The 144,179-nt window shown below is 40.1% G+C and overlaps 1 protein-coding gene and 1 pseudogene across 1 annotated transcript; both read right to left on the bottom strand.

The window, feature by feature from the left end:
• Nucleotides 1-67,711: 67,711 nt before the first annotated feature.
• On the bottom strand, nucleotides 67,712-67,941 carry LOC145535725 (small integral membrane protein 15-like; annotated as a pseudogene).
• An 11,693-nt stretch (nucleotides 67,942-79,634) lies between these two features.
• NDP (norrin cystine knot growth factor NDP) lies at nucleotides 79,635-107,175 on the bottom strand. Its single transcript, XM_081567283.1, has 3 exons — nucleotides 106,813-107,175; nucleotides 91,523-91,903; nucleotides 79,635-80,891 (listed from the first exon to the last, which is right to left on the bottom strand). Exons 2-3 carry the CDS (start codon nucleotides 91,694-91,696, stop codon nucleotides 80,664-80,666), a joined length of 402 nt encoding a protein of 133 aa, XP_081423409.1. The 5' UTR covers nucleotides 91,697-91,903; nucleotides 106,813-107,175; the 3' UTR covers nucleotides 79,635-80,663.
• Between the last annotated feature and the right edge of the window lie 37,004 nt (nucleotides 107,176-144,179).

The raw sequence follows: 144,179 nt of genomic DNA, 5'->3' as shown, positions 1-144,179 counted from the left end.
TCGATCAGGAGGAAAGCAGACCAGGGGCTTTAGTGAGCAGAAAGTTGCCCCAGTGTCCAAAAGAAAATTGACGGGGCCCTGATAGGCCTCATTATTAATACCTGGGGTTCCTCAGGTGTTATTAGGATAAGAGCTTGTGTGGGGACCCCTGGGCACCTTCAGTCCCAATTGTCTTGAGATTCCACCTCTGGGGCCTACACCTTGAAGGGCAGTCTCTTCTCCAGTATGGTCCTTTGCAGACGACATGGAGCCAGGAGCGGCTTAGATGCCTGATGGCAATCTTGCTTGAGATGCTCCTCCTTTCTACAGTAATAACAAGTCCATCCCTTTTCACCTGGGTTCCTCTGGACATTTTTCCTCAGGCTGTTTCAGAGCAAATCTAACAGTCATTGTTGGGGCTTCAGTCTTTTTTCTGGTTATTCCTTCCTCCTTGTATTCTCTACCATAATATACTGTCTGAGCCAGCTGTAACAGTTTCTTTTTTAAGACTGATTTGGTCCAAATTCCAGTTTTTGTAATGTACAGCAAGTATCTGGAGCCAACTGGGTGAGAAATCTATCTTTTAAGATCATTTCTCCCTCTGAACTTTCAGGATCAACATCAGTAAACTTGCAGAGAGCCTCCTGTAGTCTATCTAGGAATTTACCAGGAGTTTCTTCTCTCCCTGTTCTATGTTAACCAAGTTAGCATAGTCTAAAGTCTCAGGATGTGCGCTCTCTTGAGTCCTTCAAGACTACATCTGACAAACTGGGTCTGTTATAGGAACCTCTTGGCTCCCAGTAGGGAGGAGGGCTATTCCGAGTTTCCTCTTTCCCCTTATCTCATGTTCAAGCCATTCATCCCCAAAAGTAGTAGCTTCTCCCAAAACTCAAGTTTTTGAGTCAGAAGTCAGTGTCTGTCCCAAGACATACATTACATTTCTCCAAGTAAGGTCATAAAGTAAAGTTAGTACCATAAAGCCTTCTATGTACTTTTTGGATCCTCTCGATAGTCTCGACTGCAATATTTCTACTGAGACTGAGGCAACCCCTCCTGGAAGGGTGCCCTTATTATCAGCCTGTTCATTTGGGACCCCCAGATACAGGTGCAAAGTAAGAGAACAGGAGGCAGCTGAAGGTTTCAAACCCAAATCTGCACCTTTAGGACATAAGTTTGGCATGTCTCACAGAGAAATAAAGAGCAACACATATGGCACTTCTACCCATTTCTCTTGTTTTCTACAGAACTGGTCTAGTTGTAAAACAGTAATCATTGAGATCCTTCAACAGGTCAGTGTTCCCCATTTTCCAAAGGATACCATGGCCATTCAGTATCACAGAAGAAGATCAGGCGTGTCTTTTTAAATTCTGGGGATCAAACTTGTCCCAATTCTTTTTAAATACATTGTAAAGGGGTGGTTCTGAAACTGTTAGCTCCCATATGTAAGAGAGAAAAAAGTGGCATCCACAGCTGTGGCTTCTTTCCACTGGAGGCATCCCTCCCTGCTCTAGATGGGGGTGGAGATAGACTTTCCACTGAAGCTTTCCTCCCTGGTTAGACTTAGTCTGTCCCTTACTGATGCAGGCGCCTTACTTGTCCCTCTCAGTTCTACCATCGAGGTGGGGTGGAGATGCACCAGAGGTAAACCTGATGGCATCCCAAATTGATTTAGGTTCATACCACCAAGACCTTTGATTTGATTTGTCCTTTTCTCTGATGCCACCCAGAGTGTAACAGAGTAGCTTTCCCAGAAATGTTTCCTCAGCTAGGCCTACTAGGGGAAGCATCCATCTTTATGTGTGTCTGTGCACATTGCTGAGTACAGTCCTGACCACAGTAGAAGTGGTGAGTCATAAGGAGATGAACAACAACCAAGATGTCCCTTCTCTGAGAGTTGCCACACCAGTATATGTGATAGCAAAAGAGGTAGTGAAGGGTCACCCAGTGAGGAAAATGTGATTTTTCATCCTCAAACTATTAGTGCCAATCCTTCCAGTTCATTTCCACAGATTCCACAAGAGGATTATCTAAGGAGTTGAGACAAAAGCCACCAGAAAGCCTCCTCTGATCCACTAACAGTTAGCACTTCCAAAGGAAGCAGCCAGCTGTACTTCAAATCTGGGATTCTCGACCTATGTTCTTAGAAACCTCATGCTCTCTAGCAGTGCTTCCATCCATATAGTTTGGAGGCACAGCTATGACAAGGACTCACTTTCAGGTGGCTGGCCCCTGAGACAGGCAGCCAAGAGAGATGCTGCTGAAGCTAGTATTCCACCTCATTCCCAAACATGCTCCTAGAAAGTCTGGGTGTCACATGACTATTCCAAGCTTGGAGTCTAAGAAAAAGTACACAGTAATGGCATGGATCAGAAGTTCCTCAAAAATCTATGATCTGACAGATTTGGTTACTACTTCTAATTCCCCACACAAGTATGAAATGGTCAAAGAGACCAGGAAAAGATGACCAAGAAAGGAAAGTTCAGTCCACTTGCTTTGCCCATTTCTGGCTGCTCTCCTCACAGGGATGTTGGGTGTCTCTTGGCATTGGCAGGTTGGTATAAACCCCCGACAAGGCTCCCCTTTTTGGGACTGCCTTCAGTCATTAGGAGGCACTGCAAAACCACAGAGCAGGACTCATCACTTGCTTCATGCAGGGCATGTTATTCATTCACACAAGCACACTGTAGAGTTAGTAAAGCAGAAAAATGCATATACTGAGAAAGCAGAGAGGCTAGAGCTCTGAGTGTTCTTTCGTTGTCCTGAAGATCCCAGATGAGCCCCCAAGATGATAGCTTACAGTGAACCGTTTCGAATTTGTGATCTCCGAAGAAGATTTAACTTCGGGAACAAGGGACCAGGCTTGATCATTCAAGAGCTTTTGTATAGCAGAGTTTTATTAAAGTATAAAAAGGGACGGAGAAAGCTTCTGACATAGGCATCAGAAGGAATGGAGAGTGCCCCAAATAGATGCTTTTGAACTGTGGTGTTGGAGAAGACTCTTGAGAGTCCCTTGGACTGCAAAGAGATCCAACCAGTCCATCCTAAAGGAAATCAGTCCTGAATATTCATTGGACGGACTGATGCTGAAGTTGAAACTCCAATACTTAGGCCACCTGATGTGAAGACCTGACTCACTGGAAAAGACACTGATCCTGGGAAAGATTGAAGGCAGGAGGAGAAGGGGATGACAGAAGATGAGATGGTTGGATGGTATCACCGACTGGATGGACATGAGTTTGAGTAAGCTCCAGGAGATGGTGATGGACAGGCAAGCGGGGCATGCTGCATACCATGTGGTTGCAAATAGTCAGACATGACAGAGCGACAGAACTGAACTGAACTGAACTTGAATGGGATCCTTAATCCCACTCATGGGCTTCCCTGGTGGCTCAGTGGAAAAGAATCCACCTGCTAGTTCAGGAGACACATGAGATGTGGGTTTGATCCCTGGGTTGGGAAGATCCCCTGGAAAAGGAAATGGCAACCCACTCCAGCATTCTTGCGTGGAGAATCCCATGGACAGAGGAGACTGGAGGGCTACAGTCCATGGGGTTGCAAAGAGTCAGACACAACTGAAGCGACTGAGCACAGCACAAACCTCGCTCATCCTCCTTCTGGATACCCACTCTGTCCCCATTCTCCCTGCCCTGGAGCCCCCAGTGAACTCAAGCAGGCTCTTCTCTAGTATTGCAAATGCAACACCTAAAGTTTATCTTAAAAAGTCTCATGTTTGCAAGTGATCAAAACAGACAACTGCGCCTGGAGCAACCCAGTGTGTCCCCTCCAGGAGCTGCTGAGGCAGGAGCCCAGGAAAATGGTGATGTCCAGGCAAGACTTTGGAGGGGCAGAGTGGAATTCAGAGCCCACCCTGAAGCAGCAAGTGGGAATTAGCTATGAGCCTGGGATATGGGCTTTGCCAAAGTAGGTTGATTCAGTGAGATGACAGGTGTTTAAGCTAAAGTAGTAAAATAGAAGTGCATTTCTTCAGACCACTTGGAAAGCCACCTCTGAGAACCAAAAACAGAAAGAAGCAATGTAGGGTGGCTTTTCAAGAACGAATTGAGAAGTTCTTCTGTTCAGAATAGGGAAGCCGGGGGCCTGGTAAGGGGCTGGCTCCAGGTATGGTGAATTGATGAGAGCCTGAAGTGAGCCCCCATCTTATCACACCCCAGTCCCTATATCCACTTGCTGCCAAAGAATCCTGAGTTTCTTCTGCTCTCAGACTTGCTGTTGTTCACTTGCTCAGTCGTGTGTCTCTTTGTGACCCCATGGACTCCAGCACACCAGGCTTCCCTGTCCTTCAGTAACCCCCGGAGTTTGCTCAAACTCATGTCTATTGAGTCGGTGATGCCATCCAACCATCTCATCCTCTGCTGTCCCCTTCTCCTCCTGCCCTCAATCTTTCCAGCATCAGGGTCTTTTCAAATGAGTCAGCTCTTCACATCAGGTGGCTAGTATTGGAGCTTCAGCTTCAGCATCTGTACTTCCAATGAATATTCAGAGGTGATTTCCTTTAGGATGGACTGGTTTGATCTCCTTGCTCTCCAAGAGACTCTCAAGAGTCTTCTCCAGCACCACAGTTTGAAAGCATCAATAACAACAGTGAAATATTAACAAGGAATAAAATTATGGGAAGCATTGTGTGTATGTGTGTGTGCAAGCATGTTTCTCTTCCCAAGTAGATAATAAATTCCTGCAGGAAGAGATCATGCATTATCTTTTATTCATCCATTCCAAAACAATTTGTTGAGCACCAACTTTGTGTCAGTCACTGTGCTCATCATTGGAAATATGCCCTTATCAATAAGAAGTTATGCTAATCCTTGGAAAAACCAAATATGAAAACAGACAATTACCATGAACCTAATTCATGTTCCAATAGAGTGATGCTCAGCATCTTTAACCAAGCGCAGAGGAATGCTGTTTGCCCTGAGCAGTATTTATCTGCCTTTTCCAACTTGATGAAATCCATGTTTCTTTCATCAATTAAAATGAACTTACTTTCTTTTCATTTTTTTTTATTAGAAGCCTGCCAAAGAGATAAACTGTCCTTATTACTTCTTTCTTGCTGTCCAACTTTTCATTAACAGATATCTCAGTGAGTCTCCTATGATGCTACAGGAGGTTTCAATAAAGAGGCAGACTATGCAGAGCAGAGTTCACCAGATATTATCTAAGTTGTACATTTCACTTTTTTTTGAATGCTGAAAGCTTGACAGGGGATATAAAATTTGTTTTAAAATTAGATTCTTTAGAGTTTACCAGTTTCTTTTTCCCAACTTCTCTGTTAGTCTTTTTTTGAAACATAGATGGAAGGATCAAATGATGAAAGGGTCTCAGCCATGCCTTCTCTGTAACAATGTTAAATAAGAATTTTAACAACTTTTAGCAATGGTTAAATGTCATAGAACCTCTGGTTCTGCCCAGTGAAAAATCTGTCATCAGTTTGGATCCTAATCTGAGAGTGTCCAAGTCCTCTCCTTGGGGACAACAAAAGGTCAGTAGGGGACTTTTCATTGGTCCAAGACCTTACTTTTGGCTTCAAGGACTTACTTTAGAGGGGAATCATATCCTCAAACAGCCAGAGTCGAGGGAGCCCAGCTGCAATCCAAGTCAAAGCCCTTCATGGGGCATTGGGCTACAAGCTTGAGAACCAACTCAAAAGTCCAAATGCCAGTTTAAGATGCCAAAGGCCAAGGGACTGGTCACTAACTGGATCAAAGTATAGTTGGCAGGGTACAAGGCAGAAAACAGGTGGGTCTGCATGACTTCCCTTAAAAGGCTGGCAGCGAGATGGATGCTCTGAGCTGGCTCATCGACACAAGATTGAGAGGGAAGAGAAAAGATTCTTTCTGCTTGAAGAACTGAAGGATGGCTCTTTCCTCCATGACCTTATTGCCACAACAGAGAAGGATGGAACAAAGGGGCACAACAGACAGAGGCAGGCCCCAGAACACATGGCTTCAGGCCAAAACTACCAAGCAACAAGGCTTCAGAAAGACAGAGGTCACTCCTAGATATGTTGCAGAGTCTGGTGAAGAAAAACAACTCTTATATGCAACCTAAGTGCTAAACCAACCGGACCAAAGTGAGGTTTTTTTTTAACAGTGACTGTATGTCGAGACTATTTCCAGAAATCATAATAAATTTTCCTAAACAAGGATGATTATCAGAAGACAAGGATTGTAGGAGACCCACAGAAGAAGAGCAAACTGCAAAATATTCAGCTCAGGAAGAAGAGAAGCTCAGAACATTTCCCAAGAACAATGTGTTAAGTGTTTTCACCAATTCTTTGGGGGAAGAAGAAATCAGAAATGAATATTAGAGCCCCAGCACTCCAATAACTATTAGAGTATTGTTTTATATATGCTAGCTATTGGTTATTCAATAAAGTTATTTTCAGTTAACTATTCTTTATGTGATTCTCATTTCATACTGTGAGGTCATGGATGCAGAATGAACCCTTTGGCTATCTTTATGTAGTGCTGCATTAAGTAATCTCTCCATGTTTTCATTTTTTTTTTTTTAATACGTACTTATTTGACTGCACCAGCTCTTAGTTGCAACATACGGGATCTTTAGTTGTGGGTGGCTTGTGGGATATAGCTCCCTGACCAGGGATCGAACCCAGGCCCCTTGCATTGGGAGTGCAGACTATTAGCCACTGGACCACCAGGAAAGTCCACCATGTTTTCTTATAAATAGACATTTGTGTTACTTATAAGAAATGGACTTCAGAGGATGATTGCAATCAAGTCTGGCAACTATGGTAATTAGATGAGAAGAGGAGCTCCCCTTACGGATGGCTACCATAGCAAGACATGTTCCTGGTGGGGATGGTTACACATTACAAAATGATGTTAATAGCTGAGGTTTGCGTTGACTTGAACTCTTCTCAGTAGTAGACATTCACTTTGTGTGAAATGATTGAAATCAAGGTATTAAAGAAGGAAAAAATTATTCTTCACTATGGATGCTGTGACTTTTAGGGATTTAAACTACAAATAACTGTAAAAATAAGTGAAGCAGGAATTGGGCAATCTACTGCAAAAATCTGAAATGTATTACCAAAGGTAGAAAACCTGAGCATACCTCTGATATATAACCTATAGTAATATATTGAATATAATCATAGAACTACATATTGCTGTTTTAGTCCCTCAGTTGTGTCTGACTCTATTGCAACCCCATAGGCTGTAGCCCACCAGGTTCCTCTGTCCATGGGATTTCTCCAGGCAAGAATACTGGAGTGGGTTGCCAGTTCCATCTCCAGGGGCTCTTCCTGACCCAGGGATCAAACTCACATCCCTTGAGTCTCCTTTGTTGGCAGGCAGATTCTTTACTGCTGAGCCACCTGGGAAGCCCAGAGCTATATATTACTTATACATGTGTTAATGTAGTCTATATTAATTAATTACATATTATAACTATTCACAAACAATAATAAATCTCAAGTAGGTATGACACAAGTAATTAAAATGAGTGTTTGACAGCTCACACTGAGATCCTCTTGTCTGTGGCAGATTGCAGAGCCGCAGCTGAGGATGTGAAGGCAAACTGAGCTCTTTAGAAGATGTACATAACATCATCATGTTTTTAAATTCAGGCACCCACATCTACAAGGAAGAAAAATATTCCACATGAGAGGGAAAACTAGAGACACTGCAGGAAGTTACTGTCCCTCAGGAACATAGTGGTATCATACTGAGACCGAGATAATTTTCTTCAAGGACAGAGAGTAAAACATGAGGCTGAGGGTACCATGTCTAACCCCACAGTATTGAGGAGCCTGTGCTCACAGATCAAGTCAAATCCTACAGCCTGGGTCACGGTCTAGATTACTAAGGAAGCAGACTCTGAAACAGAGGTGTTCAAAGATAAACTGAGGAACATTAAAAGTTTCAGGAGTTTATTTGAGCAAAAATCTTTTCACTTAGTGTACTTAGTCACTCAGTCATGTCTGACTCTTTGTGACCCTGTGGACTGTAGCCCTCCAGGCTCCTCTGTCCATGGAATTCTCCAGGCAAGAATACTGGAGTGGGTTGCCATTTCCTCTTCTGGGGGATCTTCCTGACCCAGGGATCGAATCCAGGTCTCCTGCATTGCAGGCAGGTTCTTTACCATCTGAGCCACCAGGGAAGCCAAACTGAAAGTGATTGGAGGCATTCAGTGCTAGAGACAAGGCTTTTTTACACAGCAGAGAAGAAAGCAAAGCAAGGAAATCATTCAATTAGCTAGAGATTAAGCAGTTGCCTATCTGGGAAAACCTAGTTGGCTGTTTGTGTCTGGTTGTCCCTAAGTTTCCATTTCTCAGATACATGTGCATGAACTGGGTTAGGTATCAGTTTGCTCACATAGGCTAGCAAAGCATCAGAGTGTTTAATAACTTTGACCGAGATTAGTGAGCAGGAGATTTATTAGGGAGTGCTCTCAGGATCTAGGATCCCCGAAGGGAAAGGAAGGGAGCAGGAAGCTGAAGAAGCTGTAATTCAATCCCGCTGGAAGGTTTGGCCAACTGTGCAGGGAATTCTGGGAGTGGACTACCCCTATAGACTTGTGCCTCCTTGGAGCAGGGGCTAGCCCTTTGAACTCTTTCCTTGATCCCCTGCTGGTTTTGGGTTGCCTGGGGATGGTGACATGACTTTTAACAGCTGAGGCAACCCCTAAAGGAGGCTGACAGATTTTACTGGGATCTGTTAAATTTACAAAATTAACTTGGGAAAAACCAATGTTTCCATGACATTGACTCTTTTTATCCAAGCACATGAAATATTTTCCTACTCAATCAAGTATAATTTTGTGTATTCCCAAACTGTTTTGTAATTTTTTTCACATAGGTTTTCTATGTATGGTGTTAATTTTATGCCTAGATTTTTTTTCTATTGTAAATGAGGTCTTTGGTTTTATTATATCTTTGAATATTCCATTTCTATTGTTTTATTGAGATTTTGCATGTGTGCTAAGTCGCTTCAGTCATGTCCGACTCTTTGCGACCCTATGGACTGTAGCCTGCCAGGCTCCTCTGACCATGGGATTTCCCAGGCAAGAATACTGGAGTGGGTTGCCATGCCCTCCTCCAGGGGATCTTCCCAACCCAGGGATCGAACTTGCCTCTCTTATGTCTCCTGCATTGTCATGCAGGTTCTTTCCCATTAGTGACACCTGGGAAGTCCTCATTATATCTTTGAATATAATATCTTTATTTTAAATGGAGGAATTTCATTTTTGTATATTTATTCTATAACCTATTATTTTATTAAAATCTGTCTACAGTGATAAACTGTACAGTACAAGAAATATAGCCAATATTTCATAATAACTTTAAGGAAAGTATAATCTATAAAAATATTGAATCACTATGTTCTACACCTAAAACTAATATGGTATTGTAAATCAACTATACTTAAATATATAGTAAAAAGAATCTCTCATCATTTGCAGTTCTTTCCTATTGATTTGAACTTTGCAAAAAAAAATGTGCAAATAGAGACAATTATCTTAGAATAGCTAGGAAAATCTTTAAAAAGAAGAAGAAAAAGGGAAGTAGAGGGTTGAACTTACTAGGCATTGTTAAAAAAAAAAAAAAGAAACAACATGACCAAAATGGAGTCACTTGCACTAACCCGTATCACCAAATCAAGAATTAATACCTAATTGCAGTTTCAACCTTCTTCAGGAAGGTAACCATAACTAGTCAGTCTAGAATTTTCTGGGAGTACCAGAAAGATAATCTGCCTAAGAGACTCGCCTTCACTCAAAGGAAGGTGACCTTGCCTGAAATAACCCCATTCTTTTGTTCATGATTTACTTGCCCCACCCCCTCCCTGCCTTTAAAAACCTTTCATTTTGTATGGAGCTCCTTCCTGCTAGATGGGATGCTGTGCAATTCATTAATTATTGAATAAAGCCAATCTAATCTTTAAACTTAGTTGAATTTTGCTTTTTTAACAGAAAACCTTCAGTGATTAAAACAGAGGGCATTAATTCATGAGTAGACAGCTCAATGTAATAGAATTGTAGAAACTGATTCAACTATATATGGAAATTTATATGCGAAAAAAAGGTGAATCTCAAATCAGGAAAAGATGGAGGTTGTTTTTCTCTGTAACTATGTTGTTTTACACAGTCTTAAGCTTACAGAAAAGTTGCAAGTATGGTATAAGGATCCTTTTATTCCTTGAAGCTTTTGAGAATAAGCTGTTGACACAATGTTCCATTACTACAACCCCCCCCAAATACTTTAGTGTGTATTTCTAGGAACAAAGTCATTCTCCTCCAAAACCACAATACAGCTCTCAAAATTAGAAAATTAATATTGTCTCACAACTATAATCTAATCTTCAGACTCTGTTCAAATTTTGCCAGTTGTCCCAATAATGTCCTTTCTAGCAAAATGACCCAGTCCTGAATCATACATTGCATTTAGTTGTGCTGTCTCTTTAGACTCTTTTAACTTGGAACACTTCTCAATCTTGCTTTGATATTCATGACCTTGACACTTTAGAAGACCCTAGTCAAGGAATTTTGTAGACTGTCCCTCAATTTGGGTTTGTCTAATATTCTCTTGTGATTAGATTCATTTTATACATCTTTGACAGAAATTTCACAGAAGTCTGTGTTCTCCTAATTGCATCCTATCAGGTACAATTTCAATAGATCCCATTCCCAGTGATGTCAATTTTGGCCTCTTGGTTAAGGTGGTATCTTCCAGACTTCTTTTATAAAGTTACTTTTTCTTTTGTAGTTAATAACTATTTAGTGGAGAAGTACTTTGAGACTACACAAATATCTTGTATTTTGCACGCATATGTGCTCAGTCATGTCCAACTCTTTGAGACCCTATGGACTATAGCCCACCAGGCTCCTCTGTCCATGAGATTCTCCAGGCAAGAATACTGGAGTGGTTGCCATGCCCTCCTCCAGGGGTTCTTTCCACCCCAGGGATTGAACCTGCATCTCCTGCACTGTCAGGTGGATTCTCTACCACTGAGCCACCTGGGAAGCCCTCACCTCTACCATGTGCTGTGCTTAGTTGCTTCAGTTGTGTCTGACTCTTTGCAACCCCATGAACTGAAGCCCACCAGGATCCTCTGTCCATGGGGATTCTCCAGGCAAGAATACTGGAGTGGGTTGTGATGCTCTCCTCCAGGGATTTTTTCCAGCCCAGGGATTGAACCTGCATCTCCTGTATCTCCTGCATTGGCAGGAGGATTCTTTACCACTGAGCCACCTGAGAAACCCTGTATCTTATTCCTCATCAAATATTCAATGTATTTCCCTTATTATGTACAACAGGATAGACTCATGGATTCTTATTTTATTCAATAGATTCTAATCCACTACTATATTTATTTTGATGTTCAAATTGTCTGTGAATTGGGGTGCCCCTTCAAGCTGACTTCTTTTTCTTTCTGATATGTCTCCTAAAGATGGAGTTATTAATAAATGGCACTTAAATAACTAGATAGCCATAAAGCAAAAGATAAAATTGAATCCATATCTCACATTATATACCAGGATACATTCTAAACAGATCAGCAATTTAAAAGTAAAAGATTAGACTATACAAGTGCTCAAAGAAATATTTTATAAACTAGGAGTAGGGAAAACTTTTCTAACAATGACTCAGATACAGAAATATTAAAAGAAAGATGGGAAAATGTCCTATGTTGAAGCCCTTTCTTCATTGTGATGATATTTAAATGTAGGGCTTTTGGGAGGTAGTTAGATTTAGACAAGGCCATGAGGGTGGGGCCCTAATGATCGGATTAGTGCCTCCATTAGAAAGAGACACCAAAACCCTCTAGTGCTCTCTCCGTCTCCTTTCTCTCTTACTCTCCCCTGCCCACTTCCTTTGCCAAGTGAGAAGGCAGAGGGAGTGAGAAGGTGGCCAAGTACAAGGCAAGAAGCCTCACCACAACTCGAACAGGTTGGCATGCTGATCTTAGATTTCCAAGCCTCCAAAAATGAGAAGTTTCTGTTGTTTAAGCACCAAGTGTATGATCCTTTTTATGGCAGATTAATGCACAATGTCAGGATTTTTCTTTCTCCTCTACTCTTAGCCCTTTTCAGGTAGCTTCTTCTGAGTCATTTGGCTGAAGCCCCAAGTACCTTCTGTGTTACTGCTGCTTGATTTTTTTTTTTTCCTTCTTGGTCTGCTGCCATGTGGTTTCCCCAATTTCCTGAACCTAGCTAGCTGCTTTGATGAAGTCTCTTATCCTACTGGAAATAGTGTATTTTCTCTTTCCACAAATAAAATGACCCATTAGCTCTTCCTTGACATACCTTACACCCATAAAAAACCTTGCAGTAGAAGCATCTTCAAATTTTACTAATACTGCAATTTCTCTAATAAAAAGGCTTGACTTTAGGTAGATATTTTGGAGGTGTTTGCTTTAAATTGGAAAATATTAGCTAAAGCATTTGTACAACAAAGCCAACAAAGCTCAACTAAGTCCTTTACACACTTTCTGAAAGAAACTAGGTGACAAAGACCTTGATCTCTCTTTGGTTCTTTGTGTATCCCTTGGAAGAAGCTCTCTATTCCAAAGTCCTAAACCACAGTCTCATATTCTGCATATTATTAACCACTTACTCACAGATACCCAGCCATGTACAGTATGATTATTATTATACTATGAATTCCAGAAGTCTCTGAAATTCTGAAATGTTTTCTAAATTGTCCAGTGAAGAGATTAAATTATGCTCACTATAAAAGAAACTTAAGAGACTCAATCGAATGCAATGTGTAGACTTGTTTGGATCTTGATTAGAGCAAACCAATTATATCTAGTGGACGGATGGAGAAATTTGACTATGGATTGGCTGCTGGATTATATTAAGCAATTATTGTTAATTTTGATATATGTGATAAGGGCATAGTGATTATATAAAAATACCTTATCAATTAGAGACATATACTAAATATTTAGAGTGTAAAACAATGTAATATTTAAGATTTCCTTTAAAATACACTAGGAGAAAATAGAAAATAGTGACTGATGTAAATAAAATTAGACTGGCAAAGTAGTGACAGATATTGAAATTGGGTGATAGGTGATAGGTACATGAATAAAAAGTTATACTATTTTCTATATTTTTAAGTTGAAGTATAGTTTATTTACAATATTCTAGGTATACTGCAAAGTGATTCAGTTGTGTGTGTGTATATATATATATATATATATGTATATATATATTATATAATATACATACCCTTTTCAGATTCTTTTCCCATATAAGTTATTGCAAAATATTGAGTATAGTTCCCTGTGCTATACAGCAGGTCCTTGTTGCTTATCTATTTTATTATATAAAGTAGTAGTTTGTATCTGGTAATCCCAAACCCCTAATTTATCTCTCCTCATCTTTCTCCTTTAATAACCATAAGTTTGTTTTCTATTTCTCTGAGTCTGTTTGTGCTTTGCAAATAAGTTCATTCATATCATTTTTTAGATTCCACATATAAGTGATGTCATATGGTATTTGTCTTTCTCTGACTTACTTCACTTGTGTACATTTCTACTTATGTACATTCATGAAAACTTTCAGAATTAAATGTTTTAAAAACCTGTTGGCTATATTTTGTTAAGCATATTTCATCATGCTCAAAAGATTTAAAAACTGGTAATTGGTTGATAAATTTGTGTTAATCTGAAAAATACTGTCCAGTCATGTTGGATAACAGAGGATTTGCTGCATTTCAAAGAAAATAAACTTTCCTCCCCAACTTCCTTACTTCTTACTCTTGTAAATCATTCAGTTATTTGGTTTTCCACCTGAAATAACCTGGAACAAATTCAGATGAAATTTTCATCTCCTCAAGACAAATAAGATAATACTTTTCCAACTTAAGAGGACCGATGATGTGGGCCACAGAGCTAGAAAAGACATTTGGAGCTATTTGGTCTACATCTCCACAAGTAAGCCTGGGGACCAAGGCTCAAGGTCTGAGTCAGGCAGGCCCTAATAATGAGGCAATGGGACAGAAAAAGGTTCTAAATAGGAACAGGAAGCAATATCATCTCAGACACTCCTTTCTCCTAGAAAGAGCATAGCCAAGATAGAATGCAGGACTCCTGGCAATGAAAATCAAGTATTAAAGAGCTCACGTTGTGAAGTTGTCATGGCAGTAATTTTGTGTGACAGTAATTCCTGTTTATATAATACTTGGGCTATCTATGTGTGTGTGACACTTACCAACACACTCCATGTAGCAGGGCATTTTCAGGTTTCAAAAAGCAATACTTGTAGTTGGGATTGCAAATAGAAAACTGCTGGGCTCAAAATGGATGCTATTTAGCAATGGCTGTTTATGCCTTCTGGGCATTTAAGTCAAGTCATTTCATTGATGCTGAGATTTCAGGAGCAACTCCGGGTATTTTCAGTTACAATGTTGACTATGGAAAAGGCATAATGTTCTTTGACTGCAAAGTGCTAGATTGGAAAGAAAATATTATTTGTGGTTAAAGACATCCTGGAATGTGAAGTCAAGTGGGCCTTAGGAAGCATCACTATGAACAAAGCTAGTGGAGGTGATGGAATTACAGTTGAGCTATTTCAAATCCTCAAAGATGATGCTGTGAAAGTGCTGCACTCAATATGCTAGCAAATATGGAAAACTCAGCAGTGGCCACAGGACTGGAAAAGGTCAATTTTCATTCCAATCCCAAAGAAAAGCAATGCCAAAGAATGCTCAAACTACCGCACAATTGTACTCATCTCACATGCTAGTAAAGTAATGCTTAAGATTCTCCAAGCCAGGCTTCAGCAATACGTGAACTGTGAAATTCCAGATGTTCAAGCTGGTTTTAGAAAAGGCAGAGGAACCAGAGATCAAATTGCCAACATCCGCTGAATCATTGAAAAAGCAAGAGAGTTCCAGAAAAACATCTATTTCTGCTTTATTGACTATGCCAAAGCCTTTGACTGTGTGGATCACAATAAACTGGAAAATTCTGGAAGAGACAGGAATACCAGACCACCTTACCTGCCTCCTGAGAAACCTGTATGCAGGTCAGGAAGCAACAATTAGAACTGGACATGGAACAACAGACTGGTTCCAAATAGGAAAAGGAGTACGTCAAGGCTATATTATCATCCTGCTTATTTAACTTATATGCAGAGTACATCATGAGAAACGCTGGGCTGGAGGAAGCACGAGCCGGAATCAAGATTGCTGGGAGAAATATCAATAACCTCAGATATGCAGATGACACCACCCTTATGGCAGAAAGTGAAGAAGAACTAAAGAGCCTCTTGATGAAAGTGAAAGAGGAGAGTGAAAAAGTTGGCTTAAAGCTCAACATTCAGAAAACTAAGATCATGGCATCTGGTCCCATCACTTCTTGGGAAATAGTTGGGGAAACAGTGGAAACAGTGGCTGACTTTTTTTTTCTGGGCTCCAAAATCACTGCAGATGGTGACTGCAGCCATGAAATTAAAAGACACTTACTCCTTGGAAGGAACGTTATGACCAACCTAGACAGCATATTAAAAAGCAGAGACATTACTTTGCCAACAAAGGTCCATCTAGTCAAGGCTATGATTTTTCCAGTGGTCATGTATGGATGTGAGAGTTGGACTATAAAGAAAGCTGAGCGCCAAAGAATTGATGCTTTTGAACTGTGGTGTTGGAGAAGACTCTTGAGAGTCCCTTGGACTGTAAGGAGGTCCAACCAGTCCATCCTAAAGGAGATCAATCTTGGGTGTTCATTGGAAGGACTGATGTTGAAGCTGAAACTCCAATACTTTGGCCACCCGACGCGAAGAGCTGACTCATTTGAAAAGACCCTGATGCTGGGAAAGATTGAGGGCAGAAGGAGAAGGGGACGACAGAGGATGAGATGGGTGGATGGCATCATCAACTCGATGGACATGGGTTTGGGTGGACTCCGGGAGTTGGTGATGTACAGGGAGCCCTGGCCTGCTGCGGTTCATGGGGTCGCAGAGAGTCGGACACGACTGAGTGACTGAACTGAACTGAACTTCCATGATTGATTATCTAAATAATTGAGACCGAAACAAGTTGTTTCCCTGTGTTATCAGCATTACCAATGCCCTGTGTGAAACTCACCCTGGAATGGATGGGACTAAAAGACAGACTCTCACCCACCCTATCCTTATGGGGGAGAAAAAAAATCCTTAGAGCCTGGATTCTCTTCTTTCCTAATTTGATATTTTAGAAGTTACATCCTAAACCCCACGATTTCCTGGAAGCCTGCTCCTGCTTCAGATCACAACTGATTTAACTATGATCTCACTATCAACTAGAACAAATTACTCACTGTCCCTACCTTTGGAGGAAAAATATTTTAACTTTCTGTGTTCCTCAAAGCAATGAGACAACTGCTAATAAGAGTGCTCATTTGAGTCCTGACTGCACATTCCAGTCCTCTCTCATATATCCTTGGAGATGTAGGAAAAACACTAGAGAACTCTTGCTCTAAATGGGATTGTCACATTTGACAAATAAAAATACAATATGTTCAGTTACATTTGAATAGTCTTTAAAAAATTATTTTATTGAAGTATAGTTGATTTACAATGTTGTGTCAATCTCTGCTGTACAGCAATGCGTATATATATAAAAATTCCTCTTCATATTCTTTTGCAATATGGTTTATCACAGGATATTGAACATAGTTCCCTGTGCTATACAGTACAAACTTGTTGTCTGAATAAACTTTTAAAATATAAGGGTAAAACATCCCTGGTGGCTCAGGGTAAAAAGCCTGCAATGTGGGAGACCTGGGTTTGATCCCTGGGTTGGTAAGATCCCCTGGAGGAGGGCATGGTAACCCACTCCAGTATTCTTGCCTGGAAAATCCCCAAAAGGTGTTCCCATACGACATTTGCAACACACTCATACTGAAAACATTAGACAGTGTTTATCCAAAATTCAAATTTAACTGGATGGCCCATACTTTATCTGGCAATCCTAGCCCAAAAAAGATGTTTTGTTATGATTCAGAAGGAGAAATCAATACCAAAAAAAGTCAATTTGAGAGTAATAAATAAATAGCAAGATATAATTATTAAATTGTGGGTTGTAATGAAAGGGAAGTGTTAGCAGAGGTTAGAATTCCTCCTGCAATGAGTTACTCAAGGAACTCTGTCTTTAGGGGGTTTTTCAATGTCTCCAGCCCTTGGCATAGTGGTAGAGGTGTTCACTAGATTCTCAGTGTGTATAATAAATGAACAAGTAAATGAATACATCCATGAGTGTTAGGGGACTTAAGGTGGGTCTTGAAGGAAGATCAAGATCTATAGGTAAAAAGTAGCAGAGAGAAGGAGTGAACTAATCTTGGCAGGAGTCTGAGCGAGAGGAGCTGTTCAAAAGAAAAATTTTCATAGCAGTGGTTCTCAATCATTTTTTGACTGAGAAAGACTTCAGCAGAGAAAAAGATTTCATAACTGTTAATGAAACTACTCATTGCACTTTCCGGTGGGAAAAGAACTAGTGCAGCAAAATTCAATAAAAGTCTATGGGATTATATGTGATCAGAAACACTAAAAATTTACATTTTTAGCTATGTTTACAGCTTTGCAGGGAACCCTTGTTACTCACGAGTGGTTTAAGGATTATATTTTGGGAAATGTCCAACTAGAATATAGGTGTTAAGTTTCTTGAGCTGGAACACTGAAAAGTGAGAGACTAAATCTTAGATCTCTAATATTTTGATATGAAAGTGTTAATAGAACAACATACTCTCTCGCCTGGCAGGCTTCAAATGCATTTTTATGTCTTTTAAAATCATCTGAGACCAAGAAGGAACATGACTTAAATTCTGAAATTGTTTCAGGCTAGATCAGGGTTTCCTAACCTCTGTCCAGTTGACCCTTTGGACAGGAAGATTCTTTGTTATAGGGACTGTCCTGAGCATTGTAGGATGCTTGGCAGGACTCCTGGTTTCATGGTCAATGTTCTGTGTCAAACTGACTGGCCACACAGTGTCCAGATTTCACATTATTTCTGGGTGTGTCTATGAGAGTGTTTTTGGATGAGATCAGCATGTGAATCTGTGGACTCAGTAAAGCAGATTGCTCTCTCCTATCTAAGTGGGCATCGTGCAATCCACTGGCCTAAATAGAACAAAAGGTGAAGGAAGGAGGAATTTGCCCCTCTTGTTTCCTGCCTGCCTGCTTGACTTGCAACATCTTATCTGATCTTTACCAGCCCTCAGACTGGAATTTAAACCATTGACTGATTCTTCTGGTTCTCAGGCTTTCCGATTTGGACTGAATCACATCATTGGCTTTCCTGGGTTGCCATCTTGCAAATGGCAGATCAGATTGTGGGACTTCTCACCCTTCACAATGGTGTGAGCCAATTCCTCATCATCTATATATCTCTATCCTACTGGTTCTGTTTCTCTGGAGAACCCTAAATGATACACCAGGCTTCTACCCACTGGATACCAGTAGCACCACCACTGCTCTCCCCTTCCCCACCATTTGCATGCAACAAACAAAAATGTTTCTAGACATTGCCAAATGTCCCCTGGTGGCGGAGGGGGTGGGGTGGGGGGATGGGGGGGTGGGGACAAGCCCCTGTTGAGAACCATTGGTCTAGATGAAAGCACCTTGTACTGATTGAATTAGATGTCTAACAAGTCTCTAATGTAATTCTTTTCCTATCCAACTGAGACAAATAAGGGACAATTTGAGCAAATGAAGCCTATGCATTTGAAAAGCTCATTTCTAAGATGAATAAAGGTGCTGCCAGACATGAATACATGATGATGAAAAGGCAAATGATGAACTGTATCCATTAAGATCACACACATTCACTTCAAAGATCTTGACTTCAGTGGTCCTGGGTTGACCCCATCAGACTTGCTCATTAAAATAAGTGCATCTGAAAATGAAAGGGAAATCATTACTGGCTAATTATAGAGATGATTACTTTTAATAAATGCTTCTATATCTACAGTTTGTGGGGGGAGAAAAATTGCCCATGATAAAGGAAAAAAAAAGAAAGACCCTTGAAAATCTGAAGGCCCTCCCAAGTGGCATATCTGTTTAGCTGATAAACACTTCTGTTAATTCAAAAATGTTTAAAAATTTTGTGTATTCAAAATTATTCTACCAAAACAGGTAGTTGCCATATTGTTCATCTCTGGCTATCTTATCCTAGATAGTTTATTTCTTCACTTTGAGAAACAATTGCTACTTCTAACTACTATTTGGAGCTTCCCTGGTGGCTCAGCCGTGAAAAATCTGCCTATCAATTCAGGAGATGAGAGTTTGATCCCTGGGTCAGGAAGAGCCCCTGGAGAAGGGAATGGCTACCCACTCCAGCATTCTTGCCTGGAGAATCCCATGGACGGAAGAGCCTGGGGGTACCGAAGGAGTCAGAGACGACTTAGCAACTAAACAACAACACAGCAAACTACTATTTGGAAGCTCATTAAGAATTAATCTCTATGGGAGAGATAAACAAGATGTATTCATAGCACATTTTTCCTGATTCAAGAAATTTTTCCCTTTAGTGAATTTTGAAAAAACTCACTTTTTCTAGGAATTTATTAAGTGTAATGTATTAATGGATTCAAAATATGGATAAAATGAATGTATACTTTGAATGCACATTGTTTTAGGGAATTATTGACCAAATATTAGAAGAAACTCTCTTATCCTTGCTTTCTTTAAAAAGTAAAACACTGAATGAAAGTTTTGAAACTCCAAGAGATAATCAGTCAAAGGGATTTTCAGTAAAGTCCCTTAATTTCCTACTCATGGTAATAATCAGATATAAGACTTCTATTTCCAGCAACATGATGTATATAGTAGATGCCCTGAAAATTTTTCCAATACAAAACAGCTAAAAATGCTAGGTAAAATATAACAGACATCACATAATGCCAAACAAAAGAAGGCTGACACAAAAGGTCACAGGTAGAATGATACTATTTATATGAAATACAAGCAATAGGTAAATCCATAAATACAGAAGGCAGCATAGTGATTGCCAGGGCCTGAGGGGTGGAAAACAGGGAATTAACCACTGGATGGGTTCAGGGTTTCCCTTGGGGGTGATAAAAATTTGTAGAAATAGACAGAGGTGGTAACTGCACAACACTGTGAGTGTACTAAATATCGCTAAACTCTACACTTCAAAATGGTTAATTTCATGTTGTGTGAAATTTCTCTCAATACAAAACAGAGAGAGACATAACAAACATGTGTGGCCAGGTTAATAATGAAGTGGTAGAAATCATGAGGGGCTAAAACTTAGGAGGCAGACAGAAATGCAAGTGATCATATGAAACTATAGCTCTAGTGGGGCTATATGATTTTCCTAATGAAGGGAATTGACTTTTAAGGGCAGCACAGGGCAGGAGGCAGTGCTTTGGATACATGCTGCATCAGGTGAGACCACCGGATGAAGCCGCAACACTAAAAAGAATGGTTCAATGAAAGGGTTCATTGGAAACAGGCCACCTGCATGAAGGTAGAAGAACTTGTCTCAGCTTTGGATGTGAATGTGGGGAAAAAAATTCTTTCTGAAAAAGCTGTAACAGCAGGTTACAGTTACAATGAATGCTAGAAATGATGGGGAAAAGTAACAGTTGAAAACATACAATTAAAAGGGATATTTAGCACATTAAACAATTATACAAAATTAAACAGAATGGTGAAAATATAAGGAGTTGAAATGAAAATAATTGGTTAGTGTCTTGAAATTAAAGAAGAATGAAAATACTATAAAGGTGATTTTTAAAATTAAAGATCATATAAAATGAAGAGATAATCAAAGGGAAGAATTTTTAAAGGAATAAATCTTAGAGTCAAAGACCAGAAAATGGTGTACTAGTCCATAAAAAATAATTTAAAATAGACTAAGCAGAGTAAGGGGGCTTCCCAGGTGGCTCAATGGTAAAGACTTGACCTGCCAATGCAGTAGATGCCAATTTGATCCCTGGGTCAGGAAGATCCCCTGGAGAAGGAAATGGCAGTCCTCTCCAGTGTTCTCATCTGGGGAGTCCCATGGATAAAGGAGCCTAGTGGGCTACAGTCCATGGGTGTCACAAAAAAGTCGGTCACAACTTAGCAACTAAACAACAACAATAAAACAAAATAAAGAGTGTACAAAACCAGAAATGCCAAGGTACTAATAATGCTAAAATAAAGGATATATATATACTCCATTACTGTGAGCAAAAATAACAGCCTCGCAAGCAATAACAAAGTGGTTGCGACTTCCTAACTGGGAGCGGCCATACACCAAAGTGGGAACTGGTAGAGGCCCTCAATGTCAGAGGGAGAATGGTGGCAAAGTCCGAATTCCAGAGGTCACAGACATACCTTTGGTTATTTATAAGATGGCTTGAAATCCAAGTCACCTCCTCAGTAAAAACACACACAGACTGGGAGGCAGGAGATAGATGGGCCCCAGACTGAACAGTTTCTCCCCTGTGGACAGAAACTCCATAATAGCAGAAACTCCATAAAAGCAGGATGATGGAGGAGGCTGGGCCCTGTCCAGATAATAGATAAAAGGCCACATATTCCTCATTCTCGATGTTAAGAAGACCTCCCATACTACACATGCGCAGAAAGGCTCCTTGGAGGTCAATAAAGGAGGAGGAGTAGTCACCTCATAATGAGCGATGTCAGCTACCCATAGACCTCTTCACTGGAATCCATCTTGGCTAAGAGATGAGCACGCACACATGGGAGAACCCTGAGACATACCAAATATGGACTCAGAACCAAGCAAATGAAAATGATCAGCCAAAAGAAACCTGGAAGAAATGTCCCCAAAACGTGACTCAAACCACCGTGAGGGCACAACTCTCCGTCTGAGTCTGCCCATGTGTTATATCTACGTACACACACTGTACTCTTTTCTCCCCCTAATAAATATGTGCTTCACTACTTTTTGTCTCTGTGGGAATTCTTTTCTGTAAAGTCACAAGGCCAGGGCCTTGTCACTGACTACTGGTCTAGTGGCTAGGATTTGGTGCTCTCACCTCGACGACCTGACCTCAGTCTCTGGCTGGGAAGTGAAATCCTGTTTCAAACCACTGTAGGCCAAGGGCCACCCGAGATCAAGAGTACCAGGGATAGGGGCTTTTCCAACATCGCACAACTGATAAATGACAGAACTATGAGCATATGCTTGGACAAAACTGGCTATTACTTCAGAAGTGGGGACAAAGGATGTGCTAGGAGGATTTCAGGCAATGCACCTGAAGGGTCTGATACAATGGTTTGGTCAAGTAGAAGAAGGATCCAGAAGCAGTTGCCTCATGATAAGCAACAAGCTTTCAAATGAATCTTCAGTTGAATTTAATGCTCTTTCCATTAGCCTATAGCACTTCTGGCCTCACCCCAGTGACAGCTTCAGTGGGCAGGCAGTTCTTCTTCTTTTTAAACTTTCTTTCTTTCCTTGAGGGGCTTCCCAAGTGGCTCAGACCGTAAAAAATTGGCCTGCAATGCAGGAGACCAGGGTTCGATCCCTGGGTTGGGAAAATCCCTTGGAGAAGGGAATGGCAACTCACTCCAGTATTCTTGCCTGGAGAATTCCATGGATAGAGCCTGGTGGGCTACAGTCCATGGGGTTTCAAAGAGTTGAACACAACTGAGCAATTAACAGTTTCACTTTCTTGTGTACAGCAAAGTGACTATGATATATATATATATATATATATATATATATATATATATTCTTTTCAATTATGTTTTATCACAAGATATAGAATATAGTTCCCTGTGTTATACAGCAGTACCTTGTTGCTTATCCATTCTATATATAATAGTTCACATACAGGCAGATGTTCTTCTAACACACCATGTACCCAACCCCAGCTGAGACTCTAGCTGGTGTCTTCAGGTTTCTTCCTTCCCAAGGTCCCTACTTTCCTCTCATATTTGCACAGTGACTGCAGTGATCTGCTCTTTGCATAATGACTTGATAATTCAGTCTCAAGTGTTACTGCGATGGGACTCCTTCAATTCTCCATGGCCTAGATTGGCTCAATTCCAGCCTGGGTCAGGAATAAGGTGTCACATTTGTACAACCCTGCTAAAGTTACAGAACATTTTCACACAACATTTCTTGTTTAACCTTCACATCAGCCCTGAAGGAATCAATTTCAAACAGTACAAGTGACAGCTGCATTCCAGAGGTAGCATAGCTACCAAGCCATAAAATATTAGGATTTCTAACAATGTTCTTTCCTCCTAGATTCTACATTTTCTTTACAACAATCTGGAAAAATAGCTCTTAGGCCCAAATAACTTTCTTCTTACAAATTAAAGGTAGGACATTGCAATGACCATCTTCTGTCACAGTTGTCATTACTCTTGAGTAAGCAACTGAAATCAATTCTATCTACCTTATGAAACATAGAATGTGTTGGAAAGATACAGGATGTTTAACAGAATCAGTGGGAAGACTTATGAACTAGGTTAATAAATAAGCAGGAATCAAAGTTACAGGGTAGGCTAGGTTATGTTTAAGCAGCTTAAATCAATAAAGTCTTATTTCTTATTCAATCCACATATCCATTTTGAGTTGACAAAGGATCTCTGGTCAACATAGTCCCTCAGGGCCCTAGGCTGATAAGGCAGCCACCATCTCAAACCTTGCCAGTAGTCACACCAGAAGGAAAAGATAACTCTAGTGGGTTGTGTGGGTGTGTGCTCTGTTCCTTAGTCATCTCTGATTCTTTGCAACCCCATGGACCGTAGCCTGCATGGCTCCTCTGTCCATGGGATTCTCCAGGCAAGAATACTGGAGTGGGTTGCCATTTCCTCCTCCAGGGGATCTTCTCAACCCAGGAATTGAACCTATATCTCTTGCCCTGGCAGGTGGATTCTTTACTAGGAGCCACCACTCGACCAGTTAAACTCTCAGTCCTCAAGGAACACTCTTCAATTCCACCCCAGTTCATTGGCCATAACTGGCCACATGGCAACACCCAACCACAAGGCAGCCGGAAAATGAAATTTTACCATGTTTCCAGAGGAAGGAAAGAACTGGAAGTCAATGACAAATAGTACTTAGGACTGACACAGTCATGCAGAAGGAAAATTCCCTGGTTAGCATGTCAACCCTGGGCATTGTTGGCCACCACTAGCAATGGCAGAATAAAGCCTAAACTCTCCTCATCATTCATTCTGATTTCCAAACCCTGAATGCATTCTGAATTCAAAGTCCATATCAATTGACTGGGCTTGGGTCACATGACCATGCTCTAGTTGTCAGGACCTGTCTCCCACCATGGTGTTGTGTGAATTCAATAGTAGAGTCCACAAATTCAAGAAGGAAGTTTAGATCCTGGGCAATCAAAAGGGAGAAAAACGTCTACTAAGCAACAAATGTCCAATATGCTTAGCTTGCAGAAGAAAATTTTTAAAAATATATAAATGACCTTATTTGAAGTGTCTTTTCTATTTGTTCTCTGATTCATTTGGAAATCAGTGCTACATGAGACATTCACTCATATCCACATCCATATACTCATTTAGGCAACAATGTTCACAGAGATCTCATCTATTTCCAGGCATTCTGAGCACACCAAGATGAATAAGACATGGTCCTCTGGAAGCTTATGTTCCAATAGTAAGATAGACATGAAATAAATAATTGCAATACACACCTGAAACTAACACAGCATTGTAAGTCAACTATACTCCAACAGATTTTATTTTAGAAAATAAAATATTTTCTTCCATTCTGTATGTTGTCTTTTCATTTTGTTCATTGTTACTTCTATTGTACAGCAGATTTTTTTAAATTAGTTTATTTTCTATTTTTTAACTTTACAATATTGTATTTGTTTTGCCATACATTGATATGAATCTACCATGGGTGTACATGTTTTCCCCTTCCAGAACCCCCCTCCCACCTCCCTCCCTATCCCATCCCTCCGGGACTTTTAATTTGATTGTCTCTTGTTTATTTTTGCTTTCATCATTTGAATTTTTGGTGTCACATCTAAAAAGTCATCCCCTAGACCCATGTCGAAGAGTTTTCTCCTATATCTTCTTCTTAAAGTTTTATGGCTACAGTTCCAATTACGTCCTTAATCTATTTCAGGTTTTTTAAAGTGGTATAAGAGAAAGGTCTAATTTTATACTTTTGCATGTGAATATTCAGATGGTAAAGAATCTGCCTGCAATGCAGGACACCTGGGTTTGATCCCTGGGTAGAAGTTCCTGTGGATAGAGGCATGGCAACCCACTCCAGTATTCTTGCCTGGAGAATCCCCATGGACAGAGGAGCCTGGCGGGCTACAGTCCATGGGGGGAGCAAAGAGTTCTACACAGCTGAGCAATGAAGCACACATGCACATTCAGTTTTTCCAACGCTATCGATTGAAGACTGCCTTTTCCCTACTGCGTGTTTTTGGCTCTTTTAAAATATTACTTGATAATAAAAAGTAATAACTGCAATACAGTGTGATGTCTTTATATAGAGATTAATGTTAAAGAATGATGTTGGCACAAAGTAGAGAGTAATTAACTCTAATGAAGGAGGAACCCCATAGTCAGAGATGGTCATTCTGGGAAGATGCTACACAAGTGAGATGCTGCCTTGGAGAAAGATGATTACAGTAGTATCATCTACCGTACACAGTTGAGCAGATAGAGCTGGGGCTAGAATCCAGGCTGTCAGATTTAGCAAATAAAAAAATAGGAGGTCCAGTTAAGTTTAAATTTCAAATGAACAATAAATACTTTTTCTGTGTATGTCCCATACAATTTTTGGGACATCTTTACATTAAAAATTATACTAAAAATTGTTTGAGTAAGGCAGATTTAACTTTGTGTCTGTATTGTATCTGGCCACCCTAATTGGAATGCTTTCTTACTCACTCTTTAGGATACATTTCAAATGTCCTGAACCCTTTGGTTTGCCCAAATACCTTCTTCTGGGCCCTTCTGGACTCACACATGTGCCTCCATCATAGCATAGAGAACATTTTTGTGAAATTATCCTTGGTAGTGGGTGAATTGTCATAAAGAACTCCAAGAAATCATATTGTACTCTTTGCAAAGCATCAAAAAGTTCAAGCAACACAGAAGTTTGACCTTTCAGTGTAAATATATGTTTGACATGAAACTTTAGAAAAAAAGATATTTTGCATTTTTCTGTTTCAGAATGCTGATGAAATGATAAGAACATATGAAGGAATTAGTGCTTTAAGAGGAAAAGCATTATTTAAAAGGTAAGTCATTAGGTAGCCTGGCAAGGAAATCTAACCCATTTCCTTGACTTGAGATAGGAATCTTATCAGCAAGATGAGAATCTAGCTAAGAATCAACTGTCCTTTTACAGGAACAGAAATTAGGACTCAGAGAAGCTAAGTAACTTGTCCCAGGTCATGGAACTAATAAGTGACTAAGGTTTAAAGGTCTTTTGATCTCCAGCCCAGCACACTGTTGATTGTCTACAAAAAACTTGGATGGACAATTTCCAAGGTCATTTGAGTGTTTATTAGCTCCTTATAATCAAAAAGTTCTTTTTTCCTTCCATCTTATTTAAAAGCTTCATCCTGCTAAATTCTTGCTTTGGTTCTTCTTCAATAAAATGGAAAAATAAACCCCACTCTCATCAAACCGTGCTTTGTATATTTAAAGCACTATTAAGTTGATCCCTAGGTCATCTCATTCTCAGGCAAAAATAAAGACAGTTTTTTTATGGAGTTTGTTCTCGTGGACCAAGTGGCTCTCTTTTGAACTATTAGGTCTTTAGATCTGTCCTACATCAGAGGGCATGGAATAGAAATGGCATTTTAGCATGGTTCTGCTCATTTTAAGAATAAAAAAGAACTGCAATCAGCGCATTTTCATACATCCCTATATAATTTATGATCACATTTCTTTTAAAGAAAAAAAGGTAGAGAAAATGGCTTTTAATTGCTGGTTCATGATAATGTCACCCACTTCAAATCATGACATAATTTTACTGCTACCCATAATGAGTCCACTGAGATCCCAGTACTTCTGCCCTGTAACTAGGCACTAATATCTCATGTGCCCTACACCTTAAAGGGCTTACTTTGCCAAAGTAAGCTGAAACTCATTCTCTTTGCTATTCTTATATTTTCCCTTAGATGCATTTTACTAAGAATGCAAAGCCATGAACATGCAGACCATAGATCTTAACTAGGGCAAAATGTATTACATTTCAAGGAATTTAAGTCTAGAGTTTCTTCTTGGCCAATTCTCACTGAAGTCCCAATATCCTTTTTACTTAATCTCCCTCACAGCCCTTTAGTATGTATTGTCCTTATTTTTAATCTACAAAATCTCTAATTGCCCTGTAGTAACACAAGCTTATCTTCTTAGAGCATTTCCTTATACATTATAAATCTTTAAAGGTACATGATATCTATACTCTAACTTAGAGGGTAAACATGAATATCTACTCATAAACTGTAATACCAGGATCAGAATAAATATTAAAACCATTCTGTTCAGAATCTGGCATAATTACCTTTTCTTCTAATACTTTTGTTTGAACCTTTCCTTCTTGCCTAAAAGCCTAAGTCTCTTCTCCTATATAAGTCCTCCACATTCATAAAGGTTTACCTTATAATCTCTCTCCTCTATGATGATTTGCTGACCAAAGCATTGTTACCATACTTACTAAACACACACACCTTTTTAACCTACCTTTAAGTGGTATCTGTTACTTGAAAATTAAGTTTTAACTAGGGAGACTTTCTGGATAATGTTACAAACAAAAATTCATTTTGAAGGAGTAGGAGTTTACAAGATGAATAGACTGTATTTGAAAGATTTGTAATCGTGTGAGAAAGGTATAGTAAATAACTATATGAATGCAGTAGAATATCCAGGCAGTCTTAATGTTCCCAAAAGGAAGAGAATCTGAAGGGTGTGATAGAGGGTATGGTGGAGAGACAGACAGTAGCATAATCATGTTGCTTGCATAACAAGGATAAAGAATTTGATATGTATCCAAAATTGAAGACAAACCACTGAATAATTTTAAGTTAGAAAAGAATTTGTATTTCAGAATGATCTTGCTGACTTCAGCAACCTAATGGGATTTGGGGCACTCTAGACTGTCAAGAAACTATGGATTTCCATCGTCCAGGAAAGGGGTGGAGAGGTCTGAATCAAAGCAGATATAATTATGCCATTAGTTGCCTCAAACGGGGAGTTTTCTTTTAAAAAAAACTTTTTATTTTTATATTGGAATATAGCTGATAAAAATGCTGTGATTGTTTCAGGTGCAAAGCAGAGTGACTCACTCACATCTATAAATGTATCCATTCAAAGAGGGAGTTTTAAATACCAATTTGTCCAACTAAAATTTACTTAATACTTACTACTTGGGAATCATCTAGGAAAAAAAACAAAAGAAAATATTCGACAGAATTAAAAACAAAAAGAATATACATTACTTGGAATTTGGGGTATTTTGAGAGATGGTTCAAATCATTCAAGAGTTAGTCTTTAGCTACATTTCTGGTGAAAAGGACTCTTTGGGGTCAATTGCTTCCACCTTCTTTCTTACTCTAAATGTCTTTGAGCATAAAAACAAACCAAAATGTCCCACAAGGAAGCCAGCACAAATAGTTCCACAGTTCATTTATGCACACAATCCAGACACATTTAAAGTTTTACCTTAGAGAAAAATAAATCGTCAAAATTAATATTTGAGTAGGGAAGTCCCACATATTTAGATTCTGCTGGCAAGTTATGTAGTGTGATCAGAATTCAAGCTGGAGAGACATAAACAAGTAATCTTGAGGTTAACTTTCTATAAAACTGCTAGATACTGAGGTTCAAATATATGTTAGTTTCAAATAACAACAAGTTTCCAGGGTTGTTAGGTTTTTAAAAATTGTGCTCAATGGACTTCACTAGTGATTCAATGGCTGAGGCTCCATGCTCCTAATGCAAGGGGCCAGGGTTCCATCCCTGGGAAAGGAACTAGATCCTACATGCCGCAACTAAAAACAAATGAACAAACGGTTCCCACAGGCCGCCACTAAGACCCAGCACAGTCAAATAAATAAATAATAATTAAAATAAAAGAAAAAAAAATGTGCCTGAATTATATTTCTATCTTTCTTGACCACAGTCTCCTCTCATTTCCATATGAAAACAATAGCAATTGTCCATCTATTTCTTTAAATACCCCCAGAGAATCTCACTTCCTTTAAAGAAGCCTTCTGGTTTTGTTTGTTTACTCACAATTTTTAGGGATAGAGAGCTACAGCTTGTACATTGTCCTGTGTGCTTCAGACTTAAATACTTTCTGTATTTTTCCTATGCTATTGAGCCCATCTGTTAATTCAAGATACCACCTTTCATTTAGCTGGTGCCCTTTAAGTCATTCTGAATTATGTTGATCCAGGGTGCTTCATATCTAAAACCTCTTTATAACAAAATAGCATATGATAGAGCTTGATCCAAACTGTCCTGAGGAAAAGCATGTGCTGTTTAAATTCTAAAGGGAAAGCATAGCTTCTTTATTTGATTTTCAAGGTAATTGCTCAGATCCAAACCAGTCAAGGCAATGAAAAATTTTATCTGGAATAAATTTTATTATATTATCCTCCAGTTGCTCTAGTAACAACCGTAAGTTATTCAATTCTGATCATAACAACAAGAATTTTAAAATAAATTGGTCAGATGTCTATACTTGAGACAAAGCAATGGAGAGGGGGTGTGAGTACATAGACATAAAACAAAGTATGGATTTCATAGATTGCAGTTCTGATATTTTCTTGGCAATAAGATCAAAAGTTATGAACTACATGAACCTGAAATCCTTCCTAGAGGAAAACAGTGCTTCCTTTATTTAGCTCAGGGCTCTCAAAACAAAAGACATCTGTAAAATGTGGCTTCAGATTCCAAAGGTATTTAAGCATGGATATGAAGCACACAAAACATTGTTATTTAAAACATTCTTTTAAAAATTGTATGTGAATCCACACATATTTTCATATATGTATATTTTAAAAATGCAAACTTTTTTCTCTTTTTCACTTTAGCTTCGCTGCTCCATCTACCTCCCCTACTCTCACCCACAATCACCCCTCCTGAAGAGGAAAAGTTAAAATTTTACATAACCTCCTGCTCCTTCTGCCTCTGTAACTCAGCTTGCTCCTTGTAATGTCTGGATCATGTAGATCACGTAGTCTCAGAAAGTGGGGACTCACAATACTAGGAACTGGAGCTTATCTCACTCACCCTTGTCCTGCTCTTTGCAATCACCCAGCCCCTGCAAACCCATTTAATCATGCCTGTCCATGTATAAAAACTGCAACCCCTTTGTTTGGGGCTCAGAGCTTAAAGTGTTAACTCCTTTGGGCCCGCCTGCATAATAAACCTGAGTTCTCCAACTCTCCGAGTGTGGTGCTTGGTTTCTCAAGTACTGGTTTCTGCGATATTTCTGGAGGCCCCAGTGAGATTCCAACCATGCCAGCCCCTTTATCCGCCAGACTAGTGGCTCAGCCGGGCTGGAGTGAAGGAACCCTGAGAGGAACAAGGAGGTGCGCCACTTGATGGTATTCCAGCTTCTCTTTCGGACCAATGTTCCAACTCTCTGGACAGACGAGCCCCAACTTGACTCATTGGAGAGACGGACCAACTCACCAGAATGGCCACGGGATCATGGAAGGCCCCAGGGCCAGTCCCCAGTCAGGTCCTACCCCAGTGGGTAGAAGAGGAGACTGATCACTTCCTTTGAGCTCCCAGGAAGGGAGCATCAGATAGGGAGACCTGAGGACTCAGAAGAAGGGAGGCATTGTGACTCATAACCTCCCTGGCTGGAGCTCCCAGAAAGGGAGCAACAGTTAAGGAAACCTGGGGACTCGGGAGAAGGGAAGCATTGTGATAGCCTCTGAATGATTGTGAGTGTGTGATTGCTGATTGAATGGAGTGAGAAAAAAATTTCTTTTTGAAAACTGCAAAACCAATTCTTTTTTGCATATACAATTAAAAACAACTAGCTTGTTAGGAGTCCTGCCTAGGGAAAAGCTTGAGGTTAACCATTTCCACATCCTTGAAATACACAGACAACTTTGCCTGAGACCTCAGCCTTGGGCAAATTAGAACTTCAAGCAAAGAAAAAAAAGGGGGGGGTGGTGGTCAAAGAGATATTTTAAAGTCTGTATTTATGTATGTCTCAGCGTATGTCTTTTGTTTCTTTCTGATAATGTTGTTGAAGTTGTAAATGAATTCTAATTTAATTGGCCTAAAAGAGTAAGCACTTGCAAATCAAAAAATTCTAAATACAAGAAAAATTAACCTAAATAAATTTCAGATTCACGTAAACTGGGAAATATTCAATAGTAAATATCTAGTATTAATGTTTGTTTGCTAATCTAATAAGGAAGTAGGATGTATGTTTTTAATAAAGAAGACATAAAAAAATAAAATTAAATTTTATAAAGCGAAAAGAAAGTAGGTCTGACTTACAGGTGACTGTTACAGAAAGTGGATAAAAAGCTTGTGGAAGGTGGACCCTGAAAAAAAGTTTTGTACAAGGTTCAGTTCAATTCAGTAGCTCAGTCATGTCCGACTCTTTGCAACTCCATGAATCGCAGCATGCCAGACCTCCCTGCCCATCACCAACTCCCGGAGTCTACCCAAACCCGTGTCCATCAAGTCCGTGATGCCATCCAGCAATCTCATCCTCTGTCGTCCTCTTCTCCTCCTGCCCCCAATCCTTCCTAGCATCAGGGTCTTTTCCAATGTGTCAACTCTTTGCATGAGGTGCCCAAAGTATTGGAGTTTCAGCTTCAACATCAGTCCTTTCAATGAACACCCAGGACTGATCTCCTTTAGGTTGGACTAGTTGGATCTTCTTGCAGTCCAAGGGACTCTCAAGAGTCTTCTCCAACACCAGAGTTCAAAAGCATCAATTCTTTGGCATGGTTAGGACTGACTAAGTTTAAAATAAATTTAGTTAAGTTTACCTAAATGAGTTTAAAGTAAGCTAGTACAAAACTTGAATTCGGCCTTTTTTTCTGTTAAGAGGATATACTTTCTTCAGATGTTGAACTGCTTTTAATAATAGATTCAAGTTCCTTTACCTCTTAATTGATCTGTTCTATATTTACCTTTGAAATCTTTTGTTACCTTTGGCTAAGTAAATATTATCTCACAGTGAGTTATATGATCCTACCTGACTGAGTGTTATAAACCCTTTTGATATTTATCCACAAATCTTCCTAAATAACTTGACTTCTAGCTAACTTTGGGATGTTTCAGAGGGCCCCTGAGACATCCCAAAGAGCTATTAAGCTACCTGGGTTCATTGGACATGTTAAATTACATGAGAAGTACTGTTGAAGGGGTGATAAATCTTTTCAGATTATACTGTATGGTTGATGTTACTAATATAGATATCTTAAAATTATGTGAAATTCATATAGATCCGATATGCCCTGATAAAATATGGTCAATTATAATTCTAGTTATCATATTAAAGAGTTATGACCAGGTTTCTTTGTCAATTGCAATAGAATCAGATTTTAAACATGCCTTCTATGGTTTTACTCTCATGCCTTTAGAAGAATACTGCTAGTTCTTCAAAATTTATGGAAAAGACTTTCTAAGATTAAACAGATAAACAAATTTTGTTATTAACAGTAAGTTGGTATCAGACTGGAATTTGGTCTTCTCTCTGTTTAGAGAACAAAGTTTTTTTTAGAATGCAGCTTTCGATAATAGATTATGAATTTCTTTGTCTTTAAGTGATTTACATTTGTTTTTAAAATCTCTTTACTTTGGTAAAGTAAATAAACATTTAAGATTATGGTACATGTAGACAAAGCTCATTCTGCATCTACAAAAAGTAACCCCTCACAGTTAGACTTTTGCTATCCTGATGTCCTTAAAACATGGCAACAGTCTGCTTCTAAACCAGGAGATTAAAAATGGATAAACAACAGCTGAAAATCAAAGAGCCAGGGCTATGGGAAAACCAAGACGACCGCTTGGCTTTTCCCGGCTCCCTGACAGACCTCATTTTTATTTGATGGATTAAAGCCTTCCCTGGCTACAGTGTTAATGCCCTCACAATGAGTTCTCAAAAAAAAGAAAAAATTATGTTTCACTGAATATTAAGTTCTAGTTTTGTTAATTAAGGTCTGTGCTTACTAAGACTCACTTCTGAGATAGTTCCTAGTTATGTTATATTGCTAAAAGTTTTAATTAAGTTATTAAAAATACACTCTAAGATTGTTTCTAAAGCTTATCTCAGTAACCAGTCTTTGGATAAAGGTCAGATGCTCCATGATGTACAACCAGGAGATGAACACTTGGCTATAATCATTTAACGGAGTCAGATGACCTGGGGTATACCAGGCTATACCCAGTGAAAGTTCTTGCCTTAAATTCTTGCTTGTGACCTTACTAATAACTGCTAGTTATATTATTTTCTGTGTAGCTTGCTTCAGAAGATTATTTCTTATGTTACCAAATGTGTGACTGAGCCTGTGATAAAATGCTAATATGCAGTTCCATGTGAGATCAATAATTGTAATAATGTAACTCTAGATATGGGAAGAAGCAACTAGAGGAAATATTTTCCTGGACCAAGAGGCTAGTAAGGCAGGTATGAGCCAGAGCCTTTGTTACTTACAAGGCCTGGTCTAGTGACAACATATTGAGTGGCCTGTCAATGGAATCTTTGTTAGACCTGAGAATGAGCCTTCCCAGCACCGTGGGACACAATGACCATGAAATGCTCCCAAAACATGGTCAGATATGTGGCTATGAAAGGGCCCTGCTGACTAGAAGTTGGCCCTTGCCAACTGCCTCTACAAAGATTAAATCATGACCACTACAAGATGCTGACCTTCAACACTCCATTGAAAGGAGTTCAGGGTGGAGACAAAAAGTAAGGCACTCTGTGCTCTGGGAAAAACCCAGAATAACAGGCCTTCAGATAGTCAGATGTTTTCATGTAAAGATTTTTATGAGTTCAAATTCTTGCATCTTCTCATACCTAGAGAAACACTAATGTTGTCTGGACCTGGTTCTCCTGGCTAGCCCCTCAGCAGCTTTCCTACACCTATTAATCTTTGGGCCATATATCTTTAACTTTCTTGTTAAGTTTGTTTCTCCAAGTAGTAGTACACCAAGAATATCCCCCAGCCAATACCCAGACAATGCTAGAACAAGCTGCCTTATCATTCTGTGGACTCTCATTTCCCTCCATAAATGCACCCTGAGGTCCTCAGCCTAGTCTTCCTTTGAGATCTTATACGGGAGACCACCCCCAGGGATAGAAATGCTCAAGGGAAACCGCCAATAACTAGCTGACCTGGAGATGTGCCAACACCTCCAGGCCCTGGGAAAAGTCTCCTGCCATATTGCCCAATAAACCTTAGAAAGGACACCCATTCTTTTGGGCAATTGGGTTCATCCCTATCAGCCAAGAGATGAGGTATGGGTTAAAGATTAAGGAAAAAAAAAAAAAAAACACTTCAGCCAGTTTGGACAGGCCCTCACATAGTCGTCCTGGCAACCCCTACTGCTGTTAGAGTTATATGTGTCATTCCCTTGAATCCACCACACCAGAGTCAAGAAGGCAGTGACTTCCTGTGATGAGGACATCTGGAAAGCAGTTTGGGACCCCAAAAACCTCCTCAAGGTCCAGTTCCAAAGACAACAGCCCCCACCCACGAAGGATGCTGAGCCCTTCTCTAGTCACTCTGGAAGCTGACTAGTCAACACACGGCAGAAGCTTGAGGAATCCTCAGCCTTGCTCCAGCCACACTCTGGCAATTGGCTGGTCAATGCACGGTGGAAGCTTGAGGATCTGGCTATGAAAATATCAATGGATTTTGATTGTCAACCCTGGCCTCTATCCCTGATTGGTATTATTGCTGTGCTCTTCACTACAGGGCTAGCTTCAGTCACACACCAGGACTGGGATTTGGGTCAGAAGCTGCAGTTAGCTGTCTCTTTTCTCACTGTGGTGGGAAGCCTCATTCTTATTAGATGTCTCTTATGATCAATTCTCCCTGCTGACTAAATTGCTCACAGTATAGCTGACCCCCCACACGATAGACTCAGTTGCTATAGCTTTGACAACCCAAAGATGGGAAGAAAACCTTTGCTAGTGTTCAGTTATATGTTATGTGCAGGCTGCTTTGCAGCCTTTTGGTGTCCCTTGCTGTAACAGATGCTGCCATTCCTTATCCATCATGCACCTGTCAACATTACAGTCAACCCTTGGAAAATCGCTTACTTAACCATCAGCTAGAACGATGTATAGATAGCCAGTCCTATATGTCGATCACCTACTGCTTTCATAACTATGTGATGTATATCCAGGGGCCTGGGTGCCAAAAATGTTTTCCAGCTATGTCCTCCACTGTCACTACCTTTCCCGCCCCAGAGGATCCAAGCCCCAGGCAGTATCCTGACATCATGGCATTGCCATCATGCCCTTGTGACTCTGTCTACTCCCAAATGCCACACAGACATTACAACCCAGAACAGGTGTCTGTCTGCCAAATAAATGGAAAAACCTACTGGACAGGGACAATAATGCAGACAAACAAAATCACGGACCAACTTTGCCTTAAAAAATCAGGCTCTGCCTGTTGGCAGTATGACCCAGGTTAGAGTTAACTCCCCCTTAGACCCTCATCTGTACCAGGTTCTCAACGCAACTCATCACCTTCTTAATGACACCAACCCCCAGCTGGCCAGGGATTGCTGGCTTTGCTTATCCTTAGAAGCTCCATGGTACTTAGCTACAGCAGTACCATTGAATAATGCAACAGCCATGGGAACTCCTATAGATCCATCCTTACAAGGGCCAGTCTTAAGGACAATTGAGTTAACTCAAAAGGCTCCAGAATGCTTTACAAATGATGGAGGAACTGAACTTGTAGGCAATTTAGCCAGGGACGAATGTAATCAAACTATAAAAGGTGAGTGGCCTACTCATCCTCCCATAAACACAATATGGTGCTGCCCCCATCAAGGCCTTTTCTTTGTTTGTGGGACAGATGCTTACTTATATCTACCACTCAATGGGATGGTTATCTGCACCTTAGCTTTCCTCACACCCCAGATGAATATTGTCCCTAACAACCAGACTTTCACTGTACCTCTGGTAGCACATACGTGGTCAAAAAGAACCATCCAGTTTATACCCCTACTAGCTGGTCTGGGAAGTATGCCTGGGATAGGTATGGGAATAAGAAGAATTGCTTCATCAACCACCTTCTACCATACACTGTCCAAGGACTTCACAGACGACATTGAGAGAGTAGCCAAATCGTTAGTGGCCTGACAGGACCAACTAGATTCCCTGGCTGAGGTGGTTTTACAGAATAGGAGAGGGCTAGACCTACTGACAGCTGAAAAGGGAGGACTCTGCCTCTTCTTGAACGAAGAATGCTGCTTTTATGTAAACCAATCAGAAATAGTCAGGAACATGGCCCAACAGCTAAGGGAACGAATCATGAAAAGGAGAGAGGAACTAACAAATTCCTGGGTCAGTTGGAACAACTGGAGAAATATCTGGATCTGGGCATCATGGCTTCTCCCTTTGGAGAAGGTTCCTCTCTTCGTTCCTCCATGGTTCCTCTCTTCGTGTTTTTTGCGGTGCTCTTCTTTGGCCCTTGTATTCTCAATGCTATTATCCAGCTCATAGCCTCTCGATTTGAATCCATAAAGTTACAAATGGTAACAGCTCAATATAGCCCCCTAAACAACAGGGAGCTCTGACTGTCCTACCAAAACATGAGATGAAGCTTTCTACAATGAGTGATAGAAGCATCAAGAGGGGGGAATGAAGAGGAAAAGTTAAAATTTTACATAACCTCCTGCTCCTTCTGCCTCTATAACTCAGCTTGCTCCTTGTAATGTCTGGATCACGTAGGTCATGTAATCTTAGAAAGTGGGGACTCACAATACTAGGAACTGGAGCTTATCTCACTCACCCTTGTCCTGCTCTTTGCAATCGCCCAGCCCCTGCAAATCCACTTAATCATGTCTGTCCATGTATAAAAACTCTGTAACCTCTTTGTTCAGGGCTCAGAGCTTAGAGTGTTAACTCTTTCGGGCCCACCAGCATAATAAACCTGAGTTCTCCAACTCTCCAAGTGTGTTGCTTGGTTTCTCAAGTACTGGTTTCTGCAACACTCTTACATACATACACACGCACACACACACACACGCACAGATATGCTCTTGTGCACTCACTAACACCATGTTAACTACTTACTGTGTATCCTTCCATATTTCTTACCACACTTACATAATCATATATACGTATACACACATTTGGGTGTTTCTCATAGCTTATTTTCATAACTGGATCATACTAAACACCTAGTTTTGCATCTTTTCTCCCCAAACATTCCAATAAAAATCCCTTCAAATCAAGTGATACTTTCTTTTTAATGATTATATAATAGTCTACCGTTGATGGACATAATATATTCAGCAATTCCCTCTTTGATTCCATTTTTTTCCAGCATTCTACCTCTATAAACTACATAACAATAAACATTTTTATACAAATATCATTGTATACTGATAGTTTATTTGTAAGGAGGAGATTTCTAAGACTGGGGCATTCAATCAAAGGGCATGTGCCTTTTTGCATTTTTTATTAAAGCATAGTTGGTTTATATTTGAATGTAGAGTTCCAAAGAATAGCAAGGAGAGATCAGAAAGCCTTCTTCAGTGATGAATGGAAAGAAATAAAGGAAAACCATAGAATGGGAAAGACTAGAGATCTCTTCAAGAAAATTAGAGATACCAAAGGAACTTTTCATGCAAAGATGGGCACAATAAAGGACAGAAATGGTATGGACCTAACAAGCAGAAGACATTAAGAAGAGATGGCAAGAATACCCAGAAGAATTATACAAAAAAGATCTTCATGACTCAGATAACCACAATGGTGTGATCACTCACCTAGTGCCAGACATTCTGGAATGCAAAGTCAAGTGGGCCTTAGGAAGCATCACTAAGAACAAAGCTAGTGGAGGTGATGGAATTCCAGTTGAGCTATTTCAAATCCTAAAAGATGATGCTGTGAAAGTGCTGCACTCAATATGCCAGCAAATTTGGAAAACTCAGCAGTGGCCGCAGGACTGGAAGAGGTCAGTTTTCATTCCAATCCCAAAGAAAGGCGATGCCAAAGAATGCTCAAACTACAACACAATTGTAATCATCTCACATCCTAGCAAAGAAAGGCTCAAATTTCTCCAAGCCAGGCTTCAACAGTACATGAACTGTGAACTTCCAGATGTTCAAGCTGGATTTAGAAAAGGCAGAGGAACCAGAGATCAAACTGCCAGCATCCACTGCATCATTGAAAAAGCAAGAGAGTTCCAGAAAAATATCTACTTCTGCTTTATTGACTATGCCAAAGCCTTTGACTATGTGGATCACAACAAACTGTGGAAAATTCTACAACAGATGGGGATACCAGACCACCTTACTTGCTTCCTGAGAAATTTGTATGACGGTCAAGAAGCAACAGTTAGAACTGGACATGGAACAACAGACTGGTTCCAAATCGGGAAAGGAGTATGTCTAGGCTGTACATTGTCACCCTGCTTATTCAACTTATATGCAGACTAGATCATGCAAAATGCTGGGCTGTGCTGGATGAAGCACAAGCTGCAATCAAGATTGCTGGGAGAAATATCAATAACCTCAGATATGCAGGTGACACCACCCTTACGGCAGAAAGTGAAGAAGAACTAAAGAGCCTCTTGATGAAAGTGTAAGAGGAGAATTAAAAAGCTGGGTTAAAACTCAACATTCAGAAAATGAAGATCATGGTATCCAGTCCCGTCACTTCATGACAAATAGATGGGGAAACAATGGAAACAGTGACAAACTATTTTTTTTGGCTTCAAAATCACTGCAGATGGTGACTGCAGTCATGAAATTAAAAGATTCTTGCTCCTTGGAAGAAAAACTATCAGCAACCTAGACAGCATATTAAAAAGCAGAGACATGACTTTGCCAACAAAGGTCCATCTAGTCAAAGCTATGGTTTTTCCTGTAGTCATGTATGGATGTGAGAGTTGGACTATAAAGAAGGCTGAGTGCTGAAGAACTGATGCTTTTGAACTATGGTGTTGGAGAAGACTCTTGAGAGTCCCTTGGACTACAAGGAGATCAAATCAGTCCATCCTAAAGGAAGTCAGTCCTGAATATTCATTGGAAGGACTGATGCTGAAGCTGAAACTCCAATACTTTGGCCACCTGATGCAAAAAACTAACTCTTGGGAAAAGACCATGATGCTGGGAAAGATTGAAGGCTGGAGGGGAAGGGGACGACAGAGGATGAGATGGTTGTACGGCATCACCGACTGGATATATATGAGTTTGAGTAAGCTCCGGGAGTAGGTGATGGGCAGGGAAGCCTGGCATGCTGCAGTCCATGGGGTCGCAAAGTGTCCGACATGACTGAGTGACTGAACTGAACTGAATATTGATTTATAGTATTATTTTAGTTTCAGGTTTACAACGTAGTCAGTCAACATTTTTATAGAATATACTCCATTGATAGATATTATAAAATATTGGCTGTATTCCTTGTGTTGTACAATATATCCTTGTAGTTTATTTATTTTATACATGCTAGTTTATGTCTGTTAATCCTCTACCCCTATCTGCCCCCTCCTGTTCCCTCTCCCCATGAAAACCACTGGTTTGTTCTGTATATGTGTGAGTCTATTTCCGTTTTATTATATTCATTCGTTTGCTTTACTTTTTAGATTCCACATACAAGTGGTAACACACAGTATTTGTCTTTCTCTGTCTGACTTATTTCACTAAGCATAATACCCTCCAGACCCATTCATGTTGTTGCAGATGGGAAAATTTTATTCCAATTTGGAAAGGAAGAAGTAAAATGTTTACTGTTTGTAGATGTGATGACATACAACACCCTAAGGACACCACCAAAAAACTACTAAAGCTCATCAATGAATTTGGTAAAGTTGCAGGATACTAAATTAATATATAGAAATCAGTTGCACTTCTATACACTAACAGTGAAATATCCAAAGAGAAACTAAAGAAACAATCCCAATTACAATCACATCAAAAAGAATAAAATACCTAGTAGTAAATCTAACTAAAGAAGTAAGTGACATAATCAGAAAGCTATAAGACACTGATAAAAAAAAAATTGAAGGCAACATAAACAAGTAGAAAGATACACTGTGTTAATGGATTAGAAGAATTAATACTGTTAAAATGATCATGCTATCCAAGGCATCTACAGATTCAGTGTAATCCCTATCAGCACATCAAAGACATTTCTCACAAAACTAAAACAAATGATTAAAAAATTTGTATGGAAGCACAAAAGACACCCCCCTCACCCGCCAGAGCCAAAACAATGTTGGGAAAGAAGAGAGCTGGAGATATCATACTCTGTGACTTCAAACTATACCATAAAGCTATAGTAATCAAAACAATATGGTGTTGGCACAAAAGCAGTCCAGTAGATCAATGGAAGAGAATAAAGAGCCCAGAATTAAACACACACACACACACACACACACACTTATTGTCAATTAATCTATGACAAAAGAAGCAAAAATATATAGTGGGGGAAAGACAATGATTTCAATGACTGGTTCTGGGAAAGCTGGACAGCTACATGTAAAAGAATGAAATTAGATTATTTTCTCACACCATGTTAAAAAATAAATTTAAAATGGGTTAAAGACCTAAACGTAAGACAAGAAAACCATAAAATTCCTAGAAGTAAATAGACAGAACACTCTTTGACATAAATTATAGCAATATTTTTTTGGCCCTGTCTGCTAAGGCAAAGTAAACAAAAGCAAAACTAAAGAAATGAGGCTTAATTAAACCTAAAAGCTTTTGCACAGCAAAGGAAATCACTGACAAAATGAAAAGAAAATCTACTAATTGGAGAAAAAAATTGCAAAAGATGCAGCTGATAAAGGATTAATATCTAAAATATACAACTCAATATCAAGAAAACAAACAACCTGATTTAAAAATGTGCAGAAGATCTGAATGTATTTCCTGGTGGCTCAGACGGTAAAGAATTTGCCTGCAATGCAGGGGACCTGAGTTCGATCCCTGGGTTGGGAAGATTCCGTGGAGGAGGGCATGGCAACCCACTCCAGGATTCTTGCCTAGAGAATTCCCATAGACACAAGAGCCTGGTGGGCTACAGTTCATGGGTTTGCAAAGAGTTGGACACAACTGAACGACTAAGCACAGCACAGAATATCTGAATAGATGTTTTTCCAAAGATGACATATAAATGACCAACAAATGAATGAAAAGATGCTCAACATCACTAATCGTCAGAGAAATGCAAATCAAATACAAAAAAACATATTACCTCACACCCGTCAGAGTGGCTATCATCAAAAAGACCACACAAAACAAATGTTGGGGAGGATGTGGAGAAAAGGGAACCCTTCTACACTGTTAGTGAGAATGTAAATTGGTGCAATCACTCTGGGAAACAGAATGGGGGTCCCTCAAAAAACTAAAAGTAGAACTAAAATGTGATCCAGCAATTCCACTCCTGGGTATATAATCCAAAGAAAACACTAATTTGAAAAGATACATGCACCCCAATGATCATAGCAGCATTATTTATGGTAGCCAAGATATGGAAGCAACTTAAGTGTCTATCAACAGATGAAATGGATATAGGGTATAGATAGATACCCTATATCCATTTCATCTGTATATATATATATATATAAGAATATAGGGTATATATCTCTATCATATAGATATAGATAGATATATGGAGATATAATGGAATACTACTCAGCCATTAAAAGGACATGTGCATTTTTATATTATAAAATCACTAAATATTTATTTCATTTGGCTTTATTGTATATAACTAATTCCACGAAAGACAGCTATTCTAATTTTTTCTTTTACTTCTACTCTCCCACTCCTATATTGCCCATCCCCACCACTGGTAACCACTAGTTTGTTCTCTACATCTCTGAGTCTCCTTTTTTGTTATATTCACAAGTTTGTTGTATGTTTTAGATTCCACATGTAAGTAAAATACTATATTTGTCTTTGTCTGGCTTATTTCACTTCTCATAATCCCCTCCAAGTCCATCCAAGTAGCTGCAAATAGCAAAATTTTGTTCTTTCTGTCACTGAGTAGTATTCCATTGTGTATATATACCACATCTTCTTTATCCATTCATCTGTTGATGGACACTTAGATTGCTTCCAGATCTTGGTTAATAATGCTGCTATGATGATTGGGGTATATGTATCCTTTCAAATTAGTGTTTTTGTCTTTTTTGATATATGCCCAGGAGTGGAATTATTGGATCATGTGTTAGTTCTATTTTTAGTTTTTTGAGAAAACTCCATACTACTTTCCACAGTGGCTACACCAGTTTACATTCCCACCAACAATGTAAGGGTGTTCCATTTTCTCCACATCCTTGCCAACATTTATTATTTGATGATAGCTGTTCTGACAGGTGTGATGTATTATCTCATTGTAGTTTTGATTTGCATTTCTCTGATAATTAGTGATGCTGAGCATCTTTTCATGTCCCTTTTGCTGCTGCTACTGTTGCTAAGTCACTTCAGTCGTGTCTGACTCTTAGCGACCCCATGGACTACAGCCCACCAGGCTCCTCCATCCATGGGATTTTGCAGGCAAGAGTATCGGAGTGGGGAGCCATTGTCTGCTCCACATGTCCCTTTTGGCCATCTGTATTTCACTTTGGAAAAATGTCTATTTAGGTCTTCCACCCATTTTTTAATTGGGCTGTTTGTTTTCTTGATATTGAGTTGTATGAATTGTTTATATATGTTAGATATTAACCCTTATCAGTCATATCATTTGCAAATATTTTCTCTCATTCAATAGGTTTTCTTTTCATTTTGTCAGTGATTTCCTTTGCTGTGCAAAAACTTTGAAGTTTAATTAGGTCCCATTTGCTTATTTTTGCTTTTATTTCCTTTATTTTAGGAGACAGATCTCAAAAAATCCTGCTGCGATTTATGTCAAAGAGTGTTCTACTTATGTTTTCCTCTGAGTTTTATAGAACCTGGTCTTACATCTAGGTTGTTAATCCATTTGGAGTTTATTTTTGTGTATGGTGTTAGGGAGTGTTCTAATTTCATTCCTTTACATGTAGCTGTCCAGTTTTCCCAGCCCCACTTATTGAAGAGACTATCTTTTCTCCATTGTGTATTTTTGCTTCCTTTGTTGTAGTCTGCCTGATAATTTTTGGTTGGTTGTTAGACACTGTGAATTTTACCTTGCTAGTAGTTAGATATTTTTGTGTTCCTAAAAAAAAATGTCAAGCTTTGTTCTAGGATGTAATTAAACTACTTGAAAGTAGTTTGATTATTTGGGGGCTTTGTTTTAAGCTTTGTAAGATGAGCGGAGAAGGCAATGGCAACCCACTCCAGTACTCTTGCCTGGAAAATCCCATGGACGGAGGAGCCTGGTAGCCTGCAGTCCATGGGGTCGCTAGGAGTCGGACACAACTGAGCAACTTCCCTTTCACTTTTACTTTCATGCATTGGAGAAGAAAATGGCAACCCACTCCAATGTTCTTGCCTGGAGAATCCCAAGGACGGGGGAGCCTGGTGGGCTGCCGTCTATGGGGTCGCACAGAGTCGGACACGACTGAAGGGACTTAGCAGCAGCAGCAGCAGCAGCAGCAGCAAGATGAGACCTGAGTAGCCTTTAGTGAACATCTAATTTTTAACTCATGATTCAGTTAATATCCATGTGATTACTCTCTGCTGTTTTTGGATAGCTCCTTTCCCCAGCCTCTGGTAGTTCTCTTATACACATTCATTTCAGCCCTCAGTTGAAGGGGCCCTATGTAAACCTCTGGAAAACTCTCTTTGGATACTGTCTTCTTCCTTATCAACTTCCTCAAAACTCAACTCAGGGAAATCACTAAGCTTCATCGTGGTTCTCCCTCCTTTCATTGCTGCCAGGAAATCCTTTTTGAGCAGCAGGTTCAGCTTTCTCAGCTCATTTGTTTATCCTCTCTCAGCGACCTATGTCTTCTACTGCTTGATGTCCAATGTTCAAAACTGTTGTTTCCATTCAATTTTTTATGCTAAAATTGTTTTAGGCACCTGTTATTCCATTTTTTAAATTTATTTATTTTTAATTGGAAGATAATTTCCATTTTGAATTGAAGCAGAAATTCAAAATAATTTTTTAAAATGTTTTATGAAGGTTCAATTATTAAAAGCTTTTTTTAGCTGATGCAAGAATTCCTTGACAGATCAATAAATCTATATATCATTGACAGGTAGTCATGCAATGTGTGATAAAGGTGTCACCATAAATCAGTTTTCAAAAGGAAGAATTAATCAGTAAAATGAGTTGGAAGATTACTTAGCTATTTGGGAACAAAATCAATTTATATCCTCACCACACAATATACTTGAAATAAATTTCATTTGGAATAAAGAATGACTGTAAGTCAAAACCAAGCAAATATAAGCAATCCAAGAAGTAAATACAAAAATAGACATGAGTATTTGTTTAATCCCTCCAAACACAGAATTTTGAAGTTTAAATTTAAGACTGTGTTTGGAAACACAGATCTGATGGATAGAAAGAAAATACCGCATGTCAAGAATTATTAAGTACGAACAAGAAAAGTTGAATTATTTTCAACATTTATACACATTAATACATTTTTGTAAATTAAAGAGAATGGAAATTAAAACAAAATAAATATGATCTCAAAATATAAATGAGTCCATGTTATGAGTATATATCCCTCAAAATTCTAAATATGATTACTAAGTAAGCTTGTGATAAAGTACTGAAAATGGTAGTTACCAAATAACTGCAAACTAAAAGTAACAATTGGAGTCTGTTTTTAAAGAAGTTTAAATCTGTTTAATATGTCATATTGAAGAAGACTAAGAAAAGATGGAACCCAAAACTGGCAAGGAAGGGGAAATGAATTGAGTGTTTATCTGTATTACCAATGGAAATAAAAATAAGAATTATCTTTATGAACACAATTTGGCAATATTTATCAGCAGTCTTAAAAGTGTTCCTCTCTTCTGTTTCTGTAATTCCATTTCTGGGCACCTATCCTTAGCAATAATAATTCAAAATGAAAACATTTATTTGTACATGAAAAAATTCAAATTACAAAATAATGGAAACAGCCTAATATTGATTAAATAAATGACATAGCTAAATAATAAAATGGTACTGCATTATTAATAATGTTCTCAAAGAATTAGAGACAAAATATAGTTATCAAGTTTAAAAAACAGGAATAAAATCAAATATACAGTAAGTACTCTACCATGTTAAAATTTTGTGGAAGTAGCGGCCAAAATGACATTCATAAATGTGTTATGATCACTGAAAACAAGAATACAGACTACTGCATTTTCTTTCTCATATTTCTCTGAATTTTACGAATTTTCAATGATAAACACATATTATTTTTATAATCGGCAAAAAGTTAACACTAAAAATTACCAGTCCTCAAGATGAATTTAAAACGTCCTACAGAGCCTATTTTATTTTTTAATTTTGTAAAATTAATTATGGTGGTTCAGATGGTAAAGAGTCTGCCTGCGGTGCAGGGGACCAGGGTTCGATCCCTGGGTCAGGAAGATCCCCTGGAGAAGGAAATGGCAACCCACTCCAGTATTCTTGTCTGGAAAATTGTATGGGTGTAGGAGCCTGGCAAGCTACAGTCCATGGGGTCACAAAGAGTCGGACACGACTGAGCAACTTCACTTTCACTTTTTCTTTCATTATTGGACCCCTTAGTGAAGAGTGCTGTCATGTCCTGCTCCCCAGCTGCTGCACATGATGGGGTGTTGCTCCAAGACCCGGCTTTAGATATGTAAGTCCCCTGTTTAATAAGTCACTGCTATTTCTGTCATTGTCTCCAAGCTATTCCTTTAGTCTTGAGGCTGGCAACTATAAGGCTTGTAGGCCTGCGTGGTGCAGATTGGTGAGTCAGCCATTAGGCCGAGGCAACTCATGTGAGCATTGAGATGTTGGGAAATGAGGACAGGGAATGGAAAATTGCCAGGGTGACCTTGAGGTGACCGTTCACTAATGTGTGAGGCCGTGTGGCAGCTGTCTACCATGAGAAGCGTGTGTCTCTTTCCATTATATGACAGTATCCTATTAACTGGGCTTCCTCAGTGGCTCAGCAGTAAAGAATCCTCCTGCAATGCAAGAGATGCAGGTTAGATCTCTGGGTCAGGAAGATCCCCTGGAGAAGGAAATGGCAAACCACTCCAGTACTTTTGCCTGGAGAAACCCATGGACAGAGGAGTTTGGGGTCTATAGTCCATGGGGTCGCAAAGAGTCAGACACGACTGAATGACTAAACAACAATTCTGTTAAATGCAGAGTCTCCTCCTAGTTTAAAAGTAGCAGCCTCGTACTCATGGCTCATTTGATTGCATGGAGATGGCTGGTAAATAAGCCACTGTTGAACAACTGTGTGTGAGATACAGGACCCCAAGGACATCAATAGACCAAGGGATCCACTTTGTAGGCCACAAAGTTCAGGAATGGGTCAATAAGAATAACATGCATGGGCATCTCCACCTGCCTCACAACCTCACTGCTGCCGGCTTGTGAATGAGCTGCTTCAAGAACAATTGAGATGAGAAACATGCTCCCTCAGCATGTGGACACATCTGAGGAGTGATCCTCCCAGTACCATCGCCTTGGTAACCCAGAGGCAAATAGTCAGCCCCATCTGAGTCCAAATGTTGACCACCTAAGGACTGTTGCCAACTATTGGTCAGTAGAGTAGCTCATGTTTGCCACAGGATCTATTCCCAGGGGAGCATATTATAACATGGCCCTGAGATGAGCAGTGGATAGAAAACAAATCCTTCAGCAAGAAGAGAAGCAACTGAAACACCACTATGCAAATGGATAATAATATTATTATAACATTACAGAGAAGCAGGAAGAGAGCAATTCCATAACCAAGGGAAAAAAAATTTGGAACTTTCCTGGAAGGGACCTGGTTATCTATTTTCATAACTGTGTTCCATGACCAGTAATTCGTCCTTCAGCAGTCAACAATTGGACTTGGATAGGGTTGACTAGTTGCCTCTGGGTTATCATGGCATTGACACTGATATGATCAGTAAAATTCCTGCTGGATATTTATCTTAAAGAAAGTGACTGGCTCTGAATTATTTCTCAGCTCAATATTTACCATGCTCCACTCACTGACAGCTGAATTTGGAGAAGCTCTGGTCATTATATGCTGAGTAATCAAGGGACACTTTCAGGGGATAACACTAATAACTCAGCAAGTAGTCTGGAAAAGACCCTGGTGCTGGCAAAGATTGAGGGTAGGAGGATAACAAGGCAACAGAGGATGAGATGGTTGGATGGCATCACTGATTCAGTGGACATGAACTTGGGCAAACTCCAGGAGATGGTGAGGGACAGGGAAGCCTGGTGTGTTGCAGTCCATGCGGTCACAGAGTAGGACAAGACTTGGCAACTAAACAACAACAAGTAGTCTGGATTAAGTGGGCTCCTCCCTTGAAACAAAGCCAATTTACCATTCTGAGTTTATCAGGACTTCTGCTAGGACCCTGTACTGTCCTGCATATAACTGAATTTATCTGTGACTCCCTGGGATGGCTCAAGGTCTTTTACACTTTTGGTGCTTCTGGCTGTGCCTTAAGTCTTCCCTGGCTCATTCTGTTTTATGAGGACCCAAAGAATCACTTATATATAAGCATCAGTGAGAAGGAATACATCACATCCACCCTTGTCCAACAGCAGGTCATATGGCAGACATCTTCCAGTGCAGGAATATTTTCAGTGTATTCAGCATCCAAAAACTCTTCACCTCTCAAGGACTTCTTCCTGCCCTCTTCAGCCTGTGCCTACTTTACCTGAATTCCAATTTCCATGGCACTATGATTTTCCTGATAGTTGCCAATGCAAGACAAAGCTTTTCTGTGGTTGGACTAGTGATAAATGTCTTGGATATTGCTTCCAGATGTTATGGATTTCTGAAAGGATTTACAAATGTAACTGGACTAACAAGAGGATGAGTTGCTTCCACTGTGACTGGAATCATCCTTAGTCAGTATGCAGAATCTCCCTGGCTTAAAATCAACCTCCTCATGGTAGCCAATGATGTGACAAGCCTAATCTTCTGCCTTATATTTCTTAAAGCAGAAATTCAAGCCTGGGATAGTGAAAGAAAAAACACATATCTCTGAAGGTATAAAGTCCTCTCATTGGATGAGACATTAGCTCTTCTGAGACCAAGGTATCTCCCATGTAAGTTGGTTGTTTATTATCTGAAGATGAAGTGTGTCCTGTTGTGTCAAGATTTTTACCTGCAAAATGGAGATAATAAAACCTACTTCCTAGAACTGCTAAGTGTTAGAAATAGTAGATACAGAAACCAATCACTTAGTAGCCATACAATAAACTAGAGCTATTATTATAATTACTAGTAGTAATATGTTGTAAAGGCTAAATAGACATTTCTTGCTGACAGATGGAAGGGATACCACTGAAATCATGCAATCGGTTACACTCTTTGGAAAAACAGGAAACCAGTCTGGATATGCATTTTTGCACACTATTATTTACATACTTGCTCCTCCTAAAAGTAATATTTTAAACAAGATGCTTAGAGGGGCAAGGTCTTTACCTAAAGAAGGCACTTTTAAAAAAATCACTTTATTGAGGCATGACCAATATACAAAAAGCTGTAGATACTTAATATATACAGTTTAATGTGTTTGGGGGGAAAGCACACACCTGCGAAACCATCATCTCTGTTAATGCCATAAACTTATATATCACCTCTGAAAGTTCCTTCCCATATCCTTTGGTTTTTATTTCCTTTTGTCATAAGAGGACTTAATATAAGATCTACTTTAGAAATTTTTAAAGTATACATTACAGTATAGTTGATCACAGGCTCTAGGTTGTAAAACAGAGCTACAAAATTTATTTTGTGTAACTGAGACTTTGCCCCATTTGATCAAACCTCCCCATTTTCCCCTTCAACTAGCCCTGAGAAGCCACCATTCTATTCTCTGCTTCTACATGTTTGACTAATTTAGGTTCCACATATAGTTTAGTTAGTTAGTTAATTGCTCAGTTGTGTCTGACTCTTTGCGACCCCATGGACTGTAGCCCTCCAGGCTCCTCTGTCCATGGAATTCTCCAGGCAAGAATACTGGAGTGGGTTGCCATGCCTTCTTCCAGGGGATCTTCCCAACCCAAGGATTGAAGCCAGGTCTCCCACATTGCAGGCAGACTCTTTACCATCTGAACCACCAGGGAAGCCCCATATATAGATTAGATGGTGCAAAATTTTTCTATGTCTGCCTTGTTTCACTTGGCAAGAAGAAACTTCTAAGAGCACAATTTAATAATGTAGCAAGTGATCTAGAGAGTGATTTGGGAGCAACAGGAATCATCCTAGAATAACCTCCAATCTTCCTTACTTTACCTATGGGTATGGTCATCAATAATAATAATAATGAAATTGTAAAATTTCAGGCACAGACAAAATGTTGAATATCTTCCTTTCCACCAACACTTCAGAGAGGGAAACCAAGACCCAATAAACTGAAGGAATCTCCTTGAGGTATGTCAGAAGCAGGCCCAGAAGCCAGATCAGGCTTTGGGGTTCCCAGTCTAACCTTCCCTGATACTATATCTCTAGATGAGGTGAGAAGGAAAATATCTCCAAAGGTTATATTGATACTGCTAAAGAGAAGTCCCATATGTGTAAAGTCTTCTCTTCACCTTGTTCTACAGAGGGACACTGATTTTCCCTAGTGTGGTGTTATGGGCTGAATTATGTCCCCATCCCCACTCCCTCAGCCTGCCAAATTTGAATGTTGACGTCTTAACCCACAGTACCTGAGGCTGTAACACTATCTGGAGACAAGGTCTTTAAAGAAGTCAGTAAGTTAAAGTGGGATCATTAGAGTAGGTGCTAATCTAATATGACTAGCGTCCTTTTAAGAAGAGGAGGTTAGGATGCAGACAGCACAAAGTGATCACCATGTGGAGACACAGCTAGAAGGCAGCCATCTGCAAGCCAAGGAGAGAGACCTCAGAAGAAATTAAACCTTCCAACACCTTGATCTTGAACTTCCAGCCTCCAGTTCTGTGAGGCAGTAAATTTCTGTAGTTTAAGCCACCAGTCTGTGGTATTTTGCCACGGCAGTCTGAGTAAACTAATGTATATGGCAATTTTGTCCTTTTTATGAAAGCAATTAGCCAGTTATTTGCATTGATTCCTCTTGCTGATTAGAATGGGTCCTGATCACTTGTGCCTTTCTCATGGGGAAATCTTTCATGAGTGAAGGCCTGGGAGAAAGGAAAGAAGTGCAAAGATGAATCAACAAAGGAATTCAGCCCTAAACAAAGTAGAAAAGGATAGATAATGAAGTTGGTTAAAAACTGACAGACAATATAGGGAAAATACCACCCTTGTGAGTGAATTTTTCTTGGGTTTAGGAAAATTCTTTTTGTGCACAGAGATTTCAATGTTGATCTAAATGGATTTCCCTCCCTGAAGCCTTTCACCTGCAACTTCCTTTTTCTTTAAAATTAATTAATTTATTTTAATTGGAAGCTAATTACTTGACAATATTGTGGTGGTTTTTGCCATACATCAATATGAATCAGCCATGGGTGTACATGTGTCCCACCATCCCGAATCCCCTCTCACCTCGCTCCCCACCCATTCCTCTGAGTTGTCCCAGAGCACCAACTTTGGGTGCCCTGATTCCTGCATCGAATTTGCACTGGTCATCTATTTTACATACACTTGCATCTTCTTTATCATTGTATTTAATTATATAATAACTACATTTTGCATTGATTTTGTAAATGGAAAAACAAGGCTTCTATGGTTCAATGAATATGAAATTATAAAAACTCATCATCATCCTGTACGTAACAAATCACATCAACTGAAAGATAGCAAGATATTTATTTTGATCTGCTATGACATGTCACAAAGAAGCCCATGTCACTTGTGTGCATACAAGCAGCTTTAACCTGCAAATGAGTGTGTTCTCATTGTGAAAGCAGGCCACTCTTGGACCATTCCATTTCACCAATTAACTGAGTGCCTGCCCACCTATTATTTACCTCAAAGAAAAGATTTATGCCTCTGGCTCAAATCAGTATATATTTGTTTTCTAAGATGTTGATTACAGTTTAACTTATTTCTTGCTTTATTGTTTATTCTCTTTCGCAAAGGTAATGATGACCTGAGAAAGAAAGGATAAGTAGTGTATACTCAGAGACTTGTTTTAAATTGGAAACCTTTGACAAATAGAGTTACTATGTTTTCAACCTACTTATTTACATGTCCAACACTAAAAATGTGTGTACTTTTTTATTTCCTATTTATCAGTAATTTAGCAAGAAACATCAAGGCCTACAGAATCAAGGTGCTTTTGTAGGGTGCTGTAGATGAATTTTTATTTTTAAATTGTAAGTCCTACCTTATCATCAAATAATTTCTTCATAACTTAGACACAATGCATATCTCATGGTAACTTTCCAGTGACTGATTATATAAGCCCTGATGGCAAACTTATAATTTTGAAGGGGCCTTTCTTTTCTTTTCAGACAGAGAAAAAGCTTCTGGGATAAGTCTCTCAAGGTTAAGATGTCATATTTCTAGCTTTCTCTTTGAGATCATTTAAATTAAAATTGAAGCTGAAAAATGGTATGTCAAATATTGTCTAGTGATTTCAAATACCCTGAGTTCATTAGAACAGCAAAATACTTGCTAAGAATTTATCAGAAACTGAGCAAAGTGGTACCTACCAGGTCAAGCAAAGTATATTTAATATGCAGCTTAATTAAAGAGTAAAAGATTGTGATGATCATATGAATCATATATTTTCATAAGACAAGTGACAGAGGGAGGGGATATACATGCATATATAGATGATTCACTCTGTTGTACAGCAGAAACTAACACAACATTGTAAAGCAATTATACGTCAATTAAAAAAACAACAAAAAAGTGTCCATAGAAATCTAGGTAGGCCATAATAAATTATAGTAAAAATCCTTGCAATTTTAACTTTTGGAATGTTCTTGATAGAATGAAGATTTAGCTTAAGCAGAAGTTTGAGTGCCAGGCAATTGTGTGCATGAAATTTAGATTTCATGATGACTCATCGGATGGCTTTATGTAACTTTGGGCTTTAGTTCTTTCACACCATGGAAGGAATTACAATTTATTTTCTCACATAAATCTTGGTAAATGTTGGTTTAAAAAAATCAGTCCATCAACCCAAAGTATTTTATTTGGAGCCTTCTAGGCACATGTGGTCCCTCTGGTTCGTGACCTTTTTCAAAACAGACACAAAGAATGATTAAGAATAAGTCATTTGCATACAAACATGATGAGGTGGTCTTCTTTTCAAAAAGCATTTTAGTTTCCAGAGTTTGGGGACCTAGAATCATGAGACAGAGGAAATACAGTTCCAGTTCCTCAAGTAATGCATCCAATCTCTGGGTGTTAGAAAGAAAATTTTCCTTCTTTTTACCACACATAAGATGCTTTCTTGGCAGACTAAAACACCACCTAACAGCCTTTATTTAATTTTGGATTAAGTGCCTTCTGCTGGGAGAGTGAGACAAATTAATGACAATATGTCAATTCTCATAGTTATCAAGAAAAGCAGTCGCAACAATTTTAACAGAAATTTTGTCAGAATTTAATATCCAAGGGTTTTTTTATTTGCAAAGTCTCTGCTGTCTCTTATAGCTGTGCCATCCAGTTATTGAATCTGTTTACAATCTCTATAAGCGTAGGGCAGAGATAGACTGGTAGATATAGGTGTGGAACTGTATGGTAACTCTTGTGACAAATTGCTCTGGTTTCAGTTCATATATGATGTGCAAGGATATTATGAAAATAAACCGATTTCCTCTTCCAAAACATTGTCAAAAGCTAAAAGCACAAAAGGTTGTGCTGGCTATCTCACCACTTTCATCTGACTTCTGAAGCTTTCTTAACCTGCAAACAGTTCTCATACTTCTCTGAGAAACCTATATGTTACTGTACCAGTTGAGTTTTTGCTATACAGCAAACTACTCCAAAATTAAATTGCTTAAAACTCCCATTGTTTAATTTGCAATTCTGTGGATTGGCAGTTTGGACTGGGACTGGCTTCTGCTGGTCTTGACTGGGCTTCCTCATTGGTCTAAGGCGAGGATCAGCAAACTTTTTCTGTAAAGGGCCAGATGTAACTATTTTGGATTTTTAAGGCAATACTATCTCTGTCATGATTATGCAACCCTGCCAGTATAGCACTAAAGCCATAGATAGAAGTGAATGAATGAGTTTGGCTCTTTTCCAATAAAACTTTATTTACAAAAACAGGCAGCTAGCCAGTCAACCTCTGGTCTAGGGTCGGTTGTTTGTCTGCTGTGAGCTGACTGGTCTAGAAGGGCATCAGCTGAAATGACGAATGTTTGTCAAGCTTCTGTCAACATCTTCTTTGCTCACTCCCCATCAACCAAATCAAATCACCAGGCCAACCCAAATTCAAGGGCTGCAGAAGTAGACTACCCCTCTTGATGGGAGGGGAAGTATTTGTGGCCATTTGTGATCCTTTAGCTCCCAGCCAATCATACTTGACTTATCTAAAGTATCTTCAGAAATAGATGCTAAGGACCAAAGACATAGTTAGGGCTCATAGTAGCCAGACATAGACAGTCTGCCTGTGTTGATCTTGAGTTCTGCCTCTGCTGGCAGAGCTAAAATTCACAAAATCTGTTTGAAGGGTTCTCCTTTTTAGGATTTGGGCAGATGGCCCTGGAGAGATTGCTACCCTATGCATTTTTTTTAAACTTTTTATTTTATGTTACAGTATAGGTGGCACCAGTGGTAAACAATATGCCTGCCAATTCAGGAGACGCAAGAGACATGGGTTCTATCCCTGTGTCAGAAAGATCTCCTGGAGTAAGAAATGGCAACCCACTCCAGTATTCTTGCCTGGAAAATTCCATGGACAGAGGAGCCTAGCGGGCTACAGTCCATGGGGCAGCAGAGAGTGGGACACGACTGAGTGCACACACACATAACTGATTAACAATGTTGTGATAGTTTCAGGTGCACAGCAGATCTACTCAGCCATACAAATACATGTATCCACACTCTATGCATCTTATGTGTATTAAATGACCACGTAGGCTAACCTAAGAATGAGAAAGCATCAACCACAACCAATAGCATATCTTTCACCATTAGAACCACTTCTTTAGAGTAAACTATAGGGAAGTACCTGTCCTCGGGAGCATCCAAAGTGCAGTCAGGCCACAGAAAGACCAACTTATAGCTCTGATTTACTATCCACCATCTTGCCAAGCACCTTAGAAACCAAAGGGCACCACTGTGTCTGTCGGCTGCTCTCACACCACACACAGTACTTTCATGTTGTTGTGTAATGGTCTCTTCATGTCTGTTCTATTTGTTCCTTGTCATTGAGAGTAGGAGCAGGCCTTATATACCCAATATCTATTCAAGCGCCACTCAGATGTAAATTTAGGGCACACATGTAAGTATGGCAGAGGGGAGAGAAAGTATAGGCACAGAGGGCACATGCTTAGGAATGTAAATCTTAGGGAGGTATTGCTCAGGCCTGTTAATGATAACATGAAAATAAATCAAATGCATACTGTTTCATGATTTGCATGGAAGAATAAGCCTTTCATCAACTGAGTCTCTGCCATCTTGTCTGCCCATCTTTAAGAACTTGGCTTACATTCCCTCATTTACTCTTCCTAAAAAGCCCATGGTTTATGTATTATTGTGCCTATTTTCCAGATCAGAAAACAGAGACTCAGAAAAGTTCAGTCAATTGCCCTAGGCTATTCAGCTAGTAAATGACAGAATCAAGATCAAAGCTCAAAACACGTTCTGACAACTCTGCTTCCTCCAAGATGGGTTATATGGGTGTTTCTTCCATCATATTGTCTCATTCCTTCTTATCAGGCAACATTAACTTTCCAAATGTTTGACACCCAAACTTTCCTTTACACTTTGGTATGATGAGTTTTCCAGGCTATGTAGTGATCATCAGAAACAAACAGTAGTTTGAGTTTGGTCCATGACACATGACACATGACACACTCTCTACTCGGTGCTCAGAATCTTGTCATCTCTTATTAGAATTAAGAGAGATCTGAAGAAATAATCCATCTTGTCTGGCCCTCATTCCAAGGTTGAGAAGCTGCCTCAACCTCTCTCAAATTGCTACCTTGTTCCTTTCTCAAGGATCTCTGGCAGAAAATCCATACCTTTCGCCCTGCATACCTCTTCCAGTGTTTTCTTCTCTTGAAAGAAAGGATTTTTTTCTAATGAAGATCTAAAGTTTTGACTTAAATCTTTTACTCTATTTCTGTCTTCTGAGAATATAAAGAAAAGTGACCCAACTTATCCCCATGAAAATCCTACTATACGTTTAAAGACAGTAATCATGAGTTAGATGAGGAAACAATGGAAACAGTGAGAGACTTTATTTTCTTGGGCTCCAAAATCACTGCAGATGGTGACTGCAGCCATGAAATTAAAAGATGCTTGCTCCTTGGAAGAAAAGCTATCACCAACCTAGATAGCATATTAAAAAGCAGGGACATTACTTTGCGAACAAAGGTCCGTTTAGTCAAAGCTATGGTTTTTCCAGTAGTCATGTATGGATGTGAGAGTTGAACTATAAAGAAAGCTGAGTGCTGAAGAATTGATACTTTTGAACTGTGGTGTTGGAGAAGACTCTTGAGAGTCCCTTGGACTGCAAGGAGATCCAACCAGTCCATCCCAAAGGAAATCAGCCCTGAATATTTATTGGAAGGACTGATGCTGAAGCTGAAACTCCAATACTTTGGCCACCTGATGTGAAGACCTGACTCCTTGGAAAAGACCCTGATGCTGGGAAAGATTGAAGGCAGGAGGAGAAGGGGACGACAGAGGATGAGATAGTTGGATGACATCACCGACTCGATGGACATGAGTTTGAGCAAGCTCCGAGAGTTGGTGACGGGCAGGGAAGCCTGGCATGTTGCAGTTCATGGGGTCGCAAAGAGTGGGACACGACTGAGCGACTGAACTGTAATCATGCCTTCAGCTCCTCTTGATCGCCTCTACTTTCCTCTGCTAGTTTTTGGCATCCTTTAAGAATAATAATCCTGATCAAAATCGTATATGTCTTTATCTTTAGAGACTTCTTATTTACAAGGACAAGACTGATGGTCATAATTCCATCTCTTAAGAGATGAGCCTTTGGACCTGATCATGTGAAACAATAAAAAGAGCAAGGAATTTGGAATTAGATAGTCTAGCTTTCGGCCCTGGGTCTACCGATGATTAGTTTATTTCCTTCTGAGCCACAGTTTTTCCTTAAGTCTTTTTTATTTGTTCTTTTTCTTTTTCGAGGGAGGTGCAAGAGATGCAGGAAGATCTCCAGGAAGATCCCCTGGAGTAATGAAATGGCAACCCATTTCTGTATTCTTGCTGGGGAAATCCCATGGACAGAAGAGGCTGGTTGACTACAGACCACAGGGTCACAAAGAATTGGACACAACAGAGCACACGCACATATATTTTGACATTTGGGAAGTTTTGTTTTTGTTGGAACCTAGTATTAAGTTACTGTGACAAAAAGAATAATGCCTTCTCCAAAAGTGTCCATGTCTTAATTCTTAGATCTTATGAATATTTTATATTACATGGTAAATTGAAGTCTCTATGGACATGAGTTTGAGCAAGCTCTGGTAGATGGCAAAGGACAGGGAAGCCTGGCATGCTGAAGTCCATGGGGTCACAAAGAGTAGGACACACTGAGCGACTCAACAACAACAACAAAGGGGAGTTAAGGTTGCAGATGGAATTAGAGTTGTTAGCTGACTTTAACATAAGGAGATTATTCAGGATTGCCTGGCTTCCCAGGTGGCACGGTGGTTAAAGAACACACCTATCAATGCAGGAGACATGGGTTTGATCTTTGGGTTGGTAAGATCCCCTGGAGGAGGATATGGCAACGCACTCCAGTATTCTTGTCTGGAAAAATCCAATGGACAGAGGAGCCTGATGGGTTACAGTCCAAAGAGTTGAGCACAACTGGGCACATACACACTTGCATTATTCAGGGTTATCTGTGTGGCTCAATGTAAACACAATGGTCCTTAAGTGAAAGAGGGAGAAAGGAGAGGCAGAGGGAGATATGATGATGGAAGCAAGGTCAGAAGGATGCAATGTGAGAAGCACTTGACTCACATGATGAGCTTTGAAGATGGAGAAAGGGGACCATAAGCCAAGGGATGTGGTATCTCTAGAAGCTGGAAAGGAAAGGACATGAAGTCTCCTCTAGCACCTCCAAAAGAAATTCAGCCCTACCAGCACCTGGATTTTAGCCCAGTGAGACCCATTTTGGACTTCTGACCTCCAGAACTGTAAGACAATAAATTTATATTGTTTAAGTTGTTCTTTACCAACTGAGCCACCAGGAAAGCCCTTAAGCTGATAAGTTTGTGATAATTTGTGATGACAGCAATAGAAAATGAATATGATTACCTATACACTGTCTTTATCAATAACTTTAATCCTTTTTTGTTTATACTGTCTACAACGAGCAATTTTCAAATTACTCATAAACACTTTCTAACTCCTCTGCCTCCCCTAGTATATAATTTTGATCCCAATTTATGTATATGTAAGACAGTCAGCAAATTTATCCTACTTTCTGTGTATTCTCTCTCATTCAATTTTTTGAACACTACATTTACATGGTCAGAGATAACCATTACAAACTACTTTCTGCCTTCTCACTATGATTTTAGTCTTAGGTCATTTTTTGGCTTTCTGAAGCTTATTTTTTAGTAGATTTTTTTCAGAAAGGGCTTATGAGAATAATATTCCCCAAATTCTTATAGATTTTGCAACAGTTTGCCTGTGGCCTCTATATTTAAAGGTCAGTTTGGTTGCTTATCAGCAAGCTTGGCTCACATTTTCTTTTCCTTAGCATCATAAATGAAGAAGACTGGAGAAGACTCTTGAGAGTCCCTTAGACTGCAAGGAAATCAAACCAGTCAATCCTAAAGGAAATCAACCCTGAATATTCATTGGAAGGACTGATGCTGAAGCTGAAGCTCCAATACTTTGGCCACCTGATGCGAAGAGCTGACTCATTGGAAAAGACCCCAATGCTGGGAAAGATTGGAGGCAGGAGGAGAAGGGGACGACAGAGGATGAGATGGTTGGATGGTATCACCTACTCAGTGGACACGAGTTTGAGCAAACTTCAGGAGATAGTGAAGGACAGAGGAGCCTGGCAACCTGAAGTCCATAGGGTTGCAAAGAATTGAATGCGACTTAGTGACTGAACAACAACAGTGTCATAAACATGCTGACTCCATTGTCTTTGGGCATAAATAATCTAATGTCAATCTGATTTATCTCCCTCATCAATGACATGGTCTTCTAGCTTGAAAACACCAATAATTTTCTTAGAACATGTCTTAATGCTGTTTTGGTGAATTGTCCTAGATGGCTTTCCAAGCTTTCTTCACTTTTTTCAGGAAGGTTTTCTTGAACTCCTTCCTGAGCTTTGCTGTCTCCCTTATTCTTATTTTTCCTTGCCTCTAGGGCAACTCTTTCTATTCACGTGGGTCTTATCTTGGGAGGAGGCTCCAGTGGGTCAGCTTTGAGAGTTCTTAGGGCTCACACCACTCCAGTGAAACTCTACCTTAACATGGTTCCTAGATTGGAACCTAGAAATAACCTTGCTAATTTTAGCTCTTCTCAGGTTGACTCCTGATCTTTCCATGTTAAGGGGAATTTTGGAGAAATCGATGGGCAATTTTTGGATTATGTCTTTCTTGTGGTCACTGAAAATTCTCATTCTTTTCCTCTGGACAGTGGCTGGTTCTATACCAGTCTTGTTGTTGGTGGTGTTTTGTCCCAAATCTGTTTCTCTTTCAGAGTTGATGAGGACAGCTTGCCACTTGTTTTTATTATAGATGTTTTTAGATTTACTGTCTTAGTTTCTCTTTATTTTGTGTGTGTGTGTGAGCAGATTCAAAAGATATGCTGCTGCCAGCACTAGTACCTTCCTAGGATTCCTTTCAGTAAAATGAGATTGATAAATGATAGTAATAAAACTTATCTTGTGCCACAAGGTTGTTACAGAAATCAAGTGAGATAACATCCATGATAACATGGGTAAGACACGGAATAATCCACACATGTTACTTTGAATTGCTTGTGGGAGAGACTATAGCCCTTTCATTGCTCGGAGCACAGTCAATGCAGCCTCCACCCAGTAGACATTCACAAGCTCACTTTCATGATCATTGATGGCTCAGTGTCACATGGAGGTAGGGAGCAATCAGACCCCATACACTGAAATCAAAACTCTTGTATTTCCAGAGGATTATTGCTATACTATTAAGCTACACACTGGAAACAGATCACAAGTATTTAACATCTTAGTACTCTAATCCTCAGAACAACATTCCAGAAGCAAAACCTGATGAAGATGAAGATGAGGAAGAGGAATAAAGGGAGAAAAGAGAAAGTCTAAATAAAATAAATTGGTTGAATAAAAGAAGTCCATGAGAAAGGGGAAATTCATATTGTCATGGTTGGATTTTCTCCAAAATGTTCCCAGATTTAAAACTACAGCTGTACTACACAAAACAGAATGAAATTAGAACACTCCCTAACCCCATAGACAAAAATAAACTAAAAAATAGATTAAAGGCCTAAATGTAAGGCTGGATACTATAAAACTCTTAGAGGAAAACATTAGGCAGACCACTCAGACATAAATCACAGCAAGATCTTTTTCGATCCACTGCCTAGAAAATGAAAACAAAAGCAAAAATAAATAAACAGAAAAAAAATAAATAAACAAGGCATAATTAAACTTAAAAGCATTTGCACAGCAAAGGAAATCATAAACAAAACTAAAACAATGGGAGAAAATATTTGCAAATGAAGCAACCGACCAGGGATTAATCTCCAAAATATACACACAGCTCATGCAGCTCAATATCATAAGAACAAAAAACCCAATCAAAAAATGGACAAATCTAAATAGACATTTCACCAAAGAAGACATACAGATGACCAACAAATGCATGAAAAGATACTCAACATCACTATTTAGTAGAGAAATATAAATAAAAACTACAATGAGGTATCACCTCACACTGGTCATAAAGACCATCATCGAAAATCTACAAACAATAAATGCTGGAGGTGTGGAAAAAAGGGAGCCCTCTTACACTGTTTGTGGGAATGTAAATTGGCACAGTCACTATGGAGAACAGTATGGAGGCTCCTTAAAAACTAAAAATAGAGCCACCATATGATCCAACAAGGGCTTCACAGCTGGCGCAGTGGTAAAGAACCCACCTGCCAATGCAGAAGACATAAGATACACAGGTTCTATCCCTGGGTTGGGAAGATCCCCTGGAGGAGGGCATGGCAACCCACTGCAGTATTCTTGCCTAGAGAATCCCATGGACAGAGGAGCCTGGAGGACTATAGTCCATAGGGTCTCAAAGGGTCAGACACTACTGAAGTGACTTAGCATGCATGCACATTAGATCCAGCTATTCCACTCCTGAGTGTACAACTGGAGAAAATCATAATTTGAAAGTATGCATGCACCCCAGTGTTCATGGCAGCACTATTTACAATAGCCAGGACACAGAAGCACTGTAAATGGCCATCAACAGAGGAATGGATAAAGAAGATGTGGTACATATATACAATGGAATATTACTCAGCCCTAAAAAGGAATGAAATAATGCCATTTGTAGGGACATGGATGGACCTAAGATTGTCATACAGAGTGAAGTAAGTCAGACAGAGAATGACAAATATCATATAATATCACTTATATGTAGAATCTAGAAAAATGGTACAGATGAACTTATTTGCAAAACAGAAATAGAGTCATAGATACAGAAAACAAACTTATGGTTTATCAAGGAGGGAAGGGGGTGGGATAAACTGGGAGATTGGGACTGACATATAAACACCACTATGTATAAAACAGATGACTAATGAGAACCTATGGTATAGCACTCTACTAAGTGCAATTCTACTACTTGGTGCTCTGTGGTGACCTAAAGGGAAAGGAATCTTAAAAAGAGAGGATATATGTATATGTATAACTGATTCACTTTCTTGTACAGCAGAAACTAACACAACACTGTAAAGCAACTATACTTAAACAAAAATTAATAAAAAATTAGAAATATAGAGAATGCCCCCCCCAAAACCCTACAGCTATAAAACCCCTGTAGTTATTGACAGAAATTTACTTTTAAAATGATAAAAAAAAAAAATGGGCTCAATAGAAATAGCTAAAAGGAGAATGGTAAAAGTGAAAAAAATTCAATAAAAATATGGAAATTCATTTTAAAGATGCCAGAGGCAAGATTTGGGTACTGAAAAATAATGGAAGTATGCAAACATATTACAAAACAACAAAGCTCTTGTCAGTTTCCTGACTCCTTATGGTAATTATCCTGAAAGGTCAGAGAAGAGTTTTCTTGACTGTGCAAGCTAACTTAGGACAATAAATGCTGTTTTAAAAGCAGTAGAAGGCGCTGGAGAACAATAGGTTTGTGTCAGCAAGTCCTGGATAGGACAGAGTAGGCCACAGGAGCTCACCCCTCTGGACTCTTCCTCCCTCCCTGCCTAGGAAATCTGACAAAAAGCCCAGTGGATTTGCTTGCTAGCTTCATTTCTGCAGCCTTCAACCCCACCATCCACCTCCCCTGGCAGTCAGACCCTTTTCCTCTACACTTTGATGGCAAGTCTCTGACCAAGGTCACCAAAGATTCCCCATAATGCCACTAAATCCTCTAGTCTTCACACAATCCTTGGCTGGGTGACGCACTGCTGACTACCCCCTGGATCTTTGCCAACTCCCACTTCCTCAACTCCTTCTTTCCTGATTTTGCCTCAGCATCTCTGACAGAAACCACTCAGATGTCTCCAGCAGTGCCCTGTTTTCTACCTGCCCCTTAAATGTGGGTGGTTCCAGGGTTCCCCGAAAGGTTTGCTTGTTCTCATGGCTTCCACTGCCATTTCTGTGCTGAAAACTGCTATACCTGTGTCTGGTTTTGGCTTCCATCTTGCCCAGCCCAGCCAAGTGCTTCTAAGGATCTAGCACACCACCCACTGCAGACTGTGCAGGGAAACTTACAAATAGCCCATTTTACCACCACCTCCAGAATCTAAACACCTAACATCATCTGCAAATCACTTGTCCCTTCTTTCTCTATTCCTCCTCCCATTATGCCTTCATCTAACCCTTAGGAGATGACAGATGTCACCAATGGAAAAACAACCTTGGTCTTCAGATATGAGCACATCGTTCCACTAGTAAAAGGGAAGTGTTCACTCAGATGCTCCCTGCTCTGTGAGTACTACCTTGTCCAGCCAATTTCAAACCTCTTTCACCTCCCCACCAGCCTTCCCAAACCCCTTTACCTTGCTCTACTTTTTCTTTTTTCCATAATACTTACCACCTTCTGGCATACTGTACAATTAACTTATTGATTATATGCATTTTTGTTGTCTGTCTCCCAGCTAGAATGAAAGCTGCAAAATGGCAGAAATGTTTGTTTTATTCTCTGGTGTATCCCCAGTGCTTAGTGCCAAACTTTCAATAATTCATTTTTGCATGAATAAGTGAATAAAGCAATAACACAAGAGCAATTCACGAGGCATGTGAGAATCAGAAAGAGATACAGGATGCAAATGAGTCCAGAGGACATGGTTCAAAATTCCATCCATTATAGTGTAATAAGCATTAGTAGGGTATTATCAGGGGCTTCCCTGGTGGCTCAGAAAGAATCAACCTGCAATGCAGGAGACCTAAGTTTGATCCCTGGGTCGGGAAGAGGGTATTATCAGTGGCTATGCAAAAGAGAATAATCAGTGGGCCTAAAAATGGCCCCAGCTAATATATTAGATGGATACTTTCAAGTCAGAAATACTATGCTATATTGTATGATTAGAACCTGAAATTTGTGTGGTTTGTTAAATCCCACATGTCAGGTAACATGTTAGACAAAAGCTGACCACAAGAAGGAGGCTTTCCCAATAGTTTCCTGCTTCACCTTAAGTGGGATGTCCGGGGTATATTAGTCATGATTTTTTAAAAATTTTCTGTATTTTATGATGCTTTGGCATCCTGGGACCTTGTGGACTTAGAGGAGGACTACTCCCTCCCCTAGGGTTAGCTAATTCCTAAAAATAGCAAACAACTTGCTGCAAACAAGCCAATCCTAAGTCTATATCCTCCATCTGCCTCCTTTTATCAGGATCCTGCTTCCCAAGACAATATCCCTCTGCCCTAAATCACTCCAGGGCTAGGTACCAGAAAACCAGGGACCATCCTCATGGCCAGAGCCTGCCAAAATTATTCACACTATTCAAGCCTGCTCTGTTTGCCTACTCTGCCTCACTCATTCCTTTTCACAAAAACTGCACTAAAGGCTCTTGCTTACATTTCCCCTTCACTCTTTTTGCCTCCTGACTGACTCTGGCGCTTCCCCATGTGGCCCTGAATTGTGTGGAGTGCATCCTGATTCTAGGAAGCTGTAAGAACTTATTCTTTCGTGGCAGTCATTTCCATGTCTGTGTGTCTTACCATAATTTAATAAAAGAAATCCCAGGAATGTTTTAAAATACAGGGCCTGTGACGCTTCTGGTCAGACTTTTACAACCCTGAATTTATGACTAAGAAACAGCTAAACTGAACTGGCAAATGTATTCCATTTGCTTAACTAAGTAACACAAAGAAGGTATTAAAAACAAGAACACTTTGGGAACGTTCTGTTTGGACAAGTGTACTGACAAATGTTGAAGGCTTGTGTTGCTCCAAATGGGCTTCTCTTTTCTTTTTTTAAGATCGTTGAAATGCTTAAGAGAATTTGATCCACTAAATGCTAGAAAAGTTTTCCACATTAGATTTGTGAATCTGCCTTTGTAGCTGTGAGAGAACCAAATGCATTAACTTTGTAAATATAGTTTGAAACATCTAAGATCATTCAGTTAATTCAAGTTGAAACCGATGCTAAATATTGAGGAAAATTTGGTTTGTCAAATTTATGAAATAAGAGCGTATTAATCAAATAACCAATTAAAGTGATGGTTCTTTTTCTTACACAGAAATCACTTAGGTTATAAATATAGCTTATATGTTGAGCTTAAAAGCTGAAAAGTAAAGGTTTTTATATTTATTATGTTGATAAATTAAATAGTAAGACACAAGTAATGGTAAGAATATTTTTCTGTGCATGAAAGCTCTTTGCACAGAAAAGTCACTAACACTTAAAATTTTTCAAAGGCTTCACAAGGCACCTAAAATCAAGTCTAAAATCCTTCGCACAGTACAAAGTAGCAGAGGCAAGTCAGCCAGTGCATCCGTTTCCTTGTCATCTCTATGCTCCTTTACCCTCTGCCTCACTTCCCATACCCAGTCTCTGGGGCTGCCTATTGCTGGCTGCCAGTTTCCCTATCCCCATAGGTGCTGGTGTCATCTAACCTTCCTCTTCAGCTGGCTCTTTTGTGCCCTTCCTTCAAGTCTCAGCTTGAATGTCTCTTCCAACCAAGCCCCCTTTGAAACAAACACCTATGGCACTCTGTATTTTGCAACTAAAATCCACATTAGAATTCCCACCTATGGGGACTTCAATGGAGGTCCAGTGGTTAAGACTCCAGCTTCCAATGCAGGCGGTGAGGGTCTGATCCCTGGTTGGTCAGGGAACTAAGATCCCATATGCTGTGCAGTGAGAAGGTGAGGGTGGGAGAATAGCATTGAAACATGTATATTATCATATGTGAAACAGAACACCATTCCAGGTTCATTGCATGAGACAAATGCTTAGGGCTGGGGCAATGGGATGACCCAGATGGATGGGATGGGGAGGGAGGTGGGAGGGGGGTTCGGGATGGGGAACACATGTGGGCCCATGGCTGATTCATGTCAGTGTATGGCAGGGACCACTGCAATGTTGTAAAGTAATTGGCCCCCAACTAAAATAAATAAATTTATTAAAAAAAAGAAAAAATAAGAAACAAGAGTTCCCACCTGTGTATTAATTTTTTTGTTCTCCCCTGGGCAGGAACAACTTACCCAGAGTGGTACCATTTGGCCAGGTCCCTAATAGGTGTGTTTTACAGCAATGAGCAAGTCTCTTGTCTTCTGAAATGCAACAAGAAGACCATAAGTGACCCTTCAAACCCCCAGGACTAATCCCAACTCCTGATGTTTGAGGCAAGAGAATGTAAGCCCTCTGCCCCTCATATGACCACCCCCTCCCAATGTAATCCCCTCTCTGTCCAATCTTTCATTTGAGTGCAACCTTTTGGCCAGATCCCTTCATCTATTAAAGATATGATGATTAGCATGATAATAATATTCTAAAGAAATGGAACTGGGCCAGTTGTATAGAAAACAAAGAGAACCTTGACTTCTACCTCACTCCATTCACACACACACTAAATTATTTTGGGATGTATTATAAATTTAAATTTAAAACCTAGGACTACAAAAGATTCCAGGATAAGGTCTAAGAGGATATTTTCACCACTTTGGGGCAGTCAGATTTCATACACAGGACACAGAAAGCCTTAATCACAAAGGGATGGGGTTGTTGAGTTTATTTAAATCTTTTATTCTGCCATACTGGTAAGCACAATATGATATACTTGCCAAGCTGATATTTGAAAATTGATATTTGATACAGCCCCTTTTACTTCTGAAAATCCAAAATCTTAAAAAGCTCATACTTATTAGCATCACCAGAAATGTATCCTAGTGGATCCTGGAATCAGAGGGAAAAAATAGTTACAAAGGATACCATTCGAATAATTGCTGAAATTTGAGTATGGAGTGTATAATTTTACTCAAGTTATGTAAAATACTGAAAGTGTTAGTCCCTCAGTCATGTCTGACTCTTTGCAACCCCGTGGACTGTAGCCCACCAGGCTCCTCTGTCCATGGGATTTTCCAGGCAAGAATACTGGAGTGGGTTACCATTCCCTTCTGCAAGAGGTCTTCCTGACCCAGGGATCGAACCCAGGTCTACCACATTGCAGGTAGATTCTTTATGTCTGAGCCACCAGGGAAGCCCCAAGTTATGTAAGAGACTGTCATTATTATGAAATGCATGATGAAATATTTAGGAATATAAGGATATTTACATGTCATTTACTTTCAAATGAGTCAGGGGAAAACACATATGAGAAAGAGTGAGAAAGAGAGAGACAAGACAGAGATAGAGAGCAAATGTGGCAAAATATTAACAACTGAGGAATCTAGATCAACAACATATGAGTGTTCTTTGTACTATTCTTGAAACTCTTCAGTAAGCTAGAGATTTTTTTTTAACAAAAATATATCAAATTTATTTCAATATCTAGTTTCATTTTTAAATTAAAGCTATTGGACAGTTTTTTTGTAATTTAAAATTCATTATCAGAAGTTAGGAAAGCATTAATAAGCTTTTAACTATTGATAACAACTAAAATTATTAACCATGCATTTTTAAAAGCCATGTTAGAGTAAAAAGTTCCAGTTATGCTACTTAATGAAGGAACTATCCTTTAACTCTTTATTTCTAATTATAGTCTCATTTTGACATAATGTACATCTTTTTCATCGAACCAATACTATGCCAAATGAAAATTTTCCAAATGTTAAGCCTTTCTTTACCGTTTATGAAATAGGACTTTACTGTTACTCTTTAAAAGTTCCTTAAAGGAAATTTGAAATTTTAATTTTCACCATGAACCTGTTTGATAAAAAAAGTAAAGGATGTCACTACCACATTAATTAAAACAAAGAATAGAATAAAAAGCAAAACTGGTATTTATATAATCAACAAATTATCTGAAAAACATTTTAACTACCTCACATTTCTTCTTAGCACAAGTGAGAATAAACTGGTTCCAAGGTACTACAGGTTTGGCATTTTTACTCCAAGTTTTAAACCATATTGTTACTATACTCAAATCATCTCTAAGAAAATGGTGGTGTTCATAAGTACAAAAATTATTATACCCAGTAAGTGGTGTTCTACACAGTCAAGATAATAAGAGAATTCTTTACAAAATTATATTTTGAAAAATGCAGAATGTCTGACAATTACCAGTATCACAGAAGCTAAAATGCGAAAAATACAGGAAATAGAAGTACTCATTAAATAATATTATTTTGCTTTGAGGAAGCCAGAAATGATTCTATTTGAGGAAATAAGTGATAATGATAAGAGATGTAATTAATACACCATATCTCTTTTAAGCCAAAGCCTGCTTTTCACCTCAGGACAATTCTGATTTTTACATTCTTAATCTCCTTTGTCCAGAACAGGGCCCCATTTTAAGCCATTGTTTGAACAGAGTTCATAATCTAAAGCCATTTTTCTCCACAGGATGTTTTCATTTTAGTATTAATACCTAAGTTGCAAAAAGGCAAATGACTAAATCAGTTACAAAGAATTTGTAGAATAAGAGCCAATTTATAGTAACTGTCAACAGACTTCTATACTGAAGCTGAAAAGTTGCTACAGTACAGGTGAGAACTAACATGATTCTTCCATATGCTTAGACTTTGTTTACTAAAAAATACCGTCATAAGATCTGAAAAGAAACCTTACTGGGTCCTTCCAAAGCTGTGTAATTTTCCAAATGACTTCTTCTGGTTGCAGAGCCTGTTCATGCCTTCAATGCTTTTTCAATCATTTAGCTTTTGCAATATTTTTTGGATATTTTTGTTTCTTCTTTTGCTCCTTTTCCCAATCATCTTAGCCAATTTCCAAGACAATACAGCACTTGTTAGAAACAATGGCATTAGGGCCAAAATAACTGTTGAAAAGAAGTCATATGTGTCCTTTGCAGCCCATTCCACAACATACTCAACCTAAGCCTTTATATCAACTCTTTGCAACTCCATGGACTATAACCCGCCAAGCTGTTCTGTCCATGGAATTCTCCAGGCAAGAATACTGGAGTCAGTTGCCACTTCCTACTTCAGAGGATCTTCCCAACCCAGGAATCGAACCTGAATCTCTTGCATCTCCCAGATTGATAGGCAGATTCTTCACCACTAACGCCACCTGGGATTATTAGCCAATCATAATTCCAGATGACCCTTGCTTGGTTGTCTTCTTCTTTACCTCTACCATAAACTCTGACTGAAGGCTTAAAATCTATATACTCCAAGCTGGAAGCAGGAAGGCAGAAGCCGTGGCTCTCCCGACCTGCCCACAGGCCAGTGCTCACTTGGATCCTAGAGTTGTTGTTGTTTTAATTTTAAGAACAACAATAACAAAATTATTGCTGAAACTGAGTTGAATCCTGTCTCCCAAAGATTTCCATCTCTTTGGATCTAATTCTGTCCCTTACATGATCTTTCTGGACAAACATGTTTTTCCACTATAATACCATTTCAGACATCAGAATGATGGTATCATGACTCTCCCCAGCTTTTTCTCAGCAGATAATCTGGGTGAGAACTTCACCCCTTTCCTGATCTCTACCCTTCTTTGCTCCCTTGTTCTTCTTTCTCTTCCACGCAGGGCAGATATATAAACACACGTACACACACACACACACACACACACATACACACAAACACACTCACAAGTGTATATATTAAGTGTGGTGTCTTACTTTGGGAACCTCTGTCAGCTCCTACATGTGCAGAGCTGTCCATGGGAATGCACAAGGAGTAATTTTCTTCCCTGCATAAAAATCTCAACAATGTCAAAGGCTTCTCAATGAGACTGTGACACAGCCTGTCACTCACTGCATTGGCAAAGAAAAACTAGAGAGCAAAGCATTGTCTCTTTTGGCAGGACTGTGAGACGAATGGAGTCTCAGGAACTCACAGTGTGTGGAAAAGAGAAGAAATAAGACATAAAGGCCTGCTGTAGAAAGGTTGCTATGGTGTGATGTGTTTTCCCCACCCTATCACTCTTTTCAGAGGCAGAAAAAAAAATGAATGATGGTAGATTTCACCAATTCTTTCATAAGTGAATGAATGAGGCTTTCCTAAAGAAAACTGTCTCACAAAATCAATGGCTCCATCACACAAATCTGGCGACACAATCAGACATTAGGAATCAAGATAGCCACAAGTTCTACTCAGTGCACAAAGGCACAGATGGATCTGAATTCTGAGGATGTATATTCACATTTAAAGTATTGACTGGTGGCATGGATTGCATCAGACCTACCAAGAGTGAAAAGTAAAAGAGAAATTGTTAGTCAATCAGTTGTGTCCGACTCTGTGGCCCCATGGACTGTAGCCCACCAGGCTCCTCTGTCCATGGAATTTCCCCAGGCAAGAATACTGGAGTGAGTAGCCATTTCCTTCTCCAGGGCATTTCCCCAATCCAGGGATCAAGCCCAGGTCTCCTGCATTATAGGCAGATTCTTTACTGTCTGAGCCACCAGGGAAGCCCCAAGAACACTGGAGTGGCTAGCCATTCCCTTCTCCAGGAGATCTTCCTGACCCACAGATGTGAACCTGGGTCTCTTGCATTGTAGGTGATTCTTTACCATCTGAGCCACTCGGTAAGGTACACTTAGCATGACCATAACCTAGCTATAGCAATGAATGCCTCATAAATGTATTTTTACCAAGATAGCTCCAAACCTGTTTGCCAGTGTGTTCCCAGGGCTTGGAACAGGAGGTTTGAAATATAGCTAGCTTCTCAAGGTCCCTTCTACCTCCTTGATGCTGAGCACAAAGAGTTTTTGCAGACTCTGTGGTAAAAGTAGAACATTAGCACCATCTAAAGGCTACATACCAAATGTCCTGCCAGTGTAAATGTTGTCCGAAACAGTGTTTACTGTGATGTAATGCTTTGGAGTGTTGACACTGAAAATTCTTGCCTACTGAAAAAGAAACAGTGGGCCAGTATCACATGCTATGTGTCTGAGATGGTTATATTTCTGGAGAGGTACATGTTATCTGTAGTGCTTGCCTGTTTGAAAGAGTAGGCCTTTTAAAAAACTTTTTATAGAAATATTGATTTACAACATTGTGTTTCAGGTGTACAACAAAATGGTTCAATTATACCTATATGTATAAACACATACATTATTTTTTTTACATTCTCTTCCCTTATAGGTTATTATAAGATATTGAGTAGAGTTCTCCATATTAAACAGTAGGTCTTTGTTGGTTATCTATTTTATATATGGCAGGGTATACCTGCTAATCCCAAACTCCTAATTTATCCATCTCTCCCCTTCCCAAAAGTAGGTCATGTTTATCAAAAGCTGTACTGGCTTGCTGTATTGTAGGGACCTGTTATTCCTTAGCTCAAACTGCCAGTGGGTCTAGTCTGAACTTGGCCATTGGTGCAGTGGGGAGGAGGTTGAGGAGCGAGGAGAACTGGGTGGTTATGAAATAGCCATTATCCTTGTAGGAGAGATGGGGGCTCCAGGTCTGCTTTGCTGTTTGCTAGGTTTGTGGCCTTAACCTCTCTGATCCTCTTGGGCATAAAGCAAAGTTGCTCAACTAGAGTATCTTTAGGGGCTTCTCCTCTTCTACCATCAGTGTTGCCCTGTGTTTTGAGATGATGATGTAACCTGGTCCCATACCTCTATTTTATATGATTTTGGGGAGCAAAAAGAAAATGATCCAGGAAACTTTCTGTTATGTTAAACCCAGCTGAGTTGTACCCAAATCCTTTGGGTTCAAAGGCAAGAAAAGTCTGACTTACAGTTTCTTTGGAAAGTTTCCAGGGCCCCAGTAGTAAGCTAGAGTCCCCAGATTCCCTAGAAGTTACTAAGGACCTATTAGAAATAGGAGCTGGTCTTTAAAAGACTTGAGTGGTAGGAGGATTTTACAATAGATCGACCCTCTGATACAGTCATCCAATGGGAATGTGACTTCTGAAGGTCCTACCTTGGCAGGTGTGGGGATAGAGAGTGGATGCAGCAAAAAGAAAAAGAATTTTAAGCTTAGTAGAGATGTAGGGCTTCCCAGGTGGCGCTAGAGGTAAAGAACCTGCCTGACAATGCAGGAGTCGAAAGAGACATAGACTTGATCCCTGAGTCGGGAAGATCCCCTGGAGGAGGGCGTGGCAACCCACTCCAGTATTCTTGCCTGGAGAATCCCATGGACAGGGGAGCCTGGTGGGCTACAGTCCATGGGGTCACAAAGAGTCAGAGATGACTGAAGTGACTGAGCACACGCGCATGCAGACAGAGATTTGTGGTTAGTTTGCCTCTGCCCCTTACTGGTCGTGAGACTCAGGGCAAATCACTCAACCGCTCTAAGCTTTTGTTTCCATGTCTGTAAAATGCACCTAACAACCAAGTTGTTGAGAGGATTAAATTAGACATTGTACTCATCTAGTCTAGCCCAATACTGGATGCAGCATAAATATCCCATGAATGATGTCACAAGCTTATTATTTTAAAATCAGACTCTCCCGTTTAAGGCAGCACAGTGAACAAAGAAAGGTTTGAGATTTTTGTACATTAGCACAAGCCCCAGCAATAGATTTTGAGTCTCCCGATCTAACAATGCTTGCCAGGTTCCTCTGACACGCAGCCTGGGTTCTTGCTTTTGTCTTTCAAAATGGCCTCTCAGCTTGGTGCTTCTTGAGTGTCTGCCATCAGTTGCACCTTTCCCCTGCACCATCTTGCTTCTGCTTTTAGCACAGGTGGCTTTGCTGTCAGGATATTTGAAGTCTTCCTTTGATGGCCCTGCAACTAAGCAACTTAATTATGAATGAGCACTCTGCCTAAAAGCCTGTATCACTCTGCTCTTATTTTTGTTCAAGTACCCCTGGCATATAGCCAGGGACTCGATATACAAAAGCAAAGGGATGACCGACCCACCCACCCACCACTGAACGACCCCACTCCCTTCCCATCCATCTGCTGCTTGCTGCCTTTGTTAGAAGGGAAGAGAGGAAGAGTGAGCTACGAGGAAAAGATCATGAAAATATAATACATTTTTGTGAAATATATTGATAACATATTTAACCTTTAAAAAAAAGTTCTCAAAATGAATGATGCATTATCAGCAATTATTCTGTTCCAAGATTGGTCAAAGCAATGAGCTTACTTCTACTTTTAATCACTTATATAAAATATCACCCATGTACAACTCTTGAAAAGAAGAACAGGAAACATGAGAAACTCAATAAGTAAAAATACAAGGTTTCTTTGTGGTGAAAGTACAGCAGAAACTTTATCTTAAGAATAGGTAAGTGTTAGAGCAGGGCTCTGTGTGTGTGTGTGTGTGTGTGTGTGTGTGTAGAATGTCCATGATATGGGAAGAGATCTTCATAATCTGGTCTACAAAACTGAGTAGTAGAAAACATAAGTGATGCTCTCTGGATCACACAGCAGTTTGGTGGTGGAGCCAGGAGGGCATTTGGATTTCCTGACTCCTAGATATTGTTGAGCAAGGCCATGTGGACAGTAAAGTCTCCAAAATGTCCAAGTAACTGTTGCTTGTGTTACTGTTGCGTTTGAACTGTTACTAAACCAGTTCAACCTCTTTTTTTGTTCCCTCAACCTCTTTGCTCTTGTTCTTAGACTTGTCCACTATATTTGTCCCCTTTTTACAAAAAGATTTCAGTACATATATTTCAAAAATAATATATGGTTGGAATTGACATGCACTGTGAATGTAAAATAAGCACCAGATTTCAAAGACTTGATATGACAAAAAGAATGTGAGCAATCTTAGTGATAAATTTTCTTATTGATTACATGTTGAAACAATTTTGGGGTAGATTGGATTGAGTAAAATATGTTGTTAAAATTAATTTTACCTGTTTAAAAAAAATTTTAGTGCTGCTACTATGGAGTTAAAAATGATTTATGTGGCTCACATTACAGCTTCGATCATGTAGAATTATAATCTTCCAATTTGAATCAGATATTCTACTCTTCGTTCAAATCCAAGATTTGCAACAAAGGCTTCTGGCTAAGGGTAAATGACTACTGTTTTGGCAAAATAGAATTTAATGTAAGAAATAATTGATTTAGGTATATTAAGCTGTGCTAATCAATAATTGTCCTGTTTGGGGCAGATTATGTAAATTGTGCTAATCCATAGTTGTACTAATCTGGTAAAGTAGAAATTAATGTAAGGCATAAATGATTTAAATGCATTAATTTGTACTATTTACTATAACCCTCCCTTCCTTGTGGTAGAACATACAGTCCCTGACTCTCTGGTGTCTTTAAGTTTAAATGCAACCAAAAATGTGCCTTCATAAAGTTCTTCCAGCAGGCCACTACTCAGGATGTATCTCAGAATAGGCTCATTAACTCACAGCTGTAAGCTGTTATTAAAGGGTGGGGTGTGAAGCAGAGGGAGAGAAGACAGGGCTTTTGAGAATAACTGAATGATGGGAGGAAGAAAAGGCTGTACATTACTTGAGAATAAATTAATTTCCCAGAAATATATTAAAAAGCTTGCACATTGTTTTCATCTAAGCTTGATTCATGCATGGAGGAGGGCAAATGAAATGATCTAATAAATGTCTTCTGCCTCTAGAGTGAATGTAATTTTAAAGCAGAATACACAAGCTAAAAATTAAGCTACAAAATAGCAACCAACTTTGATTTATTTCTACCAATTTAGTACTATAATTTTAAAAGTGAAAACTTTGTATTGTATAGTAATATAATGGAAAATCTTAGGAATGCATAAATTTTTCTGGGGAAGCATATGGATAAGAATACCATTCAGTTTAGGCAAAGCTCTATTTGAGAAGTTGCAACTTGTTCTAACTCTGAATGCATAATGCAAATGGTTGCTAATACTCATGAGTGCTACTCAGTGCCAGGCATTGTTCTGGGTTTCTACACATCATGTATTAACTTATTTAATCGTCATGATAGAACCATGAATTCTATTCATAGACTCATCCCACCTTACAGATGTGAAATCCAAGGCACGGAAAGACCAGATAGCTTGCCCAGAAGTCACATGGCTAGTAAACAGCAGAGCAGGGGTGTAAGGCAGTCTGGCCTCAGAGTTCATGATCTTAACATACAACGAGCACTCTGAGTTAGTGAGTAAAAGTGTCCAAACCATTAAAGAAAGTCTTAGAATATTGGTTTCAACAACAATAATGAAGAATTCATTTGCATGGATCATGGGAAACTGCCATGCAAGAAGAATCAAGGATTTAGCATTGGCCAATGGCGTGAGCCTTGGTTGAAAAGTCAGAAGACACAGGATCAGAAACCTCTATAACAGTGATCCCCAACCTTCTGGCAACAGGAACCGATTTCATGGAAGACAATTTTTCCATGGACCAGGCGGCTGGGGCGAGTGGTAGGAGAGTGGTTTCTGAAAGAGTCTCATAAGGAGCATGCATCCTAAATCCCTTGCATGCACAGTTCACTGTAGGGTTTGAGCTCCTATGAGAATCTAATGCCGCTGTTGATATGACAGGAGATGGAGCTCAAGCAATGAGAGCCATGGGGAGCAGCTATAAATACAAATGAAGCTTCACTCTCTGGCCCATGGCTCACCTCCTGCTGTGTGGCCAGAGGGAGGGATGTGGGGTGTAGGGGGGAGGGATGGGGGGTTGAGGAACCCTGTTCTATAGAGTGAGACAGTGGGATGATGTGCCTTCCATGTACCTTTATCAGACCAATTATTCTGTTAGTATTATGGTTTCTGAGAGCTTCTTCCAATGACAATTACCTAAAAACTCATGAACCACAAATGAAGTTGTGGAATTTAGTAAGGGCTGGTGAAGGAGACTGTCCCAATGTGAAGAGGAAATAATTGGACACTAGGATTATGGGAAAAACACTGCTGGTGTTGACCAAAATTGAAGAGGACACATTGTTAAGAATTTAGTTATTTAAAACCAAACACAGGGTTTAGGATGTCAGCTCTTACCAGGAAAGATCTTTACCTCTTTAAAATTTTTTCCACTGCACATATGCATGGATAGTTACTTTAATACACTTTGCGATGATGATGGCAATATTAGGTTTAGCGATTGTCTTGAAGATAAAGAAGAATTCTCGGATACCAAAGAAAGTCTGAATGATTAGAAACCATAAGAACTTACTTGTACTGTCTGTAAAGTGAGGGTAATATTAACCTCATGGTCTGTTGGAAGGATTAAATGAGATAAAGCAGAGGAAGTGCCAAGCTCAATGTCTGCTTCATTATGCTCTGTTAATCAAGTTTAAAAATGATGACAATGATGATGACAATGACAGGCCACACAAGTCAAACTGCACTAAGGTAGCCATGTCTAACTCTCAACAATTTTAAAATAAAACATTCAGTTTAACATCTATACATAACATGAAAATATTGAAGCTGTTCAAAAGATTACAGCCAAATATGACAGGATTTTAAACTCACAAGTTCAGCTTTGGTTTCATATATAATTTGAAATATATTTATTTTCTGCAGAAGCTTATGCTCAAATAGCATATTCTCTAAAGTTCCATTGAATCAAACCCCTCATGCTTTGTGTCAACAAGCCCTTTACATTCTGGGATGGTAGTTTGCTAATGAGAACTGAGAGATGCCAACACAAAATGGTTTGGTGGTCATTGCCTTCTGTTTTTAAGTTTCAGGAAAAAAAAAAAAAAGAAGGTGTTACAGAATTGCAAAGAACCTCTGGTCTCTTATCCAGGAGATTTTTGTAGTAATTAATTTACCTCATAAGGATGAGATACCATCTGTGCAAGTGCTGTACCATTATAATGTTATTATTGAAAGTCATAGCCCCTTGGTTTAAAAATGGCCTCCTTAAAACCAAGCACACAGGAACATCTGCTTGTGGATTATCTCTATGTGTCACCAGTGAACTTATTATAGTCATCTCTCACCCTCGCTAGGTTGTACACGTATGAAAATCAAAGCTATGGCTTTTTCACCTCAGTATCTCCAGCATTTAGATATTGGTACATATGTTGATGGAGAAGGAAATGGCAACCCACTCCAATGTTCTTGCCTGGAGAATCCCAGGGATGGGGGAGCCTGGTGGGCTGCCGTCTATGGGGTCGCACAGAGTCAGACACGACTGAAGCGACTTAGCAGTAGCACATATGTTGAAGCTGTGCATTTAGAGGAAGCAGAAACATTGATTTGAACCCTAAATATTATGGACCATTTCAGAAGACAAGATGGCTTAGATGCACTTGCTTCCTTTTCCAGGCCAATAAAATATGTAAAAGTTATTGTTGCAGGTTTGGTTCCCAAGACTCAGAGGCTAAGATGGAGGTGTGATGCAAGGTATTTATTAGGGATCATCACAAACACAAAGAGAGAAGCACACCTGGCCAGAAAGAGAAGTAGAGCTGACATGCCTCAGCCAACAAGCCTCAGCCAACCCAGTTGGACAGCTCTGGCTAGAGTTGTCTTTCATCAGAGTAATATAGCCAGGCTCTTATGACTCCACCTACATTAGTCACTGGATGTGAAAGCCACCCCTGGAAGAGCATACCCTTGGGCAAGGCGACTCTGCAGCTGAGGCGATCTTGGAGAAGACTGACAGCTGAGGCAACAAATCCTTCCTTGGTGCATGGATGTCCATGTCCACCCTAGTCACCAAATTTTAAATGTTCTGTCTGCCATGTGAGAAGATGGCATTAACATTGGAGGGTACAGCATGTCTTTAATCAAAGAGAAATTTGGAATTACATTCATAACTGAGTTAAAGAATTTACCCATGTTTTCATAGATTTCTGGTAGAATCTACCAAAATATTTCATAAATATAGTGAAGAGTTCAGGGAAAACTTTGATTTGTTGGCATACGATGTCATTTTCTCATGAACTATTGTCCTTCAGCAAGCGGTGGCTGGGTACTTCTTTGTACATTAAAATAGATGTTACTAAGCCTGTTTCAATGGGCAGTCTTTCTGGGGTGAAACAATATACCTATGGCAGAACCTGGGTAGAACCTTTCTGCCCAGATCCAAGCCTCTCCATTATTCTAGTTCCTGAAGGGAATGGGCTTGTCCGTCTACCCCGATGTGGCTGTGTCCTGGGGTCATGAATCAGCATCAGCAGGGCATGGCTTCCATTTCTGATCTAAGCCTTCCCAACTACCCATGCATTTGGTGTTTCATCTTGTGTAGCGCTCTTATTCAAGTGTGTATGTTTCAATGAGGCCTGAAAAAGTAACCAAAAGTAAATCTGTATCTTAACTTCTCCAAGGTCACAAGAAAGAAATCAACTTACCCAAACAGTTCCCCAGTCATAACATGTAGGCACCACATTCTACCTAATACAAAACCATGGATTGAGTGGATTAGCAAACTCTTGAGTTTAGAAGAAAACCAATGTTATTTCCTCAAGACCCAAACCAGTTGAATTGTTCTTCAATCTAAGCTTCTGAGGAAAGTTCAGGTGGTTACATGAAGAAAACTAAAGTGATTGGTCTGGGAAATTGAGAATTCGAGAAAATCATTTCAGTCCATAAACCTCTCCATTTTCTACTGCACTATTAACACATTATTATTAAATGCTTATAAATTATGAGGGTAAGATCAACTTACCCTAAAGGAAATCCTTATCCTATCCTAAAGGAAATCCTTATCCTTATACTAAAGGAAATCAGCCCTGAATATTCATTGGAAGGACTGATGCTGAAGCTGAAACTCTAATAATTTGGCCACCTGATGGGAAGAACTGACTCACTGGAAAAGACCCCAATGCTGGGAAAGATTGAAGGCAGGAGGAGAAGGGGACAGCAGAGGATGAGATGGTTGGATGGCATCACCGACTCAATGGACATGAGTTTGAGTAAGCTCTGGGAGTTGATGATGGACAGGGAAGCCTGGCATGCTGCAGTCCATGGGATCGCAAAAAGTAGGACACGACTGAGTGACTGAACTGAACTGAAGATCAGCTTATAAGAGGCTTGCCCTCCACCATTGTGGATTATCACACACATTTTAAAGATGTAAGTTGCTAAGATTATAACATATTTTAATTTCCCTTTATTCATTCAGAGCAAACGGGGAAGACATTCCTTTGGCATTTCAAGAACGTAGTGTTTTTAACTGATCAATGTTTTCATTTAGTTATCTCTCAATCCTTAGGGGTAGACATTAACATATGGCTAAATATGTTTAATTTTTTAAAGATATAATGCAAATTCCATAGTAACTTACTATCCAATAATGTCTAAATTCTCTCCATTCCCAGGGCTATTTTTAGGTCTTTTGGAAAACTGTAACTCTTTTTCCTCTTTCTCAGCCTTGATATGCCCCATTAAATTTTACTCCGTCTCGCTATGCTCTTTTCCAGCCCATTCACCATAGTCAACATCCAAGATCCTGAGAAAAGCAGGACTCCTTTCAGGGGCAATGGGAAGGGAAGAACCCACAGTTGTGGAGAACAGGAAGTCTGGGTTCTAGTCTGAAATCCAAGACTAAGTGTTTGACTTTGGCCAAATTCCAGGGTTTCTGCAGGTCTCCATTTGCTCAGAGAGAGGAGGATGGAAGCTTTTTAATGGCCCTCCCAATGCCACTGTTCTCTAACGTTCCAAGCATATTCTACTTTTTTCCATGGGGGAAACTTTGACAATAGACCATGTAATAGAATTGGAAGGAAACACTTTCTATGGCTTTCAGAGAATTTGGAAAATATGAGTCATAAAACTGCCCCCCTCCAGTCCCACATTGGTAGCAAGGAAATAAAAATTTACTTTAGGGCATATGACTCTCAAAGCAAATTGTTTTCCAAGCCAGGAAGAGATATTTTAAGATTAGAAACACTATTTTCACTTTTTGATTAGTGACATGAAAGAATAGCTATAAATGTGACCAGCAGTTAATACTTTCATTATCAGTTATGAATTATAACAATTTAACTTTAGGTGTTATATTTAACTCTTTTTTTATGACAAAATTTCTCTTCTATAATGGTCCAAATTACCACTTCATATTTGCCTTCAGAATGAGGAGAACCTCCAATTTAGTGGATTGGCTGGCTGGCTCTGTCACCATCAAGGTTAAGATCAAGGTCAAGGTTTAATAGTATTAGTCTCATTCTGTTCCAAAGCCACAAATATAAATTTAACCCTGCTGGCTTTCTTTAAAACGTGTGAAAGTTATGCCAAAGAATGTACAAAACCATCATCACTACAGGAAACGTAATTCATGTGTTAACTGTACTAACAGTGGGATGCACATCATCTCTGGTGAACCAAGACAGCAAGGTGTCATGGTTGCCTTGGAAACTGAGTTGCCAGCCTGGGTTAGTGTTGAGATGCTTAAAGTGGACACAGCACTATGCCAGCACCATGAGTATTCTTGCAATGCTCCTAAGTACCATTGGTCCTGGATCAGTGGGCACAGAATGGCACAGGAACCATTGTCTGTGAACTATTTGTTCTCCTTCTGGTTCTTCAGACTTCATTTATGGATACTTATTTTCTTCTGAGAATAGTGCCTAAGAGATGCACCAGATTTTGTGCCCATTCAATAAGCTAGATTCTGAGACTAAAAGCCACATTTCATAAGCCCCCACTACCCTAGTACATTGATTTCCAAAAAAATGCCCCCACCCAGTATCTTCTGAAACCTTATCTCCCTCTATTTCTGGATCCCCCTCACATACCATAGGGAATGCATCCTAGTAGTTGAGTAGGAAAAAACAATCCTTACACCATCAAGATTTTGAAGATACTCTCTTTTTATTTCAAAACATGGGAATAACTCCAATTTTGAGCCTCAAGGACCAAAATCTATTTGAACCAAATATTAAGAAGATGAGCCAGGCCACCATTTTTGGCAGCAAGCTTCCCATGGACAAGTGGATATGAGAGAATGATGCCCACGACATGGCTAAAGCTATAGCACACCCACAAAGATATTTGTACTTGGTTGTCTAATTTGCATGCATGAGTATAGAGCATTTTCCATGCCACTAGTACCTATATGCCTTTTTCAAAGTCAGTGCAGGATCCATATTTGTGCAGGTCTTTAAAAGTCTGCTCTCTTACTACATGTTACCATAATTTATCTGAGAGAGCTTCAAGGTGACAAATTCTTTATGCCACTTTTACTTTCCCAAAGTCACTTCTGAATAATAATGATGGCTATCAGGAGTTCCAGCATCACATAGGAGAATCTGTTTGTTAGTGATTTTAACATCAGTTAGCTGGCTGTGAATGAACCTGGCTAAACATATCCACATGCTTGGTGCCCGGAATTTGAAATTGGTAATAATTAGCAGCAAGGGCAACCTTAGACCCAATGTCAAGACTTAAAAAAAAAGCCAGAGGATGCCCCAGAAAGAATTGGGCTTTCCTGCTTTCCAAAGCAAAAGCTTCTGTCATCAATACTAAAACTGTGACAGCCTGACCCACTCTTGCCTGGGAGCCCACTTTCCCCACTAATGCTGAATTGTTGGAAGCCCAGATGACATTCAGCACCAAAGAAGGAAATGCCCGAATCTGAAAAGGAACCAAAAGAAATTGTACCAGGGAAAGGAGATGGGAATGGAAAACAAGTTCCAAGAGTATCTCTGTCAACAAGCATGTAGACTCTTTATTACTAGAATATGCAGAATCCCGTGGGAATTGCTACATATTTTTTTTTTTTTTTGCCTTAACTCTTCCCTTGCCAGTCCTTCCCTGGCTGGTTGAACTGCCTCAGCAAGGGGGAGGATCTGTCCCATCCAGAAGCCACTCAACAGCAGGCCTCAGGAGCTGCACTCCTCGCAGTGACAGGAGAGGATGTACCGGTAAGTGGCCGTGAGTCGCATGCCCCCTGAGCAGCGCAGCCGCAGTGCCTTCAGCTTGGACGTCTGGGGCCGACAGCAGTGACAGGAGGAGCGGAAGGGCTGCTTGAGGACAGTGCTGAAGGAGACCAAGGGCTCAGACCGTGACGCCTGGCTGCAGTGTCCCTCACACCGGGCCAAGAGTACCATCTGGGGAGAGAAAAGAAGTGGTTACCCCACTTGCGTGCATGCTAAGTCACTTCCATCATGTCAGACTCTTTGCAACTCTATGGACTATAGCCTGCCAGGCTCCTCTGTCCATGGGATTCTCCAGGCAAGAATCCTGGAGTGGATTGCCATGCCCTCCTCCAGGAGATCTTCCAGACCCAGGGATCGAACCTGCATCTCTTATGTCTTCTGCATTGGCAGGTGGGTTCTTTACCACTAGTGCCACTTGGGAAGCCCAGTTACCCACGGGGAAGCCAAAATCTTAGCCAAGTCCCAAAGCATCCTTTAAAAGGCCCTAACACTCCTGGCTGGATGAGTTCCTGCTGGAAGAGACCAGTGTAAAAATATTTATACACCTACTTTTAAGTCCACAGTTTAGTACTCTTATCGTTATGGCTTTAAAAGGTATAACACAATTTCTTTACATTAAGGACTGGGGGAAAAGATTTATTCAAAACAAAGCCTGATATATACATGCTTTTTGTTTCATTTTAAATACATTAATTTTTAAAAGATCCTCATTTTTTTCATCTGGTGGTAAAATACTAGTGCAACTTTTCATCAAAATAAAGTTTACCACAGATATAAATGAATTTTCCCAATTGAAACTGGCCTTTCAGCTGCTATTCAATGAAATTTCCCAACCTAAGTGAAAAAGAATCTGTAGCTGTCATTATACATGAAAACATAAAGTATGATAGCATCACCTGTGGTTGTTGTTCAACTGCTAAGTCATGTCCGACGACTCTGTGAGACTCCATGGACTGCAGCACACCAGGCCTCCCTGTCCCTCACTATCTTCCAGGGTTTGCCCAGGTTCATGTCCATTGAATTGGTGATGCTCTCCAACCATCTCTACATTGCTGCAAATTTGCTTTTAAAATGTCAACACTCAGGCCCCATTTCAGGCCAAGTGGATTTATATCCCCTGGAGTTGAGCCCAGACTTTCATGGTTTTCCAAGCTCTTTAGGTGATTCTGAAAGTGTGCTGAGGGTTTAGTACCACTGGACACAGCCCACCACCATGATGTGCAAACAAAAACCAAAGAATAAAAGAAATTTCTATTGACAGGTGTAGTTTACTGTTGGCTCCATGCCAGTTCCATCAGTCTCAAAATGTAGAACGTCATTCCAAATTGCAACCTGGGGTAAATAAAGAATGACTACAGAAAAAGAAAAGAAATTTGATATCTACAGGAAATTACTAAAGAAAAAAGAACATGGTTTCTGAAGAAGAAAGAGAGAATAACCTAATGATGCTTAGGAAAAACTATTCTGAGCACTACAACTTGAAACAAGAGAGTGAAATAGAAACAGGGAATGTTTTGAGACCTGGAATCACACTGCTGGGCATATATGCTGAAGGAGATTAAGATTATGTGCAATTGCATTTTCAGAGTTGTTTAAGGAAAATATTAGGATGCATTCATTCTGACCATCTCCATTTCCAAAGGTAGGCTAGGGTGATAATAAAGCTTAGGTTTAAGTAGCAGAGGCTGTGTGTTCTTTATGAAAGTGAAACTGTTAGTCACTCAGTTGTGTCTGACTCTTTGTGACCCCATGGACTGTAGCCCACCAGGCTCCTCTGTCCATGGAATTCTCCAGGCAAGGATACTAGAGTGGGTTGCCATGCCCTTCTCCAAGGGATCTTCCCTACCCAGGGATCAAACCTGGGTCTCCTGCATTGGAGGCAGATTCTTTACCACTTGCGCTACCTGGGAAGCCCTATGTTCTTTATAGGGGCTTTTAATGTGGATTTAGTAAACAGATCCTTTAAGAATCTGATGCAAGCTACCAAAGTTTTCCTGCAAACAATAGATACAAGCACAAACCTTATATTTTGCATACAGATTAAAAGGATGGAGCAGAGACTCATTTATGTGTCCCATACATAAATGGTATCCTGGGAGTGGCAGTCATAGTGGGAGTAGGGTGGGTAGCTTGATTCATTAAGCTATAGAACATTATATATTGGGGCACAGAAGGTGGTGGAAACCTGAGATTATTGGTCTATGTTTATGTGGGAGGGTCTTGCTTGGTGAATTTCATATTAAGTGATGGGAAAAAGGTTGCCCTATACTTCCCGAACCCACAACAAGAACATAAAAAGTGGAACTATTTCAATAAAAGATTAAACGATTCATAAATATGCATGAAACTGTTTGACATTTATATCATGGTATTTTCAGTTCAGTTCAGTTCAGTCGCTCAGTCGTGTCCGACTCTTTGCAACCCCATGAATCACAGCACGCCAGGCCTCCCTGTCCATCACCAACTCCCGGAGTTTGCCCAAACTCATGTCCATTGAGTCGGTGATGCCATCCAGCCGTCTCATCCTCTGTCGTCCCCTTCTCCTCCTGCCCCCAATACTTCCCAGCATCAGGGTCTTTTCAAATGAGTCAACTCTTCACATGAGGTGGCCAAAGTATTGGAGTTTCAGCTTCAGCATCAGTCTTTCCAATGAACTCCCAGGACTGATCTCCTTTAGGATGGACTGGTTGGATCTCCTTGCAGTCCAAGGGACTCTCAAGAGTCTTCTCCAACACCATAGTTCAAAAGCATCAATTCTTCAGCACTCAGCTTTCTTCACCGTCCAACTCTGACATCCATACATGACTACTGGAAAAACCATAGCCTTGACTAGACGGACCTTTGTTAGCAAAATAATGTCTCTGCTTTTTAATATGCTATCAAGGTTGGTCATAACTTTCCTTCCAAGGAGTAAGCATCTTTTAATTTCATGGCTGCAATCACCATCTGCAGTGATTTTGGAGCCCCCCAAAATAAAGTCTGACACTGTTTCCACTGTTTCCCCATCCATTTCCCATGAAGTGATGGGACCAGATGCCATGATCTTAGTTTTCTGAATGTTGAACGTTAAGCCAACATTATTATTGAAAACTCACCAGCTATTATCTCTAATATCATCCTATAGGACAGAATTTAATGTCCAAGAAGTAAAAGAAGGAAATGGCCTGCCCATCTTTCCAAAAGGAAAAGAAGACTTCTGGTAATTAGAGCTCATTAACATCAATATCTGAAAAGATGCTGGGGTGAATTCAATAATCTCTTAGCAACCAACAAGAGAATATGAGACTAGCAGGGCTTGGTGAAGGATATGCTGGACTAGACCTACTGATTTATTTTCTCTGAAAGGTCACAGAGGCTAGGAAAAAATGGCAGCTGTAAGTCATTTTGATTGTATTAAAGCTTCGATTCTACCCTGCCTGCTCTTCACATTGACAGGGAAAGCAGGCATGATCTGAAATTGTTTTTTGAGAGATTATGCCACAGGTCTATATCACACATGCCAGTTATTGGTACCCGCTCCATCCATCTAATGAGAGAAAGAATTCAAGGTCTTCCCAGTCTCTTTTCACCCTTGATAGTACATGGGAATAGTTCCTTCATATCTCACTTTGGATTAATGTTAAAATTGCTCATCTCTAATGTGGATCATCTATTAAGCAGATGAAGAGTTCTTCAAAGGATCACCTCCACAAATAGAGTCTTTTGAGATCCAGTTTCAGTCTGGATGGATAGAGCTAAGCTGTGCCAGCAGACTTCATTCAGAAAGGCAAAGACATATGGTGTGTCATATCCAAATGAGACATGGAGATGTACGAGAGGCTGGTTCCATCCCTGCCTGGATCAGGAAGATTCCCCTGGAGAAAGAAATGGCAATTTGCTCCAGTTTTCTTGACTGGAAAATCCCATGGACAGAAGAACCCATGGGGTCTCAAGGAATTGGACACCACTGAGCATGTACGCACCACCAATGATGGCAGCTAACATTTATCGAGTGCTTACAACATGTTATTTCATTTAAATATCATAACAATCTTCTGTGAAAGGTACTATTATTATCTGTACCATTATTACAGACGAGGAAACTGAGGCTTTAGAGAGTTTAGATAAATTCCCCAGACTCACCTATCTGGTAAAAGGCAGAGCTGAAATCAAATCCAGGTCTGTCTAAAACTAAACCCCTAGTCTAAGGCACTGTAATATCATGCCTCCTATATCAAGATGCTTTCCTGAGGCATGAGCCAACTCACCCCTTACTCTTATCTACTTTGACCTGCCTACGATATGGAGTCCTAACCATATAACCACATGAGTCTGACCTTTTTCTTATGTATGGGCTTCTTGGGACCCATCATCATTATCTCCAAACTTAAGCAGAGCTGAATCTTCTAAGAATGATGGCAGTCCTAAATAATAACACCTCCACTGTCAAGCATCTCGCCCAGCTCCATTCCCCAGTGATTCAAGGACTCCCACAATCTCCCAGGAATTCATTGGATGATACCACACACCCTCTAACTAGTCACCAATCCATCCTTCAGTTCAATAGACCTTTGACACCTTCAAGCATCAGTTTACTCGCCAAAATACATGGGCCCCCAGCTTATGCTCAAGCACATTCCTCATACATGGGTGACCGGGCTATATTTTATTAATTCCTCTACATTTTGCAGTGCACTTAACTACTCTTAATGGAGACCATACACACTGCTCCATTATCAAATCAAGAAATGAACATTTTTGGACAAAGAACCCACATGGAGCTGCACCCCTACAAGAGTGGGTTCAATAGGTGGGTATTGCTCATACAAACTTCTATTGCTCATATAAACTTTTCACAGCTTGTTGGGGGGGGAGATGTGTGTGTGTGTGTGTGTGTGTGTGTGTGTGTGTGTGTGTGACAGATACATAGTATTTGCTTTTGATCAGGCTCAATTTTTGCTATCTTATGGCTTGATGCTAGGAAGCTAGGCAACTTCTCCAGCAGCCTCATTGTATCTCCCCAGCCTTGGAATTGCTTGGCTCTGGCTGGATGTGAAATCTAGTTCCTTTTAACACAAACAGAGCTGCTGGGTTCAGAGTATTTGCTCAAGGATAGACTTTTTCATGTTCTAATCTAATTTCCATGTGCTGAGGCTAAGAGTAACAGAAGGTCCAAGGGTAGTAATAAAAGAATAATAATGATGATGATATATAACATGTATTGAGCATTTACTAGGCTCCAGGCACTGTGCCAAGCCCTTCACAGGCAACTTAATACTTAACAACCATTTCAAAAGGTAAACTCTCCCCACTTTACAAATTAAGAAATTCAAAGGCAGAGGATAAGTTATCTGCCTGAAGTCACACAGTTGTACAATGGAGGGCCAAGATTCTGAACCAAGACCCCACGATTCCTGAGCTCTCTCTCCTAATTGCGGTGCTATACTGTTAGGGCATAAAAGTCAGCCTTTCAAGCTCTCGAGTTTCCAGCATAAGATGCTAGTTGGTCATGAACAAGTTCAGGCTGCATCGTGAGGGTTGTAGCCAGCTGTGATTCCTGGGTCCAGCCCAAGGATTGCAGCCAGATACCTCAGGCTCCCACTCTCTCTGGTGACCTACCATAGTTCTTAGATAGTTATGTCTTTTGCTGCAATACACAAGCATCTTCTGAGTGGGAGAAAACCCAAACACAGATGTTTTTCATCACCCCTGTTGAAAGACTCACCCTCTCCAAAGCCACTTGCTTTTCCTGTCATGTGGAGACCCCATGAATTCCTGGTTGCAGGTCATGGTCTCCATCACTATCAGAATAAAGACCCACCTGTTCCATCCTTCACTCTCAGAATAGGGTTTTGGCTATTTTAGCTCAATTGAGTGAGAAATATTTTTTGCATTTTCTCAGCAGTGAACATCCCTTATTCCATGGCACCCCTTGAAGCACCCCGCTTTCTCCTCAGGAACGTGACTCACCTCTTCTTCTCCCCTTCCTCACCTCACCAGCATCATTGATAAATGACTGTTCAGCTCATCTCCAGAGACCCAGGTCAACCTCTGAAGGGTCCGTGCCAGGCTTAGGACACCCACAAAATGGCACCCAGGGGGAGGAAGTAGTTGTGGGTGGTGGGGTGAGCTCTCATAGGGCGGGTGGAAACTTGGTGGATTCCAGCTAGAACCTGGTCCCTTCACTCCAGTTACAACTCAAACTGACATGAAGAGACTTCTGCACACTGAATGCTTCCCTTTCCTCTCTCCCCGCTTTACTTGTAAGCATGATGAGGGCAAAAATGTAGCCTGTGTTTTCTTTTAACTTTTGTGCTTCAACTACCCACCACAGTATAAATCTGTTTCTTTTTTTTTTTTTTTAATCAAGTCATATCCGTCCAGTAGTCACTTGTGTTATAAACTCAATATCCCCGATTCCCCTCATTTCTCCTACCATGTGGTGAGCTTCATGGGCAGCACTAGGAAATGGCCTGGGGATCCTAATCGCCCCTTCTCAACCTTGAGGCTCAGCCTGGGCATCACAGGTCCCCTTTTCTTAGGGAATTTCCCCAGGCTTTGTCCCCTGAATCCTCCTCTTTCTTCTCCTTTGGCCGCTGCCTGCTTGCTCCTGTGGCCCTTCAGAGTTCACACAACCATACGCCCTTCTTCCCCACTCCTGGTTTGGTGCTGCCATCTCCTGTTCCTCACCCAGCTCAGACTTCACAGCACTGTCCTGTGGACTCCCTTTCCCAGCCTTGATTCCTGAACACCTCTCCCTGGCCCGAATGCAGAACACACCCTTCCAAGCCCTCCTTCCTCCGCTCACCTGAGAAGGGAGGTCAGATGGCTCGATCTGTTCCCCTTTGACTTTGATCCTCCCTTTCAGCACCCAGCACAGTGGCTTACTTTTACTCTGCTCTTCTGTGCGCTTCCCCACCACCACCAGGTCTCTATGTTTAACAAGAACTGCAGTGAGCTTCATTTTCCTAATCCTTTAAGGCTGTAGGAGATCCCAATACTTATTGAGGTTTCAGTGGTGACTGAAATAGAAAAGTGAGTCTAAACACCTGTCCAGTTTAAAACTTCATCAAGATCACACTATCATTTATTAATGTCTATTAGATGCCAGATATTAAGCTGGATGCGTTACAAATATTACCACCAATACCCAGACCCATATCTTTTGGAAGACAGCATTAGCTTCACATAGGAAGAAATTGAGGTACCAAAGAATGCTTTCACTTGCCCCTAAGTCACCCTTAGTGGGTGTGAAGCTGGAATTTTACAAACTGGGGAGCTGGAATTTAAAATCAGGTTTCTCTCACTTCAAAGCCTGGGATGCCTCAGTTCCCTTGAAGATTCCCCAGATAACTCATTTCCACTAACCTCTGACCCCTTACTTCTTTGCTCTACCACCTTTACTAAAAATTCCAGGGAAGATTGTCAATGAAGCTGCCACTCCCTGAATCTTTTGCACCAAATCCTAGATGGTGTTACTGAAAGTCTGCAGGCGCATCATAACCTGTGGCCACACTGACCTCCTTCGTGGACCATGGTGGCTGGTCCTTTCTGCTTGACTCCATCAGCCCTTTCCAAAATTGCTAGGAGATAGGTGACAGGCCCCCGGGGCTGGCCAGCTGCAAGTTCAGAGTGAGGGGAAACAGTCTCATGGAAGGCTCCCAGAAAAGCTTTCCCTACTATTTTTATTTTTCTACAGATATTGTTGAGTGTAAATCATTATTTTCAGCAGACCAGAAGTTGACCCTAGACTTCTAAATACCAGCTCCCATTTGCAGCAACATGGATGGATCTAGAGATTACCATACTAAATGAAGTAAATCAGAAAGAGAAAGACAAATACCATATGATATCATTTATACGTGGAATCTAAAATACAGTATCAATCAGCATATCTACAAAATAGAAACAGACTCAGACATAGAGAACAGATTTGTGACTGCCAAGGGGCAGAAGGGGTGGGGAGAGAAAGAATGGGAGTTTGGCATTAGCAGAGGCAAACTATTATATATAGAATGGATAAACAACAAGTCCTACTGTATAGCACAGGGAACTATATTCAATATCCTGTGACAAACCATAATGGAAAAGAATGTGAACAAGAATACATATATATATATATATTATACACACACACACACACACACATATATATCCATATGTATGTAAAACTGAGTCATTTTTCTGTACAGAAGAAATTAACACAGCAATGTAAATCAGCTATACTTCAATAAGTTTTTTAAATAATAAAAAATAAATAGTGGCTCTTACATTCTATTCGCATCCCTCCAAAATAGGAAGAGCCAGATGAAAGACGAATGAATTGAATGAAAGATTAATTGATAGATGAACACTCCAAGGCAGACATTGCCAATCCTGAGCTAACTGACATTGACCAATCTACTTAATACTTCTTTCAGGTTTCAGCTTTCCTTACCAGTAAAATGGGGATGATAAAGCCTTCCATCACAGGTTTGTGAGCAATGATTAGATCATAGAGTATGAGGTGCCTGACACATTTTAAAATTTTAAGCAAATGCTTTTTCTTCCCTGAGTATGCATCAAAAAGCTCCCTTTTATCTGTCTTCCAAAGATCAGACACCAGATAAACTAGCCCGAGTCTGTGAGAATTAAGAACATCTCAAAATGAAAAGCAATTTTTATTCCTGGATACATAGAGAAAATTTAATCCAGAGAAGGTCTGGGTAGTTGAGACTCTGCCAGGCATATTTTATGGCCAAGGAAGCGAGGTTTATAATTGCAAGCACCATTTACATAAAAATATTGCTATATTAGGGATAGTTTGGGATGTTTGAAAACAGATTGTTCCCATGAAATTACAAACACTTGTCTACAATCACAATTTTGCGCTATTTATCATGGTATTCTGGAAGAAACAGAGGTGAACAAAGGTGGACTAAAGTCTGTTTCTAGGACTCATGCTCAAGCACCATGAGTTTGTTGGGTTCGAGTTAAGGCTATCTCTCCTTTGACCTTTCCTTAACTAATGTGATAATTGCTAAGCTGCTCCACCATCATTTCATCAAATCTCAGATTGTTTCTTAGTTTTTAGAAATGCTTCAATTTTCCTGTTCTTTCCTATCATCAAGTGAACACTTTCTTTGAAATAATTTTATTTCCTTTCTTTTTAACTTATTTTTGGCCTCATCTTGCAGCACATGGGATTTTTTAGTGCCCCCACCAGGGATCGAACCTATGCCCCTTGCAGTTGGAGTGCAGAGTCTTAACCACTGGACCATCAAGGAAGTCCCTGATTTTTTTTTCTTTTTTAAAAAGAATCATGATTATAGAGGACAACTCAGTAGAGGAAGAAATCATCCATGGACTGAGAAACATAAAGTACTAGTGCTCTCTGTAGGGGGAGTGGAGGAGAAATGAGTAATTGCTCTAGTCCATCTCACCTCAGGCCTACAGCTTCTCAGCAATCACAGCTGTGAGAACATGTCCATCTTTTTTTCTCAATTTGTTTTATAATCTTTCCTAAGAAGGAATTGCTGCTGCTGCTGCTAAGTCGCTTCAGTCGTGTCTGACTCTTAGCGACCCCATGGACTGCAGCCCACCAGGCTCCTCCGTCCATAGGATTTTCCAGGCAAGAGTATTGGAGTGGGTTGCCATTGCCTTCTAGGAAGAAGGAATTGCAGGCTTGCAAATTTTCAAGTTTATCTATTTACTGTTTGTTTTTTTTTTTTTTTAGCTCAACAAGTACAAATAAGAAGTTTCGGTTAAAGTCAGTTAATCCAAATTCTGATCTCCCTAAACTAAAACAAGCCATCATCACTGAGGTATACTCAGAGACGCTATGGAAATTTTAACAGGAGACAGAAGTCCTAATGTTTTTAAATGGAGAGGAGAGCCATTAACTTATGTGGTCTCAATTTTAATGGTTGATATTACCAAAACTTCTTAATTATACTGGTAATTAAAAAAAATGCATGCCATATGAGAATATTTAAGTGGCTTTAGTCTCAGGGTTGGAAATGAAAATCTCTGAGGTTGAGCTAAACAAATTCTTATTTACCAAATGTGGGCAAATTTCATTCATGTGTCTGGGGGCAGTGACAGTCATGAGAAGTCTCCTTCTGAGTCTGCTTTTCCCTACTGTGTGCCTCCATTCTGGGTGGCCCATGTGGCTGGCCACTCTTGGTGATGTTTAAACGTATTACTTCATATGCTCCATCTCAACACTGAGACATCACTTTGGCCTGTGCAAAAAAAACATATAACCCGCACCAAACAAGAATGACTTGTATAATCAAGGTAAAATAATAACTTATCAAAAGGCCAGTTTTCTTTGGAATTCATTTTAACATAAACACAGCAGTAAGAGAAAGGCATGGACCAGGAACCTATTTGAAGAGCCCACCGAGAAGTATGTTCCAACGCACAATCATATTGCTTGCATTCCCTTCCTCTTCATTGCTGGTGGAGATAGAAGGAGTTATGATAACACATAGACACCGCTTTTCTTTCTTTAACAAGGATACCACTGCTCATCAATTTCACAGCCAAGGATAAAACATACCCCTCCCACCTTGCGCCTAGCATCAGCTTTATTGTGGAAGTTTCCAGCCTTTCTTATTGACTTTGAGCACTCTGAATAGAGTGAAGGTAGCTGGGTATGTACATGGTCAGTTAGGCAGCTTTATTGACAACAGTTGAAAGCATGATGGGACATCCTAAAAGCATGATTCTGTGACAATCCCTGTGGGTCAGCCATATAGTTCCCCATCTCTTTTTATAAGAATAGGCCTTCTCTCCTGTTTCTGGGAGTAAGGATACTCGCACAGAGATCTTGGTCTTACCTTGGAGCTACACTTGTACAGCGGGTGACTGATAGAATCAACATAGTGGTGCCTCATGCAGCGTCGAGGATCCGAGTCCATCATGAATGAGCTCTCTGTTCTGCTGTCTGTATCTCCCATTAGTGCCAGCAGGGAGAGCATAGAAAAGGATGCAGCTAGTACATGATTTCTCATTGTTGTAAGGGAAAACTTCTCAAGAAGAACAGCAGAGGGAGGCAGAGGACTAAAAATTGGAAATGCCTGCACCTCCTAGGCTCCAGTTCCTTTCAAAGAAAGGGCAGGATCTGGTTGGAGCTTTCTGCTTGTCATTGTCCTTTGTATGCTGGAGTTTCGTCTTACTCTTTGCACTCGCGGTCCATCATCACTGTATCTGCTGCATAACTGGAATGAAAGCAGAAATTATTTTCCCCAGAAACATTTACCCAGAAAAACTAATGGAACCCTGGAGGTATTGAGTAGAATTTTTTCCATGTCATTTATGAGTTGAGAATATTGGTTTCTAGAGTGTCATTCTCATAAGCTGTCAGCCATATCTCACTACTTCCCCCATAGCTTATGGTATACATTTAAAATCATTTGGAGGTGGACACAATGGTTTAATGAAAGCACATGTTGACTCTGATCGCTGGAGTCCATGTTTCAAGGAACAAGGATAGTTTGAACCCATAGTCAAGACTAACCATGTGGTTCTGGCCATAGCATAACTCAATCGGGTGGTCTCATTCTTACTCCTGGCTGGTGGGAGCAAGAGGGTCTATTTAGTATCTCAGTAAGCTTCGATGTCCATGTCAGCTTCCAGGGCTAGAGAGGAGGCAGGTCAGCAGTAACGAACACAGGGCATGTCCCATGGGAAGGAAGCACATTTTCCATGCCCAAGCCTAACCCACCCATCCACCTAGTTTTCCACTTCTGCACTCTGGGCTCATCCTGTTTTTGTGTGAAGCTCCGTGCCACCCAGCATCAATGATAAGCTGCATCAGAAATACACATTATGCTAAATGCTCTCCAGTGTGGTTAAGGCAGCACCACATGTATAGCTGCCAACAGACTCACACATTTCTGAAGAGCCTTTGTAGCCCAAGCACATGATATAATTTGAAAAAGTAAGTGGTTGTTGGAGCAGAGACTTGTCATTAAAGTGGGATCATGCCATACCTGAAATTTGCCTCATTTTTTAAAGCATATACCTCTTGGACAAAGGACTCGGGTCCATAGTCTGCTCAAATCACCTCAGTAACCCCACCTCCAAGGCATGGCCAGCATTATCACACCAGAAGACAGAGAGCATCAAAAATATTTTCAACCATTTAGGAAAATTGGAGGACTTGACATTACATCAAAAACAAAAATAACACAATAATTAAAGCTTCAGAGAAGCTTTCAAAGGTATTTCAGATAAAAGTTTGAATATTTTGCTTCATAGTACAACTCTTTTTAAAGCTTCCTACTCACGAACAGTCTGAATAAACATGGCAAGGTATTGATAAGATGAAGTTCTAGTCCATATAAGTTGGTTACTCTTGCTCTAACAGAGTGGCCCCAGACCCCCTTAACCTCAGTTTAGCTGTCTTGTGAGTATGGGACAGGGGAATCCCAGGTGGAAAAGGGTATGTGACACAGGGCTGTTTCAGAGTGGAGCATCCCTGGCAATGGCAAAACTTGAGCATGTGTGTTTCAGGGAAGCCCTATAAATTGCAGGAAGGGCAGGGAACAGTAATGAGGGGACCCACCTGGATTCTAGCATTGCCATTCATTAGCTGGGGATCATTTACAGGATCATTTGAACTGTTTCAGCCCTGGTTTCCTCATCTGTAGAGGAGTTGGGAGAAAATGGCATCTGCAGCCCCCTCTTGATCAAAAATGCCAACATTTTAGATACTTATGGATTCATTTACCCCCATCTTCATATGTAGAGAATAATCCTAAAGGTCAAGACACCATATTTGCATGCAACTTTGCACCACTTTCCTTTACGTGCATGCTAATGGTAACATCTCACTAAAATTGATCAAACCTGAACCTAAAGCTCCAAATCAGCAAAAGATGCAGAAGAGCATTTTTGCTTTCTTTTCAGTTGCATATTCTAGGTTTTCCTCTGCATGTTACACTGAAAGTCAGCAAGACTTCAGCTCAAAGAGCCAGAGCTTTCTTCAGTTCCATGTCAAGAAGCTGAAGTATTACTGACCATTTCCTGAGTTTCATTCAATATGACTATATTTTCCCAAGTGGTTATCTGTCTCTTTGAAGCCTTAATTAGTCTCAGAAAGAGAATTTATTGGACTTCTCCTTTCACCACTCTGGTCTACAGATATTTCCCCCAGGAATCAATGGCAAGGGGATGAAGGGGAAAAGCAGACATTCCAGTCCTGACCTTCCCTTTCCACTGCCGACTTCTTTTCAGAGCCATGGCCAGGAGGTATGGTTAAATGAGCAAAGCAAATGAAAGAAAAGCATGCATAGCATGATGGTAAAAACAAGCGACGACATCGACAACAAAATCCTATAAACGTGTGTGTATGAAAGGTAATGTGTTGGCATTTACATTTATTCCACAGAAAAGGAAATATAACGGGCCTTTCAATATAGAAGATGGGCACCCTCACTTATATAAGAGAAATGAAAATTAAAGTACTTTGAGATACTTTGTTCAACCAGTTAGATTTATAAAAATCCCAAAGTCTAATTATGTACTCTGTTGGCAAGGCTATGGGAAAACAAGCCTATTTTGGAGACAGTACAGTAAAAATTGGTACAAATCCTATAGAAGCCAATTTGGCAATATTTATTAAGCCAAAAATGTATATAATTTAGATCAGCAATTTCACTTTGGAGAACTCTCCTACATGTGAGATCACACAAGCATATGGTTATTCACTACAGCATTGGTTGTCATAGCATAAAACTGGAAACAGCACAAAATTTCCATTAGTAGGGGGCCGGTTAAATATATTATACAACATTCATACAATCAAATACTATGTACCTCTCTAAAGAAGAATGCAGAAGCTCTACTGATTGGTGTTAAAACAAAGAGGGATAAGAATATATATTTATGTTAATTTGTATTTACATAGAGAAGCTCTGAAAGGATACTCAAGAAACTATACAGTTAGTTACATGTGGGAGTTGGAGGATAGGCCTGGGAAAAAGACTTTTTGCCATATATCTTTTTTTAATTTGTAGATGTCTGAAATTGCAAATGCATTACCTATCCAAAATTTCATTAAAAAAATAATACTTTCTCTTTTCAAATCAAAGCTTGGCTTAGAAATAGTAATGAAGTTAATGGATGTTTGATGTTTGTGCCACTTTGAATGTTTTAATAATATTAAACTTTTGTTCCTTAGAAGTATGGGAAGACATATCAAATAGTCTTCCCCGTGGACCAGTTTGTCCTTGTGCACTACTGCCACCTAGTAGTAACATTCTGAATTGCAAGCACAGTTAAAATATTTTTTTCCCAAAAGGTGAATAAAATAATTTTGTAAGCAAATGTTATGAAGTTTATACTGATAAAGAGCTAGTTAATGTCATACAAAATGTAACTCTGTTATCTGATTTTCTCTTTAAAGATAATAAGCTGAGCCGAGAAGTAGTAATAAAGATAAAGTATAAAAGAATGACAGGAGAAATATTGCTTCACCATTAATAAGAAATAGATGTTTTCATTTCAACACACTCATAAAGCATGATACTTTTTGTCCAGTTGTTATATTAAACTCTGACATGAGAATGCAAGCAACAGTGTAAATACGCCACAGAACTCACAGAACCCTTGGAGCGTGAAAGTCTAATCCTTGCAACAGAACACTGGGATTTTTGCCTTGTGTTCAAATTGAATGAACCAGCACTGCTGTGTTGAAGAAGAAGTAAGCAGAATGCTCAAAAAAAGAGTGATTCTAATTAAGTCAAGTTGCCTTAACATTGTGTTGGTCAGATGTGTCCAGGTGAGGGTGTGCAGAGTGCCCTGGGAAGCACTCGCAAAGAAGAAAATCAGGAATAAAGGAGATTTACATCACTCGAGATGAGATCCCCCTTTGATGGCAGCCTAGGGGTATCTACGTCTGTCTTGTAGGAGCTTCTGTCATTTTTCTCAAAATTAAATGAATTCTAACTTGCTTTAATTTTATTAAAGCCATGTAGCATAAAAATCAAATGCTGCCAATGAAGACTTAGAACCTCAGCCCAGCCAGTGATGGATTGAGTGAGAAAGCGACTGTCTCATTGAACTCAGTAGACCTGGGCTGCTCCATGCTCCAGATACAGTCTCTGAGACATGAATTTGGCCGATATACAGAGCCCACATTCTAATAGCTCCAATGTGGAGCCTCTGCCGGCAGGAGAGGCACGTAGGCTGGCGTGCCCGACTTTGGAGCTACCCTCCAAATGATACCAGTGGAAAAGAACAACTGGTGCCCAGATTTCCCCACCTGTCACCCTCAGCGAAATAATATAGCAGAGCTTACAGTGGGCCCAGCCTCCTGGGTGAGAGATGGTGTTGTATCCACAGATCAACTCACTCTTGGGCTGACCTTCTCCCTGGCAAAGGATAAAGTGCTGGTTTCACACAAGTTATTCCAGCAATCGGCTAAGACAAGTGGCATGTGCCGAGTGGCCTTATTCTTGCCCTGCTTGCCAGACAAGGGAGGGTGGTACTCAGCATCCATATTTCTCCCCCGGACTGTTTTTCAGTATAATACATGCAGGTTTTACCTCTTGCAGCTTCTTTCTAGAAATACATATTTAACACATTTTCACACTGAACAGCTACTATGAGTCTCCTTTTGCTCTAGCAGATGAGACTTAAGGGTCGAGAAGAAAAATAGGTCCTATTCTAGTTCCTTCTTCCAGCTCACTGCATCCACAAGCAAAGAGTCTTGGCCTGTTGTCTTTCTGGGTAATCTTTTCGGATATGCCGATGAACTCGCTTAACATCTAATTCATATGTAACATCCATTGCATCATTCCTAAGAAGATCAAGTTAAGCAGATGAAATCTAATGACTTTGGAATGACGTCAGTGTGCCAGACGGAATTATTCGATGTTTACTATCATTTAAAACAATCATCTCAGGCATGAGTAAGGTAAAGATGGCTGAACATAGAGCCTCTCTCAAAGGAATTGCACACACACAAAATTAGAGATTTAAAAGTGGAAGAAAGCTTGCCACTAGATAACACTTCACACTGGAATTAGAAAAACAAAAACTCAAAGTCTCATCAGAGAGTGTGAAGTGCTAAGTAGCCCCTTCCCAGGAACTCAAAGAATTCCAATTGGATCTAGTCAACGAGATGCCTTGGAGAATAAGTCAGATGCTCTTCCCAAAGCACTTAATTTATAAACTGTAAACAGCATGCTGGATTTTATAAAGCATCCCATGTGCTCAATGAATGGTTTTTTTATATTATTCCTATCTGACAGCACATCAGTAGCAACGAAAAGGTCAAGCCTGGGCTCACCAAAGGCAGTCCTCCAGCCTGCCCGCCCCAGGTATCTCCAAGGAAGGGCAGCCCCAAAGTCAGTGGGGAGGGAGCAGCTCCTGCCCCTGGCATCTCAAGCATGGTGTCTGTTCTACACTTAGAGGTGGCAGAGCATGGGAGGCAATGCCTGCCCCCACAGAGTCATCTTAGGAGAAAGACGACATCCTTAGGATTAAACAACAACTCTCTAGTCTCGGAGAGCCTCTTTTCTCCCAGCCTGCATTACAAGCCGTGCTCAGTCGCTCAGTCATGTCCAACTCTTTGTAACCCCTGAACCGCATCCCACCACGCTCCTCTGTCCATGGGATTTCCCAAGCAAGGATACTGGAGTGGGTTGCCATTTCCTTCTCCAGGCAGACATGGCCAAACTCAAGGGTGATGGTGAGGAAGAAAAGAGATGGAACAAGCAAAAGGGAACAAGAAATAGAGCCCAAGAAGGAAGCAATAAATCAAAGGCTAGGATAAAGAGGGATGTGAAAAAGAAGGACTGGGAATAGAAGTAATTTCTGACCAACTGTCAAGTGGCGCCACCTGGGTGTGTGTGTGTCCTTGGATGGAATAGTTTTACTGTCTGGGGCAGGACTGGTGTGGGAGGACTGGACCTAGAACCTGACTGAAGCTTCAAATCCTGATTTTTCAGGAAATCCAGAGGAACCACTCACTGTGATCCAAACTCCCACCTATCTACAGTTTTCATCTCTTCCTCCCCAAGCCTATTTCTAGCCTGTGTCCTGCAACCCGGTGTCTTGCATTCGTTTATCAGAAATATTAGATAACTATTCTACAACCTTCTGAAACCCAAAGGGCATTCTACTGCTGTCTGCTCTGGCAGAAGGAAGGCTATATTGAGGAGCTGAAAACTCTGAGCCCTACCTACTTTCCTGTCACCGGCTGTGTGATCTTGAGCAAGTCAGTTGCCTTCTCTGGGACTCAGTTTTCTCATCCACAAACAGAACAGATTGGTCTAGATATTTCTATGGTTCTATCTGTTTCTAACATTCTCTAACTCTACCCAAGCTTCTCAAAGTACACATCTGCTTTGGGACTACATGGTCCCCAAAGAAATACTACAGAAAAAGTTCTTTTCTTACTCAAGAAGTTAATGATCACAGAAAACTCCAAACAAGTTCTAATGTGGTGCCTAAGCCAAAATTTGAAGGTCAAACTATAAGAATTTGACCCTTTATGAGGCCATATTGGTGCCCAGAAATAAAAATAGTCCTTAATAATCAGTTGACTTGGTGTTTGAATGTACTATGATTTATAAATTAATAACATGTTGTTAATAATAGGAAGCAGTTAATGAAGATATTTAACCAGTTCTTATTTCTCTTAAAGCTGTCCTAAAATTTGAAGTGTTTCTTTCCAGTCTTCACCAAATGAGAAGAGAAAGACTTATAGTAGTCAATCATGGTAAAATTAAACTTCTTTCAATTGACCATGTTGATGATGATACAGGCTGAATTCAACCTTCTTGCACCTTTCCTGTGAATGACCCTTATTCCTAATGGATTGAGCCACAGATCTTCATGCCCTAGTGGGGCCATTTGTGATGCTCTGGTTCAGGATAGAAGAGGAAGATCGGTTAGAAAAACTTTCTTCTCTGCAAATGTGGTCAAGAGCAAGGCACTCTGCTTAGTAAAGCATCTATGGAAATGTTGTGCTAGGGTTCCTGAAGCTCTAGGTTGGCCGTTAGTTAGTGTTAGTCACTGAGTTGTGTCCAGCTCTTTGCGACCTCATGGACTATAGTCTGCCAGGCTCCTCTGTCCATGGGATTCTCCAGGCAAGAATACTGGAGTGGGTAGCCATTCCCTTCTCCAGGGGATCTTCCCCACCCACAGATCAAACCCAGGTCTCCTGGACTGCAGGCAGATTCTTTTACTATCTGAGCCATTAGGGAAGCCCTTCTAGGCTTGGAGTTGGGACTAAAAGAACTGTCCATTGGGTATGGGTTTTGGATCCTACGCTGGGCTTCTGTAGGCTTCTATAGTTTCTATACAAAGACTCATTCTGAGTTCTTAATGGTTGACATAACTGACTTTTAGAGGACAAATCTTGCATAAATTGGAAATGACCAAGTCTGATTACCCATGTGTCAAGAAACAGGATACGGTTGAAGGCTTCTCCTCTGGAGGTTTGGATTATTTCTGTAAATCCACTCCACTAAAAGCTGTGACTGATATGGTGATTAGTTGTCAGAAAAGGTATAGGGGTGGCCTTTTTGCAGTGCTAAAAATCAACAGTAGCCTTAAACATGGAGCCTGCTTCCATCCTTTCATCAATAATAGGAAGAGAGGAAGCCACAAAAGAAGTAACAGGAGAGATGGAGGAAGCATGATTTTTATGTTTCAAATCTGTCACTGCCCTTTCAGTGATTTCAGATAGCAAAATTCTAGAAGGGGATGGTTTCCTTCACTTCACCCACTCTCTGCCAGGAAGGGGCTTTCACATGAGGACTGAGACACACTCCACCACTCACCTTGTGGAAGACCCTTTGGAAGGAAAGCAGGGGAGTTCTGAGATACCCAGCACAGGGCACTCTGTCTTGTCAAAACATGCATGTGCACTCTCCCTATAGAAAAGAAAAGGTTCCCAGGTGTTCTGGGGACCCCATGTGCTGATGTAATTTGACACTTGCTCTGCCACTGGACCACTGGCTGTGCTATGGGCTCAGGAGAAGAGGGATAACCAATGTTAGCTCAGGGTACAAGCTCCTGTTCACCTTGGAGCCAAATGAGCATGTTGATGTTTCTTCAAAGTGTCCAGCAAAGCATTTCCAAAGCTGCATTTGCATCTCATCACCCACAACAGCGTTCTGGAATGGTGGGTAGTGATCTCACCTAACAGCTGTAGAGCCTTTAGTTAGAAATTGGGCATAAACAATAGAGCAACTCAGTATTTCCATTCCCCATCCAATTTGCCTTCTCTGCCTAGTGATAGGACTTGAATACTGAATCCCCTCCTGTGGCAATCCGGAAGCAACACTTGCAGACAAAGATTCATGTCAAAGGGGCCAGGTTAAAGCCCAGGGAACTCTACTCAGTATTCTGTAATAAACTATATGAGAAAAGAATCTGAGAAAGAATGGATGGATACACACACACACACACACACACACACACACACACACACACATATGTGAAAGTAAAAGTGTAGTAGCTCAGTCGAGTCAAATCTTTGCGACCCCATGGACTGTAGCCCACCAGGCTCCTCTTCCATGGGATTCTCCAGGCAAGAATACTGGAATGGGTTGCCATTTCCTTCTCCAGGGGATCTTTCTAACCCAGGGATAAAACCTGGGTCTCCTGCATTGCCAGCAGATTCTTTACCATCTGAGCCACCAGGGAAGCCCGCCCCCACCACATACACATATATAACTAATTCACTTTGCTGTACACCTGAAACTAACACAATATTGTAAATCAACTATACTTCAATTCAAGTTTTTTCAAAGTGAAAAAAAACAAAACAAAACAAAAGCCAATCACATAAAAATGTGTTTCCCAGGACTTCCCTGATGGTCAGGTGACTAAGACTCTGTGCTCCCAATGTAGGGGGCCAGGGTTCGATCCCTGGTCAAGGAACTAGATCCCACATGGTGCAACTAAAGATCCTGCATGCCACAACTAAGACTCCTGTGCAGCCAAATAAATATTAAAAATATGTTTCCCTCTATCGCTAATCGCTCTGAACTTATTGGCCTTTTGGTTTTCTGTTTGTATTTTGCTTTGCTTAAACCACACACACTTTGGTTATGTCTCTTGATTGCCAGCCCCCATGTGATACTTCTATTCTGCCGCCTTTAGATTTCAAACTTCAAAAGAAAAATTCTAATTCTGAAAAGAAGTCATTTCCCATAACTGGGAAGAAGTCACAGAAATGTATCAATCCCTTAAATACTGCCTTGAGCTTTAAAGAAAAATTGACCTTGATTAAGGACTGGATTTCTTCGACTCGTCACATCCATATTAGGAATGTGTGTGCCTACATCATTTTACTTAAATTTAAGCAAGGGGAATTTTTTTTTTCACCTGAAGTGTTGACTTCTTTTTCTAATGACAAGTAAAGAAGGCAACTTCAGAGTTCAAGTCCCTCTTCCTGGCAGGGAATAGGTGAAATTAAGGGAAGCTTCCCTTTCTAAATTATGCTATTTGAAAATCTCCAGTAGCAGATTTTGAGCATCAGAAATAATCCTTTCTCCTTCTTTTTTTTTTTTACATCTCCTGTAGCCTACTCTTTTCCTATCTTTATTCCCTATTGATGAAAGGATGGGAGGAGACTCCATCTTTAGGGCTATTGTTTGTGGGTGACACCACAGCAGGGTTTTCTGACAACTCATCAACTTTCTTGAATGTATTAACCTGTTGCCCTTTCATTTTTAAAGGATATGGCAATCAGTTGGATCACAGCTTAAAAGAAAAAGTTGGGACTGAGCCAGGCTTTGGAAGAGAGAACATGGTATGAAAAGATTCTTAGCTTTTGTAGAAAAAACAAAAAGAAAAACTTATCTACTGGAAATCTTAAAGAACTGAGTTTAAAGCTATAGACCATGTTCATGTACAGATTTGGACATGAGGGCGAAATGCACTCTAATTGGATGAATTCCTGATTCTAAGCATGAGGGATATATTGCCTCCTAAAGCTACCCATTCTTTGCATTTCTGAATCAGCAGTCTTTCTAACAAGAAAGTAGTTGTCCCAGACTGTGAACCCCCATCCAGGGAGTTACATTCTGACGACTGAAAATGGCTCTGGTAAGGGGGGAGGCATGATTCTCAGCAGTATAGTCTCACCCATCAGACTCTGAGACCCTCTGATGAGGGAGACAGGAAGGATGGATGGTACCAACAAATTATTGCCAGACACACAAGAGAAAAGCTTTGCAGATGTGAGAGCAGCTTGCATCAGAAAGCATGCTATGGGACAATCTTCCTTAAAAACACCAGTGTGTGGGTGTGCGAATTTGCCACATGCAACCTGCGTGGCCAAGTCAGCGCTTGCTGAAGTACCAGCTACTCCCACCCATCTGCATATGCACTGGGCTTTCGGCAGGATTCCCCACCCTTTGTTTTTTTCCTGGATGCCAACGTAGAAGTTTATGGTTGCTGATCTGAAGGGTGAGGAGTGGGTATTACCAGCTGGAATGTTGCCACTGGTAGGGGCAGACAGGAAAATAGGAAGGCTCTTAATGTCCTCCCAAAGAAAACCTTTGATGGACAAAAGAGTGGTTGTATTTTTACCCTCTCTCTTCATGCTGCCAGGCGTCTTTAAATAGATTCTCTAGCCTAGGGACTTGTATGGAATAATTCATATTAAAACCCAAGAAGTGGCAACAGAGGGGAGTTGGTTCTTTCTTCTCTTTCTTTTCTTTTCCTTCTTTTTTTTTCCTTCTTGTCAAGCTAGCAGAAAAAAAAAAAGACTCATTTTAATTCAGCTGTGTTCAATTTTTCCTTTTGGGTCTTTTAATGAACTTTAGCTAATTCGGAAAAGACTACGAAAGCCCCCAGGAAAAGAAAAGGAATAGGAAGCTGCATTGTAGAGTGCTCCTTAATACCTTTTGGTCCTGAGGACATTAGTAGCATCTTTTAAGGATGCTGCACCTAGGGGGTTAAATTGGAATGTCTAATTGAGAAGTCCAGTCGTTCCATTTGCAACTCATAAACTGATCTGTTGTTCTGCTGTTTAAAGAGAGAAAAAGAGAAGTCCTCCCCACCTCCCCAGCCCCATGCATTTTTAGTTCGACTCAACCCAGGAACCATTTCTCCCCTCTCTCTTTCACAAAACGGGTTTCCTAAAGACATTCAGCCCCACACTAGCCAGATTAAAAGTCCTGTCTGTCCTTTTTCCTTGGGAAGGGAAGGATGTGGGAAGGACAGAGCAAGGGGGCGGGTCCAGGCCCAAGGATCCAGGGAGCTTTGTTTCAAGTCACTTGTCTCTCTCCCTGAAACAGAGAATAACCACATTTCTCTTAATGTAGGCCGAAGTGCATTCAGGCGTTCCCATAGCACTCCCACCCCTGGCCCTTTGCTGGAGATGTGCGGGTCACTGTGATGGTATGCCGGTCCTTGCCAGCCCGGGTCACTCCAGCCCTTCTCTCAGAAGCCTAAAGGGCAGCCTGAGCCATGAGGCTGCTCCTCTCTGCGAATGGGCTCAGGCTTGGGGTGCTCCAAGAAGACCCCCGACCCCATCAGCCCGGCAGAGCTGCTGCCAAGAATGACATCCTGGGAATACTATGGATATGGGGAGACCTCATGGGCTGTTGGCCTCGGATGGGACAGGACCCAGGCTGTCTGCAAAACAGACTGAGCAAAGAGCTAGCTCACAATGGAAGGAGCTCAGGCGAGGGAAATAGGGGGCGGGGTGAGAGTGGTGGAGAGCAAAAGCGAAGAAAAGCCACATGCCACCCAGGAAGATTCCAGGGAGGGCGGGAGGAGGTGGTGGAGGAAGGACTTGCAGGAAACGAGTACCCAGACATGGCACTGCCAGTCTAGCTGGATTCTTTTCTGAATTAGATTATGCGAAAGAAAGAGGGGAAATATATAGCCTGCCAGCTGTTCAAAGGCTTACAACCTTGCTTTTATTGTCCGGGTAAGTTGGTGAGGTGGGGCATCAGAGGAATTCCAAACATACCATCCCAGAGAAATTTTAATATGTTCCACAGTGTCGTACATGAAGAGGAAATGACAGCTGATCACAGCCAGGGCAGGCTGCAACAATCTGGGCCTCGGGGCTCACCCACCCTCCTATGGCCCAGCTTCCCTCCTCTCTCTGTCCTGCCACCTGCCGCCCCATCCCTCCTGCTCCCACTGGCTCAGCCAGGGGGCCTGGACAAAGTTGCCTTAGTTCACTGTCATGGGAAGAGGTGAGGAGGAGCTTGAAGGCCGCTGGCCAAGAAGTTGAAGGCTGGCTAGGGTGAGTCAGCCCCCCTCCCCCCTCACCCCAGGGAGTCAGAGGCATCTTAGTCCAACCACAGCGGATTATCTGCTGATAAGGACCAAATCAAGGACGCTGGTGATGCTGCCTTCAGGGTCCCCCACCCCCACCGCCAGTAACCTACTGGTGTCAGAAACAAAAGATCAGATTATTTGAAAGCAACATTGTTAGTGGCTCTGATGGAGATCTGGGTTTGGGCAAGGACTTCCAGCAACTTGTTCCCAGGGGCCTCTGGAATTTAGGCCAGGCCCAGAGGTCATTGGTTTCGATCCTGGGGGTGGGACAACTAAGTAGGGGGAGATACTGGCTACATCTTCCTCCGGGTGTGTTTCTAATTCAATGATTCATCAAGCAGCCCTGATGTAAGCCACTGAGTAGGTGACTCATAGCCGTCCCCGATACAGACAGCACGTGGTCCTTTCCAAAGGGGGCTCAAGAGAGGCTCAAGAGAGCAGAGAGAGGATAAACTGCCCTTTTGCCAGGCTTCTCCTAGCCAGGAGGGAAAGATCTGGGTTGTGCTAGCTGTGAGTGACGTGTCCTTGGGATCCGATGATAAAGGCCTAAGGGGAACCCTTTTATCACAAATGGAAAGAATATCGACTGATATGCGACCATCATTTCTAGTAAATCTGGGTACCAGCAGATATGTGAAATGGTCCTTTCTAACAAGGAACTCATTGACCAGTTTGCCCACTGGCCAAGTCCATGTCAGTTCCAAAATCTAACTGGAAATAGCATAGAGACTGAGAATTAGGGCATGAGACAGTGTCTCATCCACCTTTGCCTCCATTAGGACTGGCATAACATTAAAAGAATGATGGCATGAATAATTAACCAATAATAAAAATAGGCCTTGAATTGTAAGTTCTCAAAATACAGTAAAAATTGCCGGCCACCACTGGTGGCTATAATTCCAAGAAACTCACCACATTTTTCAAGGGCTGAGGAAAATAAATGAGTTTGAAATTGTTAAATGTATTGAAAAATGATTTGTTTTCCCCTTGACAGTGTCATTGGAACTCGAATTAAGATTTAAACTCCACAGACGTGTTTCCATCTGTGGTTGTCAGCTGATGGTACGTGGTCATCTAGAAGGCTTCAGCCAGCTCTCCTTCTACCTGAACCCAATGTACACTAAAGTAAACGATGCAAAACATTGCATTTTGTGCTCAGACACTCGCATATCATGGTCTGAATAATTGTTTAAGAAAGTTGTTTTGATTTGGCTAAATGCTTTGTTAATAGCAGTAGTTTAAAATTGTGTAGTACTAGAATCCATGGTATCTTCTCAGACTTTCTCGAATAAATAATGACTCTCTCAAAGCTGTAAATTAGCTCATTCAAAAGCCAGATTTTCATTCAACAATGCTTGTTCGCTTAGCTATTAGAGAAAATCACAAGAGTTTCCCCAGAAAGCACGTTCCTGCTCCACGATAAAAACTGGCCACTCAGATGCTAAAGTTTACTTTCAGAAGCCAGACGGATGAGAAGAAAATAGGCAGATATTTGCATTTGATCTAAACACACAACTGAGAAGCATCCGGCAGTCCCTATGGTAGGTATTTGGTAGACACCTATAGCCAGCTCTGCATTTTAGGCATCTCTACGTTTGCAAACGCACCTGGCATTTAATTTAGGTGTTGAGGCAGTTTGCCAACGTCAGCTCCTTGTAATTAAAATACACTAGTATAAATGAAAAGAGACATGCTTCACAGCATTCGGATCTGCTATTCATGACAGTTTCCAAGCATAGAATGAGGGACTCCCCTCTTGCCAAAGAGCTTCCTTTCCTGCACCTGAATCTCAGCAGAGAAGCGAGGCTACCTTTTTTCAAGCAGGTTTATCTCAGCTCCTCCCTGACAATGAGCCTCAGTTACAGGGCGTCAGAGTCATTAACATTCTGTACACAGTCAAACTTCCTGTCCCCCAAGAAAGAGTTATGCTCAGGCCTCCTACAGACCAATTGTTCATTTAAAGAGAGAACTTGCATTCAGGAGCTTGAAAGAACCCTCTGAATATTCCTCAGGTGTTTGTAGGAGTCATCCCTACATGTCCTGGTCCCTGGGCTGGTGGGAGCATCCTTTCCCGGTTACTTCTTGGGCAAGGTAGCATCAGTGGAGCTGTAGAGACAAGCTGATTACTAAAAATAACCCTTTGCAATAATGCCAAGGCAAACAACATGCATGTCCTCAGACTTTTTGCAGAATGCAAATCCTATAGTAAACCCATCCTCCTCTCTCCCTGGTGCTCCTGACCGCATCTATGGAAGTGAAGATCTTGCAAGTTGGGAGAAAGGTGCAAAGGAACAGGATTCCTGCAAAGCATGACACAGAAAGGTAGAAATAAATGTTGCCTATTGTTTGAAGTCATTCTAAGCACTCCGGCAGAGCCCTGGCAGGAGATCAGCAGCATACATAAGTAGTAATAAAAGTAAACAGTGCGCTTTTAAACTCGCAGGCTTGCCCGCGTTCACAGTGACCCATTGTAAGAGGGATGAGGGCGGCGGGGAAGATAACCGGGGCTTCAGGAATCCATGTCGGCGAGTAGCTGCTTCCGAGTCTCCTTTCACGGGGACAAATAGAAGAATCATTACAAAGTTCCATCTAACTACGCAGAGTCTGAAAATCCAATCCCTTTCAGTCCAACCAAAGGAGATTTTCCAGCCTCTCTTCGAGGCTCCCCTGCTCTGTCACCGACTTCAAAGACCCGTTCATTTACAAAACACAACGCTAGCGCGCTACAGATTAATGCAAATTCAATTAATGCAAATTTAAGTGGTATTTAAAGGTTGTCTCTTTGTCTGAGAGGAGGATGAAACGCTCGTTTTGGAAAGAAGTAATTTCCTAGGCAAGCCGTCAGCGCTGTTTTCCTGCTTACCTTGGGGGAAACGCAGGGCTCCTTTCTCCCCAGACTTTTCTGAGAGCTAGAAAGAGGTCGTGCTACTTCCAATTGCTTTTGTTCTTCTGTCCCTCTGTCACATGGCTTGCCTTTTATATTTGCAACACACAAAAGTTAGGACTGTTGTTTAAGCGACACAGGGAGAGAGAGAGAGAGGGAGAGAGAGAGAGGGAGAGAGAGAGAGAATGTCAAATGGAAAAGAGCCATTGCAGTCATATATCAATCAGGCGTGCGGCCGCAGCAGCGCACTAGCAAATGGGAATGCCAGGGAAATGTGAGGCGCCCGGTATCGGGGACTCGCCGCCTCTGCCCACCGCTCGGCTCCCTTCCACAGAGCATCTCACGATGGGAACCGCATAGGACTAACAAGGGCAAGGAAGTCCACACCTCCCCCCTCCCACCACTTCTTCTTCTCTCTTTTTTTTTTTTTTTTTGGTGTTTTGGAAATATTTAATAAAGGGCTACATAATATTCGGGATTTAATTCTTTGGCAAGCATGCGGCTGCCCTAAAGAGGTGGTGTCCTCAAGAAAGACCCAGAAATACAGAGTGGCATTCTGCTTAACGATTCAGCAGCTGACCAGGATGAAGTTGAAATTCTCAGTAAGAGAGGAGAAACACGGGAATCCGAACTCCTTCTCAGGAGATGCTGTGGTAGCAAGTGCAAAAGGCTGCCCTGTTTGAACACGCTGCGGGTGGGTGGTGAGAGTTCTCCTTTTCTGAGTTGTTTATCCAGTAAATGATTTTTAGCAGCAGATCCACGATTAAATTCACAATAGGACTTAAATCAGCGCCTTCTTCAGCATCATTTAGAATAAACCTCTAGATCTGATTTAGACACAATGACAAAGTGGGAGTCCTTGACTCCTGGAGTTCTCTGAGGGTGAGAATAACAGGTAAAGCCAACCCACAGCACCACGACTAGTAGAGAAATGACAAAGGTAACTATGTGTGTGGGCTAAATGCCTGCTAGCTGGATAATACTGTTATGAGCTGTGGGAATACAAAGGGAAATATTTCATAATTCTTGCCCTTAAAAGCTGAAAATTAAGACAGAAAACCATCAGCAATTTTTTTTTTGTGGGAAACACAAAGATCCATTTATAAATTTTTTAATGTCAGATGAATCCAGCTCCAGAATGTTTTGTTTTGTTTTGTTTTGTTTTAGAAATGAACACCAATAAAGAATTAAACTGAGAATATAAATATGTCATAGAACTTCAGAAGAAATTTCTTGCGGGACCTCCATATAATTGTTGATGCTGAAACTGCTATGTTCAACTAGATCACATCATTTATTATTCATTCATAAATAGGCAATAACATTATTACTTTCCCACAGAACCTTTACTCCAGTCACTGAAGTTTATAAGAGGTGTCTTATATTTTTCAGTTTGATCTCCACACTTTGCTTTTGCTTTACCAGGAAAACCTAGTCTACCTGGGACCAGCCAGTCACAAAACAGAATCTACTTCAAGGATAAAGGACAAACGACAAGTTCAAAGCCTTGAAAGGAAATCTGGCACTTGGCCAATGATGATATTGGCCGAAATGTCTTAAAAGCAGAAGATCAAAAAGCAAATGGAAATTGGACCTTAAAAATGGAAATAATCTGAAAGGGGAAATGACTTGTAGCTGAGTAAGAGCCATGGAAAGAGTCATGAACACATTTTCTGGCTCAATTTTGTGGGTCAGATCGAGAGGGTGGATAAATCCTTTGGCCACCAACATTTTCAAATATCAGAGCTTGACGCCCATCCACCTTTTCACTTCTCCTAATAATTTGTGGGTTTTTTCCTCAACATGTGTTCACCACTCCACCCTGCTATCTTTTGCCTTTGGGTTCTCAGAGTCACTCTATCTGCTCTGAAGTAACATGAAAAGGTGTGGTTCTTCCTGGTTGGAATTTTCCAGCCTCTTACAAGCAAGAGCACCACAGAAAGTGTAAAAATTGCAAACACATTGATTGCTTGGCCACAGAAGACAGGCTCTCTCCCAGATGGAGCCCTACTGCTTCCTCCAGCAGTTATTCTGTCAGGGATGGCAAAGAATACCATCTGCTGCTCCTTTCAAGAGGGAGATTTGCCTCCACCCCTTGGGCTCCAGAGGACCTGTTTCTGAGCCTATCAGTAGGTATCTGGCAGCATGACTCTTTTCATCACATCACCATGCTTTTCAGAAAGGTCACTGTGCCACGTGTGGTTACTTTACCAGCCATCATTAACATTCCTGAGAAAGGAGGACTCTCTTTACATTTCTATCTATGCCAAAGGGGATGAAAACAGTCCTGCTGTTATTTCATATGCACTCAGGATGGGAAGAGTTTTGGAGAAGGAGCTGTCTATAAGCTGGATGGGAAATTCTTCAGGGGACCCTCCTGACCCTTTTTTTTCTGGTTCTGTTTTCAGCTTGCTGCTCTCTTGTTAGCTCTAGTGGATATTTACAGGAATCTCCCATCATCCAATTACCCCTGAAGGACGGGAAATCCCAAGGCTGCCTTCTCCCATCAGAACCTGTTCCCTCTTCTGAACAGCTGGAGAGTCAGGTGTGACCAAGCTTACCAGATGTGCCATTCAGGAGGCATGGTTAAGACCTGCAGACATTCAGAGGTTATTCCCTATGGGTGCACTGGAGGTCCCAGAGGATACAGCAGCCAATGTCAAGGGCAACAGAGCCCAGCATGTGACAAAGGGTGTTCTGCAGACACAAGGGTCATCCAGGATGGCATTCTGAGCAGTCTGGTCTTTTAGGCTGCATCCGTGTTTGTCACCATTTTATGAGCCTGAATCTCCAGCTTTCCTGGTGATTCCGTGAACTGCCTCCCTCATCACCACACCCACAAAGATCCTGCCAATAAATTCTTTTCTGCTTTAATTAGCTAGAGAAGTTTTTGAGGTTGGCAACCAGAAGTCCTGACCTGAACACTGCATTTCTTCTTCCTAACTACTTTTCCAAACAAATAAATGGTTTCAGATTCATTGTCAGTCTGCTATAGCTACATTTTGAAAGTAGAAAATTTCTAGGTGAATGTATAATAAGGTACACATATATACTGTGTGGACTTCCCAGGTGGCGTTAGTGGTAAAGAACCTGCCTGCCAGTGCAGGAGACATAGAGATACGGGTTTGATCCCTGGGTCAAGAAGATCCCCTGGAGGAGAGCAGGGCAACCCACTCTAGTATTCTTGTCTGGGAAATCCCATGGACAGAGGAACCTGGCAGGCTATAGTCCATGGGGTTGCAAAGAGTTGGACATGACTGAACCGACTCAGCATGCATGCATGCGTATACTATGTACTTATTAAGACACTCACCAAAAACCAACAATATTTGACATCATGCCTACATGGATATAGATAGGTATGTGTGTGTGTGTAAAATCTCAACATACCAGCATAGTCTGCTAGGCATGATTTACAATTATCTATGAGAATACTAGTCTTTACCATGCTCATGAATATAATAGTATTTATTCAAACATATCTATTAATGATAATAGCAACTATTTAATGAGTGTTTACTCATTAAACACTATATTCTATATGGATTATCACTTTTAGAGAGATACACAGCAATCCTATAAGGTAGATATTATTCTCTGTATGGATTATCACTTTTATATATTCTATATGGATTATCACTTTTAGAGAGATACACAGTAATCCTATAAGGTAGATACTGTTCTCTATTTTGTAAGTAGGGAAACTGAAGTTCTGAGTTGACAGGTGATTTCCCTGAGGTTGACCAAGTAAACAAACAGCAGATACGAGTCCTGGCTTTACTATCTTTTATCAAGAAATAATAACGAATGTTTATTGAAAAATGCTCTGTGCCAGGTACAAAGTGCTTTACTTACAGTAATTTGTTAAATCCAAATAACCACTTAATGACGTGCTCAGTTGCTCAGTTGTATCCAACTCTTTGCAACCCCATGGACTGTAGCCCACCAGGCTCCTCTGTCTATGAGGATTCTCCAGGCAAGAATACTGGAGTGGGTTGCCAATGCCCACCTCCAGGGTATCTTCCCAACCCAGGGATCAAAACCAGATCTCCCGCGTTGCAGATGGATTCTTTACTGTCTGAGCCACCAGAGAAACCCAAGAATACTGGAGTGGGTAGACCATCCCTTCTCCAGGGGAATTTCCTGACTCAGGAATTGAACCGGGGTCTCCTGCATTGGCAGGTGGATTCTTTACCACTTGAGCCACCTGGGAATCCTAAGCAACTATTGTTTCTTTAACATTTGTTCCAGCATATATAAATTTTTTTCATCTTAAATATTTCTTTGCTTTGTGTGTACTTGGATGGTTAAGCTTTGTTTTGTTTTCTTAACTGGTGACTTTTTAAAAACATCAGTCCTTGGATTTTCTAAGAAGATAATCTTACTATATGATAGCATACATACTACTATTATTCACATTTTAACCCGCCCTTTAAAAAAAATTCATTGGAGTATAATTGTTTTACAAAGTTGTATTAGTTTCTGCTGTACAGCAAAGTGAATCAACTATATGTACACATATATCCCCTCCCTCTTGAGACTCCCTCCCAGCCCCCATTCTAGCCCTCTAGGTTGTCACTGAGCACCAGGCTAGGTTCCCTGTGTTATATAGCAACTTTCCACTAGCTACCTATTTTACATATGGAAGTGTATATATGTCAACGCTATTCTCCTAGTTCATCCCACCCTCCTCTTCCCCCACTGTGTCCACATTCTGTTCTCTATGTCTGCATCTCTATTCCTGGATGGACCTAGAGTCTGTCATACAGAATGAAAAAAGTCACAAAGAGAAAAGCAAATATCTTATATTAATGCATATATATATATATATATACACACACACATATGAAATCTAGAAAAAAGTACTACAAGCTAAGTCACTTCAGTCGTGTCTGACTCTTTACGACATTTTCAAGGCAAGAAACAAAAACCTTAAAGATTAATGGCTTAAAACATAAGGACATTTATGGTGCTCAATCAGGCAGTAATAACTTGACAGTCGGTACAGTAGTCCTGGTATCATCAAAAATTCAAGCTCTTCCCACTTTCATCATGCTCAACACTGTGGGCTTCTGTTCTCCTCTGGAAGATCAATTATGCACACAAGATGGCTGGTGGAACTCTAGAAATCATACTGAAATTCAGGAGTCAAGAGGGAAAGAGAGAAGAGCTTGTTTTTTCTCTGCTTCTTCAATCAGGAGGAAAGTCTTTCCAGAAACCCCAAGGACTTCCCCTTGCATCCCATTGACCAGAACCTGGCCACATTCCCACTCCAACAGTAATCTCTGCAATGCTGTTGCTGTTGCTGTTGTTTAGTCACTAAGTCATGTCTGACTCTTTGCAACCCGTTGGACTGTAGCCCACCAGGCGCCTTTGTCCATGGAATTTCCTAGGCAAGAATATGGGAGTGGGTTGCCATTTCCTTTTCCAGGGGATCTTCCTGACCCAGGGATTGAACCTGTGTCTCTGAGTCTCCTGCATTGGCAGGTGGATTCTTTACCGCTGAGCCACTTGGGGAAGCCCCAGTCTCTGCAAGTGAAAGTGAAGTCGCTCAGTCGTGTCCGACTCTTTGCGACCCCATGGACTGTAGCCTACCTGGCTCCTCCATCCATGGGATTTTCCAGGCAAGAGTACTGGAGTGGGTTGCCATTTCCTTCTCCAGGGGATCTTCCCTACCTAGGGATCGAACCTGGGTCTCCCGCGTTGCAGGCAGACGCTTTACCCTCTGAGCCACCAGGGAAAGCACAATTGCCATGACTGGTCTGACCCAATCATGATCCATGCCCTGGGGCTGGATGCATGGCAGACTAGATGTAGATTCTTAGTGATGAAAGAGGATGAATTGTAGTATCTGCCGCTGTGGAGAGACAATATAAACACCAGGTGACTTCAGAGTATGACAAATGCTATGAGAAAAATGAAATAGTAATGAACTAGACAGTAACTATAGTTGTACAGGAAGAGGAGTGAGTTAATAGTGTACCTGACCAGAGTTGGTTTCTCTATGTACATGACATTTGAATTTAAATGCTAAGAGCAAAGTGGTCAAGCAGAAATGCCCAGCACAGAGTGAGATGGGCAAGTAGTAGGAGATGTGATCAGAGATGAAAGCAGGGGGCATATATATTACATAAAGTTTGATTGGTCAGTGTAGGGAGTTTGGGGTTTTGTTCTTGGTTGAATTGTGTCTCCTCCAAATAAGATATATTGAAGTCCTAACCCCCAGTAGCTTATAATGCCACCTTATTTCAAAATCGAGTTATTATAGAGATAAATGGTGAAGTCATTAAGATGGGTCCTAATCTAATATGACCAGTGTTCTTATTACAAAAAGGAGAATTTAAGACACAGAAACATACATACACAGAGGGAGGAAAATTTAAAGACACAAACAGGGAGAAGATGGCTGTGTGACTGTAGTGAAGCATCAGTAAGCTAAGGAAGATCAAGGGTTTCCAACAAACACCAGAAGCTAGAAGAGACAAGGAAGGATGCTCCCCTGAAGCCACCAGAGAAAACATGGCCCTGCTGACAACATAATTTCAGACTTCTGGCCCCTAGAACTGTGGGACAATATATTTCTGTAGTTTTAAAGCGTCTAGGTTTTGGTACTTTGATATGACAGCCCTTGCAGTTTTGCTTGCAAAAGGATGGGAATTCATTGGTGGGTTTAAAGAAATGATTTACATTTTTTAGAAACTCACTCTGGTTCATGTGTAGATATGGATCATCGGCAGATGAAGAAACAGGAAGTGACAAAGAGTGGAAGGAGAGAGGTCGCTGAAGTCTCCCAGGGAAGAGAAAGCAGTGGTTTGCACTGTGTTTGAAGTAGTCCAAGTGGAGTGGAGTGGACAGACTTTGGATGTATTTGGGGGGTGTAGAATATACACAACTTGCCTCTGAATTGTATGTGGAGAGGCCAAAAAGAGAAAACATCAGTCCTATGCTTGCTCCATGGTGGACTTAGGGAAGCACCGGTTGGTTTGATGGTGTGTGGGGCTGGAATCATTCAATTCAATTTGGAACAGGTTCAGTTTAGCATTCTTATAAGACATCCAAATTGAAACTCAGAAAAGATAATGTGATATACTAGTTTGGATTTCAGGGGCAATTTCAGACCTGGAGGAAAAAACACGTGGACATTGTCAAGCTATGGAGGGTAGTTACAGTATGTAGGTTATGGAGATCACTGAGGAAGAGAATATAGCTAGAGAAGAGATGAGGAGGGGCTTCCTGGGCAGTCCAGTGGTTAAGACTTCGCCTTTCAATGCAAAGGGTGCGGGTTTGATCCCTGGTCAGGGCACTAAGATCCCACATGCCTCCAGGGCCAAAAACCAAAACATAAAGCAGAAACAATACTGTAACAAACTCAATAAAGACTAAAAATGGTCCACATCAAAAAGAGAGAGAGAGAGAGAGATGGAGAACTAGGATAAAGCCCCATTAAGTGAGATTGAAAAGATCAGAAAGGTAAGAGGAAAATCAGGATATTGAGCCATCACCAGAAAAACAAATAACAAGTTTTGTTTTCTTGTTTTTTAGTTATAGAAAGTTGCTGCCTAAAAGTAGAGAAAGGAAACTATGGCATTAGGCCTCTGCTCTTCCAATTTAGAATTAACTAGAGAGTGTTACTAAGCAACTAACACACACACACACACACACACACAAACACACAGTGTTAAAATGCTGTTGCCCAGGTCTCACTCAGATTAACCAAAACGGACTCTTTAGGGGTGAAGGGCTGGACATTTGAAATCTTTAAATGCTCTTCTTGCTTCCTCAAAAAATTAAACATAGGACTACCATATATCCAGCAACACCATTTCTGGGTATTTATCCAAAGGAAATAAAAACAGGATTTCAAAGAGATATGTGTACCTTCGTGGTCACTGTCAGATTATTCACAATAGCCTAGATATGGAAGCAACTTAAGTGTCTATCAACAGATGAATGGATAAAGAAGATGTGATATATGTGTGCACATGTGTGTTTGTGTGTGTGTGCGTTTCTGTGTGTATACACAATGGAATACCACTCAGCTGTGAGGAAGAAAGAAACTTTGCTATTTGGGACAACATGGATGAAATGTGAGGACATTATGCTAGGTGAAAAAAGTCTGATATAGAAAGACAAATAGGGTATGGTCTCATGTATATGTGGAATCTAAAAAAACTAAATTCTTAGAGAGGAGAATAGTGGTTATCAGGAGCTATGGATTTGGGGAAATAAGAAGATATTGGTCAAACAGCACAAAAGTCCAGTTATAAAATGAATAAGTTCTGGGGATTTAATGTACAGCATGGTGATTATAGTTAATTATCAGTTCAGTCGCTCAGCTGTGTCCGACTCTTTGCAACCCCATGGACCACAGCATGCCAGGCCTCCGTGTCCATCACAAACTCCCAGAGTTTACTCATACTCATGTCCATTGAGTCGGTGATGCCATCCAACCATCTCATCCTCTGTCGTCCCCTTCTCCTCCTGCCCTCAATCTTTGCCAGCATCAGTCTTTTCAAATGAGTCAGCTCTTTGCATCAGGTGGCCAAAGCATTGGAGTTTCAGCTTCAACATCAGCCCTTCCAATGAACACCCAGGACTGATCTCCTTTAGGATGGACTGGTTGGATCTCCTTGCAGTCCAAGACACTCTCAAGAGTCTTCTCCAACACCATAGTTTAAAAGCTTCAATTCTTCGGTGCTCAGCTTTCTTTACAGTCCAACTCTCACATCCATACATGACTACTGGAAAAACCATAGCCTTGACTAGATGGACCTTTGTTGGCAAAGTAATGTCTCTGCTTTTCAATATGCTATCTAGGTTGGTCATAACTTTCCTTCCAAGGAGTAAGTGTCTTTTAATTTCATGGCTGCAGTCACCATCTCCAGTGATTTTGGAGCCCCAAAAAATAAAGTCAGCCACTGTTTCCACTCTTTCCCCATCTATTTGCCATGAAGTGATGGGACCGGATGCCATGATCTTAGTTTTCTGAATGTTGAGCTTTAAGCCAACTTTTTACTCTCCTCTTTCACTTTCATCAAGAGGCTCTTTAGTTCTTCTTCACTTTCTGCCATAAGGGTGGTGTCATCTGCATATCTGAGATTATTGATATTTCTCCCGGCAATCTTGATTCCAGCTTGTGCTTCATCCAGCCCAGTGTTTCTCATGATGTACTCTGCATATAAGTTAAATAAGCAGGGTGACAATATACAGCCTTGACGTACTTCTTTCCCAATTTGGAACCAGTCTGTTGTTCCATGTCTAGTTCTAACTGTTGCTTCCTGACCTGCATACAGATTTCTCAAGAGGCAGGTCAGATGGTCTGGTATTCCCATCTCTTCAAAATTTTCCACAGTTTATTGTGATCTACACAGTCAAAGGCTTTGGCATAGTCAATAAAGCAGAAATAGATGTTTTTTTCTGGAATTTTCTTGCTTTTTCGATGATCCAGCAGATGTTGGCAATTTGATCTATATTGTACTATATACTGGAAAGTTGCAAAGAAAGTAGCTCTTAAACATTCTCACATAAAAAAAGAAATGGTAATTATGTAACGGGATGGAGATTTTAGTTAATATTATGGTGATAATCATTTTGAAAAATATGAGTATATCATATCAAATCCACATATTGTACATCGTAAACTTACACAATGCTATACGTGAATTATATCTCAATAAAGCCCAGGAAAAAACAAAAGGAAGATGAAGAATGTAAATAAATACATAAATTAAGCTCCCCTTACAACATCAAAGGCACAATTCATTAAATAATTGAGCTGAACTTCATTAAAATTAAAACTTCTGCTTCACAACAATGTTAAGAGAATGAAAAAGACAAAAAAGCCATGGACTGAGAGAAAAATATTTGCAAAAGACACATCAGATAAAGTACTATTACTTATAATACACAAAGAAATCTTAAACTTAACAATAAGAAAACAACCTAATTAAAAAATGAGCAAAAGACCTGAACAGATACCTAATTGAAGAAGATACACAGATGGAGAATAAATACATGAAAAGATTCTCCATGTTATATGTCATCAGGGAAATGGAAGTTAAAACAGTAATAAGATACCACTACATGTCTATTAGAATAGCCACAATCCAGAAACTGACACCACCAAATATTGGTGAGAGTATAGAAACTGATTTATGATGAGTGGGAATGCAAAATAGTAAAGCCACCTTGGAAGATGGTTTGGCAGTTTCTTACAAAACTAAACATAGTCTAACCATATGATCCAGAAATCGCGACCCTTGGTGTTTACCCAAAGGAGTTGAAAACTTATGCCCATGCAGATATTCATAGCAGCTTTATTCATAATTGCCAAAACTTGCAATGAACCAAGATGTCCTTCAGTAGGTGAATAGATAAACTGTGGTGCATCCAAACAATGGAATATTATTCAGTGTTAAAAAGAAATGAGCTATCAAGCCATGAAAAGACATGGAGGAACCTTAAATGTGACTTTTTAAATAATTCACATAAATAATTTTTATGTCAATTATATCTCAACAGAGCTGGATTTTTTAAAATGCATCTAACTAAGTGAAAGAAGTCAAACTGAAAAGTTTACATACTGTATGATTCCAACTAAATTATATTCTTGAAAAGGCAAAACTACTGGAGACAGTAAAAGATAAGTAGTTTCCAGGAGTTGAGGAGGGGAAGGGATGAATAGATGGAGTACAGATATTATAATGATAGATACATGTCATTATGCGTTCATCTAAATCCATAGAATGTACAACTACAGCTGCTGCTAAGTCGCTTCAGTGGTGTCCGACTCTGTGCGACCCCACAGATGGCAGCTCACCAGGCTGCTCCATCCCTGGGATTCTCCAGCCAAGAATACTGGAATGGGTTGCCATTTCCTTCTCCAGTGCATGAAAGTGAAAAGTGAAAGTGAATTCGCTCAGTCGTGTCCGACTCTTAGCGACCCCATGGACTGTAGCCTACCAGGCTCCTCCGTCCATGGGATTTTCCAGGCAAGAGTACTGGAGTGGGTTGCCATTGCCTTCTCCAGGGGATCTTCCCTACCCGGGGATCGAACCCAGCTCTCCCGCATTAGACTTTGAGTGATGATGATGTCCAAGTTGGTTCATCAGTTGCAACTTATGTACCCTGCAGTGCTGGATGTTGATGCTGGGGGAGGCTATGCATGCGCAGGGACTGGGGAATACGAGGACTCTGTACTCCCCACTCAATTTTGCTGTGAACTTAAAACTGCTCTAAAAAATAAACTGTGAAAAAAAAATATGGCAGGCTCCCTTCACTTTGCAGAAATATTACCCAATTAGAGGAGACAGTCTCAGGGCAGAAAAAAATTCCCCAGGCAATTCTAAAGCACAGTTAGAGTCAAGAACCAGTCTTTAGCCATTATAAAAGTACTCAGTCAACCAACTCAATACACAATTTTATAATGTAAATTCAAGCTAATGAACCTCTAGACATGTGCTAATTGTAGTGAATAATCTTTTTTGGCATACTTTCCACCATTTTATGAGCATCTTCAAAGAGTTGAGAGGACATCTTTTTCTTACAACATACTGTAAATTTCATCAAAGGCATAACTCAGGACAATTTTTGTTTTACAAAAAGATGATGAAAGAAAGACTCTCAACTCTAAATCTAAGCACCTTTTGAACTTTATAAAAATCACTTAAAGAGCGATATAGTCAGTGTAATTAGAAAAACTAAGATCTTTATCTAGCCCCTTTTAAAACAATACATCTCACTGTCCATGAGTTACTCCACAAGGATAATGAAAAATTATTTTATACTTCAAATTAAAAATGCAAGGATTCAAAACAGTCCAAAAATCATTTGAGAAAAGAAAGGACTTATATTTAAGGAGGAAACAAATCCTCTGACAAAATGTAGTGTCTTACTTCATTATGGTTCTAAAATTAGCCTTTCTTTAGTTTGGTGAGGAATAGTTCTATTAAAATCATCAGTACTCTGCCAAATCGCTGAGAGGGTGGGGGCTCCTTGCTAGAGGTAAGGATCTCAATGTCCATTTTAATTCAAAGATCTTATTCCTCACCCCATAGAGCTCCTCAATAGTATCTAACACGAATGAGCGAGCAACTCTTCCTTAAAATTCTTCCTTCTCTTTGTCTTCATCATGTTATAGCAGGGGTCCCCAGCCTCTGGGCTCTAATGCCTGATGATCTGAGGTGGAGCTGATGTAATAATAATAGAAATAGAGTGCACAATAAATGAAATGTGCTTAAATCATCCTGAAACCATTCCCCCGCCCCAGTTTTCATTGTCTTCCATGAAAGCAGTCCTTAGTGCCAAAACCCCTGGGGGCTGCTTGTATAGGAACCACTCCTATCCCGGCATCCTTGCCTTCATGGCCTCAATTCTTTTCTCCACAAACCCACCAGAGTGATTTATCTAGTTCATGGCTCAAATGTTACCTCCAGGTCCATTTCAGTTCTCAGTCTACTTTCTGAACTTCAAAACAAGAACTGCCACTTATTCCCAAGGACTCACCATTTAAATAATTCATTGGCACCTCTCACTGGGCCACCAAGTCCGATTGATTATTGGCTCCTTTCATGCTACTCCAGTATTTTGCATCCTTAAATCAAGTGTACCACAGTTGCCCCAGCCTGAAAAATCTTATTAGTTCTGTAATTTAGGAAAAATTGTTAACTTCTTACAGCCTCAGTTACTTCATCTGTTTTATGGGTAAAGAAAAATAATCTAAGAGGCTCAGTGTGAAGGTTATTTGAGACATCGCTTTAAATTTCGAAGGTTATTGCTCTGTGTCGTTGTTAGATGAGGCCCTGCTGGAGAACACCTAAGGAAACAGTGAACTCAGTCTCAAGCTATAAACAGGGTCAAGGTCTTTGACTCCCATATTACGATGCCTATAAAACTACTGGCTTGCTAGAAAGGAATAACGTTCTCCATAGTGAAACAGAATGGTTTCAGTCTTATTTGAACTTCAATTTCTTACATTCTAGCTATAAAATAATAGAGTCTACTGTCAAATCCTATTTTCTCAAAATCTTAAATTTCACAGGACTGAAAAATATTCCCTCCACTTAGTTTCAAAATGTGAAATTCATTTAAAAAAGAAGGATTTTGGAGGTTCAGGATGGTGGGACACATGTACATCCATGTCCCATGGCTGATTCATGTCAATGTATGGCAAAAAACACCACAATATTATAGAGTAATTAGCCTCCAATTAAAATAAATAAAAATTTTTTAAAAAAAGAAAAAGAATGAAGGATTTGAAGGGAGGTGGGAGGGAGGTTCAAGAGGGAGGGATCATAGATATACCTATGGCTGATTAATGTTGGGGTTTGGCAGAAATCAACACAATATTGTAAAGTAATTATCCTTCCATTAAAAATAAATTAAAAAATTAGAAGCAAATGACAAACAGCCTAAAATAAATTAATGAAAAAAATAAGGGATTTTTCATTAACTTCACATGTCTCAGAGATCATAGACAAAACTACAGTCGCTAGTATCTCAACAAATTCATGTTAGGTCAGTTTTAATCCTACCTGAGGTCAATTTCACACAGAAAGAATTATTGTAAGAATTTATACTGACAGCTTGTAATTAATGTATGGTTTTGAAAGGATGAATAGTCATTAACTGGATGCTCAAAGAAAGATTATATTTTTTGATCTTCCTCCACACACCAAAAAAAAAAGATACCACTCATCATATTTGACACTTTGCTATCTTTCCCAGAAGAATCCTCTCACATACTGAAGAGTTTATCTTCTTCAAATTTATGATTTTTTTCAATTAAAACTTAATTTAAAAAACATATTTGGTGGTTTGAGTCAAGAAATATGTAACAGGCTTAGAGGCGTTCCATAGTTGTTCTATGTGATGAATGAAAGCAAGTAAATTTTATCTATTTACTTATTCAATCTGTATTTATTAAACACTTACTAAGCCCAGAAATTTCCAGATGTACAAGCTGGATTTAGAAAAAGCAGAGGAACCAGAGATCAAATTGCCAACATCTGCTGGATCATAGAAAAGGCAGGGGAATTCCAAAAAAATGTCTACTTCTGCTTCATTGACTACACTAAAGCCTTTGACTGTGTGGATCACAACAAAATGTGGAAAATTCTTAAAGAGATGGGAATACCACACCACCTTATCTGTCTCCTGAGAAACCTGTGTGTAGGACAAGAAGCAGCAGCTAGAATTGGACACAGAACAATGGACTGGTTCAAAATTGGGAAAGGAGTACGACAAGGCTGTATATTGTCACCCTGCTGATTTAACTTACATGCAGAGTACATCATGTGAAATGGTGGACTGGATGACTCACAAGCTGGAATCAAGATTACCAGGAGAAATATCAACAACCTTAGATATGCAGATACCATCCTAATGGCAGAAAGTGAAGAAGAACTAAAGAGCCTCTTGATGAAGGTGAAAGAGGAGAGTGAAAAAGCTGGTTTAAAACTCAACATTCAAAAAATGAAGATCATGGCATCTGGTCCCATAAATTCATGACAAATAGATGGGGAAAAATGGAAACAGTGACAAATTTTCTTTTTGAGGGCTCCAGAATCACTGTGGATGGTGACTGCATCCATGAAATTAAAATACTCTTGTTCCTTGGAAGAAAAGCTATGACAAACCTAGACACCATATTAAAAAGCAGAGACATGACTTTGCTGACAAAGGTCTGTATAGTCAAAGGAATGGCTTTTCTAGTAGTCATGTACAGATGTGAAAGTTGCACCATAAAGAAGGCTAAGCACCAAAAAATTGATGCTTTTGAACTGTGGTGCTGGAGAAGACTCCTGAGAATCCCTTGGACAGCAAGGAGATGAAACCAGTCAATCCAAAAGGAAATCAACCCTGAATATTCATTGGAAAGACTGATGCTGAAGGCTGAAGCTCCAATACTTTGGCCACCTGATACGAAGAGCAGACTCACTGGAAAAGATCTTGATGCTACAAAAGATTGAGGGCAGGAGGAGAAAGGGGCAACAGGGGGTGAGATGGTTGGATGGCATCACTGACTCAATGGACATGAGTTTGAGCAAACTCTGGGAGATAGTAAAGGACAGGGAAGCCTGGCGTGCTTACATGTGGTCACAAAGAGTTGGATGGCACTTAGTGACTGAACGGCAACCACAAAGTTTTGAAAACCCTGCCTTTCCTTGTCTAATTGATGAATAATTATATTTTCAGAAAGGTCCTCTGATTTTCCCAGGTTTCTGAGAAATGATTTTCAGAACTTTTTAGTCCCACTCATTAGTTTTTCAAGAAATAACTTTTGAGCAGTGCCAAGCCCTATTTTAGGCCTTGCACATAGAGTAGCAAACAAGACCAAAAGGTCCCAGCTCTCATGAGGCTGAAAATGTATTAGGGGGACAGACAATCTCATGAAGAAAGATATAATATACTTTCAGGTGATAAGTACAATGACATAAAAAAAAAAGGATAAGGTGATCTAGAGTGAAGGAGAATGTTACTTTAGATTGGATGGTTAAGAAACACATGAAGGAGAAATTAGTATTTGAACTCCAGGGTATGAGTGAAGTAAAAGTCATGAAAGGGCTGGCAGAAGACCATTCCAGGTAGAGGGAAGAGCCTTGGGATGAAACCAAGCTTAGCATGTTCATGATGAAGAAAGGAGGCCACTATGGCTGGAGCAGAGTGAATAAGAGCAAGAGTAGAAGAAAATGAGGTAAAGACCAAATCATGTAGCACCTTATAGCCATGACTTGGCATTTAGAGTGTATTCTAAGTGAAATGGGAGGCCACTGGGGATATTAGAACTAGGTGGTGACATGAGCTGATTCATGTTTATCAAAGATGACCATGGGTCTTTTGTGGAAATAGGAAGTGGGGTTAGGAGGCCAATGCAGTGAAACATGGTTGAATTCTGACTATATTCTGAAAGTAGAGCTCTTGTAGAACTTGATAATGTATTGGATTTATGGTTCAGATACAAAAGAGGAATTGACAATGACATTTAGTTTCTTGATATGAACTGGTGATTGATTGATGCTCTCATTTAATTGAAATAGGGAAGATTAGAAGGTGAATACAGTGGATGGAGGAAGCAGAATCAGGAGTTCTTACTTAGACATAATAGAGAACCTGTTGTGCAACAAGTACAAATGATCTGTTGTCAAGTAGACCAGACCTGTAGGAACATCAGTCATAGGAAAAATTTCAGGAAGACAGGACAAGGGAAGCTATGTGGACTCCTTGCTGCCCCTCACATTCTGGGGTAGCTTCACTACAGATGCCAGATATGTGAGGGACATATGGTAGAGGGACATGATTTTGGGGATGTGGGGCTTTTAATTTGAATGGTTAGGGAAGAATCAGGTTCTTCCCTGATATAATGAGGGGCTGGGATGTAATAGCAATATAACACAGTAAACTGTGCTCCATCCCCATCCTGCCAGTCCCTCCTTTGGGGTGATCAGGGACCAAGATATAATGGCAATAGGATACAGCAGAAGTTTGTTCCATCCCTATTTAACTTTGTATCCATCCCTCTTCTTCTGCTGTTGTGAAAGCAAGAGAAGGATCCAAGGAACATGTTGCAACTGTATGACAGAGAAAGTTAACAGCACGATTTGCCACATCAATGCTCATGACTGGAGAAGTACCAGCCTCTTTTGGGGGCATGCTGGGAGGGCTGTGGTCCAAGCCTTGTGGTTGACCAAGATTGATTGCCTTAAGCACTAGCCTTAGCCAATTTCTATGGAGATTTTCAGGAGGCCAATTCCTTCTCTACAGGGGATAATTCATGAACAAATTAACACTCACCTCTTCATAAAAACTTGATTGAGTTGGTAGTAGTGGAGTGGTAAAATGTGATTGGATTCTAGAAACACTCTCAATGTAGATTTCCCAAAGAACTTGCTGGTGGATTGACTTTTCAAAGAGAAAGGAAGCAATCAAGAAGTACGTATAGGTTTTTATCATGACCAACTGATTTAATCATGTTGTCATTGACAGAAATAAGGAAGATTGAAGGAAGGTATAGTGGGGGTGGAGGTGAAATCAAGGGTTATGATTTGGAAATGCCTAAAAGACAGTCAAGTAAGGATGTGGACAGCACCTGGAGTTCAGGGAAAATATCTGTATGGAGGATATAAATTTTGGAGTCACTAGGATATAGGTGCCTTTTAAAGCTGTTACTGAGTCCAAGCTCATATTGCTCACCACATTACAGGCCAATAATTCAAGAGATGAGTTGTTGGGACAAGGAATAGTGACTTTATTCAGAAAGTCAGCAGATTGAGAAGATGGTGGACTTGTATCCCAAAGTCAGAATTCAGGTTTCTTTTGTACCAAAGGGGGAAGGAGTGTGCCTGGTTGTTGGAAACTTCTTGTTGCAGGAATCCTTTGTTCCTGCAGCTGTCCATGTAGGTGTGGTCACAATGTTCCCATAAACCTCCAACAAGACAATAGTTATTTTCTGTTTTGCAAATTTTTATTTCTATACAAATGAAAAAGTGCTATACCTCTAAAGGTCAGAGCCCCAAGAATGGGCTATCCTGTACATTTCAGGCTCCAGGCAACATTCTTTTATGAAGGTGCAGAGCCAGCACAAGCAACAGAACATGAGAGTTAGAGCTAAGGAATAGATTGGATATGGAGTCAGGTTTGTTCTCTGCTACAAAGCCGTGGAACTGGCTCATTTTAGGAGCAAATATAAGAGAAAAAAGGACCTCACACTGGCAAACTGAATCCTGCCCAGGTTATGTTAATCTTTAGAAGCCTGGAGCAGGCCTAATGTCTACTTGGCCAGGCAGATTCTTGGTTGCCTACATCAAAAAAAATAAAATAAAAAAGAAGGAACATTCAAGCACAATGTAATCTCAAAATAATACCTGTGATTTACCATATAAGGCAAAACTGAGATAGATCTAAATTGTCATTTTCAAGGTAAAGGGGTAATATTTCTAAGGAGGTATAAAACATAATGAACATAAAATTTGAAAAGCATGGCTTTCCCCTCACTCTGCTAAAGAGAATTACCCATCAGTTAAATATAAAATTGACAATATTCCATGCTTTGTTTACACTTTCAGAGACTTCAATCAAAATTATGTAATTATTCCAAAGCTTTTTGAGCAAGGTTTGTTTTCCTTTTGAATGCAACATTTTATCCTACCTTTAATAGGGCTGTATATTACTCTCTCCTCCCCCCAAACTATAGAACTATTAAATTATAGGACATTCCTCACAAGTGATATGTATATTTTCTTTTTCAAGTCTAGGTTTTTTTTTTGTGTGTGTGTGTGTTCTTGAGGCCTTTATTCTTTTTTTTTTTTTTAATAAATTTATTTATTTTAGTTGGGGGCTAATTACTTTACAATATTGTAATAGTTTTTGCCATACATTGACATGAATCAGCCATGGGTTTACATGTGTTCCCCTTCCTGGACCCCCCACCCACCTCCCTCCCCATCCCATCCCTCTGGGTCATCCCATTGCCCCGGCCCTGAGCCCTTGTCTCATGCATCGAACATGGAATGGTGTTCTGTTTCACATATGATAATATACATGTTTCAATGCTATTCTCCCAGAACGTCCCACCCTCACCTTCTCCCTCAGAGTCCATAAAATTGTTCTATGCATCTGTGTCTCTTATTCTGTCTCACATATAGGGTTATCGTTACCATCTTTCAAATTCCATATATATGCATTAGTATACTGTATTGTTGTTTTTCTTTCAAGTCTAGGTTTTAAGACCACTGTTTCAATTACAGAGCAATGATGGTTCAGATATTGTTATTCCACTGCATATCATTCTTATTTTCATTCTTACTCTGAAGAGAATTATTAAGGAAATTTGAAAATGCCTTTGACTTTTCCTCAACTTTTGGATCTAGTACCCTGATCTAAATGAACTAGACATTCAATCATAATTGCTGCTGCTGCTGCTGCTGCTAAGTCGCTTCAGTCGTGTCTGACTCTGTGCGACCCCATAGACGGCAGCCCACCAGGCTCCGCCATCCCTGGGATTCTCCAGGCAAGAATACTGGAGTGGGTTGCCATTTCCTTCTCCAGTGCATGAAAGGGAAAAGTGAAAGTGAAGTCGCTCAGTCGTGTCCGACTCTTAGCGACCCCATGGACTATAGCCTACGAGGCTCCTCCGTCCATGGGATTTTCCAGGCAAGAGTACTGGAGTGGGGTGCCATTGCCTTGGAATACTTAATTAGGAACCAAAAGAGTGCTGGTTAGTAGGAAGGGAGCAACAATGTCCAATAGTAAAATAGGGAACTGTTCTTGTCCCTCTTTGTTTCAGCTTATTTCCTTCCACCAAAATAGATTTAAAAAATTGTAATATATAGTGGGACTATATGTAACTTTGTTCTGTCTCCTGTAAATGTGTTACTATACATTCATAATTTAAGAAATAAAAAATTAACAAGGAAAAAAAGAAGCATATGAGATTCTCAAGGTCCCAGAAAATTTTTTAAATTAAATTAAATTCACTCTCAAAAAAAAATAGAAAGCTGAATTTCTTAAAATAAAAGCAATTAAAACAACATATTGGATTCTAATATTTGTCAGGAACTATATATGTGTGAAAATAGCCAAGAAATTTCTGGAAAAGTAAACAATGAATAATAAAGGGTGCAGCAAAACATCTACCTCTCATCCAATATTTATATCTCTTCCACATTTCTCAGCCCCCTTGTTGTGAATGGGACTGTGTGGCTAGTTGTGGCCAATAGGCAGGAAAGGAGTCACTTCTGGGTCAAACCATTTAAGATCTTGGGCAAAAACTATTCAGTTCTCTCTTTCCATGCTTCAGTGACCTAGAGACCATCTATTGAGATTGTGGCATCACAACAGGGAAGCAGCCTGTGCCACTGAATCTCCAGATGGAAGACAACTGGCCTAGAATGTTGCCTGACCCATGGTGGAATACATGTGAATGAGAAATGAGTCTTTCTTATACTAAACCACAGAGATTTGGGGGGTCATCACAGCATTACCTAATACAAAAAAGAAAAAGAAAAGAAAGATAATCACAGGCAAAACAACAACAACCCGCCCACTAAGTTGTGAGGATGTCTAGGTTTTGCATTACTAATTACTAATTAGCATTACTAATACAAAAAGAAACTTTCTTCAATGAATACTACTAAATAGATCAATGAAATATAAATAGACTCATGCCTATTTGGAAGTTTAATATGTGACAATGATGTCTTAAATTGGTGGGGAAAGATGGGTTACTGGTGCATATCTCAGTCAACAAAATTAACCCCAAATTTAGCAGTTTAAAATGACACTAATCATTTGTCATATCTTGTAGGTTTGATGGGTCAGGAGTTCTGACAGACATCACAGAAAAAGTTTGTCTCCACATCATGCATCATGTCTAGGGCCTCAACTGGACAACTCAAAGGCTGAGGGTTGGAGTACTCTGAAAGTTCATTCACTTGCATGTCTGAGGCTGATGATGCCAGCTGTGGGCCAGAGGCCTAGCTGGGTCTCTCAGCTGGAACACCCATATGGGGCCTCTTGCAAAACCTAGACATCCTCACAACATAGTGGGCAGGTTGTTGTTGTTGTTGTTTGCCTGTGATTATCTTTCTTTTCTTTTTTTTTAAATTATGAAAGTATGATAACATGTTTACAGGAGACTTGGAAAACACAGAACAAAGTTACATGCAGTTCTACTATATATTACAATTATTTTTTAAGTAGATAAATTAAGATTTTTAGTTGGAATTTCAATATCAAGCTTTCAAAAATTAATAGAATGATTGAACAGAAAGGTAGAAGGATACAGTAGACCTAAAAAGCATTATGAACCACTTCAACATAATTAAGATTTATACAAAATTTTCATACAATAACAGGATACAAATTCAAGTTCCCATAGACTATAAACCAGGAAACACTGGAACATATCCAGCGACTTAAAACTTTAAGGTGCAAAAATGTCAGCGTCTAAAGGTATTGAAATAATACAGAGTCTATTCTCTTATCACTGTGGAATTATGCTAGAAATCAATATTAAAAGATATTTGAAAATAACCCATATATTTTCAAGTGCAGTGTGACATTTACAAAAAGAGATCTTTGACTTATCCATTGAAAACGTCAATAAAGTTAAAACACTGAAAAAACACAGGGGCTGACTGCAGACATAAAGCATTTAAATTAGAAGTTAATATCAAAATGAGAAATTAATACCAAGGATACTTAAAAAAAAAAAAACACCATGTATTTGGAAATTAAATGTCCACTTTTAAATGATGAGTGCATCTAAGAAGTCATCTTAAAGTGTTAGTTGTTCAGTTGTGTCTGACTCTTTGTGATTCCATGGACTGTAGCCCGCCAGGCTCCTCTGTCCATGGAATTTTCCAGGAAAGCATAACAAGGAAAATTAGAAAATATTTGTAATCAGAATAAAAATGAAAAGAGAATTTATCAGAATCTGTTGCGTGCAGCGGAAGCTGCTGATTGCAACTAAATACAGTGTGGAATCTTGAATAAGGTATGAAAACAAGTAATGGACCATAGTGCCTGGATTTTAAGAGTAAATGTAGCAAGAAAAAGAAGCTATCTTGCCTATCGTGACTTAGCCTCTGAAGTCACAGGGCATCACTTCTGCCATATTCTGTTGATCAAGGCAATTACAAAACTTTCCCCATGTTTGAGGGAGGGAACAGAGATGCTATCTCTCAATGGAGACATATCAATAATGTATTGTAGAAAAGCATGAAGAATGAGATATAGATAGATATAAAGATATATATATATATCTTTACACACATAAATAACAGCTATTTTTGGACAATATAATCTGCCATAGTGCAAATGGTTGTTTGTTAAGGCTGCAGTACCACTTTTGGATATGCTTAATGTATATATGTCCTCCTATTATAGAGATGAGACTAAAATATATATTCTTATCTACAGATATTATAGTTTGAACAGATTGCTGAAACTTAGCTGTATAAAGAAGGGATTCAGTGAATAATCTTTTCTAAATTTAAAGACAGGATTTTTGGTAGACTTTCCTAAAATTACAAACTAGTATACAAATTAAAAGGCTTCCCTGATAGCTCAGTTGGTAAAGAATCTGCTTGCAATGCAGGAAACCCTGGTTTGATTCCTTGATCGGGAAGATCTGCTGGAGAAGGGATAGGCTACTCACTCCAGTATTCTTGAGCTTCCCTTGTGGCTCAGCTGGTAAAGAATCGGCCTGCAATGCGGGAGACCAAGGTTCGATCCCTGGGTTGGCAAGATCCCCTGGAGAAGGGAAAAGCTACCCACTCCAGTATTCTGGCCTGGAGAATTCCATGGACTGTATAGTTCACGGGATTGCAACGAGTCGGACATGACTGAACGACTTTCTCTTTCTTTCTATATAGATTAAAAGACTTCCCAGGTGGTGCTAGTGGTAAAGAAACCACCTGCCAATGCAGGAGACACAGGAGATGCAGGTTCAATCCCTGGGTTGGGAAGATCCCCTGGAGAAGGGAATGGCAACTCACTCCAGTATTCTTGCCTGGAGAATCCCATGGACAGAGGAGCCTGGCGGGCTACAGTTCATGAAGGTGCAAAGGGATGGACATGACTAAAGCAACTTAACACACATACACACATATATAAATTTCCATATATATTATTTTATTTAGTTATCTTGTATTGTTGGAAATAATTTGGGTCCTCTACTGAGATATTTTTTATGTCCAAAGCCTTACAAAATTCCAGATTAAAGATATTTTTGTTAAATTATATTAAGTAGAGCTTCAGGCTCTTATTTTCCATGTGTCTATGCACTATAGTAAATGAAAACAATTTTCTAGGAGAATCTTGGCCTTGCCCATTGTTTCCTCATGTCTCACCTTGAAGCTAAAGTACTATGGCTTTCCATTCAGGCACACAGTCTTGTTAGATAGTTCCTTGATTTTCACAGAAGGATATCAGCCCTACTCCCAGGAGACTGATCATTTGATCATCTGCAAAAGTATTCCAACATAGAAGGACTGGTATCCGTAGGTGGCTCAGTGGTGAAGAATTTGCCTGCTAATGGAGAAGCTGCAGGAGACGTGAGTTCAATTTCTGGATTGGGCAGATCCCCTGGAGAACAGAATGGCAACCCACTCTGGTATTCTTATCTGGAAAATCCCATGGACGTAGGAGCCTGGCAGGCTACAGTCCACGGGGTCTCAAAGAGTCGGACACGACTGAGCGTCTGAACAGCAGCAGCACAACCCTTTCTCCAACTTCTGCAACTCATAAAAGTATGAGGGCTGACCTCAGGCCACTGGAACCACTTTGCCCATAGGCATTAGAGCAGAAATTACCAGAGAGTTTACATCATCCCCCCTTACCCTTGAACCCCACAGCCCTTAACCAATGAGGCTTGTCATAGCTTTTCTTCCAAGGAGCAAAGGTCTTTTAATTTCATGGCTACAGTTACCATCCACAGTGATTTTGGAGCCCAAGAAAATAAAATCTGTCACTATTTCCACTTTTTCTACATCTGTTTGCCATGAAGTGATGGGACTGGGTGCCATGATCTTAGTTTTCTGAATGTTGAGTTTTAAGCCAGCCTTTTCACTCTCATCAAGAGGCTCTTTAGTTCCTCTACACTTTCTGCCATTACAGTGGTATCATCTGCATATCTGAGGATGTTGATATTTCTCCTGGCAGTCTTGATCCCAGGTTGTGATTCATCCAGCCCAGAATTTCCATGATTGTACTCTGTATATAAGTTAAATAGGATGACAATATATAGCCTTGTCATTCTCCTTTCCCAATTTTGAACCACTCACTTGTTTCATGTAAGGTCCTAACTGTTCCTTCTTGACCCACATACAGATTTCTCAGGAGATAGGTAAGGTGTTCTGGTATTCCCATCTCTTTAAGAATTTTCCACAGTTTGTTGTGACCCACGCAGTCAAAGGCTTTAGCTTAGTCAATGAAGCAGAAATGGATGTGATGTTTTTCTGGAATTCTGTTGCTTTTCCTATGATCCAATGAATGCTGGAAATTTGATCTCTGGTTCCTCTGCCTTTCCTAAATCCAGCTTGTACATCTGAAAGTCCTTGGTTTATGTACTCCTGAAGCCTAACTTGAAGGATTTTGAGCATAACCTTACTAGCATGCGAAATGAGTGCAATTATACGGTAGTTTATACATTCTTTGGCACTGCCCTTCTTTTAGATTGGAAAGAAAACTGACCTTTTCCAATCCTGTGGCCACTGCTGAATTTTCCAGATTTGCTGACATATTGAGTGCAAGCACTTTAACAGCATCATCTATTAGGATTTGAAATAGCACAGCTGGAATTCCGTCACTTCCCCTAGCCTTGTATGTAGTAATGCTTCCTAAGGCCCACTTGACTTCAGACTTCAGGATCTCAGGCTCTAGGTGAGTGACCACACCATCGTGGTTATCTGGGTCATTAAGACCTTTTTTGTATAGTTCTTCTGTGTATTCTTGCCACCTCCTTTTAATCTCTTCTGCTTCTGTTAGGTTCTTACCCTTTCTGTCCTTTATCGTGCCTATCCTTGCGTGAAATGTTCCTCCAATTTTCTTGAAGAGATCTCTAGTTTTTCCCATCCTATTGTTTTCCTCTACTTCTTTGCAGTGTTCATTTAACAAGACCTTCTTATCTCTCCTTGCTATTCTCTGGAACTCTGCATTCAGCTGGGTGTATCTTTCCCTTTCTCCCTCGCCTTTCACATCTCTTCTTCCCTCAGCTACGTGTAAAGCCTCCTCAGACAATCACTTTGCCTTCTTGCATTTCTTTTTTCTTGGGGATAGTTTTGGTCACCACCTCCTGTACAATGTTATGAACCTCTGTCCATCGTCCTTCAGGCACTCTGTCTGCCAGGTCTAATCCCTTGAATCTGTTTGTCACCTCCAGTGTATTATCATAAGGGATTTGATCTAGGTCATACCTGAATGGCCTAGAGGTTTCCCCTACTTTCTTCAATTCAAGCATGAATTTTGCAATAAGGAGCTGATGATCTGAGCCACAGTCAGCTCCAGATCTTGTTTTTGCTAAGTGTACAGAGTTTCTCCATCTTCAGCTGCAAAGAATATAGTCAATATGATTTCAGTATTGATCATTTGTTTACGTCCATGTGTAGAGTCGTCTCTTGTGTTGTTGGAAAAGGGTGTTTGCCATGACCAGTGTGTTCTCCTGATAAAACTCTGTTAGCCTTTGCCCTGCTTCATTTTGTACTCCAAGGCCAAACTTAGCTGTTGCTCCAGGTATCTCTTGACTTCCTACTTTTGCATTCCAATTCCCTATGATGGAAAGGACATTTTTTGGTATTAGTTCTAGAAGGTCTTGTAGGTCTTCATAGAACGGGTCAACTTCAGTTTCTTTGGCATCTGTGGTTGGGCCATAGACTTGGATTACTGAGATATTGAATGGTTTGCCTTGGAAACGAACAGAGATCATTCTGTCATTTTTGAGATTGCACCCAAGTACTTCACTTCATACTCTTTTGTTGACAATGAGGGTTACTCCATTTCTTCTAACGGATTCTTGCCCACAGTAGTGGATAGAATGGTCATCTGAATTAAATTCTCCCATTCCTGTCCATTTTAGTTCACTGATTCTGAAGATGCTGATGTTCACTCTTGACATTTCCTGCTTGACCACATCCAGTTTACCTTGATTCATGGACTTAACATTTCAGGTTTCTATGCAGTATTTTTCCTTACAGCATTGGACTTTATTTTCACCACCAGACACATCAACAGCTGGGCATTGTTTCTGCTTGGCTCAGGTGCTTCATTCTTTCTGGAGCTATTAGTTACTGCCCTCTGCTCTTCCCCAGTAGCAGATTGGACACCTTCCAACCTGGAATGCTTGTCTTCTGGTTTCATATCTTTTTGCCTTTTCATACTGTTCATGGGATTCTCATGGCTAGTGGTTTGCCATTTCCTCCTCCAGTGGACCACATTTTATCAGAACACTTCACTATGACCTTTCTGTCTTGGGTGGCCCTGCATGGCATGGCTCATAGCTTCATTGACTTATGTAAGTCCCTTTGCCATGACAAGGCTGTGATCCATGAAGGGAATAATATTATAACACTATTTAAATAATTCCAAAGTACAGAAAATGATGGAAAGCTTCCAATTCATTTGATGAAGTTAGTAAAACTCAATATTAAAACCTAATAAATATTAAACATTCAGAGAGAAAGCTTATTAAATAGATTAGCAAATATATAGAAACAAAAATCTTTAAACATAGCATTGGCAAAGTGAATCCAGCAAGAAAATAAAAAGAGTAGTATACCACATAGAACAGAGTTTATACCAGGAAGGCATGGGGTATTTAATATTTAAAAATCTAATAACATAATTTATCACATCAAGAGAGAAAAACCAGAATTTAAATAGATGTTTCCAATTTAATTAATAGATGATAAATTAAGTATCCATTAATTATAAATATGTGCTATAAACTGGAGCTGGAAGAAAACTTTCTTAACATGATAAATGGCATATTTTGTAACCCAACAATTTACATCATTCTGACAGGCTTTTCAACTGAGGTCAGGAATAAGATAAAGACGCTTAAAATAATCACTATTCTTTTTTATTTCTTGTAAGTTTGAAACCAACAGAAATACGAGGTATAAGTATTAGAAAGAGAATAAAACTAATGCTATTTTCAATTTTTTAACCTACCTTGAAACCTCAAGAAAATCATTCATGAAAATGTTAAAACTGCTAGGAAGTGATGGATAACAACATAAGCATACAAGAATCAATGACTTTTAAATATTAAAACTAGATATTAATATTTCATCTGCAAAATAAATAGAAGCTATACCATACTTTCAAAAGATCTTCAGTATTGTGCTATATTGTATAAAGAAAACAAAAAAAAATACCTTAAAAGGAGTTTAAAATAGAGAAAGACATTATATTTCTGGACAGGAAGATCTATTATTATTAAAGTGTTAATTCTCCCTAGTTTACTTTATAAATATGATATTTTAAATTAATTTATTTATTTTAATTGGAGGCTAATTACTTTACAATATTGTAGTGGTTTTTGCCATACATTGACACAGATCAGCCATGGTTGTACATGTGTTCCCCATCCTGAACCCCACTCCCACCTCCCTCCCTATCCCACCCCTCAGGGTCATCCCAGTGCACGAGCCCTGAGCACTCTGTCTCATGCATCAAACCTGGACTGGCGATCTGTTTCACATATGATAATATACATGTTTCAACGCTATTCTCTCAAATATTTTTTAATCTAACCCCAATACCAACTGAACATTCTTGCAACTTGACAAAATGCTTTTAAAGTTTATCCAGAAGAATAAACATGAAAGAATAACCAAGAAAATTTTTTAAAGAAAAATGAGAAGGAATCTGAAACCAAATGTTGAAATATATTATAAAGCCACAATAATTTGAACAATGTGGTATGGGCACAGGACTAGACAAACAGTTCAAGGTAAGAAAAATAAAAAGTCCAGAACAAATGCAGGAATGTTTAAGAATTCAGCATATGATAGTAGTGTCATTTATATAATACTTATTTTATAATTTAACTAAATATTCGTGAAAAAATTAAGTTAGTTTCATTAATTCAGAATAGATTCCAGCTGAGCTAAGAATGCAAATTTTTAAGGAAAAAAAGACATCAGTGTCCCAGAAGAGAATATAGATAGACATTTACATAATCCTGGAGTGCTATAAGCCTTTCTAATCATGGTACTGAAAGCAATATCATTTTAAAAAATGATGTAGGGGATTCCCAGGTGGTCCAATGGTTAGATCTCTGTGCTTCTACTACTTGGCACCAAGTTCAGATCCCTCAGATTCCACAAGCCCCATGGCATGGCAAAAAAAAGTTTATTTGATTATATAAAAACATTAACACTCCTATGCATACAGAAAAAAATAGTATATATTAAAATTCAAGCATACTGTACTTTTCTATTTGAAGAGAATAAGCAAAATTAGGAAAACATCACTCTACACAGGAAGAAAAATAAATACATGTATACGATAAAAAGCTTCACAAACCAAAATAATTAAAATTGGCAAAGGCCATGAAAGGCCATATAATTCACAAAATTGCAGACTCAATCCTTTTATTTTTAAGAAATGTTGGCTTCTTTAAAAATAAAGTGCAAGTTAAAGCAGTGAGGTGTACATTACCTTTTGTGTATCAAACTGATAAAAATTAAATAAAATTATGATACACAATGTTTTGGTAAGTGTATAAGCAACTGGTACCCTTGAACACAGCTGGCCTGAGTATAAATTCTATGAAATTCATAGAATTTATGTCCACAGGAAAGTGGACATTTATATCTAAAAATGTTTAAATATTGATCATTGGTTTTCCAGGAATTTGTTCTAAGGAAATAACTATAAATTTTTGCTATGATTTAACTATAATATGTCCACAGCATCATTTCTTATGGTAGCTAATCTTGGAAACATACTAACTATCCAACAATAGAAGATTTGCTCAATAAATAAATGCCTTTATTTAATGAAATACATAGAAACTATTAGAAACATTTTTAAGAGAATGTTTAATGGCTTGGGAAAATGTGCATGACATATAATTTAATTAAAAACAGATTGAAAAATAACATGCAGTTTGAAATGTTTGTTAAAAATTTCATTCATGCATAGCATGAAATAGGAAAAACACACCCTAGACTGTTAACAATTTTTTTTCTTAGATGCTGGGATTTTAGATTATTTATAATGTCCTTTTCTACTTACCTGCAAGTTTCATATTTTCTTCAATGAAGCACATAAAAAGTTCCTCAACATCACTAATTATTAGAGAAATGCAAATCAAAACTAAAATGAGGTATCACCTCACACTTGTCAGAATGGCCATCATCAAAACGTCTACAAACAATAAATGCTGGAGAGGGTATGGAGAAAAGGGAACCTTCCTACATGGTTGGTGGGAATGTAAATCGGCATAACCATTATGAAGAACAGTATGAAAAAAGTGAAAGTGAAAGTCGCTTAGTCGTGTCCAACTCTTTGCAACCCCATGGACTATACAGTCCATGGAATTCTCCAGGACAGAATACTGGAGTGGGTAGCCTTTCCCTTCTCCAGGGGATCTGCCAAACCCAGGGAGTGAACCCAGGTCTCCCATATTGCAGGTGGATTCTTTACCAGCTGAGCCACAACAGTTTTGGGGTCCCGTAAAAAGCTGAAAATAGAGCTACCATGTAATCCAGCAATCCCACTCCTGGGAATGTATCTGAAAGTGAAGTGAAAGTCACTCAGTCATGTCCGACTCTTTACGACCCCATGGACTATACCCAAGGCCAGTATACTGAAGTGGGTGGCCTTTCTCTTCTCCAGAGGATCTTCCCAACCCAGGGATCGAACCTAGGTCTCTCACATTACAGGCTGACTTTTTACCAGCTGATCCACAAGGGGAGCCCAAGAATAGTAGAGTGGGTAGCTTATCCCTTCTCCAGCAGATCTTCCCAACCCATGAATTGAACCTAGGTCTCCTGTATTGCAGGCAGATTCTTTACCAACTGAGCTATCAGGGAAGCCCCAGTGTATCTGGAGAAAACCATAATTCAAAAAAGTACATGCATCCCAATGTTCATTGCAGCACTATTCACAATAGCAAGACATGGAAGCAATCTAAATGTCCATCAGCAGAGGAATTGGATAAAGAAGATGTGGTATGTATATATAATGGAATATTAATCAGCCATTAAGAAAAAGAAAATAATGAAAATATTGCCATTTAATGCCATTTGCAGCAATATGGATGAACCTGAATATTATCATACTAAGTGAAGTAAGTTATACAGAGAAAGAAAAATATTGTATGATATCACTTATATGCAGAATCTAAAAAAGTGATACAAGTGAACCTATCTAGAGAACAGAAACAGACATAAAGACTTAGAGAAACAACTTGCAGTTACCAGGGGGGAAGGATGGGGAGAGGGATAAACTGGGAGTTTGGGACTGACATATGCACACTACTATATATAAAATAGGTAACTAATAAGGACTTAGTGTGTAACACAGGGAACTCTACTTAATACTCTGCAATGGCCTATATGGGAAAAGAGTCTAAAAAAGAGTGGATATATGTATTTGTATAACAGATTCACTTTGCTATACGTCTGAAACTTAACACAGCATTGTAAATCGATTATACCCCAATAAAATTTTTTTTTAAAAAGAACATTGTAATCTTTTAATTTAAGCTTTTTATTTTATATTGGAATATAGCAGATTACAGAGAAGGCAATGGCAACCCACTCCAGCACTCTTGCCTGGAAAATCCCATGGATGGAGGACCCCAGTAGGCTGCAGTCCATGGGGTCGCACAGAGTCGGACACAACTGAGTGACTTCACTTTCACTTTTCACTTTCATGCATTGGCGAAGGAAATGGCAACCCACTCCAGTATTCTTGCCTGGAGAATCCCAGAGATGGCGGAGCCTGGTGGGCTGCCGTCTATGGGGTCGCACAGAGTCGGACACGACTGAGGTGACTTAGCAGCATAGCAGATTAACAACGTTGTGACAGTTTCAGATGACCAGTGAAGGGACTCAGCCATACATATACATGTATCCATTCTTCCCCAAACTCCCCTCCCATCCAGGTTGTCAAGTAATATTGAGCAGAGTTCCCTGTGCTATACAGTAGGTCCTTGTTGGCTATCCATTTTAAATATAACAGCTATTATGTGCCAGATTCTGTTCTAGGTGTTGAGCAGCCATACAGTGAAGGAGGAGAAAATTACACAATTCCTGCTGTTATGGGCTGCACTGTGTTTTCTCACCCCCTCCCCCAAATTCATATGCTGGAGTCCTAATTCCCCAGTACCTCAGAATGCAACTGTATTTGCAGGTAGTATCTCTACAGAAATAAATTAAAATGAGGTCGTTAGTGTGGACCCTGATCCAATGTGACTGCTGTTCAAATTAAAGGGAGAAATTTGGACAGACACAGACATCTGTAGAGAGAAAATAATGTGAGAACACAGGGGAAAGAAGGCCATCTCTAAGCCAAGGAGAGAGACCTGGAACAGATCCTTCCCTCATAATCTTGAGAAGAAACCAGCCCTGCCTACACCTGGAGAGAGGACTTCCAGCCTCCAGAACTGTGAGACTGTAAGTTTCTATTGCTGATGTCATCCCATCTGTGACACTTTTTTACAGCAGTCCTGGCAAAGAAATCACCCACCATCAAGGGGATAAAGAGCAAACAAACGAACAAAAAATAATAATCATGATCAAGTCCTCAGGAAAGCCTGTCATGAGAAAGCCCAGTTTAAGTCACAACCTGAAGGATGAGAAGGAAGTAACCTGTGAAGAGGAGAAAGCATCCAAAGTAGAGGGGCAACATACATGCAGGTCTAGGCCAAAGAGGGATTGAGCTGCTTTGAGAATTTGAGAATCAAGTGATGGTGAATGGGTCCTGTAACGAGGCACTGGCAACAGACATCAGAACCCAGTGAGATTCTTCTGCCACTTGTTCTCAATAGGTGTGATGAAGTGTAATGAGTCCTCAGTCCCCAGTGTGGGCTCTGTCACTTATTACTGACCTAATTTCTTAATTGAGTCCTCCATTATAAAAAATCTTTTCAACGGAAATGCCCTATACTGTTGGTGGGAATGTAAATTGGTGCAGCTACTATGGAGAACAGTATGGACGTTCTTTAAAAAACTAAAAGTACAGCTATCATACTATCCAGCAATCCCACTCCTGGGCATATACCCAGACAAAAGTATAGTTCAAAAAGATACATGCACCCCTATATTAATAGCAGCACTAATAACAGGATACTACTCAGCCATAGAAAGAATGAAATAATGCCATTTTCAGCAACATGGATGGAGCTAGAGAGCTTCCCAGGTGGCTCAGCGATAAAGAATCTGCCTGTCAATGCAGGAGACAGAGGTTCGACCTCTGGGTTGGGAAAATCTCCTGGAGAAAGAAATGGCAACCCACTCCTGTATTCTTGCCTGGAAAATCCCATGGACAGAGGTGCCTGGTGGGCTACAGTCCATGGGGTTGCAAAGAGTCGGACACAACTAAGCAACTGAGCATGCACACACACAAGCATAGACCTAGAGATCATACTAAGTGAGGTAAGTCAGAAAGAGAAGGAGAAATACCATATCATATTACTTATAGGTGGAATCTAAAGCGTGACACAAATGAACTTATTTCTGAAACAGAAACAGACTCACAAACATAGAGAAAAGACTTGTGATTATCAAAAGGGAAAGCAAGGGGAGGGATAAACTAGGAGTTTGGGATCAGCAGACTATATATAAAATAGATAACCAACAAGGACCTACTGCAAAGCACAGGGAATATATTCAATATCTTATTATAACTGATAATGGAAAAGAATCTGAAAAAGAATGGATATATGTATATGTAAAACTGAATCATTTTGCTGTACACTTGAAACATTGTAAATCAACTGCTGCTGCTGCTGCTGCTAAGTCGCTTCAGTCGTGTCCAACTCTGTGCGACCCCATAGACGGCAGCCCACCAGGCTCCTCCGTCCCTGGGATTCTCCAGGCAAGAATACTGGAGTGGGTTGCCATTTCCTTCTCCATGTAAATCAACTAAACCTCAATAAAAATATTTTCAATATGTATGTATATCTGAATCACTTTGCTGTATACTTGAAACATTGTAAATCAACAATACTTCAATAAAAAATACTTTCAATCACACATACATAAATCCAGAAAGCCGGGTAATGAGAATATAAAAATACTCTCAGAATTCATTCTTAATTTTGATAAAGGTGTGTTTCATGATTCTTATTCTCTGTACTTTTTAAACTCTTTCCCCCTTTCTGAAACTTCCCGGTGCCTCTCAAATTTCTAGGTCACTGCCTGATCCCAGTGAAGTGCATGAAGAAGTTTGGCCACCCTGTCAGCCCTTAGTCCAGGAAAGTAAGCAGAAAGACTATGACTCTACGGTCATGTATGGATGGAAGTCTGCACCTGGGAACTTCTTTAAATGCATTTCATCCTCCTCATGTCCCCACAGTCACCCATCAATAATTCAAGTTCACTAATTCAATTATACACCCCCTTCTTTCTGTCACTGGGGACATGCCACCTCATTTTGCCATGAGGCCTAACTCCCAATCATCCTGTGGAGCTGTTATCCAGCTCTTGGGAGGGCAGGCACTTAACTCAGCCCTAATAGTGTCCTGACTCAGAGCAACATTTTATTCTTATCACTAAGTCTCCCAAATGCTTATTTGGGTAACAGCAAATGTCCACCTTGTAGTTACTTCAAAATGGATGGTTTTATGGTTCCATCACATATCCAGCTGATCTTTCAGCAAGTAAATTAAAATAGATTGGCCCTTTAAAGTTATAGATTTTTTTAACTTGTGATTCTGAGCAGATTTCTGTATTTACTCTATACACAATACAAAGTGAAGTGAAGTCGCTCAGTCGTGTCCGACTTTTTGCGACCCCATGGACTGTAGCATACCAGGCTCCTCTGTCCATAGTATTTTCCAGGCAAGGGTACTGGAGTGGGTTGCCATTTCCTTCTCCAGAGGATCTTCCCGACCCAGGGATGGAACCCAGGTCTCCCACATTGCAGGCAGACGCTTTACCGTCTGAGCCACCAGGGAAGTATATACAATACAAGACAAAACTAAAATGACTTCAAGATATTCATTCTAGCTGAATCAAAGCTCATTTTTAAATAATCTAGTGAAAGTCATTTTTCTTGTCAAATAAGTTGAACAGAAAGGAATTCTTTAAAAAGAAAAAAAGGAGATCCAAGTATATTATGAATATACCATGCAATTTAAAATTTCATACTGCAGCTTGGTTCTCTGCTCATTCTTTTATGCATTTCTACTGTTGACGTATGCCTTTGAGAGCACATCTAGAATACTAATAAACAAATAATGGTTGAGCACAGCTGATAGAACTCCCAAGTACAAACATAGATTAAAGTAAGCTTGATTTTAAACATGGGTGCATGCTAAGTTGCTTCAGCCATGTCCGACTCTTTGCGGCCCTATGAACTGTAGCCCCCCAGGTTCCTGTGTCCATGGGATTCTCCAGGCAAGAATACCAGAGTGGGTTGCCATGCCCTCCTCCAGGGGATCTTCCTGATCCAGGGATCGAACCCGAGTCTGTCTCCTGCATTGGCAGGCGGGTTCTTTACCACTAGAGCCACCTGTGAAGCCCGATTTTAAACGTACTGCCTTGCCAGTTAGTATTCAAATCCATATATTATTATTCCTTAACTTTCATTTGCATGGTTATTAAAAGTCAAATAGACCCTTTTCTTCCAGTATGTGGTTATGGGTACAGAGCGCCAGGATCCAGTGGAAGTGTCCTCTGGCATTTTCCTGGGTCCGCAACCATTTTCAAACATGACTTTAATATGTCTTACCCTTCTTCATCTACTACTACAATCTCCATATATCCAGCTCTGTTGAGAACTCAATAAATATGAAATATCAGGGGATATTACTGGATGCCCTTCCAACACCAACGCATAACTTTCCAACTCACATGACAATCTTGTGTCAAAAAGTATTTTCTTTACTTCCCTAGATTTTAAAACAGTTGATGATTTCCTCCTTAAAAACTCCCCCAGCTTCTATAACACCAAACCTTGGATATTTCTATCACTGTGGTTCAGTGTGGAATCCACATGTTCCCTCCTACTGATTTACATATTACAAACCAATCAGTCTTCCTCTCCTCTTTGAAAACCCCTGAGACCATCCTATATTGATTAGACTGCCATTGACTGCACAGTATTTATACCATTTTGGTCAATAACTGAATATGGTTCGGCTCTGTGGCATCTTTCATAATGTAGCCTTATATTTTAGTTAATCTTTATACTTTTCTTAAACAGAAACATACTCTTCTGAGAGAACAAAGTTGACAATTTGGGATACAATCTGAGGGTCCTCTCCCTCATCCTTTCAGCGACAGGCATCATCAATTCAGTGAAGAATGTATTGTTAGAGCAGAGTAAAGGGGCAAAAAGTACTCTGTTTTGGTTTTTAATTTAGAAATCAACATTTGAAACTTGTGGTAGAGATAGTAGCTTGAGAGCAAAGGATCTGAGTGCCAAGAGTATGGTCTTTTTCTGTTTTAAAAGCCAAGGTAGCTCAGGGCACAAAGTCTGTGCTAAACAAGAGGCATGGAGTGCAGGACCAGCCTGGAGAAGAGATTGCAATGCCCTGAGCTGGACTAAACAAAGAGTCAGAGCAGGAGAAGAGCTTTTGCAGGGAGTGAGAGATGAGTATGGGGACTTGCATTCTCTTTCCAGTTGGATGAAACTCTTGCAAGAAGTCTCCCTATGCCCTCCTCTGTAGTTTGAGGATATATATGCCACAGTGGCTCTTGAAGATTGAGATGTCTAGGCAGAAGGACTTAAGGGAGACCTGGGGGCCCCCATGCACTCTAGCATGGCACCAGAAGCCATTCTAGTCCTTGGCTAGCTACTCCTAGCCATTCAAGCATAGGAGTAGCTGAAAGAAAAATGGTGGGACTTCAGTATTCCCAGTTTGGATAAGGACGAAATGAGTGACCAGCAGAGATCATTGACCAGAGGCCAGACGGAAATGTCTGGGCAGGTGCCAGTAAGAACAAATGTTAATGATATTCAGGGACAAGGGGGACCAGGCCCACACTGGCTCCTCTGCTAAAGTTTTTCCCTGCCAACCTTGCTACCTACTGAGCCTGCTGGAACTTAGCTACCACTACCACTCCAAAGAAAAGGACAGAGTGGGAAAGCTTTGAAATGACCAAGAAAACCCTGGGTTGTCTGAATTCATGCAAAACTAACTGTAGTTAAGTTTCTTTGACCAAGCAGGGTGAAAGGTAGAGAGAGCAGCTATAGAAAAGAGATTTGGAAGGCTGCAATAAACCAGTACAAGTTGCATGCTTTGGGTGCACTTGGGCTTAATTAAGCCTAAAGAACTTTACTAACTACTGTGCTGCTGCTGCTGCTGCTGCTAAGTCACTTCAGTCGTGTCCAACTCTGTGCGACCCCATAGACAGCAGCCCATCAGGCTCCGCCATCCCTGGGATTCTCCAGGCAAGAATACTGGAGTGGATTGCCATTTCCTTCTCCAGTGCATGAAAGGGAAAAGTGAAAGTGAAGTCGCTCAGTCGTGTCCGACTCTTAGCGACCCCATGGACCGTAGCCTACCAGGCTCCTCCGTCCATGGGATTTTCCAGGCAAGAGTACTGGAGTGGGGTGCCATTGCCTTCTCTGAACTACTGTGCAATACCTCTCAAACTAAGACAGGTATTTTCTTTAAATTTTTTTTTTTCCCTAGAGAGCGTCTAGAAGACTTGGTGATGACTGCCAAATAATCTCTGAATGACTGAATCATCCATTAAATAATTTGAAATTTTCAATCAATGGCTATTTTAAGATGAAAATAACAGCAGCCTGAAGTTTTGCATTTCACACAAAGATGAAGAGGAGAGCAGTTAAAAACTAGATGCTCTCACTTTTTCTTACAATCCATTCATTATTATACTGAAAAAATAGACTTCTTGTTTCAGGGAAGTGAGGAGATATAAAGTATTTTTAGTCTTCTACTTTTATGGACACCATGATGCCAACCTTGGAGACGTGAAGGGACCCAACCACAAAGGGTTATCTGACCACTTGTAAGAAACTATCGTTTCTGTTCATCTTCACAGTCATGCAGTAGAATGTTGTAACACAGATGAATGGAGGGGGGAAAAGCTCATGTAGTCATCACTGGGGGAATAGAGGACAATAGCATTAAAACTGAAACTATAGAACAATTCTATGCATATAGGCTTATAAAAATATCTGAGTTTTGAAAACAAGGCTTTACAGAACCATTTAAATACCCCATTAGTTGCAGCAACATGGATGGACCTACAGATTATCATACTAAATGAAATAAGTTAGAGAAAGACAAACATCATATAATAGCACTTAGTTATGGAACCTAAAATACAATGCAAATGAACCTATCTACAAATCAGAAACAGACTCACAGACATTGAGAACAGACTTGTGGTTGCCAAGAGGAAGGGCGAAAAGGATGGATTAGGAGTTTAGGATTAGCAGTTGCAAACTATTATATATAGGATGGATAAACAGCAAGGTCCTTCTGCAGAGCACATGTGTGTGATGGGACCAGATGCCATCAGATCTTAGTTTTCTGAATGTTGAGTTTTAAGCCAACTTTTTCACTCTCCTCTTTCACTTTCATCAAGAGGCTCTTTAGTTCTTCTTCGCTTTCTGCCATAAGTGTGGTGTCATTTGCATATCTGAGGTTATTGATATTTCTCCTGGAAATCTTAATTTCAGCTTGTGCTTCATCC

This window comes from Giraffa tippelskirchi, chromosome X (assembly GCF_054371585.1).
Source record: "Giraffa tippelskirchi isolate mGirTip1 chromosome X, T2T-mGirTip1v1.2.pri, whole genome shotgun sequence".
Lineage (NCBI taxonomy): Eukaryota > Metazoa > Chordata > Mammalia > Artiodactyla > Giraffidae > Giraffa > Giraffa tippelskirchi.
The sequence above is the reverse complement of the archived record's forward strand: the minus strand, read 5'-3'. Positions and strand labels throughout refer to the sequence as shown.

Bases quoted from the DNA above. Each gene is read 5' to 3' on its own strand.
- NDP (XM_081567283.1), bottom strand. From the start codon at position 91,696: ATGAGAAATCATGTACTAGCTGCATCCTTTTCTATGCTCTCCCTGCTG. The intron at 80,892-91,522 runs GTAAGACCAAGA...TTCTCTCCCCAG, and splicing joins TGTACAAGTGTAGCTCCAAG to ATGGTACTCTTGGCCCGGTG.